This window comes from Indicator indicator, chromosome 9, assembly GCF_027791375.1.
Source record: "Indicator indicator isolate 239-I01 chromosome 9, UM_Iind_1.1, whole genome shotgun sequence".
In the NCBI taxonomy this organism is placed as follows: Eukaryota; Metazoa; Chordata; class Aves; order Piciformes; family Indicatoridae; genus Indicator; species Indicator indicator.
The window spans coordinates 25,156,711-25,300,889 of NC_072018.1; the positions used below are offsets into that span (position 1 = coordinate 25,156,711).

A 144,179-nucleotide genomic window follows, 5' to 3' on the forward strand; every position below is an offset into this window, starting at 1 on the left:
AGCTTATCGTAGTGTTAAGTTTTAACTCCATAGCCGATTCTGGTTTTAGCTGCTGTGCGGTATTTTGTGTTCTTTAATGTCATTTTTACAGAAGCATATATTTAACTCTCAAATGTGGAAGGTAGACAGGAATTGAAGGAAATGCATTGAGAAAGCCAGCTGCAGTTCTGGTGCATTCTGACTGGAGAAAATTAGTCTAGTGATCTTTTTTAAAAGCTTCAGATGTTCACTTCTGAAAGCCCAGGGTAATGGGCCAACAGAGTCCTACCATCCTTGAGGAGGGCGCTTACAAAAAAAGCGAGGCGTGTGGTTGCGAGAAAAGCAACTATCTTCGTTAGTACTTGTGGAGAAAAGAGCTTAAGGAAAATTATCACAGTCCTACTGAGCTAACACTTCAGCTTTCTCCCAAGTTGTCTGTACACTTACTTGATATATTGGAGCAGCTGGCAACAATTCTGGTCTTTGGTTCAAGTCAATACATTGTATTTAATCTACCACTGTTCTTGATGAAAATGTGTGCCTGACTGAATTGTAAGCAACTCTTTTCATGGTAGAGGATTAGTTCTGAATAAACAGTTACTGAAGCGCTTGCTTGGATGTACTTATTTTTTTTGTAGTGATCCTGCTAAGGTCTCAAACCTATCTTCTTGGTACTTTAGAGTTTCCTATAGCAGCTACCTAGAGAGAATTGTAGTGCTGATGTTACATTTTGTGACTGAGTTACTGGCCATTTTTGGATGGCAGTGCATTGCTTAATGCTGCATTAAAATAAATAGAGCCTGTCCATCTCCGTAAATTTGAAGTGCAGGGAAATATAGAATGAGGTGCTGCTTCTTGCCCAAGGATATGTAAACTTAGAGGCTTAAATTCCTGGGATATTCACTGTCCTCTCTACAGCTAGTAATACAACCCTAAGTGAAAACAGTGGGCGTATCTTCAGAAATATGTAACATTTTCAAAAATGTTGTCTTAAGTTATAATCAAATGTAGAAAGTTTACCACTCATTAATTTGCTATGAGTAGTCTCTGTGTAGTCTAAGCAATATTCTGGTATTTTAAAATGTATTTGAAATTTCTGCCTTTTGCTGTCTGCTTGGAAAACAGACATTTCAATATGAGGATGGCTGTGGTTGTAGCAACAACTGATTCTGTGCTACCCTCCCCTCCCACATTTGTTAGCAAAATGTGTAAAACTACTTCTTACTGTCTTTCCTGTCAATTTTAAGACAAGCTTCACTTTTTAAATTTGAAAATACAGAGAATGGTTTGGTTTGTGTCATGTTTTATTGTTTGATTTTTTTTTTTTTTTTTAGCTTTTAAGAGTCCCATCTCGTTTCTTCATAAGATAAAGAAGAAATAGAAAACATGCAGTTGTAAGATTTCAGACTTTTTTTTTTTTTTTTTTAAATCCTGCAAGCAACCAACCAACTGTTTAAAGCAACTGGGAAATATGTAGGAAAGATTTGTATCAGCAGTTTCTGCAGGGCTTTCCCAGGGCTGTGCTGAACTTGCCACTGTCTAGAAATAAACTTGACTGATGCACATAGAATTGAGGAGGAAGGTGGGTTCTCTTCACTATGCCTTCTCAATCATCACACTTTAAGGCTAACTTATCAGTAATGGTTTTAAACAATTAAACAATTTATATTAAACCAACGGTTGTTCAGTGTCATAGGGTAAGAGGAAAGATTCTTACATAAGAAAGGAAGAACATTTGAAGGCAAGGTTTATGCCAAGCAAATAAACTATATTTAACCTTCAGCTAACTTAAAAAGCTCTGCAAGCACAGGTCTGGCTCGTAGGTATACTGTGAGATTTTTTTTTTTAGCATTAGTATCTTGGAGGACAAACAGTTGCTCTGTTGGTAAATATAAAAACCAGAAGTTGTAATTCTTGTAATGTGACTCCGCTAATGAGTGAGTGCAAGGAAGTTTTCTTCATGCTTTCATAATGAAATATGTATTTCCTAGTAGTACAGTGACAGATAAGTAGAGACTGAACATTTTTTTTTCTTTTTTTTTCTATTACTGTGCTGAAGATACGAAATAAGAATTAGGGGAGAAGGTCAAATGTTATAAATTTATTTTGGGACATATATATTGCAACCTCTGTGGAAGCTTTTGAAAATTCAGGCAAAGATCAATACACTTCCAATAAAACCTTTAAACTTCCAATAAAACAATATTTTAAACATTATATATATATTTATATGTATATTTAATTAAAGGGATAATTTTAGCAGGATTTTTTTTTATATATACTGCATTCCTCTGACATAGCTCTTTCCCGATTGAAGGGATGCAAATGAGGTAAGAATTAAGGCAAACCTAAAAGGCATGCAAATGAAGTACATTTACATCCACTGACAGCACAAGCACGTGTGTGGATCAGACTAAAGAGCTGAGGAACTCTTCCCCTCTCTCTGTCCAGTACTACTTTACAGCAGAATGGTGACATGATTTATAATAAACAGTTAACATTACCATGGGAATTCAGTGTCACTAACATTACTCACTCTAGGAGACACAGAGCTAGCATCAGTAAAACATGAACAATAAATAATATAATTCACTGCAGCACAGGACTGCTGCACAGGCTTCAGAGGAATAGGGTGTTATGAAACGACATTGCACACCTCACGTTGTGGCAGTTTATTTTTATAATATATACTTTTAAAATTCTTTAGCAAATGACATTCTCATGCACACAAGTGTTTCAAACACAAGAAGCAAGTCCATTTATAGGTAGTCCAAGCAAATTTTTGTGTGTGTGTGTGGAAATAGCTGCAAACTGAATGGAACATTAAACTTCTGTGCAGTCTATGACGCGTTGTACACGAGCTCATTTTTGAATGTCACACTGCAGGAGTAATACAATGGAAGGATCACTCTTTGCAGCTTCTTTGAATTCATCCAGTGTGATCTGATCATCTTTGTTCTTATCCATCTTACTGAAGATCTTGTCTACCCGTTGCTCAGGCGTCAGACCATCCTCATTCATTTTCATCATTATCACAGTGCCCACCATTTTGTAGATAGCCTTTGAAAAGAAACCAAAGAGAAAATTCAACATTATTAATTAAAGTAATTTTAAAATTTTTCTTACATCTGCCAGAAAGATGCTCAGAACTAAAATGATCCTTAGTTTCCCTAAGGATGGATATAAACTACAGCACAGGAGGTTCCACCTCAACAGGAGGAGGAACTTCACTGTGAGGGTCACAGAGCACTGGAACATGCTCCCCAGAGAGGTTGTGGAGTGTCCTTTGGAGACTTTCAAGACCTACCTGGATGCATTCCTGTGCGACCTGCACTAGATTCTATGGTCCTGCTCTGGCAGGGGGATTGCAATTGATGATCTCTGGAGGTCCCTTCCAACCCCTAACATCCTGAGACCCTAAGGATTTTGTTTTTTTCTTAGAATCTGATGTCCACGTATGTGAAAAAAAAAAAAAAGGAAGAATATGTTTTACTCTTTTAGAGGTAGATTTATTTCAGTGATGGCATTTTACATAATTTCTTTGGCGCTCTGTTTCACAGTGCAAAAACTCTTGTAACCTGCTCTCTGAATCAGCTGTTTATTTGCCTTTTATTCAGTCCACTGAAAATATTTCACATAAATTCTGATCAATCTGTTTAGAAGCCAGCACCTTTTAATAGCTTTCTATGTGTACACGTGAGCAAAATCTGGTATTAAGTGCTGTGGTGAGTCGCTGGCAGATGAGGAGGGCGATAAACTTTATCCTTCCTGTTAGATGCTGCGGTCGTCTTAAACCCCATCTGTGAGAGCTCATTTAAAATTTTACAGGGATAACAACACAGTAATTCTGTAATCATCTGAAGTTAATCTCCAGTAAGGTTTCAGCTACTTGAGCTACATCCAGTGATTTCATGGGTGTCAAGTGATTTTGAGATGGGCTTTGTAAATCCTTGGCTGTGCTGGGTATTTAAAAGGCTATATTCATGCATCTACTCTGCAGTTCTCAAAGCTCACATCTACTAAAATGTTGGCGTGCTCGCACCACCAAGGCATGAATGTATGTAATGTACACTTTTAACGATACACTACAGCACCCTCTGTGCTTAAACTCTAAAAGCTATGTGAAGATGCAATCAAATCTTACTGATGTTCAGACATGTTCTTTTTGAGTGTCATATTGATCTCACCTCTATAATTTCCAGCATTTCCACTCTCGTAATTTTACCATCACCATCCAAGTCGTACATGTTGAAGGCCCAGTTTAGCTTTTGCTCAAAGCTGCCTCGTGAGGTGATGGACAGTGCACAAATGAACTCTCTGAAGTCGATGGTCCCGTCTCCATTTTTATCGAAGGTTCGGAAGGCATGCTGGGCAAACTTTGAAGCATCTCCATAGGGGAAGAACTGCAAAGTAGAATAAAAAAACAGAGCTGTGGGCAATGCAAGGGAGCAACCTGGGTCCCTGCCTGCGAAATACTCAAGTGAGGCATTTCTGAAGAGCTGCTGGCAGGCTTTGTGTGAAACTGAAGATATGCAATGTAAGCTTTCGTAACAATTACAGTCTAATGATTATTAAAACCAAAAGTCTTTTAGCTTACCACAAACTATATTACAACTATATTTAATGCTAACTAATTGAACCTCAAAGTGAGTTGGATATAAATGGGGGATTGTATGTAACATTCTCTTGACTATGCTGACTGCAGGGGGGTTGGACTAGATGACCTTCAGAGGTCCCTCCCAACCCAGACCATTCTAAGAAATGCAGCAACCAGGGTGCATTTTAACTGCATTTTCCCTGCCTGGGAATAGATGCGTGGGGTAGTTGTTACATAATTCCATTTATTAAAAAAAAAAAACAAAACTGAAAATCCACAGGTAGCATAAACCCCTCAGGAATGTATGTTCTCTTCTGCCAACCACCATCATGCAAGTGCATGAGAATAGAGACCAACACAGAGCAATGCTTTTTGTGTTTTTATATTTGTTACCTGTGAACGCTGCAACTGACCGTAGCTTAACAAAATACTTTAAATGACCATAACAGGACATTCCAAAGACCAGTTCTAAATTACTCTTGGAGAAACATGAACATGTAGTTCAGTATCCCATTAGAGGACCATAGCAAGCCATGATTGCCTCTTTAAACCATTAACCTCACATAGCAGGGAGAAAAACATCCTTCTGCTCTTCTGATTTTTTGTCCTCACAGGCAAGACAAGGAGTTTCTCTCTTCTGAGGTGAAGAAGGCAGTGACACTGCTCAGAGCTATGCCTTGGCATTTACCACCTAGTAAGGTGAACAAATGGAACAGATGCCTTTCTAGTTTGTTTGTTCTTTTTTTGTTTCTCTGTCTGCCTCCCTCTAGGGAAAAAATGCAGTAAAAGATCCATTAGGGATTGAAGGCGCTCTTTTGCTGTTTGGACCTGCTAATTTGTATTCTTTTCAGCTCAGAAAGACTACAAAACATTGTCAAAACTTGTTTAAAAACCTTCTTGAAGACTTCCATTGGTCTGGTTTGAAATGATTCATAAGAAATGGAGTAAAAGAAAACCAAACCAGCTGCAGAGTAAAAGAAACCAGCTCTGCTAGAATATGATTTGACTACTAAAATACAGCAAGGCCTTAGCAAGGTGTAAAGGCACAGACCTTAACTACATTAAGGCTAGTCTGAGCCAAGGGGCAATGTGAGACAGGGATCTCTGGAAGATGGCCATTTAGGTAGGGGGGATATGAGGAGAGCAGTAGAGTCTGCCTCATTATGGCACTGTGACATGATCTCAGTCAAAACCTCAAAAACAAGTAAGGAAATGGAACTGGAATTTTCTGAGGCTACAGCCACTGGAAAAGTTGGTGCCTTCAGCCTCCTCTGCAAACCCTTAGCCAGGTGATCAACCTAGAGCAGAAAGCAACTAGTTTCCCTCTGCTCCAGTGGTACTACTGAAAAGTGCACTCTACACACTAGCATTGTCTCCTCCTTTACCCTTTTCATCCAAAAATCAAGATGAACTGTACTTGCCTGGGCTTTTTGCAAGAGTCAGTTCCATGGGTGGACAGACACTGGTCATTTGGTTGTTCCTCTAGTCTTATCTCTGGCTTGGCCTGTGTATTTCCTGACTGGTTGTGTGTGAAGGAAGTGTTATCTCTGCAGACAGCTACCAATTAGGAAAGTAAAAAGGAAGAGAGGAAAAAAAACCCCTCTTGTTCTGTTTTTTAAATCCTGGAGGAGATTGTTTTACTGATTCTTAGCTCCTAGAGTGTTTTTGGACACCTTTCTGGTACATGGGTGGCTTTCAAAAGGTGCTGGAATAAAATTATCTAGTAAATAGCATCTACAAATCGGACATAACTACAGTCTTGGGGAAACTTATAAAATTCCTAGAAATATTTATCTGTTTGACTGCAGATACTTTAGCATCTTTGGAGTGCCATACACAGACAACTCTGTGACCAGTTCTATTCAGATCAGCTTTGGGAGAGACCTACAGCAAAACCAAAGCATGTGCTAAAGCATATGGCTGAAGCTTTAGCATATGGCTAAAACATAAAGAAAAAAACCAAACCACAAAAGCAAAAGGAATACACTTCCCCAAATTCCCCAGCAATGCAAGGGAGACACCTTATAATTCAGATTAAGTCTCTTCCCAGCTATCTTCTACATACTTTTGTCTGAGCAAATGTTTTCAGTGCTTGCCTACAAAACAGCATTTCCAAAATCACAGCAGTGGGATGATGCAACATCTTTTCCCTGATGAAAGGTCTCGGCTTGGACATGGAAACCTCACACTCTCCTCCTTCCCCTACCTGAGGCAAGCTCAATGAGCAGCTCAGGAGGACGCACCAGCTACAGCATAGTATGAATCAGGGAACTATGAATTCCCCAAGTGGAAACAGCTTGTGTCACCTAATGTCAAATGGATCAGAAAGAGAACAACTCTGTTGTTATTTTTTAACAAATTAACGGTTGAGGAACTGCTTTAGGAGACAACAGATTTGGATTCTAGCATTTTTCCCACTAAATGTATTCAAAAATCTACTTTATCTCAGGTAATTTTCACAATCCTTTCACTTCACTTGCACCTTAACCACCATGATACTAAGCAGAACATATATTATTCTCAGTATGGGCCAATGCAAATGATCCAATTACTTCAATGGGTTTTGCATCGGACACGAGATCATGCTAAATCTGAAAGTATTCCCTTACCACTGTCTAGCTTTCTCAAAGGTATTCCCCAAGTTACTATTCATTGGATGAGATCTTTAACCAACTGGAACACATCCAAATGTTGTCATTCAAGTCCAGACCCCCAGGGGCTTTTAGGCAACAAAGGGAAAACCTACAAAAGGGCACAGGCAGTGAAGAGCAATTGTCTCTATAGCCAGGACTTCCATTACTCGAAGGTGTCCAAATGATTCAGCTGTGGCTTTCCAAGGCCTTTTCTCACACGAGACTTCTGTCTAGACTTTGGAGGTCCTGTTGCCAGAGGCAATTAACTACATATGACAGTGCTGAAGTCCTTCTGTGGTTTCTATCCCCAGCTACCCTTGAAATGAAAAGCATTTAGATGCATTTAGATAACCACTGAGGATTTCAGTCTCAAAGCTCTCCAAGGCAGTTTACTGCAGAGACATAACAGGCAATGAACAAGCATCCAAGAACCTGGCTCCACAGAAGAGGAGTAATTTCAGCAGCTATGCATTAACGATGTAATCAAACACTAAGGGATTTGGATTCCTGAGATACAGATGTTCCTGTCATGTTCCTATCTCTCAGCCACAGAGTAGCAGCACATCAGCAGAGAAAGGCACATTGTGTATCTTTGAAAGGTCTGGGGTTGTCTTGTTCATATGCATTGAAAATGAAGTGAAGGTTACAACTTAATTTCATTATCAAAATTCCAGAAGGTGTAACTGGATGATGTTTTTATACTGCACTAGAAATGGAATGCTGTAACAGATCCAGGCATGATATTCAGAATTGTGACACAATGAAGATCCTCTTCTTAACCTTCTTCTCTGTTCCTCCCTGCTCTGCATTATCACTCCATTACACAGAGAAATCCTGGGAGAGGACTAAAATCTTTCACAAAATCTCACCCCAGCTACAGTACTAATGCCACTGATCTCCATACAAGCTGAAACAAATGCTGCACTGACAGGACAGATGGGCATCCTCAACCTCTTCCCCACCACAGGTACAGCCAAAGGAAAATGGGCAGGTTGGATGGGTCTTGTGGGTTAATGATGCATGAAAAGCCGCCTGGAAGAGCAGCAGGGTTTTGTGGAGTATGTATCAAAGCTGAGAGCCTTACCCAGCTATAGCTTCTGTGTATTACCAGGCTAGTTAGCTTACAAATTTCTTTTGCTTACCTATTTTTACTTTGCAGATGAAGCTGGAAAGAGCAAACACAGCCCTAATAAACTCTGTTAATGGTTAGTGAATTGTATTTCCTCTGCCTTCCAAAGTACAAATAAATGGACAAAAATAGTAATACTATGCCAGAGTGTGTACCTTCTGAAATTCAACATCAATGTATTACTCTAAGGCACTAAAGCAACTAAAGAAACAGCAAGATTATCAAAGCAGATGATGATATTTAACTTGGCTATGTGTAGGACTGCAGCTACTGCTGATGGAATATGCAATAAAGCAACTTCATCCATATATTTTTTTGTCTGGCATGTTAATATAGAGACACCTCTTCAGAATTCAGAATCATTTTGTGTTCCTGCTATGGCTGTCTTTCATGGGAACAAAACATTTCTTCCATTCTGCCTTTGAAGGGTTGTTATCTACTTCCAGCTAATCATACATGTAGCAAAACACATGCAAATCATGTGAATCCCTGCTCAGTATCTGGGAGAAAAGACATTTTCTGGCTTAGCTCTAGCCTTTTTATTGTGTTTTACACAGACAAAAGGTCCACTGGAAAAATGCAGAACTGGAGCACACAGTGTCACAAAGCAGTGCTGCAGGTCTGCATGGTTCTTACCAGTCAGATTCCTTCGGAGGAATCAAGTTCTTCTCTTGAGTCAGACAAAAAAATTAGTCTGATTGTGTTTTGCTGAGTACCAGGGAAGAGATTACCTCACAGGATTACAATGGATTGGTACACAGAAGGGATACAGACCCCAACTTTTCAACGCTGACAAAATTCACTGCCACATAGCAGAAAGCAGCATGGTATTTTCTGCAGCAAGGTGAATTAAGAAAAAGAACTCGGGGGTAAAGTGTTGGTGGCAGACCAGGAGTGATATCAAAACATGAGAAAAAAACCCAATTTATACACTGTCCCAGAGCTAATCTTCACTGCAAAAGCCTTTTGCCCCCATACATGCTGAATCTAGTCTAAATGCACTCCTAAGCATATCTGCAGTGTAAGGTCCCATCTAAGAAAACTGCCTCTAGCCACCTGGCTTCAGCTTGCTGTCAGGTCCCAAGGCAGTGGGCACCACCCACAGCCGTGGGTATTTAGGTTTCAGCAGCAGCCACGTCATGGCACTGAGCCTCTGGAAAGGATAATCTCAAGAACTACCAAAGACCAGTCTAAAAGACTATTTGGAGTCAGGTCTGAGCTCTCCAAGTGTAAATTTGTGAGATGTCCTCACCTCAGAGGTGCACTGCAAAGATAAACACAACAAAGAACTGAGACTATTTCAGATACTGCTGCAGTGGGAATCATACAAGCAGCAAGAACTGGGGAGAACTGCCAAACCTCATGGATGTTTACTGCTTATGTCTCTGCTCAGCAGCTTCAATGCTGTGAACATGTATGCATGCATAAACACATGGGGAGACTTACGAGCAGCTCTTATTCCTTCATACGAAATAGAAATGTTTAGAAGAGCCAGAAAATGTAATTTCTCCTGTCTGTGTGGAAAATTTCACAATTCAGAGGCTGAAAGGGGATCAGAGAAGAATCTGTGTCTTATTCAGACTTTGGGGGACTGTGAATAGCTCTTACATTATTATTAGGAATTATGTCATTCTGTCTTGCAATGTTTTTAGCCACTGCATAAATGCTCACTTGAAGCATATAGAGAAGAAATATTTGAGAATTTAGAAGCTGACCTTGAATAATCAATACCATTTCCTCACAACTGTGTCATGGTTTGAGTTAAGAGATGGGTTGAGTTAAGAGATCAGAGAACAAGCAGACACCACAGGTTATGACAAAGCAAGACCCACTGTGGGAAAAAAACCCCAAACCAAACCAAAAAACAAACAAACAAAAAACCCAAACAAGCTAAAAGGCTGGAGGAAGATGGATGGGAAAAGAGAAGTTGCTTCGTCTCAAACATCCATCTGGCAAGGTCTACCTCCAAAAAAACCTTTCAACCTGAAAAGTTAATCTCTATATTCATATTTGTGGGGAATTGGTCGTTAACTAGCAGGAAATGAATTGATTTTCAATCTCAGCTTTTCTTTGATTAGATTTGGACAATAAGAAACTTAATTGAGCTGTGGTAGTGCTATAGGTCAATACACCACCAGACCAGTTATTACTTGGTGCTAACAAAAAGAAATCTTCAGAGAAAATTGTCATCAGAATAATTAGTATCGCTTGTGCATAACAGGATGATTACCACTGATTAAATGCTATTTCTCTTTGATCTTCCTTAACTGAGCAGCAGCACTGGAACTCTTTATTTATTTTAAGTTTGGCACAGTCTTCCACTACCCCAAGGTCAGTGATAGCACAGGGCTATGACAATGTCAGGATCCCGCTGTGCTGTAGCTATGCCCCAGCCTAATTACAACATCCTTTTTCTTGACACCATGTTATCTCTTTAGGAATCTGGGAACATACCAGATGGAGAATACACTGATCTGGGACATTTCTTTCTTTTCTTTCTTTCCTTCTTTCTTTTCTGTCTTTCCTTCTTTCTTTCTTTCTTTTTCTTTCTTTCTTTCCTTATTTCTTTCTCTCTCTTTCTTTCTTTCTTTTTCTTTCTCCTTTCTTTCTTTCTTTCTTTCTTTCTTTCTTTCTTTCTTTCTTTCTTTCTTTCTTTCTTTCTTTCTTTCTTTCTTTCTTTCTTTCTTTCTTTCTTTCTTTTCTTTCTTTCTTTTCTTTCTTTCTTTCTTTCTTTCTTTCTCTCTTTCTTTCTCTTTCTTTCTTTCTTTCTTTCTTTCTTTCTTTCTTTCTTTCTTTCTTTCTTTCTTTCTTTCTTTCTTTCTTTCTTTCTTTCTTTCTTTGTTTCTTTCTTTCTTTCTTTCTTTCTTTCTTTCTTTCTTTCTTTCTTTCTTTCTTTCTTTCTTTCTTTCTTTCTTTCTTTCTTTTCCCTCCCCAGTAAAGATTATCTGATTTCCTTTTGTTTCTGGAAGATGCTTTATTCTCCCAGTGAGTTTTGGCTCTAAATTTTCAGGGTATTAACCTAAGTGCTGTGCCTGCTGCGTTGTCAAGTCCTTGCTACAAATTTCCCAAATGAACAGGACTATAGAAGCATCAGTAAGTGCTATCTCCAGCCAAAAAGGGATCTGAAACACAAGCCACTAAAGTCTGAAACAACCATCTTATGAATATACAGATGGAACTGCAGAAAAAATTCTCATGCCTGAAATACGTGACTGTCTCATATACTTATGTAACATGTCCTCCCAAAATCCCTGTACACAGGGAGTTGTTAGAGGCCAGTACTGCAGCAAGGAAACTGCAGAAAGGGAAGGAAAATGCCTGGATTTGGAAGTATCAGAGAACTGATGATTTGAACCTTAAGATTCAGTGAGTGCTGAACTAGAAAATCCCTTTTCTTGATATTGAGTGCAAAACCTGCTAATACAGTTATAACCAACAAATAGCTTTAACTTCTGAAGAGATATATCAGTTCCCTTACGAGCACAGCTTACTTCAGTGGACTTGGATATCTTTTCCAGTTCACCAAACCTGTAGTTCATATAGTTTTCCATCTGAGAAAGGAAAGTAAAACCTGAAGCCCAGAAACACCAAAGGAATGGAAAAAGAAGAAAGTTCTATGGTACCACAAGCACCTTGAGAGAACTTGATCTGCTGAGAAAAGCACTGAATATTCAAGGAGAGAAAATGGGAAGGGCTGATGGCCCCCAAATTGGTGTGCCTTGCTGTTCCCTGCCATCAAAGTCTAGGAAAGGGAAGTCCAGCCTGCACCTCCAGGCAGCTTGATCCCAAGAGCTCATAACAAGACTTACAGCAACAGCCTCTAGGTGAGCCAAGTGTGCAGCAGTATGCTTCATCCCTTTGTGCCCAACTAACCCCAGGCAATGCACTTGGAGGGGTTATTTTTGGTGTTGTACCCAAAATGTTTAAATACGCCGAAGGGCTAGGCAGAGTTAATGACACAGAGTACTTGGGAACCCACTTGGGTAAATCCTGACATCTCTTTGCTTGGAGACCACACAACATCTGTCCCTAAACTCCCATGGTCTTTGCACACAAACAGGTATCTGATTTGAATTGGTAACAGGATGTGTCACAGAATAAGGTTTCAATATAGGACAAAAAGGGGAAGAGCTAAGTGAACAGGAAAGACGCCAAAGCTAGAGGTTAGAGGCAGTAGGGACAATAGAAATAGAAGTAGGGATGGTAGCAATAGCAGCAGTATTTACCAGAATACATAAGGGACAGGTGGGCAATGATTTTTTTTCCCTGGTATCCCTAGGCATATCCTATTGACTTATTTTCAGTTCTATGTTTCTAAGCAACCCAAAAACTCACAAGGAGCTGTAATAAATTGAAGTCCTAATAATTTAAAATTGGAAGTGCTCCCACATTTCCAACTGCTACAAGGCCTGTCTCAACCCTTTTCTTTTGCAGTGAAGCTGTGAGCAGACAGATTTTTCAGATTTCCTTCTGAAAATTTTGTACAGCCCTACTTAGGAGGTTTATTCACCTGTAACCCTTTAAATTCTCTTCCTATGGTGAATAATAATAATACAAAAGACTTTTTTACACATTCCAATTTTAAGATTACAGCTTTGTGAGATTTCCTTCCATATCCAAGCTTTCTCTTACAATACAAAACTTTTGAAAAGTTCAATGCCAAGACTTACAAGCCAAATAATATATTAAAAAACCTTGAAATGCCAGCATTCTTGTGCAAAAGATCATGCATAAATAACTATATATAACTATATATATACACATAGATATAGAGAGATATATTTAGAAATTCTAAATATCAAAGGAGTGGACTAATCTAGCTTTTGCTTAGAAAAAAAGATCTTGGATGACAACACTCTTGAGCTCACTGACATATGAAAAAGCCTAATTTTATTTATGTGAAGTGTTGTGCATGTAGTTCCACATGAACAATAGTATTATTATTGCTGTTGGAGATAGTCACAATATCTAGGCATCCTGGTTGAGCCACATTTGGATAAAATCTAGACCCCAACATAGAAGAAAGAGGACAAGAAGCCTGGAAGACTTTTCTTTGTGACTTGATCAAATGGATTTTCCCAAGGGTGGGAAAGGAGAAGGGGAATGACACAGTCCATTGTGTCACCTTCTGGGAATTAAGAAATATGTGCAGGTCTAGCATAAACCACAGATATCTGAACAGTGACACCTTTTGGGTACACTCTCTCCTTGTCTGTTAGCTTCACAGATCAACTGCCCAAAGGGGGAAGAGATTTTGAATAAAGATTATCAAAAGGATGAATGGAAAGATGTAAAGGAGCATTACATTCCTGTTCCTTCCCTAAAATGGTGCAAGAATGGAAAATCCTTTTTTTTTCTTTTTCATTAGTAATGTTCTTTGCCATCTGTAGAAAGATGTAGAAAAACTCCCTGTGGGCCATATGGATGACTGTTTTCACAGAGAGATGCCATCTCCCTGGATATTCTGTTGCTGTGCTAGTAGTACTGACTGTGCTTATGAGCCAATGCAGGCAAAACAGGGATATTGATACCAGTGATACTTAATACTAGATGCTTCCCAGAGGTGTCCCCTCTTTAAGCACCTGGCTGGCTAAACAAGCCCATGTCATCCCACAGAATAGAGCTTCTCAGTCTCATCACTACTACTCCAACCACCTCTGGGGCATGTAGGCTTCTATGAGATTAATTTAAGTAAATTGGATTTTTGGAGGGGGAAACTGCCCCATAGTCCTATTTCCTCAGTACTGTAACTTTGCATTAGCATTATTTCCAGTGGATTTCTGTGGTTTCATCCTCTCTTTCCAGGTATCAGACATGACCAAAGGGGCACATTTTAGAGAAATCCATAAACCTACTAGTATAAACTGGAACATGCTACTTGTTCATTTAAGGCATTGCAAGGTTGTTTTCTCCCCTGAATTTGTTTGTGTACGTAACTTAAATCTTTCAGCATATAGTATCTTTGAATTTCAGCCCCTTTTTGCCAGAAGAAAACCACCACTGAAGCAAAAAGCTACAATGGTAGAGCTGCCTCTTCTGTTACAGATAACCAGCTAACAGCTTACCTGTCACTTGGTTCCTTTAAGATCTTACGATTACTTATATACTTAGTCTATCAATGACTTATCACTAGAATGCAGTAAGACCGTACAAAGGGATAGTATAAAATAAATTTTAAAATCTGCAGAGAATCATAGAATTGTGGACTCATAGAATTATTTAGACTAAAAAAGACATTTAAGATCATGGGGTCCAACCATTAAGCTAACACTACCAAGTCCAGTGCTAAATCATATCCCTTTGCTCCACATTTACACTTCTTTTAAGTAACTCCAGGGATAATGATTCAACCACTTCCCTGGGCAGCCTGTTACAGTACTTGACAACTCTTTCAGTGAACAAATTTTTTCTAAAGTCCAACCTAAACCTCCCCTGGCACAACTTGAGACCATTTTCTCTCATCCTTTCACTTGGCACTTGGGAGAAGAGACCAACACCCACCCTGCTACCGCCTCCTTTCAGGTAGCTGCAGAGCACATAAGGTCTCCTGCAGTCTCCCTTTCTCCAGATTAAACAATGTCAATTCTTTCAGCCTCTCTTCATAAGATTTGTTCTCTAGACCCTTCACAAGCTTTGTTGCCCTTTCTGGACCTCCTCCAGCACCTCAGTGACTTTCTTGTGAGGTGAGGGCCTCAAAACTGCACACAGTATTCAAGGTGTGGTCTCACCAGACAGAGACCAAGTTACTTTCAGTTAAAAATTATCTAAAATGATAAAAAAGATCCCTACATTAGCAAAAAGGATTCATCCACATGCATGCCTAAAAGAAAGCTACTATCCATGGCCATTCTTCCAACAACAGGATATCTGATTCCATGCACTACTTGACACTACTATAAAGACAGAAGTTTCAATATCTTAATTAGGAGACACAATACAAAGTGCTTAAGCAATTGTCATTGTTCAGGCCCAGTTGCAGCTGAGCACCACGCAGCTGCTCACACAACAAGCCCCGTGGGTTGAGATGAGGAGAGTTTAACAGAATAGCACAAAGAGAGAACAGCAATCAGAGAGAACAACATTAATGAAATAGAACATACAGTGAGTAGCACTGACCACGATGGCCTGGCTCAGCCACCCCACAGTCACTTGCTCAAGGCACCTGCATCTCCTTTGGCTAGTCCTTCCCTTATCAGTATGGTATCAAATATGCACTGGTGGTTCAGCTGCCTGTCTTGGCTGTTGCCCCTTTCAGCCTCTTGTGATAGGGAAAAAAAAACCAAAACAACAACCCAAAACCTTAAGCCTGTCCTAGCCAAACCCAGGACAGCAATACACTTCTCTAGTGCTGATTCCTTGCTGCTTTACTTGAAACAAAAGCTCAGTGGCATTACATGCTCTCCTTTGCATGTGGTTCCCCTCTTCAGCAAAAAAACCAGCTGAAGTTACACTCACTTTAGCTGCATGCAGAATTCTGCGTGGCAAACAAAACCAATGTCCTCATTATGGTGGTGAATGCACTTTCATTTCAAAATCAGATCCATTTGAATTCTTCCCCCCAGCTACATAAAAATCTCTAGAAGTCCGAAAGCCCAACCAAATCCACTTGTGAGGAGCAAAATGCAATGTCTATTTATAGACACAGCAAAGCATTACTAGAGGGATGAATCAAAATCAATGTTTCCCATTAATAACCATTACCTCAAAAAGGCACTCAAAAATGTAGACTGATGCAATTTGAACTGCCCAGTAGTATAATTATGGTAACTAGCTCTCACACTGGGGAACAACTGTTGCTTTTCCACACTGAGTAATGAATATGAGTAATAGATTTGACTTTTTTTTCCCAAGTATTCTGGTAAACATGTTAAATAAATCAAGTTGTAGGCTTTCATGAATATACAACAACAGCTACTCAGTCCTTAGGAAGCATGGAAAAATACAATAATATTGGCAAAATTGAATTCTGTATTGGGATGAGAATTTGAAGAAGGCTATGTGTTTTCAGATAAGTTAGCTTTCTTATCTTGTAAGATCACATAATCTTTAATATTCCTGTACCCCAGAGTCAATAAAGAATAACAAAAATCCCTACAGATGTTAATGTTTGATCAAGAAACTAAATAACAATGACCAAACTATTATGCTTCCAACTGCTTTCCAGAAGGATTCTGGTTTACAGCTGCCAAGAGGGATGGTCCCAGGAACACTGTTCTTGGTGATGGCAGTTCCCAAAATGTCCTTTCAAAGTTTGCAGCTAGAAGATAAAGTCCTATAGTTCCTGACACAGCTCCTCTATGAGTTGACTGCATATAATGCTCTCTAGAAAATTAGTTATTTCTAGAGGAACAGTAATGACATATATTTCATGCATATTTGCTAGATTCACATTTCACACCAGATGCAATTAAAGGTGAAAAATGAGCTAATTCTAGCAAGTTGTTAAATTCTCCAACAGAAATAAAATAACCTAAGTTACCACAGGACAAGGATAATGCAAGAAACCATTCTCTCAACTGGTTGCTACTAGCACATAATTAACAGATAGGCATCTTCAGCACACAGGTTTTTCTGATTTTGTCTTCCTTTTGCATTCCCTTTTCAACACTCCTGGATTAAAGTGTGTTCTTGATGGTCAGATGATTTTTAAACCTCTAAACACTTTGTAATTCATCTGCAAGAGGCCTTCAATGGGCAACCAATCTCTTAGGGCAGCTGTCTCTAGAACGCAACTAGTTTAGAGACTCCATGTAGCATCTTAATTAAAATTTATTACAGAACTGGCATTTCATCTGTTTTAGAGTTCATCCCCTCATAAAAATAGAAAAAGCCCCCCTTCTCGTAGTGTGAGATCTTTATGGAGAGGTAGCAGCATCTTCTTAACTAAGGTTACAACCAGATTTCCTTGTAAAGGAAGTCTCAAATTCTTTACATCTTTCATTAGTGACAGCCAAATACCTAAGGGTGTTAAAATACTGTCCAGGCAAAGACCTTCAACCAACCAGCCAGGGAATTCAGTCGCTGAGGATGCAACAAATACTTTGTGAACAAGAGACACAAGACAATTGTATATAGTCCCTGATAAACAGTAGGAGACAAGAAACTTGAAATATGCCACAGTCAGGACAAATCTAAAGAAAAATAATAGCCTGCCAACCTAATGGTGCCAGTGCTTTTCAGTGTTGTCAAAAGATGGATAAGCTTGTCTTCCATGCTGAGGTCTAGGGTTCAACTAGAACACATAACCACTGGCATTTTTTCCTACACCTGGGATTGAGCTCAGAAGAATACCTAGTCCAGTTGCCAGGGCAGATATAGCAGCATCATCTACAATAATCCTGAGCAGAGCCATCTTGTGATAAAAATCCTAAACCACAGCACCAGAGTTCTCAAAGTGAACATTTTGTGCAGTCACTCAATAAACACCGTTAGCAGTTAGAAACAGCACTTTGGGTAGTCTGAGTACGCTAGAGAGAGAACTCTCAAAGCACCAACATCTATGAAGGTCAATCTGAACCTGCTTACCGAGGTAGCTTTGTTCTTCCCTTTTTATGCAAGTGTTGGAAAAAGTCTGTATCATTGGCAGCTCAGTATCTCCTAACAGAGTGTAAGCAGACAACTAATTCTTAGGAAAACCTCAGAGCTTCATGGTATTTTCACAGGAAGCTGCCGGTTTTGTCTCTTTATTCAAGGAAACAGTTACAGTACACTCAAAGCAATCACAGAAAAAGGTAGATTTTTCACAGCTGTCCAGGTTATTCATGAAGAAAACTATCTAAAAAAATGAACCTAAGTAAAGTCCTGCTGGCAGAGAAAGAAGGTGTTAAATTCAGTAATTTCTACTTGCTGTCAGCATCAAAAAATCGAGCCCCACACTGAAAAAATATTTATGTTTCTTTCTCTTACTCAGTAGATTTCTGACTGCTACTCAGCTGTGGACAGTCCTGATATCTAAACAGTACCACAAGACCTACATTTGTCATCTGTGAATGTACCATCTCTATTCTGGCAGCACTGTTTGCTGAAAAAAATATATATTTCTGCAAGCCAATGTGTTTCAATGTTCTGTCATGTTTAGTTTAACAGCCAGCCTGACAAACTCCAGTTTACTGCTCATTGCCTCATTCTTCTTCATCAGTGGAAAGAGATGCTGCATCTTGATGGGGTGAAGTATGCCATGACAGGCTATATATCCCAACAGCAGGCATGACCCGAATCTCATTCCAGGTGAGCACTTTGTGCTTTCCTGGGTTGTGAAGGACTCCCTGACTATAGGCTGAATACATTAATGGCTCACTGAAGAACAAGATTTTAATTCTCACTTGAAATATAAAATGCTGTTTCCTCATGCTGTCTTCAGTGATGATGTACCAATAACCTTTTCAGATTTACTGATTAACTAGACAGTCCTGCTGCATTTCCAGTAAAATTCATAAACATCTCCAATTTACAACAAGCTATTCTAACTGCTGATATGAAATGACAGGGAGAGAAAGGGATGATGTGGCACTGAAGCTTGAATGTGATGAAAATTTGAGGTCATGGTATCATGTGTTTGAGACCTGTCATGAAGCTGAAATACAAGTGAAGCTGTCACAGCGACACAGTTACAGTACATTTCAGCATGCTGATGAAGTGAGTAAAATCCAGAATGACTGCAGAGCCAAGGGAAAAAGAAAAAGATGGATTTTTTTTACCTTGTGTACATAAATAGGAAATATTCTGTTGTCCTATGAGCACAGTCTCTGAGATGTCAATCTAAAGCAACAACTGACCTGTGTTACAGAGTGGCAGAACATCTTTACTTCTCAACAAAAGTCTGTCCTTGATATTTCTATTGCTGCAGTGAAGCTGTGTTTTCACAAGAGGGCAATGCACATATTCTAGTCACAGCAAACTATTCTGTGCTTTTTCTTTGAGAGCTATCAACAATTCCATTGTCTCAGGAGAGCTAGCAACATGTAGATTTAGCTAGCTATACCAATTTGTGAGATGTGTGGTTAATAACAGGTTTTCAGTTTTAAAAAGAGCTGTTTTAACACCTACAGAAATGTGAGTGATCCCAAAGTGCTGTGGTAACATCAGTCTAATCTCACAACCTACCCACATGCGTGGACACCATAGTACCAGCACAGCAAGGCAACAAAACAAATGAAATTGTGAAATCATATGTAAATAAACCACCTACCAACTCTGTCACTTTCATACCTGACCTAACACCTTGTTACTTTTTGGGCTCATCTCCTTGGGATTTTTGGGTGCAAAACACTGTGGAATATTTGTTCTAAATAGCCTTTAGGAAAGCTCAAATTTTCAGAAAAAAGGCCCATCCCATATTTGCAGACTCAAGTCCCCAGTGAAGCACAGCAAGTTTGACAGGTACCAAGAGCACCAGAGTGGCTGCCCATCCACTGCAGAGTCAATCTGCACACACGGCATGCTTAGGACTAACACCAGAAGGTTCAAAGCTCATTGGTTTGGTGCAAAATAGTTATACAATACACAGACATTGGTTACCCAATATACAGACATTAGGAGGTGTCGACCTGTTATTCACACTGCATGGCGTGGAAGCATATAACACTCCCTGGGAAGACTATCAAGAACTCCAGACACAACTGTAAGAACCAGAATTTTTTGAACTTTGGATATTGGCAAGAACTAGCACAGCTGAATCATCGACAGCTCTTGCACCATGGGAGCAAACAGGGCACTACTGAGAGGGCAGGCAAATTTCTGGCTGCTCTGAAAAGCCCAGGAATTACAATTTCCATCTAAAGCAGATGATATCTTGGTTTCTAAATACTTTGGATCGTGAATCTGAGCTTCTTCCAAATTCTCCATGGAAAGGTTGGTTTTTTGGTTTTAGGCATTAGAAACAAATGCCAAGGCCAACCAATGAGCTAAGATGAGGCTTTTATGTCTGTGTTATGTTCCCGAACAAGTCCCAACCATTTACTTAGTCACTGACATTTGAATACCACGTCATTCACTGCTTTTACATTGCACTATTTAAAACCAAGTTTTCAACTTCACTTAATGCTGAGGAGCAGCATGAAGCACGAAGGACCTAGTAGGAGCTTCCACAGTGGGGGATCAGTTTCACACTGCCCCTGTGCCTCTCACTGCTTAACGTTTCTGGTGTGCTAAAAGCTAGGCAGCATCCAAATAAGCTTCAGGGAACTGGCAGAGCTCCAGGGCTCTGAATATATATATATATTTTCACTGGAAACATTTATTACGTTGGAAGGAAGACTCCCCAGCATTCCGTATATTACACCAAGATCTTGTAGGCTTGTCTTCCCTCTGCTGGGGAGCAGATACAAAGAGGCTATGGCAGTGCTTCATCTCCAGAATACCCTTCCACCAACTCCAGAACACCCTTCCACCAACATCTCTTTTCAGTTTAACTTGGATAAGAGCAATTTAATCTTTCCTGCCTTTGACTTGAAAGTTTTGTTCCGAATGTATTTTGACAGCAGAAATAAAGACAAAGTTTTAACAGAACTAACTGAACCACAAACTGAATTATGTATTTCCATTTCAGGAGACAATTTCACTCTTAGTAACATCACTCTCCTTCCACAAGCATGCATGACAGAATGCAAAGCATTTCTATGTTCCTTCACAGTATTTTGTATCTGACAGTACCTATGCAGCACACACAGCTCCTTCATACACGTGTATGTGTCACGTGTCCCACTTGCTTCGGCCAGGAGTTGGGGTGGGACCATCTGAGCTGCTGAACCAGTTTGTCTGGAAAATTTGTATGCTAGTGGATTAAAATGCAGACTGAACCCTGGCAATGTCGCTGCTTTGGATCTCTGCCTAGAACCTTTATTTCTTCCTATTCAGTGTTCTCTGGAAACATGCAGCAGCTGCAGGCTTTCTGTAAGACCCCCCACACCAACAATCTTCCCTGAGAATGGAAACACATGGCAAGGCAGGGTGTAAACTGTATTGACAGCCTGGAACATCTTAATTTTCCAACACTGGACCTTCGTTTTCTTACAGAAACAAATGCAGTCACCAAGCAGCTTACTGAAGTGGGGTCAAATCCTGAATACACACTTTGCTCACAGATTGTTCTTAATTAGCTAACACCCACTGAAATCATCAAAAGTGACAATAAGTGAAGGCATATCTTATTTTGTGACCACAAGAGTGGAGATTGAAAGAATTTGCACCAGCTGTTAAACATATGTTCTAATGACCAGCTCTGGATTATTAGTAGTGACCTAGATGTAAAAAGCTTTGATCTTCTTACTCCTGGGCTATTATCTAGTTTCTAGATCTCTTAAGGTCAACCACAGTAAAAAAAAGTTAGGATGAGTGAAAATTTTGTGTGATATGAGAGAAAGGACCAGGGAATATCAACCACAGACATTTCACTGCATAAAGTAGGCAGGCACCAGCAAACATGATTAATAAGAGCAAGCCAGAAAGCAGCATTACATTTCAAAGAAAACTAGAGGTGAAATGCTTGAGGTAATGAGATAAAAAGTCTTTCACATGTAGGCCACCAGTTTTAATCCAGTTCTGGTCATAGCAAACTTCAGTCATTAATATCTGACAGTTGCCTGATGCTGATGTAGAACAACGTGGTGGTCCTGCTTTAATTGCTAGTGGTACCTGCAAAATAATGCACACAAACAGAACTGTAACGCTGATGAAAGTCTATACAGGATGGTAAAGGACTGACTGGGCATCGAGACAGGACCTCTACTCTTACTGAAGAGCTTCACTTCTTTTAGTGTCAGCACAAGATATCTCAATGGTAATAAATATTTGTGAAGGAACCAAGGACAAAGAAAGCAAAAATGTTACAGAGCTATGGAAACTCTGCTGCCTTGAGGCTTTCTGCCTGGACATTTTGCTTTCTGCTTTAAACAATGCACTCTTCATGCTCTTACGTAATGCACATTTTTACATAGAATAGTCAAATTATCTGAAGAAATTTGTTTGCAAAATTGACAAATCAAATATTCTAAAGAGAATAGTTTATAGTTTAAAATGGTGGGTTTGAGTCCTTCTTCACAACTACCAGTGTTGTTCTATCTTCTCAGCATAAGAAACATGTCAAAAAGGAGTAATGCTTATAATTTTTGAGAGTATTTTCCTTTTAAAACTCCTCCACTTGCTTTTGGAACTGTGTAAATAACATGGAAGATTCACATTTTCACATATTTTGCATTCAGCAGTTGCTTGTGAAAAGCAGTGCTTTTCATAATGCATTTTAGAATTGTGCAAATTCTATATTACTGATCATTCAAACAATCTCCCCAGTTGTTAAATAGGGACAGAATATTTTAATTGGTTGGTTGTTTTTTCTTTGAATATTTTTCCTAGATAAACAAATATCCTAGATAAACAAATAAACAACATAGAAATGTGCTGAGGTAGAACAGCCCTGGGTGAGAGTTTTCTCAATTTCCAGGATAATTCTGTTACTCCCCAGCTATCTATCCATCAAGCTATAAGGTAACCACTAGATGGTGGTGGTGTATACCACACAGGAAGTACCTAATACGTTTTTCCTTGGCTTCTTCCAAACCTGGAGGAAGAAGAACATTTCAACACACTGTACAGACCTACTGTGGTCCAAGTCAAAAAATATCCTTGATCCACCCCAAGCAAGAGCCAAGTGCTTTAACTTGCTACAGGCTGTTGAGTCACAAAAGCTCCATAACAGAAAGTCTTAATGCTTTGGGAAAATGTTACGCCCAGTGTGATATAATTGAGTGTTGCCATTGACAAAAACAAAAATGAGGCATTCAGGAGTTTCTCTAGACGTCATTTGAAATAATCACATTGTGGCCCATCACACTATGGTTGCCTTTGCTGAATTTAGCTCTGTAACTGTCAGTGGAAACCACTTGCTTTTTCTCTGTTATGGAATTTACATGTTCTGCTGCTCTTCCTTCAAGCAATGTAATTAAAAGAACCTGCTTAGTATAATTAATTTGCAAACAGGTTGGATGAAATAGGATTGTATCCCAAAGGCTTTTTCAGCATTAAGTGCAACTACTTCTTCAAGTGTACTATAATCTAGTCTCCTGTATATCAATTTATCGCAGTCTGCATTTTAAAAGCTCTTCATTTTGCTACGATTGGCAGCCCAGTTCTGAGTTGTGCTGCTAATGTGCATCTAGACTATACAGCTCATTCTGCCAACCATGTCCCCCAGAGTATCCAGCCTCTCAGTAGAAGGAGGCTGTGTAATCAAGGGTCTTTCCATGTTAATGATGTTTTGCTGAAATTGATTTGCCTTCTTCAATAATTCTCACCCCAACCTGATCTGGAACATGGCATTTTAGACGTTAAATGAATATTACAGTCAGTCCTTCACAATCAACCAGAGGAATGCTGAGGGAACAGGGAGGGAAGAACACCTTCCTACAGGGAGCTGCTGCTTCTGCACAAAGACCTGGTATTACGCTCTGCTAGAAGACTGATGTGGTGTAGTGAAGCAGCTACGAAATTCAGCTATCACGCACGCAAAAGTCATTTAGCAGGGTCATGGTTTCTAATGATTCTATGATATTGCCAACCAATATTATTACTATTCAAGCCCTAGTTATACTGCTTTTATAAGCAGTTATTTTCTAATACAAACTACACATTTCATCAGGTAGTGAACAGTGTAATGCTGCTCAGGATATCACTGATAGGGAATACTTGGGAGGGAATTTGCTAGATTTCGTCTGTTGATTAATGACTGGAGGGAAGGAACTTACATGATGATATCTGAAGCACTGAACTTGATATTCCTTGAAAGTCATACATGAACTCCAGATAAATCTCAGTCTAAAAATGCTTCTAAAATGTGGAGGCTTTTGAACAAATTTAGCTATTAATTAACTATGAATATTGCCTTCATTAATGAATTCTCTTCCACACACAATCACTGTATCACATCACTGTAGTGCATACCCAAAGCCTTCATTTCCAAACTTAAGAGAGACAGAAAGGTTTATCAAGATCTGTATATAAGGCTATTAATTACAACTATTAGGTTTTAAGTAATAAATTTCAAATCAGAATGGTAGGACAAAAAAAAAGAATGTAATACATTTTATCTTATTTTAAATTAAGAGAATGGGAGAGAAACAAGAACTTTATTGCTTCCATAGGCTTCATGATCTTAACTACATAATATCAAATACTTTATTAAACTCTTTAATAATTGAGTTTCATTATTAAACACAATATTGAACAAGCTATTAAACTTGTTAAAGAGTGGACTGATAACCTCTTGAGCAGCAGACTCAGAGAAGCTCATCATTGTGTCTCATGATTAAGTGTCTATGTAAATTCTTTGATCACAGAATCACAGAATGTTAAGGGCTGGAAGGGACCTCAAAAGATCATCTAGTCCAATCCCCCCACCACCAGAGCAGGATCACCTATACCAGATCACACAGAAACGCATCCAGATGGGTTTTGAATCTCTCCAGAGAGGGAGACTCCACAACCTCCCTGGGCAGCTTGTTCCACTGTTATCTAATAAGGTATCAGTGCATGTTGGTGTCTTTGTGCAGGTATTATGATCTTGTGAACATGTCTTTCGCACAAACTCTTCCCAACAGTACTTTCTGTGCAGACTGTTCATGTTACATTTTCCAAATCAGACATCACAAATAAGGCATTGGCAGCTCTTGCTTTGGAAGTGCTTCATCTCCTTTATGTAGATTATCATCATCTGCATTTCACCTCTGAAACCAGAGTACAACAGGGGTGGGTGTTTAAAGCATAGACCTCAGCACTAAATCATCCATCCCAGGTCCTTTTTTCCTGGGAAAGGCAAATAAAGTAAGATCTTCTCTCATGCTGGCACAGAGAAAAACCCAAGCAAAGTGCTGTAATACACAGGACTCTGACTTGTAAAAAATGAGGTTTGCCATGCAGAACAGGTATTGCTCACACTGATTACATACATCACTTTAAGCACTTCACTAGCAACAGAAGGGAAAATAACCACATTCTTGGTTGCACAACATAGTGAAGGGATAGTCTACTGATATCAGGCAGTGCTAGGTTTGTAGCTGGACTCAAAGAATTTAAAGGTCTTTTAATGATTCTATGATTCTTGCTGGAAAAATACTTTTATATACAAGAGGAAGACATATTTTAAAGATTAAGCCAATGAGAACAAGACACATCCTTAATGAGTTCAAGAATTGCCTTGCAAGACCAGTCAATGATTCATTTCTTTTTAATTTAGTGATGGATGATTATTCAGAGGAATTAAAGATTGTTTTGACAGCTGACTAAAATAATTACAGCTTTTGTACTCTTTTTTCCCTTTCTATCTCTCCGTTACCAGAACTGTCCATTTGACTGATCCCTCTATTAGTAGACTATTCTTACTTTACCAGTAGATTATTTTAGCAACAGACTGCTGTTTTATCTGTAAGTGAAATAGAACTGTCAGCTTCTCAGCACTGTTTCTTACTCCAACACATCATAAAAATTTGAAGGACACTTTGGGATGATGGCTTGAAGAAGACAAGAATGAAGACTATCTGCTTTCTCTGGATCTGCCCTATGGTCCCAGATTCAAAAGCTGCTGGTTCAGAAGTGATAACATAATCCCTGTCCCCCAAGGAGTCCCAGCTGGAGTCACTGCAGGCGGAGCTGCCAGCACAACCATTGGCAAACACAACTCCCTGCTGTCATGCAATACAGGCTCTGTTCTCCTCCAAAATTAGTGGCATTAATGGATTCATTCTCTTGGCTAGTTAACCCAGGAACAAAGTTCCTTCCATTCTCAACAGGGCTACTGAAAAAAACAATAAATGGTTGCCTTGGCTGACATCATCCAGATGTGTTTTTTACAGAACCATAAAATCATTTAGATTGGAAAAGAACCTTAAGATCTTTGAGTGCAACTGTACACCTAATGCTGCCAAGTCTAAACCATATCCCTAAACATCATGATTACGTGTCATTTTGGATTAGTTTGTTTTTGTTTGACTTACAAGTCTTCTATTTGTGACCCAGGATGCTACTGAGTCTTCAGTCTTATCTTGCATTTCAACTTATCCCTGGATACATTAGCTCAAATTCTTTCAGTAAAGTTAAAACACGTGAGTCCAGGTGAGAGTTTTAATGAAAGTGCTGGCATGAGAAGTAATCAAATTATTTAGAGGTTTATTTTTCTTCCCACAGCTTTTCTCCACTGTTGCCAGTGACACACTCTCTTTATTCCAAGCACTTCAGGTCAGTGCCTTCAGGCACTGCTATTAAAGAAGTAATAAGATCTTCCGTTATGAATCACAATACACAGGAGAAGTAGCCATACTCCATGAGATAACAACTACTGCTCTGACAACAGCAGTGAGATTTTCAAACGTGATAACCATTGTTCCTCCTTACAGCTTTAAATATATCCCCAGAAGAAAAGACAGCCTAGACTGAGAATACATTGCCCTTTAAAACAGCATTAACTAATATAGTCAACAAAAACAATAAAGTATTGTGAGATACAAGAATCCAGAAAATCCAGATAAAGACCTAGCATGGATATTAAAGGGAGCAGTTGCAAAGGCTGGGGTTATGTGAAGGCTACTTGTTTCCTGAAGGTCCTCTATGGACAACAGTGCCAGGTTTCATATGGGCTTCAACCAGAGAGCTTAAATGAGATCCTTCTTCCAGATGATTCAAGGGAGGAGTCTATCTCTTTTCTGTAGGAATTGAGGAGATGGTCATTTCTCATTCATACAATCACAGAATGATAGGGGTTGGAAGGGACCTCTGCAGATCGTCTAGTCTAACCCGCCCTGCTAACGCACGCATGCCTAGTTCAGGTTGCACAGGATTGTATCCAGGAGGGTTTTGAAAGCTCCGTAGAAGGAGAGTCCACAACATTACTGGCCAGTCCGTTCCAACGCTCTGCTACCCTCAAAGTAAAGAAATTTCTCCTTAAGTTCACATGAAACCTTCTGTGTTCCAGTTTGTACTCACTGCCCCTTGTCTTACCACTGGCCACCACTGAAAATGGCCCAGCCCTACCTTCAGGACCTCCACCCTTTAGCTAATCGATCAGCATTGAGAAGATCCTCTCTCAGTCTTCTCTTTTTCAGGCTAAAGAACCCCATATCTCTCTGCTTCTCCTCATAAGACATATTCCAGTCCCCTAATCATCCTCATGGCCATCTGTTGGACTTTCTCCAGTAGCTGGGATCCCAGAAATGGACACAATACCCCAATCTGATTTCTTGTATGTCACTTGCCTTTTTTTTTAAATGCAATGTGGTTTTATTACAGAAAGATAAATTAGTCCTCACTTTTAAAAATTATGCTACAAATCCAGTTGTTCTATTTTTGTTTTCCACAGCCATAAATATGTCAGTATTTTTTTCTGTGCTGTATTTTGTTTCATTGTTGTCCATGGACTAAATATTTTCCCCCAAATGTCACAACAGTTTTGTTGCTTCACATTTCAACAGTTTTGTTAGTAAAACAGTGTGTACCAAAGTACAAGCAATACACATGAGAATGCTTTGTTTCTCACAGCTCTAGGGTTAAAGGATTAGATGTATACACATCATTTCCAAGCAAACCAAGGGAACTAAAGGAAGTACTAGGAATTTATTGCATAAACTGCCTGTCTAAAATGACATTTTATGATGTTGTATTTTCATCAGACTGTGTCTGAAAGTGCAGGAAAGAGTAACTACTTTGTAGGAAACACCTCTTAAAGGCTTTAATAAAAAGAGCTAAATGTCTTACTTGGCTTGTAGTGTTATTCTGAAGGAGGAAATGCCTTAAAGAATTATAAAAAGCCTTCAAAAGCAGGGAAAAATATCAGCCAACTCTAGAGGAGAATAAAGAACTTCTTCTTCTCTTGTACATGATAAAAATCTGATGTCCTCTCTGTCCAAACAGTTTGAACTTGCTTGTTAACAATGTTACCTTTCCTACAGAAATTTATCTTCCTACTGTTAGCACCATGCCAACACTGCTGCAAAATTCACTTACCGTCCTGTCACTTCAACTTGTAGCCTTTCTGGAACTCCTTTTTTCACTATATCAAGGCACAATTGTAGATTGGGTCTTCACTTCAAGCAGCAATGTTGCCTGTAACTCTCTACAGTTTTGGAGCAAGCAGCATTATGTGTACTTGCAGTGTGCATTCACTGCAGGGTATTTCTTCCTCTTTGAAATGTCTTCTTGAAATCTGTCTGTGGCTACCAAGGCTTGATAATGGTCAGCTGGCATTTGGGTTGTAACTTCAAGGGGTTCATGGTATTGTTTTGCTATTCATGTTTATTTTCATAGTCCGTTTCCCCCCATCTACCACCTCCTCCTTAAATGAACACTGTAAGGTCTGCAGGGTTATGCATGATTTGCAAAAAGTACCATTATGCCTTCAAACAACATCACTCATTATGTACACTTAGACTTAAATGCTAATGCTATTATCTGCAATATCATTTCTAACATCCAAACCATTTCTTAGAAATGGTCTCATCCTGTCAAGCCAAAGGCATGAGACCAAAAATACTACAGAAAGTCAATCACATCTTTGAAAATCACTTGAGACTGACTCATTTCTTATCCAAATGTAAACACATTTGTCTTTAAAAAGAAGCAAAATGACAACACAAAATACAATTAATCAAACTTGGTCTGTTTAGAAATGCTATGTGCATTCAATTAAATTTTCCTCTTGATGCTCTTCCTACTACATTTCTCCCATTATCTCATACTGCATGTAGACCAAACAGTTTGTGGCATGATTTGGCAAAGCAAAAATCATCGAGCAACAGTATATTCTCCAGAGCAAATCACCTACACATAACAAATTGATTGACTCTCTACATTTTCTCTAACATAATAATGTTACCCCTATTTCATGTTTCTGGAATGCAGTTGTATACCTCCACATTTTTACCTGTTTCCAAAAACGGATTCCTCACTTGTTGTTTCAAGTACATTACACATCTGTATTGCTATCCATCCTTTTTTACAGATCTGGGATTTAAATCCAGGCTTTGGTAGGTAGCTCAGCCCTGTTGCTTAGCAGCAGCAGAGACACATGCAAATGCAGTAACGGAAATTCTCCCAGCTACAGAAGTGGAAAGCTCCTGCCTGCTAAAAGCGGATGTTTATAAATTGGCTGCAAGCAGAGTAAGTGGCAATATTGGATTTGAAAAAATTCCTTTCAAACAAAATAGAGTCTTGAATACAAATCCAACCAGCCTGACACAACTTAAAACATTTAGAGAGACTGAGGTTAAAATACCAAGAATCGGTATTTAATGATTGGTTTTATGTATTGATTAGTATTTTAGCCATCATAAGATTACCAGTAAAACAGACCACACTTCATTTCATTTAATTGGTGAAATAATGGATTTATGAAAGTCAACTGCAAAACTTTTGCTGCCCTTATAGAACTGGGACTTCATATTACCTCATTTTTTTTATTAAAATGTAATTTTAAAAGCACTGATCCAAGTGTCCATGTGGATCCAAAGCCAACTGCTCAGCACTCCATCTCTGTGTAAAAAAGTACCTCTTAATCTATATTTGCTGGGTCCGTATGCTCATAGAAACATGTGGATTACAACTGAAGCTTCTTAATTCTATGGTACCATAGGAAGAAGGAATCTGAAACAAAACCCAAACTCAAAATATATGGACTTGAGAATGACTCCAACCAGTGATGAGGGCTGTTCCTTCCAACACGTGCTTAAGTATCTTCTGCATTGTGGGCATATAGCATGTGCTGGGCCATAGCCTTTAAACTATATTTTTACCCTGAATGGTTGGACTAGATGATCCTTGAGGTCCCTTCCAACCTGGTATTCTATGAATCTATGAATGTATCTATGCTGGAGGGCTGTGACTATTGCTCACCATTACAGACTTAAGGCTTAAAACTTTGCATGTGTCAGAATGCAATTTATCTTAAGTCATCTAAATTGTCTACATCTAAAACATGGCTACGAAACTTAAGAATGCCTTGAATGGAAATGGCGTTTCCATGCCATCATGAAGTTTTTACAAAAATAAATGGTTAAGATCAGAATAATTCCTCTTGAGAATTCTCCCTCAGTTCATTAGCTAGTAAATAAGTGAAGGTGGTTTTGTTTTGTGTAAAGTAGACAAAGTGAATAATCCTCTGGAAACGTCCCTCTTTTTCCACTGACTCTAGTGCAGCCCAAATGACAAACTAGCCTTCAGATGGCAAATTTAACCCCAGTGCGTACTGTATTGTACTATTTGTGTGGAAGCTCAGTGGCAGGGATGAGGGTGACTAAATAAGCAATGAGCTAGTGAAGAATGTCCTGAATTTTAACTCACAGGATCTGAGTACTAGCCCCAAAGGTGCTAATAATCTCCTGAAAATTAACTTAAATCCATTTCCACCTCTAACCCAAACTGATTTTTACAGTCTGCAAAGCAGTTTTTTTGATATTCTGATCTTGTTTAGGACTCCTTTGACCTGAAGATAATTTAAAACATCGTCTACAGTGCCACAGTCTCTGACCTCTAACTCCATTTGTTGTTTGTACATTGCAGATTTATGTATTGCACATGGTTTCTTTCTTCACTGAATTCTGTAAAGCAGAAAAGAAAAAAGTAACAATTTTCCTATTCTGAATATTTGACAAAAAGTTTTATTTATTCCAACTGAACACCATTTATTTGTGGGTTTTTATCCCTTTCTAAATATGATCATTTGTCAGCTTGTGTCACTCATTCTCTATTCACTTCCATCAGCTGTGTCTCTGGCTCCCATGAGAACACTCCAATTTTGTTGCAAGGCCCAGAAAAATGAAAATCCACAAATATTTCTAGGTCAAACCTATTGTCACTGTGTCAGCATGTTCATGAGAAATACTGCTGCAATTAAACACTGATTTGCCACTCCAACAACCAGCATGACAAATATAAAATACAGTTTAGTTTATATAGATTTTTTTAAAATTATCCTCTTTAAGAACCTTGTGAAAGATCTGCTTTATTTTATTAAGTATTGATGGGTTTGTTCTTATTGCATGGAGGAAAAGCAAACCATGAACTGCAGTTGTGCATTATGGAAGATTTATGGAAAATATATTTTAAAATCCCCTTCTTTCACCACCATCTCCCTTTCCCACCATATCTGCCCCTTTTCCACACCACCTGCCCCATTTTCCCCCTTTTTCCCTTCAAATCCCGGAGCACCTGGGCTCGGTTAGAGTCTCCTCCCACCCCAGGTGTGGCCACTTTGCCCTCCCCGCCCACTCCCCTTTTTAATCCCCCCCCAGGAGAGGTAGAAGCTCTAAGATAAGCCCATCTGGGTTGAGGAGTTCTCCTCCAGTCATCTCTGGTGAGTACCCATGGTGCACACTGGGTGATTGGTGATGGTGGACTAAAGGCCAGGGGGCCTGGTGGCCCCCCAGTCAGATAGGAATAGGGTTGATGACTACTCCAATATCATCCATGAGTGTGGGCTGAGCTCTGCTGGGTGGTATCTTGGCTGGTTGAGTGTTTTGCCCCCAGCTCTGGGATGGGTGCAAAAATGGTGATGGTGGAGCAGGAGCTGTTTAGGCAGGCTGGAGGATGGTGTAGAGGGAGCAGGAGCTGCTTTGGAAAGATCAAGGCTGGTGGTGGGAGAGGCAGGGGGGTTAAACTAGATGATCTTTAGAGGCCACTTCCAAGTCCAGTGATTCTATGATTTCCTGACTCTATGATCTAGTTCCAACCCCCTTGCCATGGGCAGGGACACCTTCCCCTAGACCATGCCAGCATCTGTAAGTATGAAGTAAATTCATGACTCAAAGAATGAAGTTGCCTTACCAATATATTAAATTATATCATTCTAGAAAGAAAACTCCATAATCCATGCTGAATTTTGCAGCCTGACTCAATTTTTGAGTCAGAAAAAGGGTAGGAAGGAGACTCTAGGAGAGTTGGGCTAGGTGATCCTCAGAGGTCCTTTCCAACCCCTACCACTCCCTGATTCTGTGATTCTGTAACAGCTATTTTTTAATAGCTTTGCTTCCAAACACACTGAAATATATGGAAATAAGTACTCTTGTGTCTACTGATGTAATTTTTTTTTTCCAGAAATATGTTAATTTAAAGGTGATTGTTTCATCAACTGAACTCAGTTTTCTGAGTCTTACATAAATAGATTTCCTTTACAAGACTTCATAGTACCTCAAAAATCAAGTTTGGCTTCTAAGCTAGAAAAATGGTAACAAAAATGGTAAATGAATAGCTTGTGTGAATTCTGCTGTGCCTCTGTAAGAGATAAAGGTAACTATGTAAAAAAAGGACAATTACTTAATTTACACATGTGGGAGGGTTGGGGGTTGTATTCTAGCATCTCTTTAAAGTGACAGCTGAGGTTTTCAGTCACAAGTCTCCTTGCAGAGCCCAAGCTACTGCCTTTTTATTTTATCCACGCTTCCTGCACAGCTTGGAGATTGATAATTTGGGACAGAATAGTTTGAGTTACGGATATGAACTACAGCACAGGAAGCTCTACCTCAACATGAGGAGGAACTCCTTTACTGTAAGGATCAAGGAGCACTGGAACAGGTTCTCCAGAGCGGTTGTGGAGTCTCCTTCTCTGGAGACTTTCAAGACTCCTCTGGATGTATTCCTGTGTGGCCTGCACTGGATTCTATGGCCCTGCTCTGCCAGGGGGGGTTGGACTAGATGATCTCTGGAGGGCCCTTCAAACTCCTAACATCCTGTGATAATCAGTTCACTGAAAAACCAAAACAGGTTAATACTTTTATGGCATTTTGCATTTTACTGCTGTACAAAAATTAACTAAGCTTCACAATACAACTGAGGAATGGAAGGAAGCATTGTTGCAGTTATATATTATAATTATACTGTCTCATTTAGAATTTCTTGGCTTATGACTTTTAAAGTAATCACAATTATGAGAAAGCTAATAAAAAGTCAGAAACAATCTTTTTCCTTTTCAATAAGAACATCTCTATGCTAAGCAGAGAAATCTTACAAATATCTAAATGCACTTTCCTCTTCCTGTATCTCAGGCTCTATTTTCCTCTTGTTCATCAGCATTCATGGGACTTGATCTCACCAATGACAACACCAGATCCTTGATTTTAACAGTAATACAAAGTATGTGATTTTTGAGCTTATCTATTATCTTGGCAGATCTATTTGCTAAGAAAACATAATGAGATCTTAATATAAAACATTCTTGTGTTCCAAACCACATTATGATACCTTGCGATTTGGATTAATTTTTAATTTCTTACGTAAAATTGTTTTTTCTCTTGACTACCTCTCACCAGTATCTGGACTCCTCTTCCCAATTCGAGCCTTCTAGCAGCTCACTGGCACCCTTTTGGTAAAAATAGATAGGTTCCTTCAAAGAATGGTTTCTGCCATATCTCGCATGCATTTGTCTTTTAAGGACATGATTTGCCCCCTGGTGACTCTTTTGCCCACCAATAATAACATAGCCCCATATGTTTCTCCTTTAATACTGGAATTGTCAGGGTCTCTGTGGGCAAAATCCATTTTATTAACTCTACATAAGTGTCATACAAGATTTGAACTTTCTGGCTCCGTTATAAGAGCAAGTCATTGCAAGTTTTTAAGAGTTAACTACAGATGGATCATCTTCTGAGAGAAGCTTTCTTATAGGGCCATAATCAACTGAATGATCAATTGGAAAAGATCTCAGGTAGTTTCTTTTAACTGCAAATAAAGCATTTGTGACAATTTCATTCTTCTACTTTAATTATGTTGTATAGACCCTAACGGTACTAATGTACACACAGCGGAACCAGCGGAAAAAGAAAGAAGTAGCCTCATGAACCCAGAATACACACACAATATTCTATTGCTGAAAGCTGCTGGAAAAAGAATCAAAGAAATAAAAAGGTCTGATAATATCAAGCAAGACTAATCAGAAGATTGATTAATTAATGTTCTTAACTTGCAATCCAGAAACCAACCAGAGCACTCTTCAGTATCCTAAGTTGCTACCTGTGTATCCAAAGCATGGCTGGACATATCACTCAGTTTATCTGCTGAGAAGGAAATCACCATCAAATGCCTTTAACAGTGGTTTACCATAATAAAGCTCCTTTTCTGCAGCAAGTTGCCAAGACAATCCCTGTGCTAGTTGTAGATAGTATGTTGACTGTACTTGCCCCATGACACTAGAAAGACCATCTGGATTAGCAGATGTGGTAATCTGATTTGTTTGGCCAATGACCTGAAAAAACCCATGATGGCTTGAATGGGAGTTCCCAGGGGTGCCCACTCTAGCATCTTCTCTTCTGCACTTCCAGATACTCTATGTGTCAGTTCAGGATGAGCATGGTAATGGTTTATTTGCCTGTGGAAGTTACCAAGAGAAAAGGAATTTCCATACACAGGACGAAAGAGGTGAACATAGTTCTAATCACACACACGAAAAATTAGTTGTAAGGCCATTTGTCATTGTTTGGCAAAGTATATCATGTTATAAAACAAGACACTGATACAATGCAAGTTAAGTCTTGGTCCTACAGCAGGTGTCAGATCTCCCATGGATTTAAGCAGGACCACTGTTTTTTCAAGTTGTTCATTTATAACCATACTTAAAAGACTGCAGCACAGTTCTTCTCAAACTATGTATTTTCATACAGATGTATAACCTTAAACATGGAATGGATTGTCAAGACAGTGTCCCTCTGCCAACATTGCTATTATCATCTGTGATAATTTTTAAGCCCCTTAGGTTTATAAAGATGTATTTTATTCATCTCCAGCAAGTTTACTCTCACCCAGCCTCAATTTCTTCTCTCTTTTCCTTTCTCAAACCTGTGCTTTTTGACACTGACACCGTTTATGTAACAGGCATTAATCCCCCCTAGAATTTAATAACAAAAAAAATTACAAGAAATTCCCAAACCTCTGAAACAGTAAATTAGAAGTATATAAATTCAGTGATTAAAAAGAAAGGCCTTTTAAAACTTTTTCCAAAGAAAAATCTTTTCAACCTTTTATTTTTGTTCAAGTAAAATATTTTGGCTTGTTCCACTTCTGTGGTGTTTCTCATCTCCATTACCAGTGATTAATGAAGACTCAGCTATGCCCACTCACTTTGCTTTGCTATGCATAATCTTGCCACAGCTTGGAGACTTGTATTTTAGAAATGTTTTCAGCTGTAAGATCCTTCTTTGCATAGAAGGTAGGGCTGGCCTTCTGATGACCTTTACTTAAGGTAAAGGGAGAAACAAATTAAAACAGAATCACCAAACACACATCATAGGTCAAATGAACACAACTACTAGCAAGCTTCTCATTATAGTGAAGTCACAGCATCCCTTGCTCAATATGGCAGAGTTGCAGAAATTAAAAAGATGGAGAAGAACAGGACAAAGGTGCAGGCATTACATCAGGCTTCACAACTCATCTAGCAAGTGCTCTTGGAAAGAAGGAGATGAGCTACCTGAGAAGTGCATTATGGTCAAGAAAAAGTTGGGGATGTCACTCAAGACTCTACATGCCTGACTGTCAGGACTGTGTTGGAGTTTGGAGATGCGAAGGTTCTGGCCCACCCCAGGAAGATTGGAACTTTGCTTCTTGAGCAAGAAAACTTCTGTGTTCTTATTATACTCTGTTCTGTGAATTTACCCAGTGATAGCAAGAATTGAGGCCTTAACACAATAAATGAGTTTCAGCTATGCAGAAAGCGCATTTTTAATCCATCATGGATTACACCAAAAAATTTACTCTCACTTTGGTCAAACTCTTACCCTCCACTACTATGCTTTCACTTCACATGTGACTTGTGTGCTGTTATGATTACTTTTGTAATGCAGTAAATTATCTACACACACAGTAACTAGGGATTGCTCTTCTACTAAAGAGAGGGTTTTCGCCTTCTTGTTCTTTTGTCTCTGAGATGCCTCCGTGGTAACATGATGTCAGATGTCCCTTGAACCAGCTATTACATTAACATGATGATGACAAAATCTGAGAAAGCCTTCTTCACCGAGCAAGCTATGTGAACTCAGTCACACCACACACACAGAGGACTTCCAAGACACTTTTACACAGCTCCAGGGTTTCACTCTAGGGATAGGAGGAGAAAAGGTTAAAGGTGTTCTTGCCCATTGGTCTACTTCACAGTGAGAGAGGCCATCACACACAAATCAGTGGTGGTCTTAGGACTGCATACTTGCTTGCATAGCATTATGCATAGAATAACATTTCTATGAACCTGGAAACTTAAATATATTCCAAAGTATTCTGGCAATATGTGAAATGCATGCACATGAGCCCAGAATAGATGAGAGCAAAGAAAATGATTGAGATGAACAATCACATGGAAATAAAGAGCAATGGGCACATGTATAGGAGATGGAAACAACTGAAAGCTGCCTGAAGGCAAGTACTATTGGCAATAATGCAGGGATAATGTTTTCATAGGGATTAACTGTTCTGGAGCACAACATACTTTATATTCAGATAGGTTGATTTGGCAGTGTCTTTACTGCTAGCAAAAGCTATTTATTGTGCCTGTGCAGGAAAAAATCCACCCTTGGATAGCCAGAACGCAGTTCTTTTATCTCACACTGATGACTGCCCACTGGATAGAGCTCAAGAGCTAATTTTCCACTGATAGTGTGCTTCCCTAGGATGCCTATTAGAATTTTGTGTGCCAAATCAATCAATCATTTTCAAGTCTTTAATAATTTTGGCCATGTGCTGATGTAATTTTTATATTGAATGTGTTAAATTCAGCCTTTTGAAATAGATTTGATTTCTTTGACAAAATGTCACTATTCTTACAAGAGGTAACAAAGAGGTACATCTCTTTCAAAGAAACTGCTGAATACAAAGTCCAGCTTTTATCTTTTGTCAGCAATACTTCTTTTTACTCAGTTCTGTTGCCCTGGACCTGCTGCTGATTTTCTGTATGAACAACTTAATTTTATGAGAGCAAAAATAGGGTTCCTTTACATGTTGTTTTAGAACAGATACTCTCCTTCATGATTTTTTATGCTTCAAAGACACCTCAGGGTAGTAGATACAAAAAGCAGAAACTGTTCTTGTTCTCCCTATTCTAGGCTGTACGTTAGAATAAGCCCAGAATTTATGGCTCTGTGAAAATAACATCAGGCCCATTAAGCACCATTTTCCTGCTATATAGAAAAACTCCAGGGGAAAGGAGTCTTAAAAATAAATGAGCGGATAGACTAATACGCCATGGGGGCTAATTTGTGGCATGGAGTTTGCAATTCTAACACAAGGCCACTAATTTATTTGGCTTCCCTTGTCATATATTGTATTTAACTGTAGCTAGAACTAATTGATAGAAAAATAATTGCTTCTTCAAGCCAAGATTAACATAGCACTCTTACAATTAAATATGATTTTTAGCATTATAAACTCCCATTTTCAGAATTGTATTTCATATACCAGCGTTTCTGCCAGCTCAAAAAAAAAGAAGCTAATAAGTATTAGATATGCTTTAAAGAGCTGTTCTAGACTTTAACCACAGTTTGCTTGCTGTCTTTTTAAGAAAATACTGCAATATACTGCAACTTAGAAAATTTACTTTTCTCAGGCTGCGTGTTTCTTTTTTTAAAACAACCAGCCAAGCGAATGGCAAACATGGATATTGTGTTTGAAAAAAGTAATATATTGGAAATTATGAATTCCTAAAATAACAAATGGACTATTAAGGCATCCCTTATTCTGCACAAATGAGCAACAGAAAAGACAAGGTGAAAATGACCTATGCAGTACCTTTACTGTGAAACTGATGATCAGCTGTATCTTTGTGTGGCTTTTGATATACATGAAATGGTATGACTGTTCCTTCAGGAATACTTTGGGATTTTGTCACCACTAAACAATTATGAACTTAGAGTGATGGCTTACCCCCTAAGTGACTTGTCCTAATTAAGAAACTGAGAGAAGTTTAATGTATGCATGCAATGTTTGTACCAAGTTTATCATTCCATATGTAATATTAAAGTCAATGTGCCGAAGGTGCTTTTTATTGAAATGCAGAAACTGGACCTTGAGGGAAGGAGATGTGCTTTATACAAATGAAGTTAGGAGTATTAATGGAGTACACAGAGGACACACTCAATGTTCCAAAGTGTTACCAACATCTGTGAAAGTGGGAAGCAGTGATTTAGTGAGAGGAACAGCTGCATCCTTCCCAAGAGGGTTAAGGCATGTGCATGAGTTGTGAGACTCTGAAGGGACATCTGCATTTCTCTGGGACTATATCCAAAGAGCATCACCTTTCAGCTACCCGTGTTTAGCAGCTGGCTGAAAAGCAGTTGGCTGCAGTTAATTCTGGTGAAAACAGACCCATGCTAGGAGGGAGTCTCTTGAAGTCATCTGCAGGCTGTACCTGTGGTGTCCTGTGAATAGTTCACAGCACAATTTCTTCTTTTAATTGGTTCATTCTTAGACAACTCCATTGTTTCAGTTACATGGTTTAATTACATCATTATCTGCACTAATACATATTATAAAATTAGGCACTGTAATTGCCACATTAATTAACACCAACACAATTAAAAGTGTTTCCAGTACCAAAAAGATACTCAGAAGAGGGACACAGATCTATTCAACGTGGACACAAGAAGCAGTGGTAGCTGGAGCCTGCGAACACAAAAATAAATTCAAGTACTGCTCCTATTCAGCAGTTCTTGTGTATTTGGTGTTAGCACCAGGGGCCGGAATCACACAGCCAAATGGCTTTAACCATCTCCTAGCCTGATGAGTTTGACAGGGAGGAGCAAATCAGTGAATATCTGTCGAGAAAAGCTGTGAAAAGTCATGAGTATGCATACAGCTGTGTAATTTCCTCGTAAAGGATAACAGCAATTCTAGGCTTTATCCTTACAAATAATAGGGGACACAGGCATCTAGAAATAACTTTTATAATTGAATATACCTCTGTTGAAAACTGTTGACAAGGTCCATATAAAATCTTATTTGAATTAATGAGCTTTTTTTTTTTTTAAATAACTTTGTTAACATGGGATTGACTTTGAGGTGAACTGTAGTGTTGATTTACGCTTCTGTTTATACTGCTGTTCTCCTGGACTACAGGGAGATTTTATTTAAAGCTGTATATTCGGTTCTGGGCTATCCTTGCAATCAGACAGCCAAACTTCACAACTTCTTAGACAGGTGGATTTCACACCAAGCTCTTCTGAGAATGTTTCATACGTATTTCAGCAAAATGGCAAATCTCCTCCAGCCTGAATTTCCTTGTGTTGATTACTTTATCTTCCAAACCATATGTTTTTCTCATTTTGTTTTGTTTGCAATTGAATATAAAATTAAGATAGCTAGCTAATTCTCATGCCAAGTAGTGGCAAGGCATCTCAATTCAGCAATCAATAGGTTTGTAAGTGCAAATAGTCTATTCCTGTGAGCCTTAATTAAACATGAAAAGATGGAAATCTACTTTCATCGAAGAAAAAGAAAGTTGATATCCCAAGGTACTGGAAATGTTCAGGCTATGATTAGTAGAAACCTGTCTGGAATCCTAACTAATGTCTGCATGATAACAAAAACTGCATTTAATTTGGTAACTAAGCAAACTCCCAAATGCCTTTCCATACCATGGAATCCAGACAAAGCACCTGAAGTTTCATTACCTGCACAGCTATAGCTACCCACAGCAGCATGCACTGCAGTGCTAATAGTGACCTGACATCTCAGAGTACCACAAGCAGATGGAGCAGGCTGAAACTCAATGCATGGCTGTGAGAACCATGGTCCAGACTAATTGGACTCCTTTAATTTTTGGAGTACTCATACCCAGCTACAGTGACTAAGAGTTGTCCATTTGGGAAGCTCCAGAAGCACATATCACCAAAGTAAATTAGTTTTCTGAAGGACTACTGAGATCCCCAGGAAGCTGAAGCTGAGGCATGGGGTTGGAGATGCTGTACCAGGATGAAAGAACTTGGTTCAGAACAGAAGTTCCCATCTATACCTTTACAAAACAAGAATTCTGTTTTCAACCCTAGCCTTTGTGTATAAGTGAGATACTGCAAGCTAGTTTGCTAGCTTGCTAGCAACTTTGATGCTAGAGGAAAGCACTTCAGTGTTTTAAAATAAAATACTTTAAATCAGTTTACGCCAGTGTTGAAATGAAATGCCCTGGTTTCAAAGGCTCCTTTAGGAAGGCTGTAATATCAAAAAGCTTTTTTAATATTTTAAGCGAACAGAAATGTTTATAGTTCAAGAAATGTGACAAACTGAAGTCTCTAAATGACCTAGATCAGTTTGTTTCAAGTAACAAACCACATGCATTCAAGCCTTCAGAATAAGTTTAAAGATGATCCAGGTTTCTAAATCAAAGCATGTTTCTGCCTAGACATGGTCTACAGTTCAACTGTAGAATGTAGATTATAGTGCAGATCTAGAGCAGATGCTTGATTAATGGCTGGCCAATAATGCTGTACTATTCTAATGCACATGAATGACTTCAGGAAGTCATTCTCAAGCCATTCTGTATGGAAAAAACCCAGCCCTCACTTCAGAGAAATAAAATAAGGGCCATTTTTATTTTGACCCATTTATTAATTTCAACTCTGATGCTGCCAAAAATATCAAGCAAGTGGGTTTTATGGGTTTTTTTTGTATTTCAACCATCCACACATAATAAAGAGACTTTATATGTTCCATTCATGGTTACTCTATTTATATTGGAAGAGAACAATGTACAGTCAGTATTACCACTCCATCTCTCCACTGTCCATCCTTAAGAGAATTCACAAGTTTTGTGATCACCCTTCCTTGTGATAAGAAAAGCACTGAGGTGGTATGAAGGAAACTAGGAAATTGGATATTTCAGGAGGAAAAAAGTCCCAAACACTTAACTTTTGCAACTGTTTGGGTAAAGGTTGTGAATTGCTGATTAGTCTTGACAGCAGCTCTGAAGACTACCTAGCAGTGGTAAAATTTGTTACAACAAATAACAGACCTGAATGATGTAACAGCTATAGGACTTTGCCACTGATGGTTTGCTGATTTTTGGCTTTTTGGGTTTTTTGTTTGTTTGTTGGTTTGTTTTGTTTTGTTTTTCTTTGAGGTCATTGATACTTTATGTTAACAATAGCTGTGTCTATCCAAGATGCACCACTCCTTCTGTATTACCCTTCAGGGAAATCATAACTGTATTAATTAATTCAGTGTTTTGCTACAGCAATATTTACAGTATCGTAAATTCATCATTGTGATTTCTCTGAGGAGTCCAACAGAGAGCAAAGGTGAGCTGTAAAGGCACAAGGTCTCATAAAAATGCATGACTGTTTTGGGAATTGGTGAACTTCCCTCAGAAAAAGTAATTTGCATGTTATCCTTGGAAAATTTACCTAGCCTAGATTCTTTTATCGTATCCATTGGACGCTAGTGCACGCATGTACATGTTTAGATTTTGAAGTGTTCCAGGATGGATCATCTTGCCCTGACTGTACATACTCTCTTAAATGCTCTGGACTTGATGCTACTTCAGAGTGCCTCCAGGAACCACACATAACCACAGAATTACAGAACTATTCAATACTCAGTAACAATTAGAGGTTTGGACTAAACTTCACATCCCCACACATCTGCTGACTCTGTAAGCCCTGGAGATGCCTTCAGACAGTCAATGCTTTATGGATTCATGTGACCATCAATCTTGCCTCTCACAGAGAGGGTGTCAGCACGTTACTGAATTGTTCAAGCACCAAGAAGACTCATCCCACTAGCCTTGACACTCCACAAGCTGGTATTTGGAGCAATTAAGATTTAGCTATTTAGATTTCATCTCTTAGAATTGTCTGACTTCCTCGTTTTCTAGATTTAGAGTCTCCTGAGACTGTCTGGAGGATATGGGCCATTATGTGCTCTGCAATGGAAGCAAAAAAATAAATATTTTAGACTTTAAAATTAGACACTAGCTAATGATGCTGAAAGAAAAGGATTTGTCCTTTGCCTCTGAAACCATTTTTCTGCTAACTTCAGGACGCTTACGCTCACCGCTCATCCACACAGATTTAGTTTTTAAATAAGCACTGCCTTTACATGACAGCTAGCAATGTGTCTGTTTTTCACACGTGAGAAAAGGAGCTCTCCAGACTCTAAATCCTGCTTGTAGAACTGGGCATTAATGGAGCTTGCACTATAGGATGAGGGTCCTATGATGATAAACAATTTGAGGAGCTCAGTGCAGTCCTATGGGCTTAAATAAGGATCAGGAATGAAAACTGCCATTAGTATCAGTGAGATTAGGATTTCAATCTAAACTGACTCCATTCTACATTTTTAAAGGCTCTCACTATCCCATGTTGTGATTTACAGCTATATTTTCAGAACAGTTCACTACCATCCAGCATGCTGGTCCTGTTCTGAACATTACTGTTTTCATTTCACTTTGCAGCTTAAATGAGAATCCATACTTATTTACTGTATTTTATTTTTTAATATGGTTGCTGATCTTTAAAGCTCTGCTTAATAAAATCAGGTTTTTATTTTTCCTGTGATCACCACAGAGACAGAAATGCAGCAGAAAGACATTTTACCAACATCTTCTTCTTCCTTGAGTTATTCAAAGTCAACTTCAAAGTTAACACTGCCTTCAGGGGCTTTTTAATTTTATTTTTAAATCTAAGAAACATTCTGGTCCTTTGTTTTAAAATTCATGTAGCACAATCTCTGCTTGTTTGAAATGAATATTAAGCCTCTTGTGTGGTTTCTAGTAGACCTGCATTTTGGCACAGCACCTGCCCTTTCATGTTATAAGGAAAAGGAGGAGGAGGAAGAACAGCAAAAGCGGTTTTGCAAGAAAAACATCTAGGCAACAAGACTGTGCCTCATTTATTTTTTTTATTTTTTTAACCAAGTCCTTCATGAGAAGTAATTGTGACCTTTTTGTTTTTAGAGTTATCAGAAACCAAATTTAATACAGCTTTGGGGCACTAAACATATTTCATCCTAAAAATTACTCCCCTGTGGTAATGCTGGACCACAAAAGCATTTGATTTTCAGCACACTGCTTTTTGGATCCCGCTATATTAATTTTCCTTTTACAGGAAATTTCACTGCACTTCTGGTGAAAGGCTTTTTTCACTCTTTAGGAGCATTTGTTTCTAATTTTACTGTGTCTCCAATGCGCAGATTGGTATTAAGTGCTTAAGGAATGCATTAAGGATCTTTGCCTCACAGATTGTTCTACAACATACCCTCACAGCAAAACTTCTACTGATGCCAATAATCTTACTGTCATTTCTTTCAAGGCTCTATTTGCCTATCTTTGTATGTGTTGCTTCTTATAGAGTCACCTGGTAATGTCCTTGGATCAAAGCTACTTTTGCTTGTCTGCATCCAATGCTAATTGTTTCTAACATAATAATAGTTGTTTTATTATTCGATGTAAGTCTTAAAAATTCAGTAACACAACAGTACTGTTAACTTGTTCAAGGACTTTTTACTCATGTTTACATGTAACATATGATGCATTCTACGTTAAATTTAGGTGGTGTATCCAACAAACATACTGTATATTATCCAAGAAGACTGTGAGGTACTTCAGACATGATCTTCTGGAAGGTAGCAATAGCATGGGCTACAACCATTGTGTAAGCAGATACATCCATATTTTTATAATAATCTGCGTGATTTCAAAACATGCTGTGGGTCTTTAGCAAGATAGGATTGGTATAATATACCTAACATTGGTCTAACATACCTAAAAAATTACTTCTGTTATAGGGAGAACATAACTGGCTGAAATGCACTCATAAAACCAGCACAGCTCTTCCAGTTAGAAGAGCCAATGCCCGGAAAATCAGTTTCTGCTAGTGCAACTACTTCTGTTAGGCACATCAGTAAACACACAGCTGTGCTGTTCTGGAATCCCACTTCTCCACAGCCACTGAAAGCCTGACAGGCAGCTCTAACCTAACATTTTGAGGAGGTCTGTGCCATCTTTAGAAAGATGCTAGTGTGTCTTGAAAATCTGGATAGAGAAAAAGGTCCTGCAAATATACCCATTTAAATTTCAATAGATTTCTGAGATTCTTTTGTTATACACATATTAAAATGAAGGACTAGAAATCAGTCCCCTTCAAGCATGGAATGTGAGATAGAAGCCACAAAATATGACAAATCATGTTGATTGTAATTAAATCAACAGCATTACTATTTTATTTTTCATCTAAACATTATCTGTAAAACCCCAAAACATAGCTAAGTAATAGATGTGCAATAAATTCACAAAGTAAATTACTTTATTTAATGCTAGCATTATATCATGATTGCTCTCAATCCTGCTCTTCCCTTGGTGCTTGTTTCTGATACTAATCCAGAGAATATGTTTCTCATGTTCAGTGACCCAGTTCAACAAGTATCACAATATAGAAGCTTATTTTCCACTTAATAAACACGCATAATTCCTGTGAACATTAGCACTGATTATGCACACTTACACACTCTAGGGCATATTCAAAAGAGCTGAAGGAAAGTGTTTGGTCCTCTAGACCACAAGAAACCCTACAGAGTGATAGGAACAGTCTAGAATGTTTTACTGGTATATTGTATTTTAATGACACTATTGTGTATTAATTCCGTCAGCTCTCTACCCACAATGCTAATGATGTTTGATGTAAGATAAAAGAATTAAGAACTTTTCAGGATAGAGAAAAGGAAAATGAAATAACCAAGCAAGGATTAAGTTTAATGGTTAAGATATTTTCTCTGAAGATGGAAACTGTAGGTTCTATCCTGTCCAATACTATTTGCCACTATTTCCCACAGAAAAGTGGTTAATTGGAATATTGCTAGCAGCCCAAAAGGGCATATTGCATCACAGGTAGAGCAATGAGAGGGTGAGCAGCGCAGATTCAAACTTGTTACAGGGACACAATAATTGATTCAGAGTTTTCTACAGCTTGATGAGTATATAAACCACTGTGGTAAAGATAAAGCATTATCCTTGTTGCTTAAGAGAAAAAAAGTCAGTCGATTTTGTTTTGACTTCTAATGCCCTAGATGCAGGAGAGGCTTGAAAGACACAACTCCCATATAAAATCAGATGCACATACCCTGGAAAAACGTAGAATTTCATACAAATTCCTGTCCTGAGCTTTACCTTGTAGTTTTGCATTGGCAGACTTGTTTACAACATACTGCTGTAAACACATTGCTGGCTTGAGTTTCAGCTTCCTCAGAATGGTATCCACAAGTTTCTCCCCATCCCATGCTCTGTGCAGACTGTAGGGACAGCTGCTTGGTCTCTTTGTGGCTCAGGGCTTACACTGTATGAGCAATTCTGAAATAAATGACTTGAGAAACTGCTGAAGCATTTACATCATTCAGTACCACAGAGGGAAACATGCACCCTAACACCTCACCACAGATTCTGGATCCCAAAAATTGACCAATATTTTTAATGAACTTGTTCGATTGCAAACAATGCTAACTATGCATCAGCATATATTCTGCCCACTAGCTGCTTATTTAAAAGAGGTGTTCTTGACTAAACATTGTTAAAGACAATTCCACTAAAAGTGCTGCACTTTTTTCTTTTTTTCTGCAGTCTTTTTGTATAACTGCTATTTATTTTAAGCACTATACGATTTGTATTCATAATGGAAACTTCAATAGCAAAGGCTTCCAAGCCAAGCTAGAGTAATTCTCCCTTTAGTCAATACAGTCTTCATCTATGTTAGTAAACAGCACAGTACAATTGATACAAATATGTAGAGTGGAAGAGTTGTTCTGAGGACCTGACATCCACATCACACATGTTCTGAATGTTTTACTTCAGACCAATTCTAGCCTATTAGCATGCATTAGATGCAGTAATACATTAGGAGTGATCCCAGCACACATCATCTAGCTATGTTTCATCAAAAAAAAATGCTGTTTCTGTGCCCCAAGGTTGTGCAAACCACTCTGTAATTATGATGGAAGAGAAGTGGAGATAATCAAGAAATTTACCTCTAAATATTGCCCCTGATGAAATCTAAAATATTTTTGCTCTTTAAGCTGAGGATATGTTTTACTGTGTGTGAGCAAACAAGAACTTTCTTTGCATCTTAGATGACCAATATCCTTTTATTAATACACATGAAAGTGTACCACTCAACTCTCATAAACAAAAAAAGTGTTACATTAAGAAAATGTAAATCTGAACTGAAGCTAAGTCATGTATTTTTTTTCCAATATATTCATTTATGGAAATCCTCAATAAACTCCAGTTCAGACTATGAGATAAACATCATCTCTCCCAACCATAAGTTCATGTAAAGGAATTACTAATCAATACATGCTGCATGTATTTTTATCCTGCATATGCAATATAGGAACTGAAATGCTGTAAATGTAATCATAACGACTTGAGTCTCCTGCTGGTGGCTCCTCCTGGAAAGATCAAATTTCTTATCTGGGGTTTTGTCTGCAGCCAGCAGCTGAGGTGGGCAGAATGTCCTACACAGGAGAAGTCGCCACCACAGCCAACACTCAGACTATTAGCTTCTCAGAGAGCCCAGGGCCATTATTTTACAAGCATTCCTGTGACAGAAGGAAAAGCAAAGCTCTGGATTTACTACAGCTAATCGTATTTCTCTTCTGCAAAATTAGTATTTTGCTCTGTATATAAACATCATACATAGGATGACAATATACTGGATTAAATATATGACAGTAGCGTTACAGAGCAATCTCAAAACCCAAAACTAACAAAACAAGGGAGACAATCTCATTTTATGTGCATATCTAAAAATATATGAGGCCATAAAACTAAAAGCCAGATATTGCAGCTTAGTAGGACTATAGAGCTGTCTCCAAATTTCAAAAGCAAAATAATGCTGTGTCTTTTATGTTATCCTTTGCACTACCATTTTTGTAAACACAATAATGAGTTTACATAACTCTGGTATTTCTTCATGAGTTAAGTACTTTTGTTAGTATTTTCACAGATTTATAGAATACCAGGTTGGAAGGGACCTCAAGGATCATCTAGTCCAACCTTTCAGGGTAAAAATATCAGTGAAGACTTCTTATATTTCTTTGTATGAAGGAAGTCCTAACAGTTTCAAGTTATTTTCAGAAGATATCTTCCCCACACGCCCCTCCCCCACCCCCCAAATAAAAATCACTTTACTGTGATTTGCCAAAAAGAAAATAATTCTAAAGAATTATATAGTAGACATACTTTACTTGGAACCCATATATCATAAAGACCAATTACTTTCTTCAGAAATATGCATGAGAAATTATTAGATATCTGATCTTGCTGGATGTGCACCGAGTACGGTTTAAAGTGGAACTATAAATTAGCAGTCACTAACAAGCACAAAACCTGAGGCAGTAAAAGTTCTTTCATCTGAAAATAACAGTTATTACAAAGTTTGTCATTTCTTATGAAAAGGATTGTGAGGCAACATCTTGAGTCATAAATATTAAAATATGAAGACAGAAGCTTATTTATGGAAGTTGGAGTTGGCAGTTTTTGTTAGATCATTCATTAGAAGGGAAAAGGGGTTAGGTAGTAATTTTCTGAGCAATCTGGTTCAAGGCTGAAGAAATTTAGGGAAGGACTGTAGCATGCATTTAAGAGAAAAGACAGTCCCATTTGCTTGCAGAAATTTTCAGTGTGCTCAGTATTAACTACTTACATTTGAAAGGCCTTTTTATTTGTATTCAGGCTCACATTGTGATTATGAATGTTCTGATCCTACTGTTCATCATCGCCATTCAGTATTTTTCCTAATTAAAATTACTTTGAAGTCTCTGACCTTTAGGCAGATACTCGATTCTGAATTAAAATATAATTATCTTTGTAACATGAATACACTTCTTATGCTGCCCCCATGCTCTTCCTGTTACAGAATAAATTCATAACAAATGTAAGGAAAAGACTACATTGAACTTGAATAAATAATGACAAATAAAAATAAAATAAACCAAACTGCCTGGTTTTTGTCTTCTATCTAAGGAGGGCAAAGAGACAGTGTGTGTGTGGGGGGAAGGCAACACTTAACATTTAGAGAAAGAAATCCTTTGTGCACAGTGCATAACTTATCTACAGCACATATTGTCATGAAACTTCACCACTTTTTTGGAAATCTAAAGGATCTAAATCTTTTATGTGAGCAGGTGCAGAAATCACAGAGTTTATCTTCCAGTGGCATTGCATAGGTACAGTGCCATTAATTGAAGAGGACCATAATCACTCTTCGAAGGTGAAAGAGGTCCTTAAATTACAGACTGCTGAGAATATATTTCTTGTGGATAAATCACAGCTTTTTTCTAAACTTGTGGTTCTGGTCACTGTGGCTATATGAGTCACTGGGGTGATGAGGGTAGCACTTCTCATTTATCTCCTTGCTTTCACTGTTGCTTCTCCTTGCAAAAGTATTTCTTAGTTTAGATGACTGGCAGCTCTTGATCATATGTTTACATTGTTTTGCAATCTTTTCTACAGTTAAATGAAAGGAACGCAATAAATAACTTACTTTTACGTAGAGCTGCTGAAACTCCTCAAGGTTCAGTCTACCACTTGGACAGTCCTTTAGAAATCCTTTGTACCACTGTTTTAGCTCATGTTCATTGAACTCCGTACTCTTCACCAGATCCTCCATCACCTCAGGGGCGAGCTTGCTATTCTGTTTCCCCATTCTGCCTTAAGAAGAAATAAATTAACACAATTAGCCAAGTTGCTGTGAAGATTTTAAACTGGAATTAGCAACAAAGCTTGAACCTACTACTTGTTTTGTGCTTTTAGTCAAATGAAACTTCACAGATTCATTAGTAGACAGAAATCTAAGCTATGTTTGAATATTAGAAGATGAAAATGGTGGAGTCTTCAGGCCCGGAAACAGGCAGTTCATTTGCCTTCAAATTAGGTAATTTCTATCTTTTCTTTACATTAAGGCTGAAAAAGATAGCTTCCCTTTTTCTTTGAATGTTAACAATTTTTTTTTTTCACAGATTCAGGGATGTCAACACAATTTTTCTTTACCTTTGTCCTGAACATCTCTTCTGATATGACACCCTTGTTAACACCTACTCCTCACAAGGCTATGGACAGACAGGCTTTCAACACACAGCACTACATGATCTGCTTGGAACAAGCAATGCAAAGTCCACATGCTTTATCTCAAAAAATGAAGGAAACCAAAATGGAAAAGTAAATGTAATTGTTCTATATACGCACATATATGTGTGTATATATACACAGATGCATACATTTAAGTATATACACTTGAGAGTTTCGTAGTCAATACACAATATATTGCTTATATTTAATCAAGTTAGAAGAAATACAGTTAACTCTGGAGGTACCACTGCAGTATGCACATTTTGAATACATACTAAACATAAACCATAATGAAACAGAAAATGCACATGTGTATATAGATAAATGCAGTCATTTTGGTGCTAGTCATGTTGGCCTTTTGAGGTATCTCCAGGTCCCTTGGTGTTTTACCAAAGACAGCCTTTGAGAAAATTTTTGAGAAATCCTGCTCTTTAGCTTTTTCCAATTCTACTACTGTTTCGTGACAGATGTCTTTTAGTTGGTTTTTTTAATCAGATGACAGACAGTACTTAACTTGTCCCATAAAGCACTGCAGAGCAGTGAATAATTTCTTTCCTGAGCCTAGCTTAGCATTTCCATTTTTATCTTCCAGAGCTTCGGCCTTTAACTACAGCATATCACTGAATGCTTTGAATTCTAGTCCATATCACCACCTATTCCTGCTATTACTCTATTGCTTTTGGCATCCTCTATTTTCAAGAGGAAGTTTCTTTCTCCTCAGAAGGATGTACTTTTCTCTTTTCCAATGAATCAATATGTAACTTCCTTTATGGGAACGTTCCTTGAGAAAGATCAAATGTAACCATTTCTTCTGCTCTGTGTGTGGCCAACTCATTGCTCTGTGCCATACTACTAGTGACACTAGGTGTCTTCTTGAAACACCCCATGACCCATCTCCCCTTTGGCTATGGGGGGTTTGTTCTCACCCTCTCCTACAGCCCCAGGCCTCTGATCATCTTTGTGGCCCTCCTCTGGACCCACTCCAGCAGTTCAACATCCTTCTTATGCTGGGAGCACCAGAACTGGAAGCAGTACTCCAGGTGGTGTCTCACAAGAGCAGAGCAGAGTGGAAGAATCACCTCCCTCATCCTGCTGGTCACACTTCTTTTGATGAGGTCCATGACACAGTTGGCCTTCTGGCCAAGAGCCCATTGCTGACTCATGTTGAGTTTTTCATCAGCTGACACCCCTTCTTGAGCCACTGCTTGCCCAGCCGATATCTGTGCTTGAGATTGCCCTTACTGAGGTGCAGGACCTTGCACTTAACCTTGTTGAACTTCATGAGGTTGGCTTGGGCTCACCTCTCAAGTCTGTCCAAGTTCTTCGGCATAGCATCCCTTCCCTTCAGCATGCCAACCAGACCACAGGCTTGGTGTCATCCACACACTTGCTGGGGGGGTACTCAATCCAACTGTCCATATCACTGACAAAGATGTTAAACAACACTGGTCCCAGGAACAACCCTTGAGGGATGCCACTTCTCACTGATCTCCACTGGGACATGGAACCATTGACCGTTGTACTTTCTTGCTGGAGGCCCTGCATCTTCTCTAAACTACGAGAACCTGCTTGCACGGACTTGCCCAAGTGTTTATTACAGGTGCTAATTAAGGTTTGCCAAGGCCCCATCCACACATTTTGGTAAACTTAGCACAAATTTGGGGCTGTGACTACAAGAAAGACAAGATGTCTTGGAGTGGGTCTAGAGAAGAACAAGGAATCTGATGAAGGGTCTGGTAAAGAGGTCTTACGAGGAGCAGCTAGGGAACTGGGGTTGTTTATTCTAGAGAAATGAGGCTCAGGGGAGACTTTATTGCTCTCTACAACTACCTGAAAGGAGATTGCAGTGAAGTGGGTGTTGGTTGCACCAGGGGAGGTTTAAATTATCAGAAAAAACTTCTTCACTGAAAGGGTTATCAAACACTGGAATAGGCTTCCCGTGGAGGTGGCAGAATCACATCCCTGGAAGTGTTCAAACAATGCATAGATGTGGTGCTAAGAGACAGGGTTTAGCATCAGACTTTGTAGAATTGGAGAACGGTTGGACTCAAACTGAAACAATCTTAAACTGAAACAATTCTATGATTCTAATATGGGAGAGTTCAATGTTTCCACTAATTGCCACAGACCTAAATGTACACACAGGTATCCAGCAACTGGCCATTTTGACTAAACATCAGGTTTGCATTTATAGCATTTAGAACAATTGTCCCAGCGTTATCTTTTTATTCTCCAACTTCTCATGTATGACATCGACCTAAGTTGCCACAATCCCATGGAGGCTGAAGTATGTATATATATATGTGCAGTACAGTATATTTCCAGCTCCACCTCAGGTGGCTTTTAAGTGAAACAACAGACTGGCTTATTTGCTTTAATCTTTAAGGGGCCTCTTCATTTCCTCTTTTTTTCCATCTTTAAACTGTGTTGTGCTTTGCAGCCATAAGGTACTTTGCTTAGGACCCAGAGGACTATTAAAGATTCTCAGTAATTATAGTCACTACCTCAGGTAGATTCATATGGCATCTTCTGTCTCTCTTAATTTAGCCAAGTGTGCTTTCACTTGACTCTTTTTCACTTGGGTTCTTATTTCCATTAATATTTAACTCAATGACACTTACACATGAAAAAGAGCATCTTCAATGGGCAAAAAATCGGATGGTTTGACTGATACATTTTCTGCTAAAAAATCCTCTTATCCATTTATCATGTTCGTTTGACAACCCTTGGACCTGGCACTACACAGAGGTGGAAACAGAACTGTGAATCTCAGCACCATCTTTCAAAGTTGGCTATGTTGTTTTCAGCAAAGTGGATGTAAAAACTATGGAAAAAGAAGTGGGTCTGCATGTATATAAGAATACATGAATAAAGAACTGGGGAAACATATTCTGTCATCAGAGTTGGAGAAACAAGACACCAGTTTTCTGCCTCTGTGATTCAGGTCCCTAGTTTTGGTCAGCTGCCAGTTCTGCCATAGGCTGTCCATTAAGTCCCAAATATTATCCAAACATCCCTGATATACCTCACCATATAATATCTTCTAGTAAATGAAAACTACAGATGGCATCTTGATAAACACTTTCAGAAACTATTTTTTCCACAATATTTGAGGAAGGCATAATTTGGGACTGTTGAGTTCTGTACTCTTATTTGCTACTCCAGCAGAGCACAGTGCATAATCTGTCAGCTTCTCAGATAAGGGACTGAACAAGATGGCCAAGCCAGTCACAATGCTTTCCTGTAATTAGAGGCACTCATTCTTTCTTCTCATTCTGAAGTTCTTTTCTTATGGAATTGAATTACAATCTGCAAGAAAGCTGAAGAGTCTCATATAATTATCAAATATAAACTCACACTTCTGGCTCTGGGAGATCCAGTTTATTTGGGAATAAATACTCAAATACATAGATTATCTAGTTAATCATATTCTGACATCTTCTAGAGTTTCACTGAATCTCTTATTATTATTGAAAAAGTACAATCATCCATTAGCAATGAGTACACCACTGCCAACACATTTAATTTTCTAAAACGAAAACTATTTTTAATTAACTTATAATCATAGTTTCCCAAATATGTTTTGTTTTGTTTTGTTTTTTTTTCCTTGCAAAAATCTATGAATATGCATTAGGAAAAGACAGGACAGAACAGCTGCACAATCACAAAATTTTCAAGAGGAGCAAAGGTCACTATGCAAGCATTTCTTTGTCTAGTAAATTTCATTCTTTTAAAACTATAAATTTGCTTTCAACTTCCATCCTTCCAGCCATGCAATGTGACGATCTAAGGACTATTATTCATCTTCTGTGGCAATTTCTGATTGTCAAAAATCATGAAAGGCAAAACTAAAACCATTAAAAAAGCCCAAACAAAAAAGCGACATTCTTCACTTGCAAACCATCATGGGGGAGACATTAATGATAAACAATGAACCAGGTACGTGGGTGGCACTTAGCATCAGTAAAGGTGTCATGTCTGTTCCAAATTAGATTACTCTGGCAGGAGAATGCTTGTTAATATTAACAAGGGCCACACAATCCAAATTAGAGATCAAGAAAAACTCTAGAAGTCTGATGTTGTGCCACAAGTAGCAACAGCAATAAAGGATGAGTTTAAAACCATATTCTCTTGGGTGAAATGCTGTGAAGAGGCTATCAGCTACCCAGACAAACAAGCTTTTCAGAAATGCTTGGTGTAGTGGTACTTCAGCACTTCATTAACTAACACCTTAATTGATGCTTTTACAGGTCCATAGGAAGGCCATATTTAAAAGACAGAATTTTATCAAACAGCTGATGTGCAACCTGATGCAGTTGCAGGGACAATTTGAGGCTATATCTGCCTGTTGTTTGCACCGCTAAACCTCAGGAGGTCTATGCCATCTAGACAAGGAAGCAGGAAAGGGATGCAGCAGCAGCTGGAAGTTACTCTAAAATGACTCAGCAGCACAGTTTAGCAAACTGATTTTATATGATTTACTGGGAGCTTTGGAGATAATGTGCATTAAGTCACATGCAGGAAGAGGAAGACAGTTACTACAGTTTTAAGATCATACCTGGTTTTAAAACAGTTTTTCCTTGTTTGTATCTTTTGTTCAGTATCTTTCCTGCAATGCTATACCATGTCCCACACATGCTTATGATGTTTGAAAAGATCTCCACTCCCCACACAATCATTATCTAAACCTCCTGGCCGGTAGTAAAGTTTTGTCCTTGGACTATTTCACAGCAATTCCTGCACAGGTTTATCAGGTCTGCCTTTCCCATTTCATTTGCCAGTACTAAGCTGCCAGTGTGAACACAAGTTCACAAGCCAAAATTTTGTTAAGGACTTAAGGACGGAAAAAACCAGTTAAAGTTCAATAGCAAAACATGACTTACGGAAACTTGTTTGCTGTTTAATGATTTCAAAATACCCATGAACTGTTGCTAGCACAGCTCTATTCCCACCTGCTTCCTCTTTCCCCTCCTCTCCATTCCCCTTTGGTTTCCTCAACAAGTGCTCAGTGTTCAAAGGGACTAAGTACAAACAAATATCTTCGGTTGTTCCTAAGGAAGAGTAAACTGAGTGCTGCCAAAGATCTCATATTTATGCTGAAAAAAAATCCAGTTGGACACAGCTCTAAGCAATCATCACTAGCTGATCCTGTTTCAGCGGGTGCTTGGAATTTAGCATCTCTGGAGGGTTCTTCCAATCTCAGTGATTCTGTGAAGCAGTCAGGGGGACATGGGGCAGTCATACAACCTAACTTTTGGTATCCACAAACAGCTGCTTAGTTTCACTTAGTTCCCTTAATCAGTAGCTGAGAGAAGAAGGGCTTGTCTAAAGGATCATTTGGAGAAGATGTGCTGATTGACTGGAGTCACCTCTCTCCCCCCACTAACTCCAGGTATGCAGAGAGATTTGCCTTACATCCCTAGGTACAGGCACCTAACTGAACAGGGTTACGCAAATTTATTTCAGTATCTTTTGGCTGCTATGACATCTGCCATGTTCACAGTTGTCTTTCTAGTAATCCTGAATAATCTGAAGGGGTACTCAACCAAAATCTCCGCAGCCTCATGAGGCCTGTGCATTAAATGAGTTCCCTTGAATGATGCATGTTTTTCTTGTTCTTCCCTGGCTCTGAGAAACGGCAACGAGTTGTGTGGACCATGCCAGAAGCAATTGACAGCACTCACTTTGCCAGCTCAGCTGTGATGGCAGGCATTCAATAGGTTGGAAGGAAAGCTGTGGTTCATCCCCACCCCTTTGCCCACTCCCAACCTACAAACTCCCACAGGAACTTGCTGACTCCTGGGGACTACATGTGAAATCCGGACATTGAGCAGGCAACTGTGGTGGGTGTCCTCGCAATGTCTGACACAATACAGTACCTTAAACACTGCATAGGCTCCAACATCCAAATATGTTTAGGGGGTAACAAAACCCAAAAAAATTAAATGCTGGGGAAAGCAGAGAACTATGTCTACAATCTCCAATAACAGAATAATTTTCATGTTATTTTTAATCAGGCTGTTTATCAAATTTCCAGCTGTGTGCCGTTAACAGCTCTTAACTTCAGACAACTCCCAGCACTGTTGCTTTGTTCTTAGGCTACTTCTCACACTGCCTTTTCTCTACTAGTATCACCATAGAAGCAGGATATCAAGCCACACAGATGTCTCTTCTTTTCAAATACATTTACTCCTTCAAGAATAAGAGAGCTGGAACTGTAGCCTGTCTTTTACACACAAAAGCCTCATGGAAGTACCCAAGGGAACTGCATATGTGGAAAGGAGAGGAATTTTCCCACCTAAACCATGAACAAAAGCTACAACTAAAATTACCTTGCCTAACAGCAGTACTTCAACAGCAGATGGCATCAAACAGAGCAGTGAAGCTAATACACTTCAGAGAAGGTATGCCATCCAGGGGGACATTGACAGCATTGAAAGGTGGGCCCATGCAAATCTCACAAAGTTCAACAAGGTCAGGTGCAAGGTACTGCATCTGACTGAAGCTATCCCCATTATCAATACAGACTGGGGAATGAAAGGATTGAGAGCAATCCTGCAGAGAGTGACTTTCAGGTACTGGTGAACAAAAAAATGGACATAAGCTGACCACCCCCTATCCTGGGCTGTATCAAAAGAAACAGTCAGCAGTTTGAGGGAGGCGATTCTTTTCCCTCTGCTCAGATCCCATCTGGAATACTGTGTCCAGCTCTGGAGATCTCAGCACAAGAAAGATGTGGAACAGGACCAGAGAAGGAACAGAAGGGACAAGAAGCAGTGGTTTTAAACTGGAAGAGGGTAGATTTACTCTGGATAGAAGAAAGAAAATTTTTACAGTAAGAGTGCTGAGACACTGGAACAGAGAAGTTGTGGATGCCTCCTACCTGGGACCTGCCCATGGAAGGGGGGTTGGCCTCGATGACCATTCCAACCCAAACCATTCTATGATTCTGTTTCCTAGGCAAATTTTGAAGCACCTCCTCACGTCATTTGTCAACACAATTTCTAAGCCAGCTTGCATGAAGAAGAGATGACCCTGAAGCCTGTCCTCTGTCTCCCACAGCAGAACCACACCGGATAGGGAAAACCCTTTTTTCCCCCCAATATGTGCAAAAGATGAAGATATTTTAAAGCAGAAAATTCTGGCACCCTTTCATGATACTGGATTTTAACATGCAGACACCATGGAAGTACTACACTACTATTAAACCTTTTGAAATAGTAGTCTGTCGTCTTAGAAGGAACTGGTGGTGGAAGCAGCTTTCTTCATTCACTTTCCTGTAAGACACCCAACTGGATCCTCCTCAGTGACGAGGAGCCTTTATGATGGACTCTGTATAGTGTTATGGCAGCTTCAGCTCTCCAAAATCCCCAATGGTCAAGACTCCTTCACTCAACTCAGTCACACCCTCCTACTCCTTTCTCAAAACTCATGGATCCAAACATACAGCAGCTCCATGCCTGTACTTTGCCAGCAAAGAAGGTCAGCGTCAACTTGTAGGAGTGGAAGATGAAAGCAATCCACCTCAAGGTGTCAACTCTTAGTCAGGCAAGGAGCGTTACCCTGGATACTGGCAGAAGTACCAGGGTTGGAGAGTATCAGATACAGTGAAAGACAAATGGGGCTGGTAATGCTGAGCATTGTGGACATACTTTAGCTGAACTTCTCTGAGTCTTCCACTGCACAGCCTTTGGCAGTTCCCTGTCAATTTCTGTGGTTCTATGACTCAATAACTAAGCACATCCTTTCAGTAGTAATTTTGGGAGAAATTGATCATCAGGTGTATGTAGTTAGTACACTTGCATATTGGTGTATCAACCACCAGTGTCCTCAAGAACATGTTCCCCACACTAAGAAGCAAACTCCACCCTGAACTACCAGCTTTTTCCTTCGCACAAAACTCAGCTTTTAACCAAACTTATGTTTCCCATCCCAAAATGATGGGAATTCCATCAGTAAAAAATAAGAATTCATGTGTGGTTGTGTAACACCATAATGAAGTTAGAAGCAGTTGTAATGTGCTGCTGCAGCTAACAAAAACCTCAATCCACAGGTGAAACAAACAGGCTAGGTTCTGATTTGTATTACACTGCAGCAAAAGCTGGAATAAATCCAGTGATTGCAGATTACTTTACCAAAGATCAGATTCAGGCCTGCAATCTCTCCATGTAAAAGCAGTGGGGAAAAGAAGAGAGAGTAATGACATTAAGGAATGCAATTATCCAACTGAATTGAATAATAAACAGAGAAAAGAGGTTTAAGCAAAAGAAGAGAGATGTATTTTTAAATTTTATTTGAAATGAGATGGATATTCAATTAGATTCAAGCAATAAAAAAACATTTGAAAGGGTAAAAGCTGTGCAGGAGGATGCTCTAACATAACAACTGGTATGTAGGGCTTTTTTCTTCTAGGTGACTAGGAAGCAAGAATTGGATTTACCTCTTATAAAAGTGGATTTGTTTTCTGTTGAGTCTGAAATAAAAAGTGAGTGATCAACATTTCAACATGAAAATCAAGGGCAACACCAGTAGCTCCACTGTTGATGCACCCTTGTGGGTCATAGTAGGGCTCTATTCAAAGCCCAGTGCTGAAGCCAGCAGCTTGGGTATAAATTAACCTGCAGATGGTCTGAAGTATATTGCAGTGTCTCATTTCAGCCCCCTCTTCTCATTTGGATTGGGAAACTGCTTACAACACGCTACAGCTGGCTTTCCTCCTTTACAAGTTGACACAGGAAGAGGTAAATTGCATAAAGCAGAGACTTAACTGCATTGTTCACCAAGACACAAGTGTTCAGATTTCCCTGGCTCCACCACTCAGACCTGAAGAGGCAAGGAAAAAATCCCTCTTTTGCTTGTTCTTTCTTTAAGTCTCTTTTTAAAGCACAAGGAGGAGATTGTCCATATTTCTACAGAAAGCTTAGGCTTTTTGTGATCAGTGGTCCTCAAGAAAATTTTTGCTTCCTTAACTCCATTATTTGGGTTTGCTGCATACCAAAACTCAAACTTGTTTGGATTTTGGTTGGGTTTTTTTTCCTTCCCACTTCTCCACTATTTCAACAGAATTTGTTGACTTATATGCCCTAGAGAATTTAGTGATTAATTTCTGAAGAGAACAATATGATTGTTAATGCTAAGGGTAGAACACATACATGTATCTCTTGCCGTAGTTTCATTTTGCTATTGGCCTAGCTCCTATCAACTGTGGTGATCAGTAAGTAAAAAGGTGTGAATTGAGAAAGAAGTCTCATTTTTAAGGAGTGAACTACATATTTTCTTCACTTCACTTACATCCTTGTAACCAATAATCTTAAAATGTATGCAGAATATTTACTGTATCTTTTTTGTAATAATTTATATGTTGAGTTACATTCCAATCACTCGATTTTCCAGAATCCTCCACTATCAGAGCCCTGATTGCTGTGACAAATTTGTTATATACCTCACACCTAATATAACAGTCTTTGATTGCTGTACCTAAGGTTTCATTCTAGAACAGGGTTTCCAAAAGGCTTTTTCTCTCATGAGAGGCCTTGCTATGCTAACAGAGAAACTGTACCCTCCTGGGCATCACCTGTTCAGAGTGGCTGCTCGAACAAGTTACATGTTAGCACTGATGATCACTTTCCAAGCCTTGCCTTTCATAAGAGCAGCTTATATGACTTTAGATATTTCAGAGATTAGTCCACTATTCAGTATTTCACTTCTTCTAGCATAGTTGCTCAAACCTTTTTTTGAAGGGAGGATTGAGAAGGCATGGTTCCAGTCTTCCAGAACCATGGGACAATATTTACATAGACTGCAAACATCCATCTAGTTTTATTATGCCAAACTACATCAACTTTTCCTCTGCCTGAGATACAGAAATGTTGTCAATTGGTAGAAACTACTGCTAATTAAAATCCTGCTTTTCTTTGAAATAAATGATACTGATTGTTCATGCTTGAGGACAAGGATGTTTAGACTTTAGCCACTGCCTTGACCACATTTACATATATGCAACATTTTTTGTCCTTATTTTTTTGTTTGTTTTAAAATAAACATTAATTTATTCCATTCTAATTGTTTCTAAAAATGTAATACATGCTTTCTCCCCACTGGTATTGCAGCAGGTCTTATTTGCTACCAGCTTGCTTTATTTTAAGGTTGAAATTTTATTCTACTTTTACGTTTGAAATGTTACTGTACTCTTATGTTTGATATGTGCAAAACCAAATTCTCTAAATTGGTATGCTTGCTAAGAGCTACTTTTACTGCTCACCTTCAAGCCTCATTTTAATTTGACTTAGAGTCCATCACATGCCTTTCTAGGACCACATCTCTGACTCACAAATCATTGGCTTTTCCTTAATGTTACGAGCTTCACTCTTCATTTATATCCATATTGTTTGTCACATCTCTTGATGCTGTCCTACTTTTCTGCAAAGATTAATCGCATCAAATTTTAGCTATTTAAAAAGTCTGCTGTCTTTGGTCCCTCTGCAGTCAATGAAGATGGCCAGAAATTTCAGAGTGATTCACCCCATCCAGAGAGAGAGATCTGAAAGAGGCAAGATGAATATATGCATGCTTATTTTAAGACAGAATGAATCACCTTCTACAAGTGTGTCTCAACTGCTTGTAGACGCAGTCTTGTAAACTTGCTTGGAACCGAAACTGGATTTCTAAATGCTTGAGGTGAAGCAAGAAAAATCCTACTTTGCCATTCCTGATCTCACTAGGAAACACACAGATTTGCCAAGTTGATTGTTATTCTGATGTAACACAATCTTTATTCAGGTGTGATTTAATGACATTATAAGTACAGTATGCTGCTGTACCAAATACAGGCAGTCTTTTTGTAACTATTCTAGGTCTCCCTAAACCATTACAGTTTTAAGTAGCTCAACTGCAGAAATTGAGCTGCTCAAGATTATTTAACTATGCCCTTGTCATATTCTGCTTTTGCCTTAGCGTAGTTCTTAGCCAAAGAATAAAAAGAGTACTTCTTTATTATTATTAAATATTCTTTTGTAAGAAATTTTGCTCTGCACATCTAAATGCTACATTAAAGTCTTTTCTCCTCTAACCCATTTCTAATATCCAACTCTCTCTTTATGCAGCACAGACTCTCTAGCAGCCATGTCCAACAGTGCAAGACACTGTCTCATTGCTCTAGACTCAGAGGGAGAAGCAGGTATGATGAGCACTGTACGGCCCTCCTTCAGTCTCTGCTGGGATTGACAGCAGCACGATCAGTGCCTAGATACTTTCAGCTGTTCCCAACACACAAAGCAGTGTTAGGGTCTCTTTTTTATCTTATTGATGCTCATGTGTCCTTTGATGACAATTATGACTGAGAAGGGATGGAGTAAAGCTCGAAGTAGGGGGATCGACATACAGTCTATAAATAAATACAAGCTAACGTATACAGATACATTTTAAATCTTTTTCTTCCACTATATTTCTGTATGAAAAAGGAGCACTTCAGACTCTGGACTTAGATCACTTTTGCACACTCATCTATGATGCTTCTGAATAAGCTGATTTCAACTGATGATTTTGACCTATGTGCTAAACAACTACATTACTGAAAGCCACATGACTATATTATGAAAGATATTAACAGAAGTGGTTAGCAGGAAAGCCGATTACAGCTTTTTATTTTACTAAAAACGTTTCAAGTAAAAAATAAAGTGCTTATATCATTGTGGCTAGTGATCCATTGGTGCAACGCTCACCCCAAATTCATTATAAATGTACCGTCAGTACTATCCCTTGTGACTGCTTCAGATGGAGCATGATTAAATCCAGAGGAAATACATTACTGAGAAGATGAATCACAATTCTGCAGAATGAAATCAATGGCTTTACACTTTTGAGTTGGACATTGAGGAGTGGTCAAAAATATTACTCATACAATCAAGTGAGCAAATGAATCATGTAAACAGCTTGAAGAGGAAAAATGTACTTAACATTTGACCAGTTCTAACATTGACTATCAAAAAAAAAAAAAGGCACAATGGAAACTTCAAAATATTTTCTTACGGTAGAATTTTCAAATAATTTTTTTTTCATTGCACTGCTATGAAATGAATTTTTTTTCCATGACTTTTGATTTTTATAGGGTCTATGAAATGTAGTAATTTTACTTAGAATGGTTTGATGGCTTATTTGAAGTAATGTTACTTCAGTTCCTTGAGTCTAGTTCTAAGCAGGCAGGTTGGTAATGATTTCACAGCAATGAGAGCTCGAGATGCCCTGCTGAGTATCCAGCAGTATGCCTTAAGCCACTCAGGTCAACTCAGCCACCTAGGCACAAGGTACCCCCAGTTGATCCTTGTGTTAGTTTCTGCTAGCTCCATGTGAATGTCTCAGACACCTTGGGGCCTTTCCGATGGCACTATCCTCCTCTGCTTAAGTAGCCAAATCAGTTGACTGAGATTTTGCTCACCTAATTTTGACAGTTGATTTCAGTCTGACAAAACAGTTAAGTGCTGGCAACAGACAAAAGCTATCACAGAGAAATCCTGCTCACCTAAATTAATTCATCAAGCTTGATCTATAGGCTCTGCCTCTGGAGTCCACGAAACAGGTCTACTTTCCCTCACTCCCCACTGATGCTAGGAGCACACCTTTGTTATGCACATGAAGGTTTAGTGGAAAATAAGGTATTTCTGATCCAGCTTAACAAGAGCTGTGACATGAGGGCTGCAGGGAAGGAACCTCACTTGTACAGGACAACTGTCAAGAAAGAGGACATCATGGTCCTGCAAAGACTCATGGTTCATCTGCCAGTTGTAGGATGGTTTCCTTGCAATTCCCGTGTCCTGGAATCAGCTACTTGCTTGTCTTTCCTCAGGGCTTTAAAAACATAAAGCAAGTTTCTAGCCCTTGGTGGTATAAGGTGAAGCTTGAAGCCATCAACTTCTGTGGCTCAAAATCCAGTAACAGAAATGGATGTGCAGTGAATATCAACAGTTCTTTCTATTTTAAGTTCCACCATCTTCAGGCCCTGACCCATGATTTTCTGACTATCTGGGGTAGACGTTCCTGCTTAATTACTCAATATAGCTAATCTAGAAACCACTGGATAAGGACATATCCACCACAGATCAGGAGCCTCTTAGCCTCTGACATTGTCTAGTGAAGCAGAGGGGGGCACACGCTGATGTTGGTGCGCTGCGCTGTGTTAACCAACAAGCTGTCTCCCTTGCCATCCATTCATGCTAGCACACACACAATCAGCAAAGAGCACACGTGGAGTGAGTTGTCATGTCAACAGTGCCTAATGCAGAGATGGTAAGATCACCTCTTTGTGCCTGTCATAGACACTGTCCTTCTTGCTGTTTTACAGAATAATGCACAAGAGGTCTAAATCATAGTCAATCTCCAAGTCATTATTTGGCCTTGACTAGTATCCTTGATGGACACTGAAGCAAAAATGTCAAGGCTGGAAAGTGTGAAGCTGAACTGATCCATCAGGACTTAATTTAGGAGTATTCCTTGTGCTTCCTCCTTTACAAGTGTCATAGTCCAGAGCTGCCAATGCAGTTTCTGTCATAAAGTACACAATTAATTAAAAATGCAGAAATGGCTTTAATGCAGATTAGAGACCATGAGTTCTTCAGTACAGAGTATCTCTGTTACACAGGCAAATCCATCATCAAAAAAGCAATAATGCACATAACAATTATTTCCTTGTTAATTACCACACACCAGTAATACCACTATTTGAAATCAGACCAACACATAATACAGATGAGTCTTGCACACCTTTCTTCCTGGAAAAATCTAAGTACTTTTACAGATGACAGAGCTTCTAGCAAGGTTATATATTGAGGGTGAAAAAAGAATGCACTCTTGACATTAATATTGATAGAAACTGCAAAATGAGCAAAAAGGACAAAGCAAAAAGAAAGCTGTCTGTCTCTGAGGAGACTCTATGTCCCCAGTACAGGAACCTCATTATTATTTCATGACCTTAATGGCAAACTTCTAATCCTTGTATATGTCCCTCACAACAAAAAAAAAAAAAAAAATTACAAACACAAACCAGAAAGTCTCAGTTATGCAATAATTGAAAGCTTTTAGCTATTTCTTCTACTTTTGACATTATTAATACAGTACAGTTCAATAGTTCTGAGAGATGGCAAAGTAAAACATACAACTTTCCGTAAGTCCCAAACATGAATCACCACATATGGCCTTTCTGTTGAAAAGATAAGCCAGAGGGGGACAGGGAAACAGAAGAAGCCTCTCATGCTAAAGGACTGAACAATTTTATAATTTCATACATTAAAAGTAATTGGAACAATTTCTTCCAACTGTTTTTCAATGAGAGCTCTACTGGAATACATTTTTGTAACAACTGGTTACTGTGGCTATGCTAATAAAACTGATATCTTTGCTCAGCTGAATCCATGTGTGTGCAAACATACTTTTTTTTGATGGATAAAAATAAGAGAAAGAGAGAATCTAAATTTCAGTAGTATTTACCATGGCCAGGAAAAATAAAATCTGTACTGAGGGAAGAGTAGGAAACAGAGACAGTCTATACAATGAACTACACATTAGTAGTGTCACATCATCCATGAGAACTTCAGTATCCCAACCTGCAAAGAACTGGTGTTTGGTTTTTTTCACTTCTGAGAGACGTTTTCTTTTCAGAAAACAGAAAATTTTAAAATGCTGGATTTTTTCCAGGACCGTTCAAGAATTATCTTTTTGCTGATGACAGAAAAAGATGAGGGGAAAAAAAAAAAAGCTAGCAACATTTTTGATACAGACACCAGTGCATGTGGAATTCCTTCAGCAAAGCACATGGGAAACTGTCACAAAGGAACAGCTCTGAGAGAGGTTGCAGCATTACCTTCAACAAAACAGAAAAAAAAGCAGTGGGAGATAAAAATATGAAAACCCCTACAAATTAAAACTATATGTTTAAATTATTGTGATTATGAAATTTACCAAAAATGCTGTCTGAATTCCTTGAGTTTATCATCCACCAGGATAAAGCAATTAATAGTGCTTGCTAAACACAGACAAGCTGACTCAGAAACCTTTTCAAAGATCTCAATACTGCAAACCTAAAATACCAGCCTGTACTTCCATTACATTGTCTAGGAAAATACAATTTTGCTCTGATTCACTGCCTGCCCTCTGGTAGGTAAGGATCCCTCAGGAAAACTGCTTTAGCAAGAAAAATATACTATTATAGGCTATGAACCCTGGAAAGCATGACAAATAACTCACGGGGCAGGATGTTTTTTCCTAACTTAGGGCTGTCTGTTGCTCAACTGTCCAAGGAAATGGTTGAGGCCCATGGAACTCAACTACAAAGGTGCCAGACAGAAAAACAAAATTAACTACAGAAAGACAGTTCCAGGTCAAAGCAGAGCTGCACTTGTTGAGGCAATCTTGAGGGTCTTGCCAAAGTTGATCAGGCAGTATGTATTCAAGTCAAGGAAGAATTGTTGGGCGATAACAAGCAAGGACAAAGTGCCTGGACAACATTAACATGGCTATGCCTTTCACAGTATTCTGCTCCTAGGTGACAGGAGACAGCAGTGGATGAAATAATTTTATTCCTAACCATGATACTAAGCAGCTACAACTGCACTAACTGGACTATATAAATCTGTAGAATCTGGAAACCTAGAAATATCAAACACTGCCTTCCTTGGCATTAACTCATGATTATTTCACTCATCACTGGAAAATGAGGAGGTGAAAACATTTATGATAAAAATGATTCCAGAGGCTGAAGTGACTTTGAGGATGATACCATCTCTTTCATGTTTCTTATACTTCTGCTGCTAAGAAAGAACAAAACTATCTTGGATGACAGACAAAAAAAGATTCCTGCTTTATAGTCAGTGCCATCTTCACTATTTCATTGCATCCACTGTTTTTTCAGTTGCAAAAAAAATGCCTCAATACTTTAATATACAACAGCTACAATGGGATTGAAATCACTTGAGTGGTCTTGAATTTTGGTGTCTACACTAAGATAGTCATGTGGGCCAACAGAGACACAGTCATGTCCAGATAGCAATTCAGCAAGTTGATCTAAGTCATCTCTCCTAGGACGGGATGAGTCATACTTGGAGGTGCTGTTCTCTCTCCGTTGACTCTCCAGACTATCCTGTCTAATAATCACTGATTAAATTAGCTTTCCTGAATTTGTCTGATCCCATTTTGACAACATTTATATCTTGGTCTACACAACATCCTGTGGAAATCAGCTTCATAATTTAATTAAATGTTATACAATAATTTCATTGGTGACCCTATCTCTTGTACTGTGAAAAACAGTAACTATTTCTCATTCACCTGCTCCTCGTTAGTCATGAAACAGCTAGACTCTGCCTAACCCTATGCTCCATGTTCCTAAACAACTTTGCCCCCTTTTGCTATATATTTTATAATTTTACTAATCCTTTATTATACAAGTGCTATGTGCACATATTCATACAGCAGAATAGTTTTCTACTTCAGTCCTAGTATTTCTTACCCATTTTAACTGCTCTTTGCCACGAACAAGTCATTTCAAAGATCTATACTCAGGAATGTCCAGTTCCTCTCCTCCTTTCTACTACTTAATTTACAGTCATCGATATATTTTGTTCTATAGACAAAATATACTTTCCTCTTATTGCCAGTAAGTTCACTTGCCATTTCATCTTCCTAATATTCAGTATTACATAATCATGCTGCAGCACTTTATAGCCAGATTTAAATGTGACTGTTAAGGGTAATCTCAAATCATATAAAAACTTTCTCACTTCACCAGTCAACTCCATGAGTAATTTATTAATACGTTTCATTTTTTCCTCACTCTTCTTAAATTGTAAAAATGTGTGTAAACTGTTTTTATGCCTACTACCTTCTACCATATTATGCAAATATTAGTACTAGAAAATTCAAAACTAGACAGATGATAAAGCTGTCTCTCGTGTGACAATACAGGGGAAAAGGTAAATTAAATGAAGGCTACAGTTTAGGAACAAGGCAAACAGTGGAATAAAATAACAAAAATTCCCCCAAAACCTAAATCCCAGCCACAAGAAACAGAGTAATCTTTAAAAGCTGCTATGGCACTTGCCTGGAGCTTGGAACAGCTCATAAATCAAATCAGAGGACGCAATATAAAAACTACCGGCTGCCAGAAGGCAAAGAATTGTTTGAGCTGGCTCTAGTTGCAGAACTTTTTTTTTTTTTCCCTTTCTCCTTTTTTCCCTAAATTATTCCAAAAAGACTCAGTACAAAGAGAAACTGTTACAGGAACCCCTCTGGAACTGAACAAGACTACAAGACTCCAAATGATGGACTTTTGGTAGCGATATTCTTCAATCTCCAGGACAAAAGGGAATACAAAATAAATTACATTCAGGAAATCTGCTTGCTTTTTCATGGTGGAAAAAATCCCTTCATCTTTCCTGATCAGAAAAGCCTTTGTTGCTAAGGCCAAGCAAAAGGGCAGAAGAGCAAGTGCATGTCACAAAAATAGATTTAGGGTTAAAGGATCAAAAATCTCTTTTTACACTTATAAAAATCTGTATTATATTTAGTGGGAAAATGTGTGTATCTTGGAACAGAACATTGGCTTCAAGGAGATTGGTACAAGCGGCCAGATCTACAAAGACACGTAAACATTTCTATGGGTCTGGACTACTGGCTAATATAGATGATGTTATCTAATTGCCTTGGTTCATTTCTATTCAAGTAAGTCAAGGTGATGCTTAGCATATCAGCTGTCTCTCTGACACGAGTACTGTTATGAAGTCTCATCAATCACCTCAACAGCTATGCAAATCACATCTGAAGTATTTAGTTGCTGCATTTCCTGCTCAAAATGCACTTAAACTCTGTCACCTCTACTTTCCAAAATATTAGACCAGCATATAAAGCAGGCCAGATACTGAAATTCATAACGCTAACCTGTGGATCCACGACTTGTTTTAAGAGATACCACTTCTTAGCATTTTGAAGGTGCCAATTTCTCAGACACTGCCACTGTGAAACATTCAGGTTGGCATTTGAGTCTTCAGAAAAATGGGCAGGCACATTAATATGTCATAGTAATGTTAGTCCTAGGCACCTGTGAGTGCCAAGCTGTAAGCGCACATTAACAGAGCGGGGTAAAGAATGTGCCGGTGAAATTATTGGCTAAGACGTTGCTGAGAAACAGCAATGTACATAGATATATACATGCAATAAATATAGACTAAGCTGGTTTTATGATGCAGACCTGCTTAGCTTTAAAGTGTCTACACAATATTACCATGACTCTGCTGTCAAACAGACAGGTAGGTAACAGTAAATGGGTTGTGAATCTCATCCTCTAGTTGTCCCTCTTCATTCTTTCCCTGTACTTTCAGTTTCTTGGTACCACACTCACTGAGCTGGTCCCATTGAATCTGTACCAGCTCATCCTGACTCTTTCCCTCACTTTCCTTCCCTCCTTCCTTCCTGCTTGGCTCTAAGTCTCTACCTAATGCCAATTCACATCACCCCCAGTGCTTTATCTGCACTTTTCTTCTTTTTCAGCTTTTCATCAGCAAAGCAGTGAGAGCAGCTATGTTCATAGCAAGCAAGGTAAATGAAAAAAAGAAGTAAGCTTGCTTAAGCTGCAGAGAAATTCCTCTGAGCAATATCTTACTGACATTTAAACAATCTTGGCATCTTCAGGCACAAAGATAACACAGCCACTCCCAAAGAGTTGAGAGGGATGGATGCCCAGGCTGCCAGCAGGGCTGGCAGCATCTCATAAAGAGGCAGCCACTGAATGGGAGGGACCAGAAGCAGGCCTCAGCATGCCTAAATGATGCTGCACACTAAACAATATTTGAGAGTGTTTTATGTTAAAAAAATAGTTTGTAAAGCTAAGTGAATTATGCAGCTTATAATTATGTTGTGTAAAGCTTAAACAACCCAAGGCAGCCATCTGAGAAACATTGTGATTCACAGGTGTGAGATGCAGATGCAGGGAGGAAGGCCAGACTGATAAAGATGTCTCCCTCACATGCAAGGAAATGTGCGAGGTTTGTGAGTGCATGTGTACTCCTTGGAACTACTCAAAATCACCACAGACTGTCTGGAAGAGAAAACACACAGAGAGGAGCTGTCTGTGAGCAGGAAGAGCAGGAGAACCAGCTACATTCATTAGCAGTAATGGCAAATGAGACATGCAGCATGTTTTCACATCTTAAAGGGTGGTAAGTGAATCTAATCACCAAAAAAAGTGAGATAGGAGGAAGAGAAAGGAGGAATGACTTGATCTCTCTAAAGATGAGATTAATTTTGATATTCTTAAGTAGAGAAAGAGACATCTTAACTTCTATTTTCTACATTTTATTCTACATTCCTTCTCTCTTCACCCTTGTAAAGTGTTAAGCAGGGAAGCAGAGATTATTGTCCATGTGTATCATTACCTGGGTTTCTAGGTGGAGGCTTGAATTGGTTTTGTTTGTTTGCTTTTCCCAGAACAAATGCAGAAATAAACCTTCCCCTGGTAAAAGGATAAAAGGGAAACGGAAAAGGCATTGGAGTCAGATGTCACTTGCATTTGTCCTTTCTCTTTTAAAAACTTGCTATACTTCTAAAAAACACTTTTCAGATCATCTAGGAAAAACTTTTTTTAAGGTATAGAGGAACAATCAATTTATTTCTCTGCTTTGCTTGCCAAGCAGTTCTGTTGACCAAATAAAAAGGAAAAAATTCTCAAAACTGACAGGCATGGGAAAGCCCTGAGGAGCTGCAATCCCTCACACAACCAAACAATCACAATTTTGAAGTTTCCACCAGATTAGTGCATGCTACCAAATAAAACCACTCCACAGTCTGAATGCTCTTTCATGATGTCAAACTTTCAAAGTATTTCAGGATCTGTGCTTCAAACTTTTTAAGAAATGTTGTTTTCCCTTAAAGGAGCTAGGCTGATTTATGACCCCAAAAACCTGGCCATAATCCAGAAGGACATTAAACCACTAGTCTGTAATTTGAACCTGTTCCCTCCAGAAACTGAATGAAAATGGGTTTTTATTACTAATGACCACAAATAACAAAAAAACAGCCACAACTTGTAAAACTTTTGTATGATCAAGTACAGTAGAAAACTGATCAATTGTACCATTACTGCCGAACTGTCTGGAATTATTGCAAAGAAGACTCTTTAGCTCTAACAACATCCACATATCATGCACAGAATAACAGGGTAGTTATTATATAGGCAGTAGCAGGGAATTTGATTAATCCAGGTCATTTCTACTTGGGCGGTAGCCATTAGAAATCTAAATTAGCCATCAAGGCTCCAGTGCACAATGTAGAGAAATGGGCAGACAATTCACCAAAAAACCTATTCATCCTGTGGTAAAAGTATATATACAAAGTAAGTGGGATTAATTCCTCTCTGGAGATGCCTACTCTTGTTTGACTAAAAAGAAAGCCAACAAAATTAGTTTAGACTAAACATTTAATTTCTAGGCAGCTAGAATGGCATGAAAAAAAAAAATTCCACACAGTGAGCTCAGACTGAGGTAGCTCTCCAAGCCTGGGGGACAACTGTAGAGCCTACAGCCAAATTGTACTTCGATCCTCATGACCTAAATCTAGGTACTACCTGGCTGGCAAAGTCCAGTGAGGAGGCAGCGGATCTTGGCTGAACTTGTTGGACAAAATACCAGCGTGGTGTTACAACAGCGCTTTCACAGACTGTTTCCAAGAAACTGTCCTTCTGCCAACACAGCCAGTTACCAAACTATTTCAAACAGCTATTTTTTTGAGGTCCAGATTTATTAACAAAAATCACATAGCTTTATGTTTTACAATTTCTCTGGCCTTTTTATGGCCATTGTCATACGTTCAATTGGTTAATAAGCTTCTTTTGGATAAAAAAATAGGGACTATGTTAACTTAATATTTAATAGCTTTGACAGGCTAGTACCATGGACTTGCTGATACTTCAATAAGGAAATGGCTTAATACCAACTGGCTCCAGTTCTTGGTAATTAATATATAGGAAAGAACAGAAGCCATTTCTAGAGTATTCTATTTCCATAATTCCATAAACTCATTTTGTGTGAATGAATCGGTAAAAGAGCACCCATCTGGTACTACATTAAAAATTAGCTGCAACGTCCCTACTGTATCTATAACACTTTGTTTCAAACACCCAGAGATAGGTAGACAAGTCCTATTTCTCCAAAAAGCACAGGTCATTTTGACCTTTTAAGAGGATGAAGTCAACAGGCATCTAAGCATACTGTAAATTAATTGAATGGGTTGAAGCAAATCCACTCACTCCCCAGGGGTCCCAGTTTAGATACCATGTGGCTTCTCTTTTCTTCCAGGTTTCATAGCATGTTTCTCTAGATTCTTGTTTTCCTGAAAGAACTGTACTCTCAGTATAGAAATGGCACACAATTGTTAAACTCAGGTTTAGTAATCTTTGATTTGCTTTAACTGTGACATGTACTTACGTTGTCCTTGCCTTTGCTCTCTAAAGCAGTTTATAAAACTTGGGAAAAAATGGCTGGTTTGTATCATTTGGAAAATAACTGTGCTGTAAGGAACAATACCAAGGCTGAAAAGCCTAAAATTAGACCTGCAAGCTTTGCTTTCATTGGCAGCAATGTGTGTGCATTCATATTGTCTCAGTCCTACACTCTACCTCTTCTATTCTTGCGAAACACACTACTGTCTGAAAAACACTGAGGTTTAAAATTAGAAAATGTCTCTGATTCAAGGGTATACTGACCTTGGTGACTGGGTATTTTGATCACACCTACCTTTAGGCTTTAATAGTGAATTAAAGATCAGCTAGTTTTCAAAAGCAGTAGCAAAGTAAAAAGCATTTACAGAACAAAAAAATGAACATCTCTGAAATGGATCCTGGAATAATTTTTTTTTTTTTTTTGCTCTTTTTTTCCCCCCCTTCTAAGAAAACTCAAAACACAAATCTAATAGCTGTATTTTTCTATCCTAAAAGCAAGCAAGCAGATATGCACTATATAAGGCTGCTGGTGCTGGGCAACATGGTACTAACAAGGATAATTTAGTCATAACAGGTTAGCATCTATGATGTCCCAATTATCTTCTCAGCTACATCCATTCAGTTCCCAGGTTCCCATTGCAGTCAACAGGGGAAATAAATTAGAACAAAATGTATCCAAAATGTCTAACTTCATGGATTTTCAAATGAATAAAGTCACAGAGAAGATAAAGTGAAACCAATGGTAGCTGCTGTCTAAAAAATAATGCAAGCTGTTGCTGGTATAGTGTTTATTTTGAGTCTCTCCTCATGGAATTTCAGGATAAAATATGAGATTGGTAGTGAGCCTGAAGGGGGTACCGTCAGAGCAGTCCAATTTCAACAGGACTATCAAGATGAACTGTTGGGAGTTATTTTACAGGTTTATGACTTTAGCTCACTCTGAAGGACAGTGTTATTAATATTTGTAGAACACTATGATATAAATGGCAAAACCACATCTACCAACTAGATACCTGTGGTATGCTCTGACAGAGCACTTTCTAGATAGCTAAACACCACTAAATGTGCCACAAAAGCTACACTTGAGTTAGCATGTTCAATACAGATGTAAGTCATGCAACAACTATTTACCCATCAAAAAATGTAGATCTCTAACACAGCACTACCATTAACAGCCTTAGGCATTAAATCAGGGAATCATTTTCTGTCAGAAAACAGCATTTAATTGTAGCAGTGTTACAATGAACAAGGAGCCAAACAGTTTCTTGGAGTTAGGACCTGGGGAATCTAGATAAAGCTGGTCCTGAACTGCATTCTTGTTTCCCATTGGAAAATCTATGGCCATAAAAAGTAATGTTTTCAAAGTAAGACAAAGAGCAGCCAGAGAATACTGTTCATTTCATCATACTCATTTTGTCAGTATTTCCTAATGTTTTCTACACCCTGGAAACTGTGTAGGCTGTCCTTCAAGCTTCACTTACCCAAGCAGCAAGCTCCATGGGTCACACAGTGGCATTTCAGACAACACTGAGCTTTTCCAAAAGAACTGAGGCTAGTTGTGTCACCGAGACAAAATGGTGATAGTAACCACCATCTGCCTCTTGAGCAGGCTGTCCCAGCATGGAAAGTCTGAGAAAGGTAAATACACCTTTCTCAGGACCAAGCACTTCTGTACTAGTTCCAACCTCAGGATGAGGTAATTTCTTCCTGGGACAGCCCTTCTTTTGTGCCTGATTAAGCAAGGTAATTACCTCCTGGATTTTGTGGGTAGGAACACAATGTGCAATAGCCCAATTATGGAGCTGCACTCTGAGGCTTAGCTTTCTATTCTTCCATATAGAGAGCTTCTTTTACTCTCTTGATAACAGGCATCATTCAAGTTTCTGTAATTCTTTCATGCTCTTCCAAAGTTTCAATGGCTATAGGCATGTCTATACTTGAACATTAGTTCAGACTAAAATCAATAGTGGCTATGAACTACAAAAGGTATTCTTGAGAAATTCAACATGGTAACACTCCTATCCTCTCCTTCTTCTTCAGAAAAGCATCTTACTAGCATTGCTTTGTTTCCAGAGAATAACATTTCTCTAGACTAAGTGTATAGAACTATTTTGAAATAGCTTTTCCCAAAGAACATCAGGAACAGGAGAGATCCTCTTTGTTATTCACTTCACTACATAAACAGGACCTCTCATTTTACAAAGAAGATATAAGACCATGGACCTAGACACTACAAAAACAAATTTATTATGTATTATAATGGATAATCAATAGAACTGATTCTACTATGGGACTTTATTGAAAGTGAGTTGGAAGTAGGATTACTACATAAAAACCAAATTATTAAAGACTCTGCACTAAGCTGTAGAATCCTTTAAAAAACATTTAAATGAAATTAATCTGTTTTAAAAAATTCCCCAGATCCCCACACATACTATGGACGCTGGTGCTGAAGACTTTCTAAATGCTATATGCTCCATACTACACCATACAGAGATTCTGCACCGAGGTAGAAGGTAGCTTTGCAAATTTCTTCATGAATAATATAGATAAAAGTGAGTTAGGCTCTTCATGAACCAACTGACAGAGCAGAGGCAATGGCATAATATTCTGAGTCTGTGTGTGAAATAGCTGAGCAAGAAACTTTTTCTCAAAGCTACACACAGAACCTTGGGGAAATCTGAGATTAAACTCATGACCTGGACATAACTGATGTGTAGAGGGCTTTTTTTCTGAGGAAAATTGGTTAATATTCAAGCTGTCTGTGGTGTCTTCAGGTCTTTATTCACTTGGAGTGTCTTCACAGTAGGTGCCAGCTGTCACTAAACTGGTGGGTGCTGAGGCGAGCTTTGCAGTAGTCTGCCAAATCCATGTCCCCAGGACAGCTCTCCCCAGCCCACCCAAGGCACAGACTTGGTGCCAGCAGGCTGTGCCCACACCAGGTGCAGAAGCAAGACCCCAGTAGCATTCTCTGTGCTTTACTCCATGTGATTCATTCCCCAACCAAGAAGGTACTTGCTTTGCACCAAAGCAGTCTAGACATGAGCTAATATATATACAAGGCAGATGCACAGGAAATTATTATCTGACACAAAACCAGAATAAACCATCTGATAAATGTAAGAGAAAAAAAATTCAGACTGGTTGAGTAAGCTTCTGGAGTCACTTTCTGTGGAGACTTTCAAAACCTGCCTGGATGTGATCGGTGCAACCTGCTCTAGTTGAACCTGCTTTAGCAGGGGGGTCGGACTAGATGATCTCTGGAGGTCCCTTTCAAAGCCTACCATTCTGTGATTCTCTCAGTTATGCTACTGAATATATTCCTATCAAAATCTCCTTTTTGAACAACTACTTCATTTGCTCACTGCAGAAAGGGTTGCTTGCTGCTTCCCCCTAGCCATATTCCACCTTTCCACTACTTCATCTTGTTTTTCATTTTGGCTGAGTGGAAGGTAGATTTGAAGAAACCCTTGAAGGAATGGCAGAATGCAGAGATCTGCCTTGCCTACTAATCGATTGATGCTGCCCAGGAAGAGAGGCAAGATGAGCACCATTTCCTCCCTGCTTGTTCATCTGCCCCAGAAACAAGGAAAATAACAGTAACACATTAGAGTATGACCTGTCAAAGTGTTTCAGGCACAGAAACAGGTGAAGTATCAAGTCATTCAGCCCTTTCAGCTAGCAATGAGATGTAGGTCTCCTCCAGCCAAAGCAGTCCCACTACAGCTATACCATATATTTAATTTTTTCATTTAGAAGGATAAAGTCCCATTAAACAGTTTGAAGCTGCAGGAATAGAATAAAACTGGCAAGCTCTTTTGCTGAAAAGCAACCCAACTGTGGAGTTCTACTTTCAGAATACACACCTAAACTGAAAAGTTTCCTGTATGAGCTCTGGAACCTTGCTATAGTGAAAAAAACCCTGACTCATGCATGGTGGCTATTCATCTTTTGTCTTCTGTAATGTGGACTAGGCTGACAGCACATATAACAATGTAATGGAGCCTGATGGAGTTGAATTGGTGCTCAAATGACTCTAAATATTTTGCCATAATAATAAATGGGAAGTAATGATTACTTACATTTGGCCAAAGAAATAGAGATTTTTCAGTGGAAAAACAGGGACCACAAAACTTCTGGATCACTCCACATAAAATACATACTTTTCATTTTCCTAATACTTTAAAAAAAAATCTATTTTCACTAGGTCTCAGCTTTTACATTGTCATACCTACATTGTCATAGCCACTCTTGCCAACTCTTACTGTAGTGACAAACCTCAGGCATAATCCATAGATTAGCTGAATGTAACTCGTTACACCTGTTTACTGCACTATACTGAGAAACCTTCACATTCCAGTTTATTCATAGCCAAATTGATTTCCAGGTAATGCTTCACATGTCCAAGGGGAAAAGCCACAAAGCCTGTCTAAAATGGAGTTTGACTATATATTGTAGGAGAACTCTACCATTTTTTAGCATACAGCTGAGGAGAGGTCAGTTGAATGCCTCTTTCTAAAGGATAACTTTGACAACCGGGAGTGCATGACCAATTTTCATGTGTGTGGAATGCTGACACCTCTATTTTATTATGCAAAAAAATGAGAAGAAAAAAAATATGTCAAGGACTATGGCTAAACTGATAATTAAAACTGATGTAACAATTGTATGTAATAGTGATGTAATTTATCCAATGTAATTAAAACCCAAAGATAATGGAGACACACATCTCCTCATTATCTACTTAGAGAGCCTAGTCTCTGCTCTGCAGCCCACTTCCTCATCAGCACTTGTCCAAGGGGGTGATCATTATCACCACCATCCAACTGAGACCTCAGCAACAAAAGCATAGGAACCTGGGGGAGATGTAAATATCTATTTCAATTTTATAAATATTCAACAATTAGACTTGTAGTGACCTAATAATTTAAAATTAATGCATAGAAAATGTTAACTTTCAGTTCATTAGTACCTTATTTATAGCTCATCAACTACACACAAGCACTTCTTTCTGTAAGAATTTATGAGGACAGCCAGTATTTCTAAATTGCACTGTTTAGCTTTATATAGAGAGCCAAGAAGACAAGCATCAGGAACAGACCACAGGCAGACAATGATAACAGCTCTGTATTGCTCCCATTACTCCATGGCAGGATGATTACACAGTGATCTTAATCTGACATAATCCAGTTCTGCTGCTACAAAGGGTTATATCCTCCAAAGTAATCCTCTCCTGTTTTTTGAAACAATTCCTTGCCTAATGTCTTATGCATACATTAGGGATTTTTATGGTGTGCTGGTTTTGGCTGGGAGAGTGTTAATTTTCTTCATAGTAGCTGGCATGGGGCTATGTTGATCATACAGGGATGTTTTTGTTACTGCTGAGCAGTGCTTACACAGTCAGGGCCTCTTTTGCTTCTCTCACTACTCCACCAGCGAGCAGGCTGGAGGTGCGCAAGAAATTGTGAGTGGACACAGCTGGGACAGTTGACCCCCAACTGATCCCCAACGGGACATTCCATGACATGAAGCTCAGTATATAAATCTGGGGAAAGAAGGAGGTGGGGGACGCATTTGGAGTGATGGCATTTGTCTTCTCAAGTGTTACATGTGACAGAGCCCTGCTTTCCTGGAGATGGCTGAACACCTGGCTGCTGATGGGAAGTTGTGAATGAATTGTTTTGATTTGTGTGCACATGGCTTTTGTTTTACCTATTGTCCTTACCTCAACCCATGAGTTTTCTCATTTTAACATTTTCAATTGTCTCCTCTGTCCCACTGAGGGAGACTGAGCAAGCAGCTGCATGGGGCTGAGCTGCCTACTGGAGTTCAAACATGACATATAGCCAGCCATGCACAAGGCAGGGTAAGAACAAAATGGCCATAACCAAGAAAAGGGAAAAAAAAAGTCATTTTTTTAATAGGGAAGTGATAGCACTTCAATGTGATTTAGTGACTATACTGACCAGGACAAGTGTGGCATACTAAGGCATGGACCCCAAAGAAAACTTGATGAGACTTGTGGATAGCTCACAGAAAAGCCAGGATCCGTTTATTATCAGAATACACCAGCTTATATACCTATAGTAGCCGTCAAAAGAAAGCCTGTTTCTAGCAGTACTTCTCCATCCTAACAGAACTTATCTAAATGGTCATTGGTTAAGCATTTCAAAACCACTTGCACTACAGAGGTGAACGACAGATGTTTGTTGTCTTGTCTACTTTCTGCCCTAGTGCCTCCCAAGGTTTTGTTTTAATGAGCACGTCTATTTCTTTATCAGAATGCTGTATTTCAGACTCAAAAGTGATTAACTCATTTTCCTCAATTCCCGCAGCAGGGAAAAGTTGGGCTGGACTGGATGGTGGGCTCAGCCCAAACTGTTGCCGCCATTCATCCTCGCACTGTCAGGAACGTAGATTACCTGGTGCTGGGGCAATCAGACATTGCATTTCACTTGGGACAAACTAGGGACAAACTAGTGTCATATCAAAGACGATGGGACAGTGCCTTAATCCACATTTCTTCATCCTCATTCTTTTGAAACCCCAAATGTGGTCACCCCATCAGCAGATTTTGTATTACTCACATCACTGCCAGATGCAGAAGACAATAATCAATACAGGAATGATACCTAAACTGTATGGGCAACACTTCTGGGGCCTTTATTGATGTATGGAACTGAAACACTTGTAGCTCATCAGCAAAAACTTTATTCAAATGCCAAACATTTTTCCACCTTGACTTGTAGCAACTAGAAAGAGGGTTTCTGAGGTTTTGACCAATGTTTTTCAAATTAGCAGTGTGAAGGAAGTTCCTCCTAGAAAGCAAACTCTACTAGCACTGTGATTAAGCAACTAGATAAAACATGGTCTGCAATTCACTGTGAGAATCAGGGTCATGGATTCCATCCTCTGCTTCGCCCTCAGTTTTCTAAGACCACTTGGGCAAGTCATGTTTCTGCCTTCTACTTCATCATGTAATACAATGTGAATGAAATCATGTCAAATTCTAGAACTTTGCCAATACTGTAGGTGTCATATCCCATTCAAAACTGGCATCAGCAGTGAAAAACTACATGGCACATAAACACAAATGCAAAACAATGAGAAACTTGTCATTTAAATACTTCAAAATCAGGCCCCCAGACTAACAGAAAAGCAGGATTTTTAAAAGCAGCACTTCAGTCACAAGATCAATGAATCATATGATGAGAAAACATAAAGTCTTATGCAAAATGGTTCACATTTTTTTAATCCTTCTCCCCACCTAGTTTCATGTTCCAAATGCCTCCAGATGAGCAAGTTTCCCTGAACCCATACAGAACTCACTGTCAGGGGGAGTCTGCACTAAGGGTGTTTCTCTGGTCATGTGACTTAAAACCATCTTAATTCCCTTCCTTCCCAACAGCTACATCTATCACCCATCTCTCACATATGTATACGCAAAGCTACTGCAGCTCAGCTAGCTAGCTACTGGCACCTCAGTAAGGCTCTAAGCACTTAACCTCAGATGCTTTTGCCCTAGTACATGTCTGGTACCGCCTGGTTATCATACATCTGAAGAAGCAGTTAAATGAACAGCAACAAGAATCAGCTGGATTTATCATTAAATTCAATGTTTGCTGGAAATTCAATTTTTTCCTGTAAAATTTTCTCACAACTCTTAAAAAAATGTGAAAAGTGATGAATCTGTTGCTAATTTTCTGATTAATCACCCGCTGTGAGAGGCTGCCTACTTTCATTTTTCCTGGATGCTGATACCTTTGCCTTCTGCTTTGTTATCCTATTCCTTTCCCTCACTTCCCTCTTCCTTTTTGATTAAAATTTCTTCCTAGCACTGAAATCCTCAAAAATCTGATCCTGCCTACATTTCTGACATGACTCATGATCACACCTTCTCCTTTTCCCCAGCTCTCATCTCCTTTAGTCTATGAGTTTGCTGAACACTTACACCTACATTTCTAGTCAACTCTGTGTTCAAACCAACAGATTTTCCCATGTAATTACATCCAATCATTTGCAGAATTTTGGTGTTTTGTGGTTTGGTGTTTTGTTTTGGTGGTTCAGATGTACTTTGCATTATTCAAATCCATTCCTTGATCCATTTTTTCCAGCAGAGATCTGACAGATCAGTTCACAGAATGAAGTCCTTATATATGTATGGCCTTGGACTTTGGTCCAGCTACTTCATGACAGAGACTTCCAATTCACATTCAACTCTGGAATTTGTAATAATGAAGCATCATCAAGCCATCCTTCCATTCACTCCTAAATATTTCCTTAGGTCTATGCTTGTCAGCATCACTACTAATGTCACTGCCCATTGATGGTTGCTGTAAAACCACATGTAAGTCACTGTTACTGTAATTTGATTTTTTGCAGAATGGTCAAATAGCACAGCTGACACATGACGACTTTGCCCCTCTAACTTGTGTGAAGCCTATCCCTTTTCTTTTTGCTTGTTTTCCTAGATTCCACATTTACAGATGATTATCTCATTACTCAAGTGTCCAAAGTGATACCATGAACTTCAACTGTTCCTAACAAGGACCTGCTAATTTCTTCTGACTTCTTGCAGGTATTTTCAATGGAAAACAGGACTACACAACTGAAGTGGCTACTAGCTGCTGTGTAGGTCTTACTAGAATTGAGAGTCTAATAAGTTACTATCCTCAGTGACAAAATGGAGAGCTGCAGAAACAGGGAATCTATCAGTTGTCTCACACAGCTACAGATGTCAAAGCCCTTCTGAGTATGCAAATGCATACCACAGTAAACAGCTGGGTTTTCATGAACAATGCTGAGAAATACAATCTCTACATATCTCTGCTACATACAGTCTCACAGAAAAATCTTGAGCATTTAACAAACTCTTTTTTCTGGAGATGAGCTGACATTAATATATTGTTATTGGACACTACTAATACACTCCTGCCAGTAACAGGGAGATAGGTACAGATCACAGAAGTCACATATTGCAACACCTTGCAATTTAAACAAAGACAGTAGAATTTTCAAAATATCTTTCTGCCTCCTCAGTCAACTATGGAATATTAGGCACCCATCAAATTCACACCATAGTTGGACACAGTTATTTTTCACATATTTGAAGCGAATGAAGTTGCAGAAATTTCTTTTAAATTTAATATCTGTATTTCACCAATATTAAAACAGCAATACAAAGTATGATAGAACTGTTTAATACTGAAATACAAATTATTTTATTGTTTTATACTTACCATGGATGTCTCATCCAACAATTCAGAACCTTGTTAAATTGTTTTCATGTATTTGTAGTCATATATTATGAAAAAATCTACATTCAGTGAAACATTTGAAGGAGGTACTAATCTAAAGTAATGTATCTCACAAGTGATAGTAATTAATTAACAGAAAGTTCCCTAGCTCATTCTTAAGAAAGCAAACTACTTTGAGTGAATTAATAGATTTTGTTAAGCTAATTAACAACATAGATGTCATGACATCAAGTGATACGTACATACTGATAGGAGGACCATTGTAAACAGCATTTAGAAATAAAAAAATACAGAGCATGTTATGCTAATTGTTGTAACATTTTCAGTCTTCTATATCATATCTTCCTACACCAACATTACAAAAAAAAGAATGTATAGGCTGTGTTTCTACCATGCAGATTTACAAGAAGCTATATCTTGGGGCTTGCACAAAGATCTGGGGAGTTAGGGCACTGAACATAGCGATTCAAGAGACAAAGCAGGCAGATACACAGAAAGAACACAGCTGTACTGAACATCTGTTCAAAAAATATCGTGACTTCTTAAAGACTTACAGACTCTAAGAATACCACTCCAGATTTACGTGGATACAAACCCAGTTGTTTAGAATGTGTTCTAGGGTGCATCCACACTGCAGCTCCTTCAGTTGGAGCAGAGCACGTACCTGAGTCATCTTTTCGCTCACTAGCTTTGCCACTTCAAACAGCCCCATTGGTGCAAAGCAGAATGCGGCACACGCTGCACAATCTGCCCAAGGGCAGGATGAAAACCTGAGTATATAAGCCATGCTAAGTGCTGTAATCCTGTGTTAGGCTTGGTGCAGGCACATCACACATCCCTGAACATGCACCTATCTTTCTGCACAAGCTGTAGTTACAGTATCTCTTAGATGTTGTTGAAACTGTAATAAATATTTAGCTTTTTAGCACTGTACATACAGCTGCACTCTCTAGAACATGTACAAAGGCTAGATCCTTTTTAATAAAGCTCATGGTATAAAAAACAAACAAAATCACAGTTAAAATGCACAGCGAATGAGGCATCCACCATGGTGAAACACACAGCCAGGTATCATTAAGGAGGGGGACTCTTACGCAACAGGAGACTGTTGGAGCAGAATCAAAGAACAAAGCAGAGTCAGAGAGGGAGGAAAAAAGGGGTCGATAAAAGCTGAAGGATGAGAAAAGACATGAGGCAGTTAGTACCTACTGACACTTCAGGATTACATTCTCACATAACAGAGTGGGAAGACTGGATGAGTAATGACCACCTCTTAAACCATGGAGAAACGAGTATTACTTATTGAACTGTGTGCCAGTAGCACCTCTTTGTGGCAGACACCTGAGAAAAATGTAAAGCATCATTCAGGACACCTATTTATCCAGAAAACAATTAAGATAACTAAAAAAAGAGCCTTTGAATTAAATACCTAAGCACTCATCCCATGTGCATCATAGCAAGAGATAACTCTTGTAAACAAAAGTTTTTGATGAAGAATGATGAAGGCTAATTTGTAACCTACTTACAATATCTGAGGAAGAAAATTGATCTTGAGAAGCTACTTCTCTTAAGCAATTTGACATTTCAGTACTATCGTTGTATCTATCATTAGAAATTCACTGACAGAAGAAGAAAGGCGTATTTTATGTACTTACACAGGGAAAACAGGTTGTGGCTCTCTGATTCTCCTCATTTGAGGATCCATAATACAAAATTTTAACAAGGTAAAACACCTAACATTCTGATATCAAGACAAAAAAACATGCTAATATTCTGAATTTTCTCATTCTGCATGGATGTCAAGTACCCAATCCCATACCTTCTGCAGCACATTGCATCCTTTGATCTTACAATTTGGTTGATGTGATCAGATCCAAGAGTACTAACATTACCAAGTCAGATGGAAAAAACAAACAAACAAAAAAACACACGTGAAAAATACAGGTCAAGCTTTGTTAGAGTGCATTTGAAAATAAAGTCCTTTCTTATAAATCCGTCTAGTTTGCAAAACTTGTCAGTATGATCCAATGTTTATGCATCAAACTGTAATTCCTTTTCAAGCTATCATACTTTTAAACTGAAAGTCTTTTGTGCAATTCAAAACAAGTATTTCAAAACCATTCCTGAATGCTGGCACACATTTTTATCATTTGAAAAAGATACACATTTAAAGTGAAAAATGGTAAAACTTCAAAGCTGGGTAATGGTAAGGCTTTATAAACATTATATATGAAAGAAAATCGACCATAGCAACCTCAACTGTATATGTGCTGGATATTATCTACACTTGCACCAGTAACTTTCTGCAGTGTTATCCATTATATAAGCTGATTTTATTTTCAGTGCTAAAACCTTGCAAAAGCATTCACTTTCACTAATTTCACAGATTTTTGGTCTCTATATACCAACTTCTATTAAAAAACAAAACCATTTTAATTCAAACTACTAATATCTCAATTTTCATTCTCTAAGAGCCTTCAGTTACTTTGTATTTCTAAATATAGCAGATAAGAGTACACAGAAATATGCTGCATTCTAAGAGCTTTTATAAACAAGACATTCTAATTTTGGAGGACTCCATTCTGAATAAAATCTAATTAAATACACAGATATTCTCAAACACAGTCCACAAAGAGGATAATACTCAACTCTCCTCACCGGCATTTAATTCCATCTTATACCTAATGATTTAATATCTACTTTGGAGTAAAAATATTTTCTACCAAGTGGAACACTAATCTTTGACTAAAAAAATATAAGTACTAAAATACTAAAATCAAGTCAAAGGTACTTTACACTCACCTGGCTCAGCAGCTCACCTACAAAGGATTAATTTTCTTTCAACTACTACAAGGACTGATTGGCTCAAGACAATGAAGGTCAGGACCAAGATACAAGGTATACGTTTTAACACTAAGGATAATTAACTATCAGAAAAGCTTAAGGAGAATTGGGATAAATGTTCCATTATTTGTGATCCATAAATCAAGACTGATTTCTTTTTTTTTTCTCCTCTCCAAAATATGTGTTTCATGAACAGGAAATTATTGCCAAGTCAAATGTTGTAGACCTGATAGATACTTGGTCAAAATTCTCATAATTCTCCCTTGTAAAGTTAAACATTTATGAATCTGAAAGCTTTCATTTCTAGAACACAACTTCCTATTTAGCTACAAGTTTAAACTATTGAAAGCAATTTTCAAGGTTTTGAGCCTTATATTTATTAGTCTAAAAGCTCTGTAAATCACCATCACAGCCTGTTTTCTTCCTGAGTATGTTTTGACTTGTACTTGACAGTATATTCTTCATCAAAGTTTGAACAACCAAGGTAAACCTACTAGTTGCTATTATACTGGTTGATTCAACTCATTTCAAGTTAAACAAAAATTTCACTACTTTCTCATGCTAAACTATGCAATGAAAATAACCTAGTATGACTTAAAAAAACAAGCTAGAATGCATTTATAAGTCTCACTACCATGGATCTCAGGTTTTGTATGCCTTTTTATCAGTGAGCTTAAAAATAGTCAGTGAAGGACAAACAGATAAAATATTTTTTCTTTCCCTCTGGTCTTTGGTAAATTATATACCAGAGCTGCATAAAAACAGTGATGCTTTTCTGAAATCAATTATTTAAAATTAAATCTGCTTTACATCAAAAGTGATTAAAGGTAATTTTAATAAAAATGTCTCATATATATTAGTGTAAAAGCTATAAAAAATCATCATTACGGCTTGTTTTCATCCTGCACATCAATTTAGACTCTTGTAACGATGACTGTATAGATATTCATCCTCAAATGGCTTTATGATGATAATGTGATTTTCAAATTCTTTATCTTCATAGTAGGAAATTATTTTATTATGACTAACTTAAAATAGCTACTTGATTACTTCAAATTATTATTTCTGATTACTTCAACAATCATAGGCTGTTGAAAAACTTGAGAATGTCATAAACTATTGATCTTCCAAAACAATGAAATTGGGGAAGCTATATAATGTTCTGTTAAATTTTTACAGTCTGGGACTGAAAAGAAGTTTTAATGGGGTTTGTTCGAGGTAGATCTTCAGTAGTATCTGTAATACACCTTCCCTTCATTCCTGTGCAGACTACCCTAAGTGATCCTGCTTTGGCAGGGGGGTTGGCCCCAATGATCTCTTGAGGTCCCTTCCAGCCTCTGATATACTGTGATACTATGATATCATAATTTTGGATACACCATGTTTAGATGAAGAAAAGATGAATTTGCCATCTCAGTCCCCAATGAACATTGTTTATTTTAATTAATAATGGTTTTACAAGTTATTTTACAAAACATATTCTGTTCCTTATCCTCCCCAGGGGAATAATCATGAAGCAAAACAGCTTAATATTTTTATAAACACAGCAGTGAAATTGAGTATCAAGTGATTCCTACTTTTCCCCCTCCTCCAGCTGCCTCCTTGACACTACTTACTTTTTACAACTCTCAGCTATGAGACCATCTCTAATAATCTGCCTCAATTTCCAACAGGTGTTATTATTGTCCTTTGGGTCATATCCGTATCTAAGCATGGAAAAGCTCCTGAAAGCAAAGACCCTGTGGATAATCACAGAATCATAGAATGCACTGGGTTTAAATCACAACTTGAAAAAATACATATATATTCTTAGCAACTTAAATCATAACTTAAAAAGCAATATGGACTTTAAGCACTGCCCAGAGGTTTTGTACTCCAAGTACACTTTTTATCATCTGTTTCATTATCTTTGAAAAGGATTATAGCTATTATTCTCAGAGCAATAGTATAGAATTCAACAGTCTTTCTGTGAATAAAGACAATAGTTGGTGCTGAGGCAATAAAGTGCCTCCCTGTGATGGGAGCCCATCTGGATCTAAGCTTGCATCTTACAGCACTAGGTATGTTCAGAGCCTTCCCTATTTGTGCCTTACTCCTGTATCAGGCAATGCTTTCAATGAGGTCACACAGAATAGCTATAGAGGAAGTCATCATCTTCCCCAAGGATTAAAGGAAATAGTGAAGAAGGTAACTCCTAAAGAGATAAACAATCCAAAGATGCAATTAAGGCACACAAAGATCACAGTAAAATGAAATTACACTCCAAAGGAAGAAAAGGGACAAGGATGTATAGGATGGCAAAAGGTATGCAAATGCATGTAATGGGGCCCCACAAGATAATGGGGTCCAAGTCGAGGCTTATTGCAGTGACCTCTGAGACAAAATGAGGCATGAGGAATAATGCCAAGAAGACCACATGGTTGCTCTTCCCTACTAGTGTAAGAGAAAATTAAAGGAAAGTACAGAATCCACTGGCAATCAAAACTACTCTGAAAAAAGCTTCTTTTTAGACCACTCTAATGGACAAAGGGTATTTAGCCCTAATCAACACTGGTAAAAAAATACTCATTAAAACCAAAGGGATGAAGGCTGGTGCTGAAAATGTTTGACATCACAGACAAGGTGCAGTTTCTCATGGTACTATGTGTTTCAATTCCAAAAATCGACTATCATATATTAAGTTTTTCTAGCTCTGACTTCCATTAGTGTACATTGTTGTTTAATTCACAATTAAAGGATGAGCCAGAATTATTTGATGAAGGAACATTAGTATCTGGAAATTCACAGGAAATCTGCAAAATTTACAGACCTGAACACCTAAAATACAAGCACAACACATAGATATAATACAAAATCTTAGGAATGCACAGTGCAGCCAGACATAAAATTAGAATTCCAAAAGTGAGAACCAGGACAACAGCTTGAAAAGTAAAAAATTTTGGAAGCTCCCTTAACAAAGTTCACTATAGTCATGTGTTCATTAAAAGCAGTCTGTATTCTTACATTTAGATTCTGACCGCAATACTGAAGAGAGAAACTCAAGTCAAGATGCTACAGCATCCCAATACGCTGAAAAGAGAAATGGAGCGGTGGGAGCATGGCACTGTAGCCCATTCCTCATGCCTTGGAGCAGGACCAGGCTGGTACGCACACCAGGATCCCCAGCGTGTCCCCAGACCACTGCAGTCAGCAGGATATTGCACTCTAGGACACATGTGGTGCCTTTTCCAAACAGCAGCAAAGCCAGCTTCATTGCATTGCTTCCATCCCACACAGCCAGCCCAATTTCTGCAATCTGAGGGGGCAGCCTTCTGTTTTGCTGTGCTCTGCCTGTCTCACCCTACGCCATCACACCCGTTATGACTTGGCCATACCACTCTGACCAGAGTATATTTCTTTCTGTTCGATACTGTACTATCAGCTATGACTCTTCTGGTACGTTGCATCAGGTGAGTGCACACGGGTAACTGTACAATGGGACTGACAGCAATGGGGACATCTCTGGCATGTGCTCTGCAGTTGCAAGGTTATGTAATGCTGTGATAGTCTGAGGTAGATATTGCTCGATGACACAGCTGATGTGCTGTCAATAGCTGGATGTTACAGAACACAAGGAACATTGAAAAAACAGTGATGTAATTCTGTGTACAGGTACACACATGCATGGGGCAAGAAGACAGAGCAATCTAGAAAACTGATTAACTACTGCAGTTTTATGTCAAAAAAGTTACTGGCTTAACTCCTTTTCAGCCTGACAAGGTAAGTATTCAGTCCTTAATTAAAAGGCAGGAAAACATAATGAAAATTAAGAATATGTTTCCTTATTTTTCCTTGACAGCAGCATCAGCCCAGACTACTTCATAAAGCAAAATGTAATTGAATTTTTAATTAAAATTGATTGCAGTTCACACACCTGAAATGAACAGTGCTGTTCTAACACTGTATTAGAAGACCTTTCAAGTAAACTGATGTTAAGTAAACTGTGTTCTTCAGGCAGAAAAAGGCCTTCTATCAAGTAAAAGGGTAGTAGTGAAAGTGTCATAGAAACAAACCACTAGTATGTACTCTGAAAGCGCTAATGAATATGTATTTTCCAAACCCTGAACTTCCTCACAGACTTGTTTTTCTCTGAATGTGAAGAATCTGTTCCATCACAGTCTGATTAGTAAATAGGTACCTCTTTTTTTTCTTAATGAAGAGGTACTTGAAACCTAAACTTTCTAGCATATGAAGAAAAATAACATCTATCCACAAAAACATTTGCTACAAAATATTGCAAAAAATATTTTGCTAGCAGAATTGTTAAATTACCCGTATCTCTTAAAACACATTTGGTACAGGAACATCTTCTGTACAATAACATGGAATTTATTCATACCTCTGGCCTTTTGCTAATTGGCCAAGGCTCTGGCGTGCAAGTAATCACATTTTAATGTCAATTAAAAGGGCAGGTTTTTTAATTACCGTTTTCCGCACGGTTTCTTTGTCAGCCGAAAAGCCTGGGGGGTAGGTAATCGCCACCCCCCTCCCCCGGCCTTGCTGCTCCGCTTCAAGTGATGCGGGATTTGGGAACGCGGCTTCCCCGCACCGGTACCCCTGCAGAGGGCGGGAGCTCCGGCTGCCCCGAGAGCTCTGCATGGAGAGGCTCGGGCTCCCCCTCCGTGCCCTAGGAAGGCGGGGAGCCCCTTCCCACTTCAGAAAAGCCCACGAAAGAGCTCCTCCAGGGGCGGGGGAGGGCTGCAGTTGCAGAAGACCGGCCCCCTCCCCTTCTTCTCCCCCCGATCTCCGGCTGGCTTTCCACACGCCGGTGACAGCCAACCTGGGCTGAAGAAAGGCTGGGCAGTGCCGGCGTGGGGGGGAGACACTCCAGCAGAGGAAAGGCTCGCGGGGTTGAGAACACGATTGAAAGGGGGTGTGTGAGGCACTGTGCAGGTGGTGTCATGATGGGAGTGGACCGCTCGCTGAGGAGGGAGTGTTTCCCAGTGGGGCAGTGGGGAGAGCGGGGCACTCCGGGGGATGGGGACACCCCCGGGAGGGGCGGGGGAAGCCTTCCACTGGGAGAGCTGGAGGCACAGGCAACCCGGCAGAGGGTAAAGCCCGGGGCGGGGAGACTCGCGATGTATGGGACTGGGCCGTACAGGAAGGCAATGCAGCACTGGGGGTGCCTTCCACCTCAAGCCCCCGCCGGAGCCGGCAGCGGGAAGCTCGTACTGCTCCGTGTCCCGGCGCGGCACCCGTGCGCTGGGGAAGCGTCCCCGCCACAGTGCCGTACTCAACGCGCTCCCCCAGCACCGCACTGCTGGGATCCGGCTCTTCCCAGTGGGGGCCGGGGGCTAAAGACCGCTTCAAGGCAATTGGGAAAAAGAGGGAGAAGCCCGCCGCCTCACCGGTAGGCAGCCCTCGCCCCCGCACACACGGCACTTCTCCCCAGGGCGGCCACCTCATTTTCAAGCAGTGCTTGCGGGCAAAGTTGCGCTGGCCTGGCTGCCCCCCGCCTGCGCCCCTTCCCTCCGCAGCCGCGCAGCCCCCAGTCTCTGTAGAGCCCCTGCACACCTCTCCGCTCGGGTCAGCGCGGAAAACGCCTCCCTTCCCTCCCTCCCCCCCCCCCCCCCACTCCCCCGGCTGCTCACGATCTGCCTCAACCTGCTACTCCTTTTGTTCTGATCTCTGGAAATGAAATTCTCTCTCCTGTCGTCTCCTTTCCCTCCTCCTCTTCCTCACGCCTTCGTGTGGGAAATGACTGGGATCGCACATAAGCTTTTGTTAAATCTCCTCCCACCTCCATTTTCACTCCGGCTGATGCTGAAGTAAATAGCAGGAGCGTGGCACCTCCGCCCCGCACCTTCCACGCTTGGAGAGGCGAGATGAGCGCACTCCCTCGCAAACGCTACCCGAGGCATGTCCTGCAGACCGCTCGTGTGTTAAATAAAATAAAATAATAATAAAATTTAAAAACATCTCTTACAGGCAGCAAGAATATCAGTAACGCGATCGCAAGGATCGGGAGCACTTCTGCCTCCCCAGTGGGTGTGATGACCTTGCGAGGACTGCTCCTGCTCTTCGGCTTCGCACGGTCTTTTTTCCCTACTGGAAAAAAATAAGGACCGTTGCGCTATGTCTTTTCACACGCACGCCAGCGACTTCTACTTTCACCAGAACACTTCCAAGCGCAAATTGTTAAGCGACAGATCAATGTTTCCTTTTGATGTCGGTATTTATATCCGGATCGATGCGCTATTCGGTCGCTTATCTCGCAACAGTTCACGGCGAATCGCTGCGGACACAATTTCCTTTCATCTCGCTCGCGAAACAACGACTCCCGCATACGGAGCAGCGAGGACCGATCGTGCTTATTAACTTTCCCGGTAAGGATGATCCCCGAGCGCGAAGGAGCGGCCGCGCTGACCACACCGCTCCCGGCAGCCCCCTTCCTCAGCCCCCACCGCGCCTCCACCCCAGGAAGAAAAGCCCCGCGTGGGGCAACCCCAGCCAGCCTCGTCCCTCCCGGCCTCGCTGGCCATCGGGCAGCTCCGGCACTCCGGCAAGGGCTCCCGCCTACACCTCGCCCGGCGGGCTGGTGCCATCCCGGGGGCCACCCTTCCCCGATTTATCCCCGCGCCGCCGCCGGCACTCGAGGCGCACTTACAGAAGGCGCCGAGAGCTGTCCGCGGTGCGGAGGAGGGCGCTGGGCCGCGAGGTCCCGCCGGGGTGCTGGGGCCGGAGGGACGGCGGCTCGGTGCGCGCCCGCCCGCCGCTCACGCCGCAGCTCAGTCCGCGCCGCCGCCGCCGCGCGCGCCCCCGCTCCGCCCCGCGCGCCGCCCGCCCGCCCGCACTGCAGACCGCCGCCACGCGCCGCCACGCGCACGCGCTCCGAGCATGCGCGCGGCCGCGAGGGAGGGAGAGAGGGAAGGAAGGCGGGAGAGAGGGAGAGGGAAGGAAGGCGGGAGAGAGGGAGAGGGAAGGAAGGCGGGAGAGAGGGAGAGGGAAGGAAGGCGGGAGAGAGGGGAGGAAGAGAGAGAACGACTAAAGGAGAGAGAGAGTGGACATGGTTGTTCGGGAGGTGGCGTCAGCAGGAGAGAGTGCGAAAAGGCGGGAAGAAATAAGGGACGCCCCGGGGTGGGTGGAACTGGGGACCAGAGGCCCGTGAGAGGTCTGGGGAGAGGGGGCAGGACGTCCTTGTGGGGATCGGGGCTGGTGACGCCGCCTCAGTGGGGTGACCCTAGTGTTGTGGCACCTGTACCCTATTCGTGGAGCCTGCCACCTGTAGCCATCACTTGCGTGTGGAGGCACCATCTTTCATTGGTCGCCCTTTCGGGGTTGGACTAGAAGATCTTTCGAGGTCCCTTCCAACCCCTAATGCTCTGTGGTTCTGTAAACTTTATAAATTCCTTGGATGTTAGTAATTTCTATAACGTTCTTCATCCCTTTGATGTAAAATTCAACTGATCGTGGCCATCAATAAAAAAATCCCACTGATGTTGTCCTTCCCTTGCTGTTGTCACTGTTGTAGTACTTGCTGTGCTGGCAGGAGTGAAGACTGAGGCTCTTTCCCTAGACCTTACACAGCACATAACTAATTGGTAGGCCCCTTCTAAGGCAAAGACATAAATAAATGTTTACTTTCATGCATGAGACATTCTGTCGCTGACTGTTTACAATACATAAATGAAGCATATTTAGCATGTCCTAAGCGTAACACTAGAGAAAGCAGATGGATACAGCAAGGAGGTGAAAGGAGGGCAAAATAATTACATATATAAAAAGAGGCTATCTAAATCAAGTCATGCCCATTTTTAAGTTGGGCATAAAATAAAATGCCCAACATTTTATTGGGCATTTGGCATTTTTTTTTTTCCAGAAAAAAAAAAACAATAAGATTGTGTAATATGTGATGGATGGTAAAAATTCTTAGTTTATTGTTGAAATGCCCAAATAATTCAATTATAATGCAAATGCATATGTGATGTATTGCACAAAAGCAGAAGAAGCTACAGTATTTTCAGTTTGCTAAAGCAGGTAGTTGGATTCATAAGTTATATTTGTGTGATGAGCAAAAGTCACCAATTTCACACACATAATTACTTTTTGTGCTTCAGGCAATAATTTTAAGATTTTATGCTTTTGTGGAATTTCCCTGTGCATTTCAATTCCTCACTTCGTATTTTGATTATGTGCAAAAAATGCAGCCTGAAAATGCTAAAAATTTAGGTTGATTCCAGACTTAGCACAAACAATCAGGAGATGATTCACTTAACTGAGTATCTCTGAAATTCCTGGTTTAATTGTTCTGATTGATTGAAATTGTTTTCTGTCATCTTCGTGTTTTGCTACCTCATTGCTTGCTTGGCCTGCCAGATCACTAAGAATAATTTTTAACATAATGGAAGTTAGAGTGCTTTGGCATCAGCTTGGTAAATTATAACCATGTTATTTTCTGTCTCTCTTTTTCAGTTCTTTATAAGTTTGTCTTTTACCATCACAGTGCAACATTAATTCTGTGTGACCTGTTTCAGTTGTGTCCATATTGCAGTTACTGCATGACTTGATCTCATCTTCATAACTCTTCTGTTGGCAGCAGTGTAGCTACAGGAGTGCAGAGCTCTATGTTGACTGTAAGACCAGGTATTTACTTGGGTATTGCTGATTCATTCTTTCACAGCTACTGAGGTAACAAGATCTTAGCTGGCTGAGTCAATGCTAGCTTAGGGTTGTCTGCTGGGTGACTGGCACTTGTAGAAGACAGGCTTTTCAATATCATTGGGAATCATCCTTTACAAAAAGATGCTGACCCTTTGCTTGCCCTCAAAAAGTGAAAATTATGGGTCAAATTTGAAAACATTGTGGCTAAAGCACATATAAATAGGACTTTCCTATGTTGTAATTTTTTCATTGGATTTAGTGGCAGAATTCCCATCTACTATTAAAAAAAAAAAACAACAACATGCAGATGAAACAGAAGATACTATCTACTGTGTTTTCAAGTATGAACTTCCCTGTCTACCTGTGCTACTATAACATGTCTTTCTTACACTGTGCTGTCCTGCATGGCACACAGTTACCGAAGGCTTTTGTAAGAAGCTGGATGTAAAAGTTTACCAGTTCAAACCATTAGCATTTTCAGCCAGTTAATGTTAATTTTTAATCTGTGTAGATGATAATACTGTATTTTAGACTGTGGTGAATTACATCCACTCACTGCACTTACTTATCATATAGATATAGGATCTTTCATTTTCTTGTTATACAGTTGGATTTTGCAAATGAAACTTATTGTTGCCATTTAGCAGCTTTAAATCTATTTTGAAACTAAAGAACAGATTGCTCATAATGGAGATGCTGCAATTTAAACAAAATTGGAATATGACTCAAAGTTTTCTCTTTAGTATATATTTATTTTAACATCAGAATGTACAGTAAATATATGAATTCTTAGCTTATGAATGAATAGCACAGAAGTAATGGTACATGTTGGTACCCATGGTTTGTTTGGGTCTTCTTTAGGCTTTGAATCCTAAATGATCTGCTTATGCTTTTGAAAGAAGCCAAGCAATGCCCTAAGCCTCTGATCTTGTCAAGGGAGATAGATAGGCATCTCCAGAGGGAAATCCAAAATCTAATGAAATCAGGGATCTTCCTCTCCCTTTTTCTATCCCTTCTTTGCTCCAGAGTAGAGAATTCAATATTAAAAGACACAGTAGTCTCTGAGAGGAGTCACTATCTCAGCAGGCAGCTTACTGGTAATGAGATTTTAAAAACTATTTTCTTTAGCATGACCTCCTGTTTTACAGACACCAGTTTAATTGCAGAATACCGTTTCAGGGGTTGTATTTTCCCCCTCTTCCTTTTATACTCAATACTTGCTAAAAATATATTTGCATATCTATTTTACAAGAATAGACCGCAGAACAAATATAATGAAAAGGAGTTCAAGTCTATACCTACATCTGTTCTGCCAGGCCTTTTGAAGGACTTATTTCCTCTCCTGTGTTTGTTGCCTTCATACAGTTTCTGCACGCTGAAATATATTTGTCTGTTTTATGGGGAACTGAAAGCAGCAATGCGGCTGCAAGGATTGGCAGAAGGGAGCTGCTTCCAGGCTCTGTGATTAAATGAAGCTGCTGCAACATGCTGCAATTGGAAAAGGGTAAAATTCTTGATACTCAGCAGCAAACGATGTGTGGGAGATTATCTGCTTCAAAATGACAGTAGATTGTCTTGCTTCTTTAATGTACTATATACAATTTTATGAAAATTACATTTTTATGTGTATGTATTGTCTTTCATGTTCATTTCTCATTCATTTTTTAAAATAATGTCCCTAAAAATAGAGATAAAACATCATGTACTTTATTAATACATTTTTCTTTCTGAAATGTTACGATTTTATATATACATATTTTTTTAATGTGTCAGGTCAAATAATGTATCATTCAGTCGCTTTAGTAATGAGATTATGTATTAGACTTCAATTTCTCAGGCTCATGGAATGAAATGTAAAAAAAACCCCACCATTTATGTAACATCGTCCCTGGTGTTGTGTAATACAGTCACAACTGGGGAGTGCATGCAATGCCTAACTTTAGATACCTACATATGATAGGTAAATTACTTGCCTATTTCTTTCATTGCCTCTGATGTCAGTAAAAATAAAAGGAATCCCTGACAGGGTGATTCAGACCAGGAACCTGGACCAAGAGTCAAGAAAAAGTATCTTTCTGTTTAGGCACCTAAATGAAGCCACTAAAGCTAAATGGCACAATCCCAGGTTTTACTCCAGTAGGCTGTTTCCCCCAGAAGCTCTTCCAGTTGTTCCTGAATGCAGCATTTACTCAAGTGGAAATGAAAGGTTGACATTCTGGACCTGAGAAATACAAGCTTCAAGTAAATAATGAGTGTTTAGAAGGATAGGAATGACAAAACTCAGAAGCATTTCATTTCTTTCAAAAGTCCTAAACATAGCATTGCACTTTGCTTTGCCATTTAGCTCAAGGCAGATCTCTTACATATACAAAATAATTCCTGTAAAGTCAAAACGGTCATGTTATCTTGAGATGTTCCAAGAAGGCTTTGTTTGCTTACTTGATCCACAAGTGATTGTCTTCAGCTAAAATATTATAATGATGATGTGTAAAAAACTTGAATGCAGCTATACAAAAAAACTGAAAAAGGAAATAAAAATAAAGGAAAAGGTCTCAAATTTCAGATAGGTTAGCATGTTTATTATAATGAAATATGTAGTTTTACTAACACACATCAAAACAAACAAGGTGCTATCTAACCTTTTTTTTTGGACACCAGATTATCTGACTCAGTTTGCTTGCATTTTTGTCATTATTTTTATTATTAATGTTTGTCATACAGTTCTGTATGATTAATAACACACTTGTGTGCTGTGATATGAATGTACTTTCTACTAAAGAATGATGGAGAGGGTAGATTAAAGGTTGCAGCAGGACTGTTTGCTTGCTTATGGACAAAATGTACTCAAACCTTGAGAAACCTGTAGGTAGTTTTTATAATTAAACTGCACTGTGAGACATGATGACTTCTCATAATGGTCTGTATTTCAGAAGTGATACTTTTTAATATAATTTTGTTTGAGAAAGCAGCAGTGAATCAGCAGTCTTGGACCATAATCACAAGAGCAGAATGTACTGCTAAGACTGGCGATACATCTCGGAAAGTAGGCTACTGGACATAAAGTAAGTTCAAAACCAACAGATAGAAATATTCATCAGAGAAAAGAGATGTTAAGCAAAACATTGAAAAATTATTTTATAATTCCGTTTGCAATGAAATCTTTCCATCTATAATACTAGGTCATCTTTTTCTGTTTCAGCCCATAAGTAGCAGTCTTTTACACATACCTTTCCAGTTGCCAACATCCCTATTTGTCAAAATCACAATGCTGTTTCTCTCCCCGAAATATATTGCACAGCATCTAGACTGGTACCTGCTATCAGAGGTGTCAGTTTAAGAAAAGCTTCTCAAAACTAAAGCAGTTACACAGTGTTTGTTTCACAGGAACACCTCCCTTGCTCGTAGTTTCAAGTTCAGGAACATGTAGGGCTGGAGTATACATTTGGATCAAGATACTCACATGTACTGATGAGCTTCTTAGATACAAATTTGTTGTTATTAAGTAACTTTTATCAGTGAATTCTGTAACTTCCTGTTGCAGTGATTTCCACAGTTAGTTATGCTTTAAATATGTGAAAAAATGTTCACCCATACCATTAATACATAACCTGTTTTTCACATTTGGTGGTGAAAAATGGAGTACCACACTGAAAAAAAGCTGTGCGATATCAACATATTAGTTTGCAATATATTTGAAAACACAAATTTATAAACATTTATTAAATTACATAAGATACAAATGTAAGAAACATTAATACTGAGCTAACTGTATTGATTTTCATTCCTATGTGTTAAAAAAGAAAAACTAACAAAACCCCAACCATTTATTTTAAGCTTGTAAACAAGTATTCTGTAGTATATCTCATCACCATGTATACTTGCTGCAGGATTCAAGGGACTTCCCTCAAAGCCAGATTTCAGGGATCACTTGGGGTATACATGTGCTGATGGATATTTAACCTTGATCCTCGGAGGTTGAAGAGGGGTGATGTCCTCAAAAGCTGCCTCCTAAAACTCTTCAGAGCTTGAACCTTTACCTATGAGACCTATCATTGGTGGTTTAGCCCAACATCAAATCCTATTCCAATGTTTTTGATTTTCTGAGGCTTTGTGAACACCTTCCACTCCCTTTTGAAACCCTGTGGTTAGCCCTTGTTGTTAAATTTCCATCCATTCTGCCTTTCCTCTCAGGTCCCTGCATTACCATCCTGCGTCACTATTTACTTCTTCATCCCAGGAATCTACCATGCTCTCTGCTGCACTGAATAGCCCATTATCTGGGACACAAGGCCTCTTCCACAATGACTGTTTGCTCCAGAGGAAGACTGTACAAAAAAGTAAGAGGGAGTAGCTGTATACATATTATACTTTAAAGTTCAAATGTGGCTTATTATCTTATGTAAGAGAATTTTAATATTTTTACTTTCCCTTGTGATTTGTTTTGCATTGATAGAAAAGTAAACTAAGCGAAAGGGGGAAGAGTCTGGTGTAGCTATCACAAATAAATTATTATATAGCAATCCAGAACACTACAAACAAATGCAGCAGATACTTCACAGAACTGTTGTCCAAAGCATTATCAACTTTTCTAGCTATGTTTATTATTTTGTGGTTGCCTGAGGTATCTGGAGATTAATGGAAAATATGCATGCATAGTTCCATACACTTGGTTAGCTTATCCAAAGTAAGTGTACTTTCTGCAAAAAATCTTTTTTTCCCATTTTTTTAACACGGATTTTTATTTATTTTTAACAATTTTGTAGTTAATTTCATGTTATACAGTACTGTACACTGTGCAGTTAATTTAATTTTCGGATTCTTTACTGATCACAATTTTTGAGTAAGTTGATATTAATTTAAAACCAACTCATTGCAAGAAAAAGTCTGCCCCTAGCTCGTTTTTGTATGACTGCAGGCTGCTGCAAACTGGGTAGCATATTGTAATATAACACTGTACCACAGCCTGAAGAAATGGAAGCAATATTGAGTTGGATGAGTTTTAATAAACTCAGAAACTAATAGAGGCCTTAGAACACATATTTTAACTTAGCAGTATTTATAATATCTTTTAATCAGATTTAACAAGGTCCAGGGAAATACTGAGTATATTTTACTTCCTGTAATCTCAGAATGATTTGGGTTGGAAGGGACCTTAATGATCATCTAGTTCCAACCCCCCTGCCTGGGCAGGCATACAGAGTCACAGAATCACAGAATCAACCAGGTTGGAAAAGACCTCAGAGATCATGAAGTCCTACCTATTACCTAATACCTAATACCTCATGACAACTAAACCATGGCTTCAAGTGCTACATCCAATCTTTTTTTTTAACACCTCCAGGAATGTTGACTCCACCACCTCCCTGGGCAGCCCATTCCACTGGCCAATTACTCTTTCCATGAAGAACTTTCTCCTCACCTCAAGCCTAAACTTCCCCTGGCGCAGCTTGAGACTGTGTCCTCTTGTTCTGGTTGCCTGGGAGAAGAGACCAAACCCACCCGTCTACAACCTCCTTTCTGGTAGTTTTAGAGAGCAATAAGGTCACCCCTGAGCCTTCTCTTCTCCAGGCTAAACAACGCCAGGTCCCTCAACCTCTCCTCCTAGGGCTTGTGCTCGAGACCTCTCACCAAACTCATTGCCCTTCTCTGAACACATTCAAGTATCTCAAAGTCCTTCTTAAACTGAGGAGCCCAGAACTGGACACAGTACTCAAGGTGTGGTCTAACCAGTGTTGACTATAGGGGCAGAATGACTTCCCTACTCCTGCTGGCCACACTATTTCTGATGCAGGCCAGGATACCATTGGCCTTCTTGGCCACCTGGGCACACTCCTGGCTCATGTTCAGCCATCTGTCAACCAGTACCCCCAAGTCCCTTTCTGCCTGGCTGCTTTCCAGCCACTCTGACCCCAGCCTGTAACGCTGCATACCTTCCACTAGACCAGCTTACTCAAAGCCCCATCCATCTTGGCCTTCAACACTTCTAGCTTCTACAACTTCTCTGGGCAGCTTGTCCCAGAGTTTCACCACCTTCATAGTGCAGCATTTCTTCCTGTTGTATAATCTAAATCTACTCTTTCTCAGTTTACATATATTACCTCTTGGTAATATGTGTTGTTGTCACTACATACCCATGTAAGAAGTCCCTCTCCATCTTTCTTGAAGTGCCTTTTAAGGTACTGGAAGCCTGGTATAAGGTCTCCCCAGAGCCTTGTCTTCTCCAGGCTGAACAACACCAACTAACAGACTGTCATCACAGGAGAGGTGTTGCAGCCCTTGGATCATGTTCGTGGCTTCCTCAGGACTCACTCCAACAGGTCCATACCCTTGGTATGTTGGGGGCCCCAGACTTGGAAGCAGTATTCCAGATGGGGTGTCACAAGGGAGGAACAGAGGGGCAGAATCATCTCCCTCAACCTGTTGACCGTGCTTGTTTTGATGAAGCCCAGGATACAGCTGGCTTCCTGGACTGCGAATGCACATTGCCAGATCATGTTGAGACTCTCATCAAGCAACACTCCCAAGTCTTTCTTCACAAACCTGCTCTCAATCTATTCTCTATTCAGCCTCTATTTGTGCTTGGGATTGCCCAAATCCATGTGCAGGACTTTGTGCTTGACCTTGTTAAACTTGAACTACACGAGGTTGAGGTTTGCATGACAGGCTTTTTAAGTCTGTCTAGGTGCCTCTGGATGTCATCCCTTCCCTCCAGTGCACTGACTGCATCACACCTCAGTGCTGTTATCAGACTCTCTGAGGGTGCACTCAGTCCTACTATCCATGTCACTGACAAAGTTGTTAAATGGTGCTGGTCCCAGTACCAAGCCCTGAGGAACACCACTTGTCATTGGTCATTGCTTGGACTTTGACCCATTGACCACAAGTCTTTGAGTATGACCATCCAGCCAATGCCTTATCCAATGAGAGGTCCCTCTGTCCAATCCATGTCTCTGCAATTTATTTGTTCAGGACAGTGCTGAATGATTTGTACAAGTGCAGGTAGGTAATATCAGCTGTTTTCCCCTTATCCACCAATGCTGTAACCCCATTGTGGAAGACCACCATTTTGCACCTTTGGGTTCCTTAGACCTGAGGTTTTGGGCAATAATTTGTCTCTCCAGATCAAAAGTGTTAGATGAGTAGCTAAAAAAATGCATCTACAATACACTTGAATACACAGAATTTTATCAGGAAAATGGGTTTCCCTGATGTCTGTACTGAGTCAAAAGAGCTAATATCTTCCCATTAAAAAAAATCTGAATATAAGTAATTTTCACATAACTAAACAAGAACTGAGCAGGTCTAAGAACACAACAAACCTATTTAACATTTTACTGTTCTTTGGCATACATTGTTAGACAAAGATTTATCATACCCTGTGCACATATACTAGGATGCCTATGTATTTATGTGGTGTATATACATAAGAAGGATCCTTTCATCACATTTTTTCCATAAAGGTATGTCATGAACTTTACAGAAGCTGATTGAAACATGCAGTGTCTGTGCTTTTAATTAGTTGTCTATGAAGGCACACGACAGAGGAGGTATGCAGTACCTTATTCCTTTTGCTGTGAAGAGTGTGTTTTGCTCTCCTCTGAGCAGAGCCAATTCTGCAGGCATGCACAATATAGGCACTCAAAAGGAAGCCCAGAAGGCTCAGCCTAAGTGTCTATTGCAAGTGTCAGTCTCAGTGAAGATGATGTTTCCCCCTGTGATCCTGCTGAGTTTGCCTAGTGGAAAAGTGACAGCTTAACTATTGGCTAACAGTCAATAAAAGAGCACTTGTTGGTCAAGAGATGTGTCTGCCTTTCATAATGCTATTCCAGACAGAGACACTGAATCCTGAATGAGCTTACTTAGGTTCCAGGAATAGCATAGTCATGCTAATACATCCTTGAGTCCAGATTTATTTACCTCATGGTCCAGATGCTTCCTATAAGCAACATTTTTGAAAGTTCATGACCTTGCATTCTTCAATAGAGTTCATTATACAATCTTTTGTTGTGTTGTTTTCTCCAGCGATTTCTAAAGCAATACTTTAGTACTTTTCGAATTATTCTAATTGCAAACATGGGGTCTGAGATTCAGTTAACTGAATTCAGACATCAGAGTAGTCCTCTACATTTGAGTTAGCCACACTGTGTTGTCAGTATAGTCAGGTGAAACAAATATGCATTTTTAGTTGTTTATCTTTCCCTAAACATCTAAATGTTTGAGATTTAATGTCAACCCAGAAGTGCCTATTTTTCCCACTGTCTATAAAGGGAATCTTGAGTGATTAGCTCAGATGCAGATGCCCTAAATTAGGTTACACAAAAAGCACCCTGTAGTTTTCAGGCTGATAAGAAATACTACTAATTGTAAAAATGGCAGTCCTGGTGCTCAAATCTGTGGGATCTACAGTGCTGACCTAGTTGCTTCATTGTTGAATTTGTGTTAATTTAGATTCCATTTTCACTTCTGTAGACGTAATGCATTTTTAAAAACATAAAGAGATTCAGTCCACATGCTATCATTTGAGGCTAATAATCTGTTAATCAGTACTCTGGTTCTAATCTTATCTTTTAGATAAGTTCAGTAAAAATGGGTAATAGGTCAATTGCAGATTTAGTTCTTGGACCTGCAGCATGTTGACCTTTCAACAGTTTAGATGGAAATAAGTAGACTTAATTCAGTGTTTATTGTAAAGAAATCACTGCTACTGCAAATTATTTTACAACTCTGTAGTTGGGGTGATACCACCACATGGCAACACATCTTTTCTCTCTTAGAGACTTAGATCCACCATCTAGATGAGAGTCATCCACACTGGACATTTAACTTGGATTGGTGAGGTTATGATTAGCTACATGGTGAAAGGCCTGGGAGTTGAGCTCTTTATTAACCAGGATGGCCCCTTTCAGGTACAATATCCTAAGAAAGCAATGGTTTTGATTTTAATGTCATGTTGTGTTCTAGATTCCTTGTCTTTGCACAATAGCCTGTAATTCATAATTCATTCTGATACCATTTTAAACTAATGATACACTAATAAGTGTATTGTCTAATTTAATGTGAAAAGCAGTGTAACTGAGAATCTGTTGTTTCTCTTGAGAAATTTATCTTATGGTCTGAATTGTTTAAATGAGGAGATATGTATGTATGTATGTATGTAATTTGTTTGTATATGCATATACACGCACACACATACCACACTGTTACATCTGTATTATTTACTGCCTGATCTCATGTGTTCAATGATTTATTGTCTTCTTTACAAAATTTGCTTGTAAAATCTTTAGGATGTTACTTACCTGCCTCTTAGTTGCTTTAAGTATCTGGGTAGCTTGATTATTTTTAGCCTTTCTATGGAATGGTCTCTGTCATTAATTTATGTTTAACAGCTCAGATACGAGCTATTTCATAGATATCTAATCAGCCTTGTTTCCTCATCTTGAGTCTAACTATAGCTTCTAAATGTCAAGCTTTTATTGACCCAAATCTCTGATTTGTCTTCTTAAAAACCAGAACATTAAATTCTTCCTGGGTTTATGGACCCAATAGATCTTGCTCAATTTTTTCAAAATCCACACATAACTTTGTGAGTTTTGGGGTTTGATTTTTTCATTGCTACTTTATAACCTAAGGCTGTCAAAAAAACATTTTAAAGGGAGGTGTTGATCAAAGTGATTAACTCATCTTTATTCATAAATTGAGTACTGAATTCCATATCTCTTTCAAACTAGCAGCACCTGAATATATGAAAATATATTAGAAAGAATAATTGCTAAACTTAAAACCAAACTGTTTATTAAATCAAAATCGTCTAGCAGTTGTTTTAGCAAGCAGCCAGGATGGAAACCATTTATCAGTTGCTAGGTTGTCTCATTTATGGTGTTGACTGTCAGCTATATCAAATCACTACATGCTGTGAAAGAGTGGAAAGGAATAGCGTACCTACCTGGTGAAGAGAGATACAAAATGCTCCTACAATTTACAGCAGTGTCAGGAAAACCTGGGATCACAGGAAAATATGCTGCCATCCAGCCCACTCAATGGGATGGGCAGAACTGAATGCTAATGAATGGGCATGTGTTTCTGAGTCTGTGGAAAAGACTTCTGTAAATAAATATCTGTGTGTAAATTAACACTAGCTGCACTGTGACTTCATGGTCTATGTCAAAAGGCATCTTATACATGAGAGTACATGAACAGAAGGCCAATTTTTTTTTCAAGATACTGATAAAAATCAGTGATTATTATTATAACAGCCTTTTGTCTGATTCTTGAAGGTTTAAAGGTTTTTGGGTGTTTCTATGTTCGTTGTTTTGTGGCTTTTTTTGTTTGTTCTTAATATTGTAGAACCACTGCCTAACAGTGGCATTCTACACTGTTTATTTTCAACAGAGGATTGCTCATAATAATGGTCACATAACTTTTTTTATCATCACTCCTTTAACACATCACATTACTAATTTTTTATTTATTTTTCCTAGACTCTGCAGTCTTACATGATAGCAAATTAAAATATGCATCTTGATTCACACTATTTGATATATGTTATAGAGAATCTCATTCAGACTAAGATAAGTTTAAAAAATACGAAGAGGAAAGTGCCATCCCTTATGTTTAAAATTAGTTTGGATAAAACATTTTAGGTTCCCTTGCTTTGACCTTACAGAGACTATACAAGGTATCCTAATGTTATTATTGAATATTCCAAGTTCAGGAGGTACTTGTAAATTTTGCTTTGCTAGAGAGAAATATTTGACTTTTGATTATTAGCCATTTAGACTTGAGTACTAGCAACACTATTCTTACTTTGTGAGTCTCTGTTGAGTTTCAGCTTTGTCAACATTGTTGACATCATTCATCTTTTAGTCATAATTTGAAGTATAATAGATAATTTATTCACAATAGGCCAAACTCCTAGTGGTCCTATACTAAATACATGAAAAGACATTTTAAAAATTCTCACTTATACAAACTATGTTGTAAAAAGTGAGGATCCATTATATTAAATCAGCACATTATGAGCTGTTCTAATGTACTAGATCTGCCTCGTCTAGATGTCCTAGATATTCCTCTTTGTTAGACGTTTTTCAAACTAGAACCAAAGAAACATAAGAGTTTCACTTTCCAAAATACAAGGCTCTTACAGATGTGATCCATATTTTATAAAAATGTTTTTGTGTTGGTATGATGATAGTAAATTCTATTTTGGGATGGAAACAGACCTAGGACAGAAGCTTTTCTGTAGTTCTGTAGTGCAGATTTTAGGAAACCAAGAATCAGCTTCCACCCCCATTATTTATATTAACAGACATAATATCTGGAGATTTTACAAAATTAACAGGGAACGCATAAGTTGCAAACATCTTCAGTGATACACTTCAGCTATTTGTTAGTTCTGTATGCCTGCCAAGCGTGAACCCAACTACTGTATTTTGATACTTGACTAAACAAATGTGGTTTATACCCATGTTTAATGCCCATAACAAATACTATTTTTTAAATCAAATATGGAATAATCCTTCAGTTAGTACCCTCTAGCTGCTGACAATTTTCTCAATCTTAGGTTGCAGTCAAGACATTGTGCTTACTAGGTAATGGAGATATCTTTCCTGAATTTTATCTTAATTAGTTTTGAAACCTTTTATACATTTGAGCCTCATCACTACATGCTATCATGAATTCTACAATTTAGTTTCATATGAAAAGTACTCAATTTTCTTTGTGCTAAGCTTCTAAATAGTAATTTTAGTGATATATTCCATTTCTTGTCTTGCAAGGATTTTCTCATACCCTATTTGTCACACCCCAAAAAAAGTCTAGAAAGGGGAATGCATAACAAGAGGACAACATTTAATGATGATATTGGTTTATTTAGAATAGCAAAAATGAGAACTACATGTGAAGAACTGTGAAAGGATCTTGCAAAAAGCAATAAACTGGCAGTTGAAATTCAGTTTGGAGTAATGTAAAATGCTTCAGAGGGGCAAAAAAGTGCCCTAGCTCCACATTGAAAATTGTAGTCTCTGAAATGACTGTTATTGAAGAGGAGCCATCTCTTCAAGTTATGATAGATGGGTCAGTGAAAATGTTAGTGATCAGCAGCAGTCAAAAAACCCAAGCTGAATGTTAGAAATTAAAAGGAAAGGAATTAAAAACAAACCAAAAAAATATTTGTGTGCTGCAGCATAAATATGTGAAGCACCTCCAACTTGACTGTTATAAGTTGTTCTGATCCTTTATCTAATTGATGATATGGTAGTATTAAAAAGGGCTCAGAGAAGGATAATCAAAAGTTATGGAACTGCTTGTGTTGTGGAATAAACCAAATAAAACAAATCTGGAAAACAAATGCCTAATCAGGATGTGATAGAAGTCTGAGGAACATGAATTGTATGGCAAAGGTATGTAGGGCTTGAGTGTTTGCTATATCTTTCAACACAAGAAAGAGAGCTATCAATGCTTAAGCTGTGAAATTATTCCCAAATTCATGGATGCTAAAAGTTTATGTGGAATTACAGGGTGACTGGAATGAAATCTATTGAATATAGAAGAAAAATCCATGGAAATCATGAATATGTAGATAGTGACCAAACTAGAAGCCTGAGTCTTCTTAGGAGATGCACATTTCTCCCATTCTCTATAGCTTTGAATACCCCAAATAACTGATCTCTCTTAAATCGTTTTCCATTAATTTATGATGTTGAACAGTATAGTTCCCAGAACAGAGTTTTCAGAAATAGAACAAATAAAGGCTTAATCAAGCCCATCCATTTGTTTTCTTATGGAGTTTGATGGCCACAGGTAGACTAAATACACACTACTCGAAAGTGCGCTTCGGGTTTTGATTTTCCACTTCAAAAGGCACTTTCATCTTGCACGCTTAATTTTCATCTGTTCTTGCCAACTAAAAAAGCATTCTAATCTGGATAATTTTAAAAAGCTAGATGAGAAGCGGCTGAACAAGGCTTCAGAATTCCCCTGATAAGAGAACTAGAAGAATTTATTATTTTCCTGCCTCTAATATATCCCCAAACTGTCACAAAACGATACATTGTGCACTTTGCCAAATACCTCTGTGTGAAAGCTGAGTTCAGTAATCTGCACTGCTTTCACCGCCTTAAGGCAATAGAGCTCCTATTTTAGTTGTCCTTTTGCTTATACAGGAACTGAGGTACAACTGATACATCATGTTGTGAAACTTCTTAGTTGTGCAGTGGGTATTTTGCATTCAGATGATATGCTTTGGCAGAATGTTATATGGGGGAAGTTCATGCTTGGCTTTTACACTGGGGACTTCCCAGCATAAACTGTTCTTCTTGTGAGCTTCTGCAATTTCTTAAATGGCTCCGCTGGTCGGAAAAACTGCCTCAGGACCTAAACCCTGCAACTTCTACTGTATACCCAGTTGCTAATGACAGAAGGGACACTATATTTGTTGTTAACCAGGCATATTTTCAAGGACATAAAAACTACTGATAAGCAGATACGGCTATGTGACTGAAACATAACTTCTTAGCTGTAAACAGTATTCAAGAGGAAGGCAGGAAGTGTAGATATTTTTTATCTTCACAATGTGTTTAAAAGAAGACTTGTTTATTAAAATGTAAGCTTTTTTCTTGACTAGCTTTTTATCAGAAATAGACATTACTTTATTACCAAGTGAATCACTATGCATGTTATTCATGTATTACACATGGTTTTAGTCTGTTTGTGGCAAGCACAGAAACAAAAAGAAGACAGCAACACTGGAAAAGAGAAGATGGAGTGCTTAATATCTAGTACTGTAAGGGGGTTTTCATTGCAAACACCCTAGAGGCACTGGGGAATCTACAGCCTTAGAGATATTCAGAGCTTGAGTTGAAAAGCCTTGAGCAGGCTGATCAAGGACTGAAGTTAGATTCAACTTGAAAGCTGGCTCTGCTCTGAGCAGAGTGGTCCAGATGATCTCCAGAGGTCCCTTCCAAAGTAAATTTTTCTGTGGCTCTATGTGCAAGCCTCTATGTTCTATGCAGTATCTTGGGCAAATCAGGCTTAGTGATCGTATGGACTGAGTTATTTGCCCTGCTAGCATGACAAGAAGAACACTGCATTCTGAGTGCCTTTGGACGTGTGTGACCTGAATTCAGCAGCACTGCAGACTTTCAACAAAGAGATTTTGAACTGTCTGTCAGTCAGAACTATTTTCACTACCCTTTATGAAGATGATGGATAGTAGCATCTAAAATGAAGATCCTTTGTATCTCTGTGTTTAGTGCTCTGTGTACAAAACGCCATTTTTTTGACACTTCTGTTTTGGAATTAAGCTGCAGACAACCTATTTCATTTGGAAAATTAATTGTACAGGGACTGTACAGGAAGTTCATGTAACAGAGAATGATACAGTCACAGCGGTATGATCAGTGTATCAGGTGATAGGAAGAGAACATGTCCAAAATATCAAGTGCAATAAACAGCAGTTTTTATTCAATGTGACAGCTGTCAAATGCATTGGACATGAGGCAGACAAGCAGTGACTTTATTGCAGCAGACAAAACAAAGGGGTCATAGAGGGCTATGATTCACCTATACTTAAATAGGGCTAGCATAAGTTCTTAAATGTCTCTTAAGCATCTTCTTCTCATATCCCTCAAGATATGATGAAACAGAAAGGTCTCTTACCAGTGGAAATCAGAGCCCCAAACCATCTTCCAAGAATTCAAGTGGTCATAGTGGCAGTATGGCAGCAGCAACAGATCAGTGCAGGGAGAAGATAATGCATGCTAGGTGTACTTCCTTTCCTAAGTGTTGAAGAGGGGAGCTTTGCCTTGCACTTCTGTATTACTGCTAGCTTTAGATACAATGCCTTCTGGATCTCTCCCAGTGGATTTTCACACTCTGTTCCCCATGTTGTACAACAGTGTTTTTCTTTCATTTATCTCTGCATGAGGCTGCAAGAGAAAAAAAGAATTCAGAACAGCTTCCTTCTTTTACGAGGGCTGCGTTGTGCTGGTCGTGAAGGAGTTGTCATCATTTATAATGGCACAAATGAAAAGGAAAAAACAAAATTAAGTCCAAAAATGGAAGGAATTACAAAAATAACAACAACTTAAGAAATGCTATGGAACATTTAGTAAACTTTCACTAAATGTTTTTTTAGGGAGTCTGAATTTCAGGACAGTTTTATTCCAAATCCATCTTTGAAGGACTAACTAACACTTCACAGAATCACTCTAGAACTGCTGCTTGCATGTACATAGAAACCGACAGTAGCATAGTGTACCTCCTGTGCTATGCTTTTTTCTATTTTAGTCAGTATGGACACTCTGCTGAGAATATGGAATTAATACATGCAATGCATACAGAGAAACATTACCTTCCCAATGATTTGAGGTACTTTGGGTAAAGTTGAACTTCTGTCTTTATTATACCAAAGAATGTTTATCAAGCATTATTGGGGACAACATGTATTATTTTGGAACAGAGGGAAGGACTGAAGTTTTTATTTAAGCCATTTCAAAATGAAACAGATAGGTAGGAAGTATGTGAGTTAGGACTACAGATACATCACTTGTGATAGAAAGCATAGAAAGTGTTTTCACACAGCCAACCTTTTTATGATACTTTTAATGAAGAAGGGATTGTGTGACATGACAGTAAGATGACAAAAAAAAAAAAAAACCAACACCAAAAACATAACAAACAAACCAACGGTAATTTGTAAAAAACAGTTCTAAGAGTATTAGTGACCAGTAACCTGCTCATAAGACAAGTATCAAAATGAACCTTTTCCTAGTAAAGTATTAAATTCCCTTTGGAATCTTAGAGTTCCAGCCATTGATAGATCAATGTTATAAGCTGAGATACTTTCAGAGGAGAAATTTGTAGCAGTGAATGAATTACAGCAGTCCAGTTTTGAAATTTCATGTTCTGAAAAGACAGTCTACTTACAATGAATTGTAAGGAGAAGGCTGCAATCATTAAGTTAGCACAGTTAAATTGAGATAAACGGCTTCAGCCAAACTGCATTGTTTCACTTGAAAAATCAAGACTGTGAAATTTTACTGTCTTAATAATCAGATAGAGTAGCATAATTATTTTTGTGCTATCTTTGTTGATATTTAATTTCCTAATATTTATTCCTGATCTTGCTTTTTAAATATTTTACAATGTGTTTCTTTTCTACTATTCAACAAAAAGAAAAATAAAAGAGGAAAGAAGAGCATGAGAGCTATGAAGCCTTTTGTAAGTTTTAAATAATGGTTTCAAGTGAAGGAATATTTCTGTGCATTGGCTGCTGCATCAGAATCCAACATTTCTTTGCTGACTTTGTCAAGAAGATGCTCTATAAACCACTTTGTCAATTTGCAGACATAGTATATCTGCCTGAGAGGTGTGATGGAGATGTAACCAAATGACACAAAGTGAATGCTTGAAGTTGTCAAAATTCTACAACAAATATGTAGTGTTTACAACCTATTAAAATACTATTGACTCAAAGAGACAGGAAAGCAATTATGACTTTTTTTCACTCCATTATGAAAAATATGCTATATTCTATTTGCACTATCAATAAACAAGTAGTATCAATATTTTCTTTCCCCCCACCCCCCCATGAGTTGCAAATTCAGAAGTGCAGAACAAGGAAACACTTCAGTGGAAGTCTGTCAGCATATGCTAGGGATCTGAATTATATGCAATAAAGAAAACCAGAGATCTGGAACTGGGTGGAGTCGAGTAAACAATCTTGATTTGTAAGTGTGTAAACACAAGAAAAGTCAGTTTTCTTTATTTTTTGGGTAATTCTAGTTGTTACTGTTCAAAGACATGAGTAACTTTAAATGGACTCCTACTTACTTGCAGCCTACCATGAGACTTCAGACTGACCGGCAAGTGGGATAATATTCTATTCAGAAGATGTTAGAAACAGTTGTCAACACTACATAATTTCCATTTCAGAAAAATAATTTGTTTTCAAGAATGCTTCCTAGATGCTGTTTGAATGCAGAGGAGTAGCAAATATGTCATGGTGAATCTTCCTACATGCCTTAAGATCAAATTTTTAGTTTACATTATGGCCTTCATTCCATGTGGTATTTAAAATATTTTAAAATGGGAATGTAATTTTAAGTCAGACTATTTGTTGGTTAAAAACAGAGGAACAGTATCTGGTTAACTAAAGATGGATTCAATTAATAATATTTCTTTATAAAAGCAAAAATATTTATTTACAAAAGCAAAAATCTTGAAGAAAAAGCTCTCTTAAGTCTCATTTCTGTACAATTTTTACACGTAATGTTTTCTACCAGGAACAATGGATTTGTGAAGCTTCACTGTATTTGTTCACTGTAGCATGGATGATAAGCCTTAAAAAAAAAATATGTATTTGCAGTAATAAGCCTTAAAGATGTTTCCATTTTTATTACCCGTCCTTAACAGTATTAAATCAACTTGCTGGTTTAGTGCAAACTTTAAAAAATAACCTCTTGGAAATGAAATTTCAGCAGTTGAAGAGGAAACACCTGGTTCAAAAGTGTGAAGCTGTATGAATACTTGTTATTTTTGGAATAGAGTTCTTGGCTGCATCAACACTTGCTAGTCTGGAAACAAAAATAAGAGAAGCAATGTTTTCTGTGTGTCAGTTGGTGAAGGACTGTGGAAAAAAGCCATGGACATGAGCATTTGACCATGCAGGATCTCATGGATAAGGCTTTTGGAATTAGGCGGTTTGGGAAAACCCCACCACATCCCCACTTGTAGAAGTGATTTGCAGAAGGTTGCTTATTTCTAGTCGGTGATCCTCATTGCTCAGGCGCCAAAGAAAAAGATCCCCAACAAAGCTGCTGTTTCTACTGCATCTTGGCAACGTTGTACCTCATCCTGGAGCCTTTGGAGCATAGCTCCCAACTGGTCTGTCTTGGTGCCCCAGGCCGAGGAGAAGCCACTACCCTCTTTCGGGCGGAGGGACACGTCGGCGCTGACACCTCACCAGCGACATGCCGCGGTGGTGGCAGGCGGAGAGATTCTTCCCGCCTCTGGAGGCTCCTCCCGACTTCGGGCATCTGGAACGGCGATGCCTGTGTCCGGTCACCGCGGGGGCCGTGCTTTGATTCTCCGATTTTCCAGGTGAAACGAGCTTGTATCCTGTGCTCAGAGGACAGCTAGGGTGCTGGGCTGTCAGACCCCTGAGAGGAGGAAACCCTCTACCCCGGGGAAGGTGTCTGAGGCGTGGTGGGCAGGTTGACTGAGGGGGTTGCCCTCGCCCCTGAGGAATGCACCAAGAGGAAGTACCTTAGAGCGGGATCTGGGCTGAGAGAAAGAAACGGCCCTGCTGCAGGGGATGGGGAAACAATTACGGTAGAAGACTTTAGAAAAAACCTCACAAGCGGTACACAAACCAGGAGAAAGAGACGGCTTTACTCACAGTAAAATTTAATTCAGAGAGGAGGGAGGAGGGAAAGCACCTCAGGGACAAGACAGAGGGGTCCTGTCATCTTCAGCAAGGGGGAGACCTCCTCAGGGAGAGGACTGAGCAGCCTTCTGGAGGGAGGCAAAAAGTCACAACCTTCAGGATTCATTTGCTCTCTTCATTTCATAGGTATATCCCACAATCGCACCTGTGCCTTTAAAGAAGTAAACCTGCTAAATTAGGAATGCTACTTGAATCATGCAGTCCCAGTTGAAAAAATTAATTAAATCAATTATATACTTCTTGAAACGTTTTGAAAGCCTTCCCCTTTGGCTCTCTCTCAGCTCAACACAGTGACTGGATTGTTCAGAGATACTGGTGAATCAGTCTGTTACAAGTATAATAAATTCCCTCAATCAGTATATAAAATCTCATTTTGCTGAAATTATATTCCACACACTAGGTAAATCACTTAAATGAAGCTGCTGAGTTCATTTAGCTTGAAGAGACTTGCATTGAAACATCACAAGCACTAGTACATTAAACAATCTAGATTTGTGCCTGCAACAATACTGTTTCTTTGTATGTGAACATACAGTCTGATACAGTGTTTTGTCATACCTGAGGACTTTTGATATTGCATACCATTGCATATTGCAAATTACCACACAGTGATGACAAGACTGGCAATGTCAGCTTTTGACAGTTTTAAAGGGTCCACTCCCCACATTCCTGAGAGTTATCAGTGAGCATTATTTTCGTGACATTTGTTCCCAATATTTGTTTTTGGCAAAAGTAGAGTGTGACAAATCCATGAGAAAGAAAATTAATCTCTTCAACTTGTTGACACCAATGAAATTATTGGCCATTTTAATTTTGCATACATCTGCAACTTTATTAAATAAATTTTATCTTAAAGGCTAGATCATGGGTTTAAATATTGTTCTGTGATTCTGCCTTTATCTCAGGCCTGCAGTGTATACAGAACAAATATCAATGTGGTAACACGCGCAAATGATAGAATTACTGATTTTTTGTGTCCTGTACGTTTTGGAAATCATTAAAAGACCATTTATGCCTAATACTTTAATATATCTTTAACTTTCAGGATTGTCTTTGCAGTTATTGAGCTTATTTTTTGTGAGCATGGAAAGTACATATTCTGAAAGATTTTTATCATCAGATGAAACTGAATACTACCTATATCCTAAGCGAATTAAAATAGAAAGTAATCAAAAAAGCATAGAGAAAGAGGAGCAGCAAAAGCTAGAACAAAGCATACACTGTGTGAACACGTATCAAACATTACAACACAAACCTATACTTTTATCAGAAAGACAAAACAGCTGGTCATTAGAAAAGCAAAGTTGTGGTACAGCAAGAAAAACTAGTATGAGAGAGATTTTACACTTCCAAACTTGTAGTAATCAAGGATTACCATGTAGACTATCAGAAAATCAACTTTCTGCCAAAAAATTGAGTCCTGAAAATGAAGACCAAAATACTCTAGAAAATGGTAATTCATTGAATGTACACTGTCAGCCTCTTGAGTCGCTTAGTATGTGGAGTGCTGCTGACACAAGTGAAAATGCATGGATACTAAATCTACCCCAAGTGCAGCAGAACAATACAGAAAATAATAAAAAAGGTGATAATGGCCTCAAACAAAATTCCTCAGTTACACCTTTAAACAGAGACTTGTTTCAGATGAAACTAAATTATAAGTTTGTGTCTGATAAAAAGTGGAAACAACAGCTTTCTCAAAGTCCATCTTTATGTGGTACCAGTTCTGTGTTTTCACACATGGAACATGAGAAAAGTAATTCTTTGAAAAAAGTATATTCTACAGAAGAGAAAGTTTATTCCGTCACTGATGCTGAAACTTCTACAGAAAGAGATAATAAAGAAAAAAAGAATTCATCATATGTAGCTCCAAGATTAAAACCTTTTAAAAGCATACAGCCACTGGAAATCCCTAATTTTCTACTTTCTAGCATTTCAAATAAAATAAATAGTAAAATGCGATCAACTAACTTGAAGGAGATGAATTGGAAGAATTTTAAAGGCCCATCATCTTTGATGCAATCTCAACAAATACATGATGTTGAAAAAATATCTGAGGTAGGGAGACAAAAATTGCTAAATGCTAAAAGCACTTTTGATTCTGAATTTAAAGGAAAAAATGAGCCATCAATTAGCAAACAAGAGCATAGTGCTTTGGCAGAAGGAAGAAGAGTATCTGTAATGTATTTCAGAGCCAACAGTCCTGACACTGGGTGTAACAAAGTCTTTGCTGAAAATTATTTCGAAGAAAAAATGCTGGAGAATTCAGCGGAGGATGATGACGATGACCAGAAGTCAAGGATTCATGTTTGCATCAGTGCTAAAAACGTGCAGAATAAGAAATATGTCATGATGTGTAATGATCTTTTGAAGGGAATGGGGAGGAAGAGCAGTAATGAGAATACAGGAATATTTCATATACAGACAAGTGTTCCAGTAATAACAGAATCATTAGAAAAAAACAAGTTAACCACACACTACAGTGTGCACAACTCCAACAGTGATATTAGTCTGTGTGAAGCAGAACCAAAACTTGTTTTAAAAAAAATAATAACTAAAACCATTGCATTTGAAAATAAATGTCCTCACATTATTGTACAAAAATTTCCAAATAAGAGAGTGATTTGCAATATAGCTAGGAGAAAAGGAATGGTCAAATTAAAGTTTGCATTTCACGACATGTTTAGAAGGGGCATGACATGGTCTGAATCTTTATATAGAGATACACCCATGTTTCAGGATGACAGCGTTACACATTGGTTTAATTTTTGTGAAACATTAAACGAGCAGTGTGATGCTCAAGAGTTAGTGAAGAGCAATACAAATAGGAAACACAACAATAATTTTTTTTTGCTGGCTGCTATTTCAAAGAATCTGAATGTGGAAATACTAAAGACAATTCTTTCTTTTTTCAATAGCACAAATACTTTTTTGCCAACTGAAGGAAAATGCATGCGAGTGGAGAAATGCCTTTTATGTGACAGAAAACAAGATCAGTTAAACTCATGTGCAGAGAATACTCTGAGGCAAAACACAGAATTTTATAAAAAAATTGAAATTTCTCCAATCTTAGTCAGTTCTAAATTTGTGGAAAGCATTGGTTTCAAATTACATAAGGAATGCCAGAGAACATATTTTTCTGGATCTTTAGGTGAAGAAGATCACACCTTCCTAAAAAGAGCAACCCTTTTTCGTAACCAAAACCATGGGTTACGTAAGGGAAAACACAGCAGAAGGCACTACCTTTTATCCAGAGGGAACGGAGGCTTTAGCATGTGTATGAGGTCAGTCAGTCACAAAAGCAGCATGGAAAAGCAAATTTTAGTTGCTAAATGCCTAATCTTGCTGCAGGGTGATTTTGGTTATTCTTCGCTAGACAAGACAAATTGCTTCAATGTAACAAAAATACAGTATCTGCTAGGAGCAAATCTTAGATTTTGTTTTCATGGCCATTCACAACTGAAATCTGAAAAGGTAAATAGCAAAGGTACAATTCAGGAAATATTGGTGGCTACAGTAAAGCAGAAGAAACCAAGTAAAATGTTTAAAAGATTTTTTGATGGAGAAAGATTTAAAACTTTCCCTTTTGTTTTATGTGAAAATAAAAAATATGAAAAAATTGGATGTGGCAATTACATTAGGTCCACAAATGAAGTCAGAAATGAAGTCACATATACGATGAAAAAATATTTGGGTACTTCTAGTAATATAAATGCTGATAGAAAAGAATGTGTTAAGTCAAACAAGTTGGAAATAAATTCTCATACTTTTTTTCCTAAAAAGTCTTTTTCTATTTTTGACACATATAAGAAAATTCCCCTTACTACCGATTCAGAAGACTTTGACCAGATCCCAGTTAACCAAGACAATTCTGTCCAAAAAAAGGTGTCTGAAGAAAATGCAGTCACCAGTTCAAAAGAAGTGCATAATTTGCCTACTAAATCAAATGATTTCTTAAATCTACCTGAGCAGTCAAGAACAACTGTGGAAAAATGCCATTCTCTGTTGTTACAAGACAGCCAAAGAAACCAACCTGAGTATTGCAAAACCCCAGATACACATAGTGAATATTTGGCAAATAAAAAAGTAGAAGACCAAAATACTTTTTTATACTTTGAAAACCTATTTCCTAGTTTCTCAGATGTTTCACACTGTGTCACTTTGCCATTAGATAGCTATTTTGTCAATGTAGAGAAAGGAGTAAGAGAAGACAGACACTGCAGGAATTCTTCAAGTGCAAAGAAACAAAAACAAAGTGAAAAAAATCATGCCACTGTACAATATCCATCCACACGAAGTCCTGCCATGAGAGATACATGCTTGCAATTACAGCCTAAAGAAACAGGGCAGCTTTCTTTACTAGGGCATACACAGACAAATAAGGAAGTCAATTTAGAGCCAGCAACTTTGAAACAGCATCTTGAATATGTAGAAAACCAGGAGGATATAAATGATGAACAAATGCATATAACTAATGAAAGTCAATGTGAGAATGTAATGAATGACTTGATTATGTCATATTCAGAAGATGAATCTAAAACATTCATTGCTGCAGAAGTGAAATTAAAAATGCATTTACCCCTAATGAACAATGGATCTCTTGAACATGTAAAAGATAAGTATTTGCCTTTAGAAAATAAAATCACATATGAATTTGAAGTGAAAAGAAAATTTGCTTTAGTGCTAGAAGAGCTACATATGTTTCATGAAATTAGCAAGGGAAATGAAAACAATTTATCTAGTTTGGAAACAAACTCACTCGATTATTGTGAACTAAATAATTCTGAGGGGATAGATGAAAATATTGCAAGTGTTTCTCAAGAGAAAATATGTATTTCTCCAATATGCGGTACTACAGAAGAGCAAAACATAACTTGCAGTAATGAAAGTTTATTAAACAAAAAAATTTCAAATGAAAATGAACATGAGGACCATAAAGTATCTAAGGAATATTGTATTTCAAGACTGTCAAGTGAAGAATTGCTGCATTCATCTATTGCAGAAGGTAAGCACATGGAATTATTGGCTATTATGTCAATAAGCAAGTTCAAAATTTTAGGCAATATTTGGTTTTCTTTAAAGGTGTGTTTCTCAAGTCAAATTCCCTAACAATATCTGAATTTTCATTACATTGTGCAAGGTCTGTCAGACAAAAGGTACTTGCCTATGAGTAGCCAAATGCAAAAAGTGTACTCTAATACTGCTGCCTGAACACTGTTGTGGTACTTGTTGCTCAGAATTTCAGGCTCTTTCAGGCTTCCTCAAACCTGTCTTAGGGGAAATTCCCTTACAGATAATTTCTTTTGTCTTGGATTTCATCATAGTAAGCCCTAAAATCCCTGATAAAGAACTCTGTAAGATGCATATTTACAAAGAGAAAAGGGTCAATTAAATCATGATACAGTATTCATAAAGGACACAACTGTTTCATTACAACTGGTATCATAGAATCATAGAATAGTTTGGGTTGGAAGGGACATTTGATGGTCACCTAACCCAAGCCCTCTATGATGAGTAGAGACTTCTTGAAATAGATCAGGTTGTTCAGAGCCTCATCCAACCTGACCTCGAATGTTTCCAGCGATGTGTTCTATCGAAAACTTTTGTGGTGTCATGAAAATCAATTTAATCTTTTCAAAATGAATTTTTTATAATATTCAGAAGGCCATATTAATGAGTTGAATGGTTGCAAAGTTTTTTTTGAGTTAGGTGATCAGTGGTGACAATCCACTGTTAAATCTCTCTGGTTTAACAACAGCTAGCCTTGCAACATTTACATGCTTTTGCATCTGACGTGGATGAAAATGTTTCTGATTTAAAGAACATTAATGTGACAAAATAGGTAGTTTACCAAATGCTTATGTAATAGATTAATAAAGATACGTATGAGTATGCTCATGAGTTATAGGCATTGCTCATGTGTGATATTTGCGTATTTCTCTAAAGTGTGTGCTAGTTATCTGTCTGCAAAAATTAATTCTGGCCTGTAGATCATAAATCAATGAAGGAAGTTTGCCACACTAAAGATTTGAAGCTTGGAATGCAGCAGCAGGTTTCTAAATGCGCTCAGTATTTCTTATGGCATTGTTCTAAGCAGTTCTTGCCTAATTAATTGCTCATATGGCATCCTGTCTTGGATGCAGTTTTTCTATTCCTTAAAAGTGTGCCTCACTTGTGGCTCTGGCTTCCACGGCAGACCCTCACAAAAGTTAGGCAGTGCTATAATCAGGTTGGTTTAAAGGTTAGATACTGTCTTTTTTTGTAATTATTTTATTTTTCCTTAAAGAAACCTAATGCCCACTTCAGTCAATATGTGAGAGATCTGCTTTGTAAACTCTTAGCAGCACTACCCCATTTGCTGCAGAATCAAGAGGTATTTAGTGTGTAAAAGAAGGACACCCAAGAACAAAACCAGCTGAAGAAAATGTTTTACAAATAGCTATGTGCTAAGTAAATTATTCAAGCATTTTTCAGCTCGTTTATCAGATTTTGTACCTGAAATACACTTTGCAGAAATGATGAGTTCTCACAGCTGCACATACAGTAAGAGATGTGCTTTGGTCATATTTGGAAAATTATCTGATAAAAATGCAGTTATCTAGTATTTTGGCATCTGAAATCAATTTCTAAGGGACTAGGCTCTAAATTTGTAAAGTGAAGCTTGCAGCGGCTTTGTGAGGGTAATTAGTGTTTGTGAGGCAATTAGAAAGGTGTCATAGAATAGCCCCAGAGGAGTTCTGCTCAGAAGAGTTTTAACAGTATAATGTGCTTCAAGTTACATCTGAATGCCTTGCCCCAGAGAATGAATAACAGATAAATTGCTCACTAAGAGATCACATTTCTGCCCAAGTCAGGAAAAAGACCCTCCAAGTGGAGAAAATTACATGTTTTCAGAGGATTAAAAACTGCATCATTGCATCCATGCAAAGGACAACTTCATGAGGTGTACAGATAGCTTTTGACAAGCCTCTGAGAGTAAGACTCTAGCTTCATTAATTTTTCCTATGATATGAACATATATGTTTTACATCAACAATAACAGCAAAGTAATAACTAAATGATACAAACTTAGCTATTTGTTTATAGAGATTAGGTAAAATTTTTAATGTTGTATTTATGCTTCTGTTTTAAGGCTATTTTGATGCCACTTATGAAAAGCCATACACATGGAACCCTGTGTTTTTATCCTCCACACTTAGAGAAAAAAACTATCATTTACAGGGAGGTAAGAGTAGTATTATTCTGTTATTTATACCACAAATGCAAGTGCTAATAGGCTTATTTCTCAAATATTTGAATTTGTTTCTTCCATTTTTATCTGTCTCTATAAATCTCATTTTGTCTAATTGTTGGTTATTAGAAAACTGATCTGTCGTTGGCTTGGGTTACATAGCAAGTCATATGCAGATGAACCTTCTTCTTTGGATAGAAGAACTTCAACAGCTCTAGTTGATGCACACTTTACTGTTCTCAGAATTCAGAAGGTTGTTTCCTTCATTCAGGCCATTCTGTGAATTAATGAGACTGAAAATCTTGAACAGGTACAGATGACCTCTGGTGTTCTTTTCACCGATCTTTTATTGATGATATGTCATCTTTCAATAATATTTCCTATACCAAATGCAAAATATTACAGAGACTTCTCTCTTTTTACTGTGTATCACTGTTCTATAAGGTGTTTGAGGCTTTTTTGTGGCAGGTAGATTCTATTTCATACTTTTGCAGTAGACGTTACTGTTTAGGGAGGAACTGAATTTCAGAGTGCTGTATTGTGCATAGCAGCGCAAAGTGGTTGATATTACACCTTCTTCTTGGAAGTTTCATTCAGATGGCATTGAAGCTTGCTAAACGGAACATTAGAGCTCCTGCAGAAGATTATCCTGGATCATCTTCCTTTTCTTCTTTCCCTATTTTTGGGTCACAGAACCAAGGCAATGAAAAACAAGCATTTTTTTCTGTTGCCATTAGCAGTAACTATTCCCTTTACATCCTCATCTCTTTTAAGTTTCTATTTGAGCTTCTCCAGAAACATTTGTAAGGAATACTTATCAATGAGTAACTTCCTTTTTGCCCATGCTGGCTGAGAAATTGTGCAGGTTTCTAGAGCAATGGCAGATTCGTAAGGCATGCTATATCTTATTTCCAGAGCTTTTTGAGAACTGACAGGCACTATCTTATCAATGACTTCAGAATGGAGCTTTGGGGTTTTTTCTCATCCCATTATGTAAAACTTCTGTGAAAGGATGAGGAGTTTTTTATTTTCTCCATTTAGTAAGACCTCAGCTGAGTGCCTAAGGTTGTGGTGGGCTCACTATTTGATAAACCCAACTAATTACTCAGTGCTTTATAATTTTATAGCCTACTGGAAAAGATCTTGAGAAACCTAACACCTTTTTCTTTGATTAGTACTTCTTCCAGATGGCTCATTGTTCTAGTCTCTAGTTTACAAGCTTATGGTCCTCTATTTTTCACCAGTGAGTATTATTTTATGCAAAACAGAACAGCTTCTAAAGATGACTAAATCATGCTCCAGATAATTACGTCATGTACCTAATAGACTATGGAAAAGAAAATCCACATCCTTCTGTCCTACTTTCTGTAATATGAGTGGCACAAGACAAGGCAACATGATTATTATCACCAACAGAGTGATGATGAGCTTTGTCATTTGGTTTTGTGCATCTAAACCCCTCAGACTATTGCTAAGTATTGAAGAATATTCCTTTCAGCTTGTCTTATCTGTCCCAGAATAGTAATTTGTATCAAAATATATCTCTTTGCTAGTCAGTAATGAAAGTTATGTAATGTTAAGTTGAGGATTATTCTAATTAAAAGGAATCTCTGTGTGACCCAGCTGCTAACATTTCAATCTCACACCAAGAGGCTATGTTAGACCATCTACAGCTCAACACAATGGAGATGTGATAGGATGTAGTAAAGGACTGACAAGCTGCAATTAACGTTCTCCTGATTTACCTGGTCTGGCAGTATGTAATTCTGGTGTTAATTTTCACTTTTTTTTTTTTTTTTTTTAATATAGGATACTTTCTGTCACGGGACTTTATAAGAGTACAGCCTCTTAAAACATGCAAAGGCCCCATCAGGGTTGGGCTGTCAAGAAAAGCTCGGCCCAAGCAACTCCACCCTTATCTGAAATGATTTGCTGGATTCTTTTACCAGTCTCCAAATAGAGTCACTCTAATTGAAAACTGTTGAAATCTTTCTATGTAAAGTTTTTTTCTTGATAGTTTGATCTTTGCAGTTTATAGGTTTTCTTAGTATTAATATTGCAGTATTTGCTAGTGATTTATTTAGAAATACTGTGAATATTTGATAGCAAAGGGATTTATTATGAATGTTTACTAGTTGAAGTTTTAATGGAAAGATGAAGTCCTTTTAAAGTTTATGCAATATTAATAAAATCTGACATGTATTTTTCATATATTAAAATATACAGTTGGAATCTTTTATCAGACATTCTTAGAATCCTCTGTGTGTTTATATAGTTTTAAAAACTCAATATTTTTGAAGGGATTTGTTACAATGGATTTTACAGGGATTTGTTACAAACGTTTAGAGAGGTGTAGAAGAGAATTTCAGGAAGCTAACGTTAGATTACTTAATAGGAAGATTATGTTTTAGTCTTCAGAGTTCATCTCCTCTGATGTCATTTCAGTTCCAAGTACTTGTGTCATTAGAAAAAGAAAACTGAGTTTCAATTCAGTGCTGGGAAGGAGAAAACATATAAATGAAAAGTACAAATAAGATGGAATGTCTCATTCTGGGGGCACTGTTTCCTTTACATACCACATGGAGGGAAAATATCAGGATTTATAGTCTAGAAAATCTATATCTCAAAATATGGGGACACTTGGGCTGATATGAAGCATACAGAGATTAATTAGGGACAACTGTTAGTAACTGTTAATATACTCATATTTCTGTTATCTAATGAAGAATAGTGGCAGGTTTAACTGAGTAAGAGCACAGCAAAAAACAAACATGGGTGAACTCTGAAAAAAAACACATTGAAATTCCAGAACAAGAGTAATCAAATAACAGAAGGAAACCTTAACTCTGTATGTGATTGCATGGATTTTTTTCAGAAAGAATGTATTTTACATTACAGTAATGGATGATAATATCAGTATAATGAGCATTATAGAATAGTGATGGAATCATGATAAACCCCTATAAAAATAAAAATACTTGGTTGCAGCTGACACAGAGAAAGCTGAGCAAGCTGAATTGATAGGGAGATATATCCATAGATAAAATACTCTACAGAATCTATAGCAACAGTACAAAGATTAAGTCACTACACAGTTTATATAGCAGCAACCTTCATAATATGTCATATACAATTCTAAATATATCAGTAAGCTTATCCTGTAACGGTCTAAATAAAAAAAGGAAATTCAGTGCCCAATGTTGAGAGGAATCAGTGAAATAATAAAATCTAAGAAAATGGATATAATTCTGTTATTCATGTGTGAAACAGTAAAAAATGTCAAATGAAATTTTTTTTCTAGGAACACGTTGTTCTAGACTTATGGATGGACCATAGGTTGTCCAAGATGTTAAGTGTTATGCACCTGGACTAAAAAAATTTAAACAGTAAGACCTACTGACAAATTTGATCATGCAAGTATAAAACTGTCCATGCTGATGGAAAGCGTATTTCTGGATGTCACAGGAGAAGAAATTATCCTTCCTTCATCAACAGACCTAATCTGTGTAAAAGTTTAAAAGAGCTAAGCAAAGGGACAACTACCAAACACATTCAGTGGCAACTCAGAAGCAGCTTTTAGGAGAGTAGGGCTGTTAGTCAACTCTGTTGGGAATGTGCAAATGAGCCTGAGGAGTCCAGTCAGGCAGCTGAACAGACGTGGGGTGGGCTAGTCTTAGTAACACCTTCCCTATCAGCAACAAACATCTCAGTCTCAGACAGTTTTTTCAGTTCTGTGCAAGAACTATTGGGTAAGGTTCTCTAGATCCTAATAAGTAGCAAATGATCAAAATCCTTTAGCTAAGTGTTCTCTCATGTGGTACCCAGCACAGAGCAAGAAGAGCTGGTCTGTAGGTATCTGAATGTTCTCTCTGGAGTTTTGCCCTCACAGCTGGGTTAACAGTTTCTTCAGTGCTGCCTGAAATGGCTTTCAGCAATGACATCTCAACAATAGCTTCTCTCTCACACATTTGTAAAAAATGGTGCTTACAGTAGGAGCATTTCTTACAACTTGGAAATGATACTTTATTTACAATAAGCTCCAGTGGGAAAGCCTCCCACTATGTCATTCCCCACCCTACACTTCTGGTGGGAAAAGGTGTCTTTACTCCGCAGAAACATTTTCCCATATCCTCTTGCTATGCCAGCCTGTGATCATTAATGAAACTTGGGAATACAATGAAATTATTGTATTTACAGAAATTATGGGCCACTGCTGGTGGCCATGGCTCAGAAATATGCGTACCCTTTCTGTCCTAGCATGAGTGGACACAACCAGTGTTCAGAGCATGGTAATATTTGAGGTCAGGCACCTTAAAAAGGCCACCAAACACAGAACATTACAGAAAGGGCAAGAAAATAGCCTTTGTCATTCTGAAACTAGTAACTTCAATAAAAGTTGTGAAGTCGTGTGGAGATTATGTGACTCCACCAAAGGGTACTTATAATAAATGTTCACATGGCTAATTCTGAAATGGAAGGATACACTGTTCTTTGAAATGCCTAGGTATTCTTGTTCTGCCTTATGCTAAACTTCAGGATGCCTGGAAACTCAGATTGTACTCAAACCTGCAGGAATCAATTTCAAGGAAAAAATCCATTAAATTACTTCATTATTGTTCATGCAGCAAATCATACTTCCACTGAAGAACTTGTCTGTCTGGTAAAAAAGTTAAGATATGAAAAGTCTGATACAAGACAGGAAATATCTGGAAAATATCCAAGAGTTAGGTGGTAACTGTATATATTATATACAATATTTGAAATTCAGAAACATGATTAATTATAAATCAATGACCCCACCTGTTCTTAAAGAATGTCTCTTTTATGAAAACACTGCAATGCTTTTCTGTGCAGAATATGGAGGTAAACAGAATGTTTTTCCAGGACAAGAGACAAAAATATTAATTCATTAAATTTATACTCAGTAGCAAAATTCCCTGTGTTTAATGGTGCAAAGTTTGTGCAGAAATATCCTAAAATATGCTGGCAATACAAAATTGTATTCTCAAACTTAAAAAAACACCTAACCACAAAAAAACCCCCGGACAGTCAATCAAGTAAAACCCCAATATTGAGCTATGCAGACAAGCAGAAAGAATAGTCCAGCAGAGAGATTATGTAAACTTTACACTTCACTGATTGTTCAACTGGAGATAGCTGCTGACAACACACCCTCATCTTAAATAACAGAGGAAGGGCTGGCACTGGGAAGGCGAGGCTGGCCTTCTGCCGACTTCAGCTTCCCCAACCTCCATCAGCTGGGAAAGCTCAGGTACCACGTTACACTGGGGAGACAACATGTGCATGTTTGGCTGTGCAGATCAATGATATAAACTGGCATCATTCCACTGATGCTGGGAGTTGTGTGGGTATATGCCAAGCAAAGCTTTTACCATATGCTTTGGATATCTTATTGGAGCAATATATTATAGATCTTGAACTTTTTCATTGCAGACGTAGTATCTGGTGATAATTTTTTGTGTTAGATAAGATTAATAATGCTGACTCTAACAGAAATGCAGCTGTTAAACTTTAATAATTATGCAGAAAAGATTAAATATAATTTCTGAATTTTTTTATCAGCTGCTATAACAATAGAAAGAGCTATGGCTTATTTGATGCAAAAGGATTCAATTGTAGCCTACACAAGGCCTTGAATTTTGTGGTATGTACCAATACTTGTGATTTTTTTATTACTAGCAAATGAATGCACCTTTTAAATCTGCCTTTCAAATCAATGGATGCAAAACTAACACTGCTTTTCCCAGTGTATAAATGTGGGTGATTAATAAACAACAAATGCAAGATTGTTTAAATCCAACTTAATGGCACCACCTGTATAGTAGAAGTAATTCCCTCTTTCAGGGGATTGAGTTGAAACAGGCAATTAAACCCTTCTACTTTTGTAAGACAGTTTCCAAACAGGAATAGACAACAAACATTTGAGGGAAAGCATTGAAGAAAGGGCTGGAATGACTGTATGTAATGGAAGGTTCTTCATCAAGCAAGACAGTGCCAGGGCATTTAAGGAAAATATGTTACCAATGTGCTTCATGTGGTTAAGGATGAGCTCAACTTCATACAATTCACATCCTGTTTTGATCTTAGCTCTCTGCTTCCAACATGGACATCTCATTATGTGATTCCCATACACTACTGGAGAATGTACCTGCCACCGTTCCCTGGCTAAGCCACTGAGGTCTCTTTACCTGCTGTGTCCCTGCTGAGCCATCAGTAGAGCATTTCTAGACAGTGTCATGTAAACTGAAAATAGATTTAAAAAATTCCTGGGATGATTTAAGCCTAATTTTTAAAAAAAATAATTTCTGTTAAGTATGGTTCAGGTGAAAATGTAAATAAGGGCGCTGGTGGTCTGAGTGATAGACAAAAGTTTGACTGGTGTCTATGTGAAATTCAGCAATTTAATATTTACTTGTTCATCAAGATTTGGCAAGGTAACCAAAGTAAACAGCCAGTCATCTTATAAAATAGATGCTGCCTTTTGATATTTGGTCTGAGACAGTGCAGTGACAGAAAAGACTAAGTGTTGATAACTAAAAAGAAGCGTATACTCCATTTTGTTATTTAACCATCTTCCCCCCACAAGGCCCTTTGAATTATCAAAATATTTTTAGCTAGGAGTCATAATGAAAATTCAATGCAAATTATATTCAGTATATGCATGAAGAAAGATGCCTAGACTAATTCTCTGTTAGAATACTTTCTGTCAAAGATTAAATATGCAAAAATGTGGAAAACTTACCAAAGAAATGTGAAAAATAAGTGCACCAGCATGGAGATATATATATATGTGTATATATATATATATATATATATATATATATATATATAAAAGTATATGTACATGGATAACCTACCATATTTTAAAGTATAATCAAAATCTGTTCTCACTAACAATGACATTTTAGAGCCTCTAATGCAGCATATTGGCAACAACATATTTCATAATTTTGCATAGAGACTATGTCTACACATGGAGAGATGGGAAATAGATTGAATTACTTGGGAAATCCCAGTCAATACAATAAGGTAGGCTCTAAAGTGACCTGAATTGCCTTTGGGACAGAACTGCCGCTCTCCATTGATTAGTGAGGAAACTTAGGGAAAGCTTCCAAAGCCAGTGTTTTCAACAGACTGCAAAAGGTGAAAAATATTTTTAACTTATTATTTGTGCTAAGGTGACATTATTAGTTCTTTGAAGTGTTTTTCAGCGTTGAAATTCTGTTGTTTCTAAGGTTTGTATTCCAGCAGCATCCAGAATCTCTGGTCACTGACACTGATTACTGCAAAATCTTGCAACAAACATTTGATTCCTGCCCAAAACATCTCACAATTAATTTTTCTTTTTCAGTCTGTCAATGTACCTTTCACTTATTTATGACAAAAAAACCCCAAAACAACAAAACAGCAAACCAAACCAAACAACAACAAAAATCAAACAACCCCCCAAAACTCCCAAACCAACAAAAAACCCAAACAAACCAACCAACCAACCAAAATCAAACCAACCCAAAACAAAACAAAAAAACCCCAACAGGCAATCAAATCTTTTCAAAGAGAGAAATCTTTGATTTACTTCTACACTGTAGATAAAGGAATCTTTACAATTTTAAAATAGTTTTGTTTATTTGGAGGAGTATGTTGAAGGATGCATGAGTGAAGGGATGGGTTATATATATATATATATATATATATATATATATATATATATATATATATATATGCTGCAGACAAGGAACTAACCATGAGAAAGGTAATGTCCTATAGATTATTCTGAAGATAGATCTCAAGTCTTATTCTTCTCATCCATTCCAAATGTTCCAAGCCTTTTTGGAGCAGACTTTTCCTTGAGAAAATGAACAAAGACCTATGTGCCATTGGAGCCAGCTCCTTGTGCTTCTTACTTTAACTGTCAAGAAATTGTCCCTCTCTTTCTTCCCTTTCCATAGCTGCTTTTATTCCAGAATTTGCTGAGGTTCTGTCAGTGTGGTGGAAAGTAACTAGAAATGGACTTTCCTACAATTAGCCTAGCCACAGAAAAACTTACCTGCCTGGGCCTGCCAAAGGTCACCTGTGTTATGCTTTTGCCTTGGAAGTACATCATAACTGATCAGATGTGGTGAACTACCCAATCTTGTCCAATGTTTTTGCTGTGGGAGAAGTTCCCTGGCAAGGGATGGGTGCTGAATTGTCTCAGTATGTCTCTTGGACCACATTTCTTCAAGCTTGTGTTAACGCTGGCAGTTCAGAGTTTCCCAGCTTTGGAACAGTTATAAAAAAACCCACAATAATGGTAGAAATATTTAGTTTCCAAGAACCTGTAGAGTGTGATGGTCAAGAGAACTTGAATATGGTATTCATTTTGGAGCCAGTGCCATAAGGAGGGTGCCATGAGAATTAAAATATAAATCTTCTGCTTCCTGTAAAATAAGTATTTGTGGACAGTCCTATGCTGGATTTTTGCGTATCTTTCTAATTTACATGTATATCTTATTACTTGTGTTCTTAAAACCCTGTCATTAGCAATATATCTGGAAAAAAGTCTTTTAGGATTGGGGAAAACTGTAGAAAAAAAATGTTTTGACTTATTTTCAGAAAAAGGTCTTTATAAAAAGATGATTGAGGTTTGAATTTTATGCTTGTATACTACACTATACTATTATTTTAGCGCATGCATTTAGTATATTATTGCTTGAAAATAATTACAGGTTGTAAGGAATGGATGTATGAGAAAGAAGTATAGTTAATACAGAAATAAAAAACAACAACCAAGACTTTTCACAAAACTGAAGACTCAGCGTAGGACGTGTTCATCCTTGTGAAAATTCTTCCTTTGTATGAGCTGCCAAGGTCAATGTCAGCTTGAATTCTTTAATGCATGCTGTAAGTGCTAGCCGTGCAGATTAGATGTGCCCAGAGCTATTCTTATTTGTTCATCCAGCTTTTAAAAATACATGTTTGTGCTCTTCTATTAAAAAAATTTCCATAAAAAAATCAGCAGCCCAAGCTTGTATCAAGGCTTTGATTATACTTATTCTCCTCCTACTTTTCATTTTCCTCCAGGAATATGTACAAACAAGTTTCCAGCTGCATGCTGCTGAATGTATTTTCACATTCAGTAACAAAGAAATAATATATTTCCTGCATTTCCCAGGTAACTTAATGAAATTAAATTTTATGGGGAATAAAAATACTTCAATGTTAGGACTCATTATGTGAATCTTAAAGTTTCCTAAAATTGAGCATGGAATTGTGTTTCTAATTAGTTAGTTTTATTTTTAGAATTAATCTTTACATGCATGAACTATGTCATTAACAGTACAAAATAATCAAAAGTACAATAATATGTCATGCACTCCCACTTATCCTATAAAGGCACCTATTTTTCTGAAGCTTCCAAGGAAAGAGAGAGGGGAAAAATGAGAAGTGAGTCCTTTTTTGATACAATATTTCTTTATTGTTAGGTCAAAGGTGAGGTTGTTTGGCTATTGTCAGATCTTCTTAGGGACAAACCTTGTAGTATGTTTTTTCATCAACCTATTTTTGTGTGCCAAACAAAATATTGGAAAGAATTCTAATTAAGCCTGATTCCTAGGTATATTCCTTAAGGATTCCTGGGGATACTTGCCAATAGGACAGAGTGTTATGTTATACTTCCTAGGCAACCACAAGCAGGAGTAGAAGGAGTCTCTCAGCCTTTGCATCTAATATCTACATACAGAACCATTTACAGCTTTACTGTTGACATTCCTTTCCAAAGAGCTCAGGAATATCTCTGTAACAGTGGACAGACACTTCTGGACAATACTGGGTATAGAAATCTTTCAGAAATATTAGTAACTTCTTTAGGATAGTCCAAAGATGTGATATCAGAGTTTATCTATTGTTACCAATTATTCTGGACTACAAATACACTCACTGTTTCAAGGAGCCTGGGATACTGGCTTGGTTTCCAATTTGAAAACAGCTGACATTATCGGCAATGAGCCATGTGCAATCTTGGGAGGTGATGAACTTACAAATGTCCCTTTTGATTCCCATGTTGCCATGCAACTCTACTGTTCTGGAGAAAATTGGGTTTCAAAAGTTTAAAGTACTATTTTCTTCTGTCTCTTGCTCACTCATCTCTATCATACTTGTGCCTCCTCCTGCTGCTGATGCTGGGCTGCTAATGGCTTTTCAAGCTGACCCTGCCTTAGCTTGTTCACATTTGCTGTGCTGTCTGCTGTGGTGCTGGCTTTGTATCCATGGCAAGATGCTGGGTCTGTTGTTGCCATGCTCATTGCACTCTGTACTGTTTCAGTTCTTACTGTGCTTCTGTGAGTTAGTGACAATTTCTGTCATGCTGGTTCCTTATAAGAAGGGTGATCTCTCTTAAGACTATGTGACAGATTATTTTTTTGTGTGGTGACTGAACCAAACATGAAAAGTAATGCCTGAATTGGAGTGGGTTTATTTTTGTTAAAGATTTTTTCTGTGGAGCAGATTTGTTTTTAATTTTTTTTTTCTCATAACAATGGAAGGCCAAAAAATATTCGTACTGAACCAAGGAAACATTTAGCACAATATCAAACATATAATATTGTGTTTAGCATAGACACTTCTAACAAAAGTAAACAGTGGAAGTACACCATTAAATTTTAAGCACTAGTTACAACACAGGCCAGGAGCATTGCCCTGACTACTCAGGACACTTATACAATATGTGGGAGGCTTAAGTTCAAATCCTCCCTCAAGAAACTTCTTCACTTTCTTTCTGCCTGATGCATGTCCTAGGTGTCGTACTGTGTGACTAAGTCACTCAACTGCAGACATTCTTCCTTCTGTAATCATTTTAACAGGAACTGACAGCTGCTCGTTCCACCTTCTCAGTAAGTGCATGAGCATTTTACCTGTTACATCATTCTCATCTCCTTCCTCATGAATATTTAAGTATTGGAAGAGCTTCGTAAGAAGAAACTGGAACAACCTGGGCTAGAATGTGTTAGTAACTGCAACAGCTATATACTCTGTTCTGAGATACTGTTTCTGAGATCCCTGTCCTTAAATATACACTGCCAATGGCTGCTGTTATATCCACATGGCCTTGTTGACCATAATTCCAAACGGTTTTGTTTGTACATTAAAAAGTTTTTTATATTCCTATGTGAGTGTGCTCTGAACTCTGCAGAGAATGCAGTGACTCTTGGAGCAGGAGGTCTGTATGTACCAAAGGAATTTATTTTCCATCTCAATCTCGTATTAGTATCAGTTCTTGAAGGAGGATTAGTCTCTGAGATGATTACATTAGTAATGAGTTGTGATTCTTGAAGAACAAATCAGCACTGTTTCATCATTTCAGTTCCTAGACTACTGTAAATGTTGATGTATGTGAAATTGAGTATTCAATCTCAGTTTCACTGAAATCCACTTGACAGAGAAATCAAGTCCAAGTATATCTGCTGAGAAAAGATACGATTCTAGTGTCATAATGCTAAATTACTTTTGGATAAGCTGACAGTAGATTCTTACGCAGAAGAGAATCTCCAAAACTTTCTCCTTGTTTCAGTCTGGTAGTACAAAAGTGCATAAGCTGTTAAGCTCAGGTATAACTAAAATAGAAATGTTCTTATGAACCATCGTATTTCTGCTAGCTGTCGTGAGGCTAAGAGCTTTGTTCCTTTGATGACGCTTGCCCAAACTGCCTCTCGTCAGCCACACCTTTGACATAAATCTGTGTCTGACTTATTGGCATGGACAACACTTGTTCACTGCTCAAACCACAGCTTTCTTCCAGCACCATCTCACCCATCTAAATGGTTAGAATAAGATGACTAACAGCCAGTTGAACATGTTCTGTTAGAAGCATTCTCCCTCATGTTGCCTTCATATTTAATTAATTTAAGTAAACTGCTTTGACTTCTTTTCTCCCATCACTGTATTTCCTTCTTCACATCATTATCTTTGTTCACAAGGATGATACTTTATTAATTTCACATTTATTTCATTTTTTTTTTTTAATTCCTTTGCCTGTATCAAATGTTTTCTTGTCCATAGAATGCTGTGCTGAATTTGTACTGGTCCTGTAGGAACTACTGAAAGTATTTTAATTTGTTTATTATGAGACCATTCTTTTTATCATGAAGATTGTGATTAAACTTATTTGATTGTCAGGCTCCCTACTGTTATTCTTATCAACCACTAGTAACTTCTCTGTCATTCTCTTGATTTAGTAAACCACTTCTAGGAGAGATGCCAGATTACAATCCAGGTGAAAGAAGCTGCAGTTTCTGCAGAACTTTGTAGCCACACTTTTCTTTAGAAAGTGAGATAGGTAGATCGTTTTCTTAATTTACTTAATTTTTACCATATAGAGTATATACTAGTGCTAATTTTCCTGGTTGTTTATCTGTGTAGGATCCAGGACACTTCAGCAGAAAACATTCTTTTCTATGAAGACAAGAAATTCATGATGTCCATTTAATGATTGCCAAATCATTGAAAATGGCTTACTTATACGGATGTCCCCAGTCTTTCTTGTTGAAACAGTTGAGGACAGTGTTGCTGAACCTGCACTCGCAGCATTGGACATTTTCCAAGGCCCTGTTCTAAATGACAATCAGCCTTCCCTGGGGAGAAACATAATATTATTTTAAACCTTTTTATTGATAACCTTTACTTAACATTATTTCAGTAACCTATGCCAAGGTGCAGTTTAGGAGGATGCACTCTAACGTGTGTTTTTCTCAAGCTGCTGAATTCCCTGTACCATTGTCTCATTCCTCATTTCAGCTGTGGGATTGTTGCCACAAATCATGACAGTATATAGAAAATATGAGTAATCAAATTATAAGATTATGCAATGTTGATTGTAGAATATGCAAACAATTTGAATAAAATAAGGGGGGTAAAATAAATATTGATCAAACAGGATTTCTAAAGACTGGCTCTTATTCCGTAAAACTCAATGAGTAAAACTCAAGATATTTGCACAAACTTCTGAAAAATATGTATTTTTATTGAGTGCACTCTTTACACATAGCGAGCCACAAAGCATTGTGTTTGTGCTGTCTAACCAGCAGGCTCTGCTTTCTTGGTGAGGGCAGGCGTGAATGCTGCTTATGCTGTTTGAAATATTTTTTGTATAACACTCAAACCCAGTAAAATGAAGGAATATTCTGGAATAGTTCAACTCTTCATAAATCTGCAATTTAACAGAACCCTCATAATTATAATAAGAAAATAACAGTATTTGGCAGAGGCAGGTTGTAGCACTTATCAGCACTTATTGTTAAATTTAAGATGGAATTATCTTTGTGGGTTTGTTTCCAATTTCATATCAACTCTTGAATGGTCTATATGTTATTTTACAGTTGATTAAAAAGCCCGATTTTGTTTGCTGTTATTCCTTTCCTTGGTGCTTTCTGTGTATTTTAAAACAAGGGTTTTTTCTTCTACTTCTGTAACACTAATTTGAGGGAGAACTTGCTCTATCAGATCTCTCTTACCCCAAGACAACCTTGTAGATGTATCTGCTGCAGATATACAACACAGACACATGTGCACACACTCACAAGCTGTATATGTTGTGGGTTTACACTGCTGTGGAGAATTACTAGCATCACTGAAGAGTGGGGTAGCTGTGAACTGCAGCAAAAAGCAGCACACAGCAGTCTGAGGCACAAGTAATCACGTTGTATCACGCAGAAACTCAAGTTAGGCAAGATTTTCCAACCACTGAATTGGTGTTTGGCCAGGACACTGCAGCAAAATCCTTACTTCTAAGGAGTAATACTTGAACATAAAGGAATTAATGAATGGATATTAAGGAACAGAAGAACATTAAAGAAGTGTGCTGACTTAACATTTCAGCCAAAAAGTAAAACCACTGAACATAAAGGGCATGTAAGCACTGAAATGGCCTCAACTCAGGTTCAAAATCATAGTAAATTGTTATTTATTATAAGTGCCTAGCTGGTTTAAAGCTTGTCTTAAAGGTTCAAATTTAGCCCTAGGGGACAATTACAGACTGAATTTAGGCTGCTAACTGAAGCTGGTGTATTGTCACTATTGCAGCCTGAGAGCAATGGATAGTATTTTACTTTTTGTTGGCATTTTATCCTAGTTATAATTTATGGTCTGGTCTGGCATCATGGAATGTCTGGGCATCAGGGGAGACCCCAATTTACCTTTCTGTGGCTCTTGCCCTCAGGAGACAGAGGCAAAATTGCTGTTTCCTGGGGTGACCACACTGGGAACAATTCCACTTCAGGAAGAGAATCTGGGAGATTCCTTAGAGGAGCAGCCACATGATCAGGCTTCAAAGTGACAGCAAGGAGGCTTTCATAAGACTGCACAGAGCTTTTTCATGCCAAATACACTGAAAACAAGGATAAGAAGGACAGAAAGAGCCAGACAAAAGTTTGCTCTTAATTTTATCCGTCTCACTAAGCAGAGATATGGCCATCACCTAAAAAAAATAAAAAATTTAATGTTAGTTTTCATTCAGATCAAACAGTGTCTGAGATTCAGAGTTTCCCAATCTTTGGTGATTGCTTTTAGGAGGTAATTCTGTAAGTCTGGCTGACCTGAAAGTCACAAATTAGCTTAATGAGACTTACCCTTTTTCTGTAAGTATTCTGAAACTGGTAACCAAATTAGTCAGTTTCCAGGAGCTGCCTGACTGAACTTACTTAAATTCCTGAAATTTCACTGTACCACAGTGACACTGGGTGTTACCTCTGTAATTCATAATGGAAGAAATTTAAGGCAAATAGATGAAAGTTTTTACAACTTAGTTAGAGAGAGCCATCATATTCTTTTATCAAAGCTGTTTTTTGGTTTGCAAAAACCTTGGTCAAGTATTAAACTCCCCTCAAAAGAAAATTACTTAATCATTCTTTCAAAGAAACTCTATTTCTAAATTCCTATCAAATGTTACATCAGAACAGGCCTAAAAGAACAGACATCACTTGTGATGCTGAGCAATACCAGCTAAAACTGGTGAGAAAAATTTGACAACAAGAGCATCTCTTAGGTCTTAGTCTATCTTTTTGGACCCACATAGGTTTGCAAAATATCTTTGTCACTTTTGCTCCACAGCCTAGGAAGACATGCTTACAATTTCTTTCTGGAAGCAACTATGAAGGAAGTATTTTAACTACAATAAGGTAGTCAACAGGGCTGAAGGAGGAAATCACTGATGTGCTGTATTGACAGGATCCCAAAGACCAACTCTTCTCTTCCTTCCAGCTCAATAAATGTATGTGTGAATGAGGTAACATATACCTTTGCATATATACACTTACATAAATACAGACCTAATATAGAGCATTTCAGTTTGTTGTTTTGTCTCAGATTTAATCCAAATTTTCCTGTCTCTCTTGAAAGTATCTCCAGCATTTCTCAGCCTGGAGGAGGCTATTTTCACATGTAGAAAGCCAGGTCCCTCACTGAGCTCACTGGGCCAGGGAGAAAGAGTTTAGAAGGAATTTTTTTTCATAATTTGACCAATAGGCACTCAGATGAAAGGGATCCATCAATGATTTTGGGTCTAGTGCCTGTTCCTAGAATTGTTTTTATATTTAGCAAGAAAATTCTGAAATAATTTTCAGGAAGTGGACCAGGACACAACTCTCTGCTCAGAAGTGAATCCCTTAACCATAAATTTATTGGTGTTGTTGACACCATGGCCTGAAGACATTTGAGCTAGTTTCTCCTGGTAAGACCATTTCACTGGGGATATCATTCAGTAGGATGTTATTGCTCCACCCTCATTCTACCTTTGAGAATAGCTACCTATTTTGGTTAGATGGAGTCTTGAACTTATAAAGCTGAAAAAATATGTCATCCAGCATTATGTAGACATGTCAGTGTATAAGGTAGATAGGGCTGTCACAAACGTGTCTTGCAGAGTGTCTGCTTCTGTCAGCATCTGATATGGCCTGAGAAATCACAGATCAAATCCCAGAGGCAACCTCAGGGAGATATTTTTTCATTCTGGGCCCTTGGGCCTGAGCTGATACCCACTTACTCACAGTAGATTCACTTGACATGCACAGAGGTACATTTTTGCACTTCAAGAAAAAAAAAAAAAGAAAAAAAAAAAGGCTAACCAGCTAGGGGATTATCTTTAACCAACTGCTGAAAGTGGATTTTGAAGCCTGTGTTCTGCCCCATATATCTGACATGAGTCAGGTGCTACTTACATTGAGTGCAGCAAAGATTTTTACGGTCACTGAAGAGCTAGACATAGCTGAAGAAAAATAACGCATTCTGCATGGTCTACTGGAAAAGAAAATTAAAATGCATGTGTCTGCTCTTACGGAAAGAATTGTAAAATTAGGCTGATCAGTCTGATTCTGTCTCACATACTGAGAGAGAGCACATTTCCCACATTTCTCATTTCTTCAAGGATAAACAGCAACTAATGTGAAGGCTGTGAGTAAATGAAACTGTTATTTTCAAGTTTATTTCAAGGTAAAACAAATGTCTGACACAGGTATATGTAATGCCTCTACCTTGTACATTAATTTCACTCTGGTTGTTTTTTTGTTGTTGTTGCTTTGGTTTTGGGTTTTGTTTCTTTTGTTTGTTGTTTCTTTTTTTTCAAAGACACTTTGCTATGGCTGCTATCAATGATTTTCCGTTTAGAAGATATGACCAGTTTCAGCATACCCCAAAGAAAATTGCTCAAAATAAGCCCAAAAGGCTGAAGGTATTAACATTTTAAACAACAAACCAATTAAAATTCAGGCTCTCACCAGTAGTCACAGCTTGTCATGTTGATAAATGGTGGTGTGAAAAACTAGATAAGAAGGATGGGAAAACCTGAGACAACTACAATAAATACAATAAAGAAGAAAAGTGCATTTTCTGATATTACTACTGTCATGAAAGCTATTCTTCCTGTATTTATGTATGCAGTAATGTTATGCCAAATATTTCTGTAATTTATGGTGGAAACTAAGGCAAACCGATCTACCAGCATCAGTTAAAATCAATACCATCCACAGCAGTTGTCTGCATTGCAGAGGATAAAGGGGCAGGCATTTAAAGATGGTCAAAATGTGAAGCTGGCAATAAAGCAAATTATATACTGATGCCTGAACACAAAGGAACCCAGACAAATGTAAAGGTCCTGCAAGAAACAGCTGTCCTCAGAGAGTAAGCATTTTAAAACTTGTAGCAGATACCAGTGACCTAAGTGTCATTCCAGGAACAAGAGTGACATAAGAACAAGCTATTAGACAAGCTTCAGACAAAAACAAGTACCTGATGAAGTCATCAGGGTATCTTGTTGCTCCCCCAGTTAATGCATTAAGAGATCATTTAAAATGAAGATCCCACTCTACCAGTCGTAATAGACTTTTATTTTATCTGTTTCCCATTCTTGCTAGGGAGAATGAAAAATGAAACATGTACTAAACTCACATTTGTCTCAGGACACATCACTGCAGTGAAGAATACCTTCTCCTGTGAACTGAAATCCAATGATTTGGCATCATACTTCATGTTGATATAAGACAGACTCTTGCCTAGAGGACACTAATGATACACTCTCTGTAGTTAAAAGTTGCAAATTATTTCTGTTTCAGCCTGGTTTTTAATCCTGCTGTTTTAAATGGTCAAAATGGAGTTGATCTTGCTGATATATTTGTTTGTTCTAGAAAATTAAAAGCTTGGTAAAAAGCTGATAAGCAAATTGTGTTAGTAAGATACGACAGTTTTAATTAAGTTCCTTCAGTAAACTTCTGACCTTTTTTTTTTAATGAATGTTGTATCTTAAAATGTTCTGGGCTATAGTGGCACCAAACATAGTAATTTCTATTGATCTCAGAATTCAGTGGAACCTCTGCATGCTTTAAGATTATAAAGTGGTTAGTATTTGAATCATACTAAATGCATTTGAAGAATATGAATGAATTTTGTGATGTATAGAACTTAAGTAACTCTATTTTATGGAATGTACAGACTTATTGTATTATTCCTGACTTGAGAGGCTGAATTAATGTACTTGTCTTATAGTCATGGCATTTATTAATGCTACTAAGTATCTCTGTCATGTCTAGGAATCCACAAGTACTGAATTTCCAGGAACTCCATCACAGAGAGAAGGAGAGATGTAGTCCAAGGAAGGTTCCAGATAACACTATGGTAAGGAAAATCAGGTGTAGGCTGCAATTGGTGGCTTTGCCAGCAATTGATAAACTCTGAGAAACCAATCTTAATCATCACCATACAGATGATGTTACCACTGACAAGTCTGAAAGGAAAAGCAATTAAAAATCAGGCCAACACCTTGATGTACCACTCCTGATTACTTAATGAGCTATAAGTGATACCTCCCACCTCTTCCCAACAAAGCTTTTATATTATATATTTTTTTAGACTTCCATTAATTACTTTTGGACTGGAGACCTCCAGATAAAGCTAGGAACCACCAAGAATCAGAAGGATTCCTCAGATCATTAACTTTATTTGTAGTATGATTAAGGCAAACACGTTATATATTTATTTATTTATTTTTCATTGTCACAAAACTAGTCAGAAAACTCACTCTTCAGGCCAGCCAGACATCTTCATATCTGTCAAATCAACTAAGCCATAGATTCCTTGTTACTCTGTGGTCTCACTCCAGATTTTCTTGGATTTCTGATACTGTATGTGGGTTATAAGATCACAAATTAAAGAGATGACTTTCTTCACTTAAACTATTGCCATTCTTAAAGAATTTGATTACTCCCCAAAATAGTAAGAGACAAAGACCAACATGTGGTAGCAAAGCTTTGCTTAATGCAGAAAGTTTAACTGAATACTTCTAATTTTTCCTGGGCTTAGGAATGGAGTTTAAATGGAGTTTGATTCTGACTTCAAATCCAAGCCAAGAAGAAATACAAATACCTGTATGGAAACATTGGACAATTCAGACCCGTTTGATGAACACAGACGAGCATACAGAAATCCTTCTGCCCATATGTTGGTTGAAAATTGAAAGTCAAAAAGGAAACTGCTCCCATTTTACTAAGTGGTTGTTTCTGCAAATTCAGAGATTCAATAACTCTACCCTGTAAAATTCCAGATTGGTTTTGTAATTAATGTTCTGATTGAGATGATAGTTTTGGAGCTGTAGCTTTCAGCTACATGTATGGAAAGTGCTACCATGTACTAAAGTAGTGTAACGTGGCAATGCTTGAAGATCACACATTATTTGGCATCCTGTATAAATTCAGTGACATATTTCAGATAGACTTTATGTTATTTAACTGTTAGATTCAAAATGCCTTGCACCAGATATCAAGGCAAGGCAGCGTGCCACGGGCAGGCATCTCCACTTTGGCTGTGCTTAATAAATGATCCAGAAGGCCCTTTTAAAAAGATATTTTAAGCCCATTTAAAATCAATAGACTGAATGGCTGCTAGGATCAGTACTGACTTCATTGGGCTCAGCCTTTGCATAACTGCTTTTCTGATGCCAAGATAAGTAGAATGATATTACTCTTTTTTTTTTTTTACTGGTCTAAAAGCTGAATCAGGGCAGGAATGCCTCAGTTTAATCAGCTCGCTGCAGGAAATCTTTTTGATTTAGTTAATATAACTGAAATACCTTTGCATAAAAATGAAAAAAAAGTCAGAACAAGCAAACAGAAAAAAAAAAACAATGATTGCTACTCCTTTATTTTTGCTTGGAGATAGGTACACCTTTCACTCAGTGGCAGGCTGCTGGATCTGTGAGGGAGTTGTTACACCCCTATTGCCAGGCCATGCATGGAAGATTTTTTATTCTGTTCTCCAGAGAGCTACACATTTCACTGCCTGATTAAGGAATAAGCTTTTAGCACATGTCAAATTTCAACTAGGTGTAAGTCACCAGAGGGAGGTTTAATGAGTTATAGCCAGGAATTCATTAGAGGCATAAACTAGACAGAAGAATCTCTGCATGTAGCAAAAAGGATCCAAAATCACTGCAACATCTATCTTGTAACAGTGAATGTTCCTCTGCAAAGGTCAAGTTTCAAAAAAGATATTTCAATGGATGCTCCTTATAGCCTCTGAGGAAGTTTCTCTAGAATAGAGAAACACCAAGTCCATGGATCTGCTCTGAGTATGGGTTGCCTTTCTCCAGTATCTTCTTTACCTTCATCCCTCTCCTCCCATCCTTTATTATGCGTGACTGATAAAGATATAGTGGTGATATTTTACATCTCATAGTGACGTGTATCACAGATATATTCCAATTTTTAGCCAACCCATTCAACTTCTTTAAGTGTTTAAAATCATTAAACTTCACTTGATGATGACTGGAACTGCTATTGTGCCACCAGGGATCTTCTTAGATGTTGGCACAGTAAATGCCAAGGTATATATTCATTCTGACATTAAAGTCTCAGAAGGACTAATTGCTCTCAGGTGTGCCCAGTTCTTCCACATCAGGGAAGCTTTAGTTCCAAACTGCAATTTCATCCATTAAACTCTCTAGTCTGAATTCAGTCATGTCATGACCCTCTGCTGGATTTTATATATGTCTTTACAATAGGCAGGAGTGTTTGGGACAGAACCAACACAGAGTTTTGTTGCCTCAGGACAGTTTATCTTTCAATTGACACATGTATAAACTATGCATACATACATATATATATATATATATATATATATATATATATATATATATTTGAACACACAATACAACCTTTTACCTGCTAGCTATCAGCCTGCAGTCCCAAGGGGCACTTAGACTGCAGATTTCCCTGCGTTGAAGTAGCATGATAAAACTTCACATGCACTTACGCAGTACCCTAAGCTTGTAAAATCATGTCCTTTCATAGGCAGTGTGTTGAAACTGTAACTAGATACAGCTGGCATCATTGCTAGACTTCCATTTTATTTCATTATGGCTTCAAATAGCTGATTTATACTGACCTATTTAACCTGCACTAGAGCAGAGGAGGAAAAGTGTTCATAGTGCCACACGCCAGTTTCAGCTAGGCAGTGGCAACAGAGATGAGTTCTTGTCTCTCAGGAGTGACCCCCTTAGTTTCTCCTTTGCTGTCTTCTGCAGATGAAACATATTTGACTTTCTACCACTATGAAAAAAAAACAACAAAACCAACCAACCAACCAAAAGCAACAACACCACCAACAAAAAACCCACAAAAAACTCAAACATGTTTGCAGAGCAAGCTGTGTTGGGAAGGTGCTGATTCGCTGCTGAAACCACTGTGATTTTGGATTAAACTAATTGCACTTTAACAGAGCAGGAGAAAAAAATTAAGAAAAACTAACCTCAGCTGGGAAATTAGGAGCTCATTTGAGAAACACATTCTAATTTGGGCCCAGAGCCAAATCACAATCTGCATTATTGAATGCTCTGATATTGCTGTTACATGCACTCTTTTTGGTTCAGGCTCTTCTGCATAGTGTCACATTCTCGACTTCAGAAATGAGCAGAGCCTGAGCTGTGTAAGAGGCTATTTCTAGTGTGAAGTTGCAACTGATCTTACCTTGCATGAGTACTCAAAATACATTACAAAAAAAAGACAGACTCCATCATTTTCTTTGGATTTTGTTTGCTTAGGTGGCCATACATGCATTTTCTGAGACTAAGCCTTGAGCATATGTGTTAAACAGGCTCTGAAGAGGACATAGTCATGTCCTCTGCTGCACTATAGCAGAAGAGAGAAACATCAAATTCTGAATCAACCCTTGGTGGGAAACAGGACTTGTTTGGAGTACTGTGGTTCTGGATCTGTGCAGAAGAACAGTATATAACTAACAAAAAAGGCAGATGTCTGGCATGTTGTGTCTCTGTGTTGGGGATAGGCTGCAGCTGACGAAGTCTGATAAAACATTGCAGTTAGATACAATTTATTACGATTGCAAAAAGTTAGAAATATGACAATGTCATGTAATTTTCTAGGCATAGAAACTATTTCTGTCTCTGAGCAGTGAAATAGTGATATCATACAACTCTATTATTTATATAAATAGTTAAGTGATTGTTACGCCCATGCAGGTTATTTGTCACAACAATAAGCTGCTAATTTGTGCTAACTTATATATATAAATTGTTTGTGCCTCTTGCTTATTTAATCAGCAGTTTCTACTGAGGCACTAGGACTGACTCAGAGGGTTTGGTCATCCTGTTCAGAAACAATGAGGCAGGCCAAGAGCTGAGATACGTGGACTCTGGTCTCTTATTTATTTATTTCACCAACTTGCCAATTAGGATATCAAACAATTACATAAATCCATATTCATCCTACATTATTTAGGTGATAAATCAGGAATGGGTCTCCAGAGGACAATTCAAATTGTAATTGAGTTGGGTTTTTCCAGTGATGCCCATCTTTCCCTGTTGAGTTAAGGAGATATGTAGGGCAGTCAAACTCCTAACTAAAACACTTTGAGTACCTAAGGTAGGTGAGATGAATGCCTCTAACTCACCCATGTTGTCAGCTCTTTGGATTTCTTAGACACTGGCAATGTGCTATGTAACACTATGGGCACAGATATAGACTCATTGCCTATATCAAAAAGTAGACAAGCTCTTAAGGAGATTTATAGGGTTTAGTTGGAAACATTGTAAGTAATGAGGTGATTTTTTTAGGAATTAGGGTTGGGCAAGTTTTAAAACAGTTGAAACTTTATTACTAGAATATGAATGTAAAGCCCCTCTCACTACAACTGATTATTATTCCCAGGAAGAGAGCACATCATAAAAGTCAGGGACAGAAGAAGCAACAAGAAGATAAAAAACTGTAAGGCTACTGCCATTAGCTAGAGAACAAAATAAGTCAGAGAGAAAAGATAAAGAGAGGTTCTGTAGAGAAAGGCAGTGGAAATAAATGAGATGCTAAATGAAGCTGAATTTGTTAGAGACAAGGATTATAACAAATAGGTTGAAGGATTATTTTTAAGGATGGGAAATGTCTGAATGCTGAGGTGGAAAGTCATTCATTCTAATCATGACATTTGTGTCCACTTATTATGCACTTTTACTAATCTGCAACAATTAAGCCTTCTCATTTTCCATGACTCTCTTAATATCCATACATAAACTTTTATCATGAATTTGGTACCAAACACAGTATTATGGATACTAAAGGAATTACTTCAAAAAGAGATTTTTGACAGATCATTAATAACTCTTTCTTTTGAGAAATTAGTACTTTTTTAGTTCTGAATGCTCTGGTTTGGGGCACACAAACCTTTTTTTAAAAAAAAAGAGTGTTCTGGAAGGGTAACTTTATATTGAGATGGAAAACCACCCAAGTTATCACCAAAGAAATGGTCAGTTAGTGATTGTACAGCACAGCATTTCTTGGCTGGACGTGATTAAAAATTAAATTTCCTTAAGTAGTCTAGAAGTAGGTGGAGTATCACTATGAGTCTCTTTCTACAGGAAGCCCTTACTTTTGCCTTTGTCCTTGAAACTGAAATAAAGTGTCAAGTCTGTCTTATGTTTGTGAATAAATGAAGTCCAAATGCTTGAAACAAAAGGAAAAATCCTAAGCATGGGCTACTGTCTTTTTCTGATTGTGTTAGCTGTGATTCATGTTGCTATCCTTTTTCTTGTACTGCACTCTTGGGACTGCTGGAAAATTGCAAAGGGATGAATGAACATAACTTTGACAAAAAGGTGAAAGGCAGATCTATCATAACTTGTGTTTTGATCAGATCGTTTGTGAAGGGGGTGCAAAGTAGTGAACGTTCTAGGTAGATACATTTTCTTTTTTCCTCTTGAAGTCAAGCACAGCCTCTTTCTGTGTTATTTTGTGTAAATGGCAAGCTACAGATTAATCTGACAGAAAGGATGCACCATGCTAGTGTGCAGTGTAATGCAATCAGGTAAGCATTGAATGAGGACCTAAGGGGCAGTCACAAATGCAGTACTTCTGCTGAACCTCTGCTCACAAGGACTTCTCTGACATACATTTCCCTCTACACCCATCCTAGAATATAGGAAAAGACATGTCAAATGTGAGTGAGGTGAAATTTGTAACTAGGCTGGCTGTTTCCTCTCCTGGTTTCTGTTCAAAGTCGTTTCTATTCTGTTCTGTTTCCCCTACAGAGTTCTGGAGAATAGTTTTAAAGCAAATTAATATTAACTGTCAAAAAGAACACTTAAGGTTATAGTTAGGGGTTAGGGTTAATAGGGTTAGGAGAAAGGGTTAGGGTTTACATTTTAGGATTAGGGTTAGGGGTTTGGGCATGATTAAGATGCAGGGTTTTCATCTATGCTAACAAATTAAAGAGTAGTCTGGATCTGCGTATTACTATTGGGAAACTATTGTTTGTGTGGCCTAATAGCCATTCCATGGTAATTTTTCTTCCCATTCAGTAACTAAAATGCACAGAAAAGAAATATTCTGATGCTCTTAGGATGAAAACTGAACCCAAAATAGACCCATATCATCACATTTGATTTAACCATACATTTCAGTCATCAGTTCTCTGTCTACTCTAGTCCCTTGAATTTTAGAATCCTAAAATTTGAAAATAATAATTCTTGAGTGAAGATCTTCTGCAAACTTTTCTGCCACTGTAATGGGTGTGAAAATTCTGAAGCTACAGTTCTCATGCAAGCAACTTCCATGTTGTACTGGTGGAAATCTTCTCTGTTGCAAAGACAGAGGAAATATCAGTAGTTCAGTAGTTGCCTGCCTGAAGCAGAAAGCATACACTGTTCTCCATTTTTACTATGAATATGTGTAAAATGTTAACTACAAGTCTAAAGGCCTTTTTCCCATGTTACATTTAAACCTTCACTAAAAAGGGAAACATCTGTGCAGCCAGTAAGTCTGGTAAGTTCCCAAATAAAGACATGTTGGTCCTGTCTCATCAAATACGGCATTTGAAGTTTGTATCAGGGAAAGTACTGAGAATGTCAGAACTCTTTATATATTATCTTGAACTCTTGTACACTGAAGGAATAATATTATTATTCAAGGGGTTTGGTTGCTTTCAAGGTTTTGTTAATTAGCTTTTGGGAAGCCTGTAAAAGAGCCACAACTTGTTCAGTTTGCATCTGTGACTGTCCAAGATCCAGCAGTTCAGCATGTACAATCCTTTGCCCAGTTTTTGCCACCCTCTTTTCTATTCCCTCTCCTCTCCCACTCCTCATTTTCACTGTTCTGTAGCACAATAAAAAGAGTGAAGCAAGTTAACCTGCAATCTTTATCTCTAGTTTTCATTGTTTCTTGGAAAATGGCTTGCCCTCTCTGTTCTAGCGGGATATGAAGCTCTCAGCTTTTTATGAACTTTTGTAGTTCACCCTTCTGTCTCTCTGGAATTCCAGAATTATTGCCAAGCAAGACTGACATAGAAATGCAAGAGATATTATGGTAAAAAAAATATTAGAATTTATCCACAAATATTTGCAAACTTTCTATTAGAGTAGATCATAAATTCTTTACCTAGTATTTTATAGATCTGTCAAACTTGTGGAGAAAGGAACTGGAGAAAATTTGTACCTGGCTACCAAAACCTCTTTCTGACTATCATTTGCCATTTCAGAGATGCAATCAATAGCCAGATTTTTATGCCTACCAAGATTATGATCTAATTCTAATGTTAAATCCTAAAATTCAAGTAATTTTTGTTTCTTGTAAAGGAGTGTGCAAAGCCCACCAACTTTTCAATAAGAATTCATTAGCCTTCAGGATTGTTTTCTGACATTATTAATAGAAGAGATATCTCAAGAATCTCACTGTAGCTGTTGGGCTTTCGTTTGCTTATTGATTCATCTGGAAAATCAGTGATTGCAGAACACATTTCATAGAGAATTAATAGAGACAGTAGTGGTGATGGTTAGGTACCTGTCAGTTATCCAGTGTCAACAATGGATTTAATTGAAGCTATTACTGATAAGCAATCAATGTGCATAAGAGGCAGGCAGTTTCTTAGGTTTAAATAATTCAGTGTTTTTATCCTTAAAAGCAGTATCTGTGTCTGTGAAAGGTCTGAGATTGATAGGCACTAGAAAATGAAATTCTCTGTTTATGCATTAAACCAGCATTGCATGCCTGGGGCAGCTCTGCCTCTCCCATGCACAAGCTGTCAAGGTGCCTCCCTCCTTTCCTAGAAGACCTGCTATATGCAGTAAAACACAAATACTTTTGCAGATAGTTGCAGATGAAAGTGCTGATGAGCAATTACTGTCACGTTCTTACTTCATGTCTGAGCTGAGGCTGAACATGCTTTTTTATTGTATTTATTATTTTTCACTATTTCCCAAACTAATCAGTGGTCTGGCTCAGACACACTTGATTAATGTGAAGGCAGGCTGAGTCAATATTGCAGGGTATCCTCACAGCACATGTATAGCAAATTAACCACTTCAACTACAGTTGTTTTGCATCACTTGGAAATTACAAAGATAACACAAAACTGCTTTGCTTTTTCTCTTCCTTTTGTATTTACAAGCAAAAACTCAAGGATGATCGATCAGAAATATAAAGGACAATTGAGTGCCTCTGAACCACATAGTATGAATGTGGTGTGCAGGCTATACTCTGCCTCTTGGGTACAGAAATTAATGTAGAAACAAATGAAGTTTCTCTCTTCTTGTCACAAAGGTTCAGCTCAACTGTGGATTGCAGGTGTTATGTCTTTTTAGTGCCAGTGGGGAATTCACAAAGCTGGATTTTTAGTTTCTGGATTTGTATCTCAGAGACTAAAACAAGTACAAGTATGTTTTCCTTCAGTTACTTAAATATTTAAATTTTTTTTCTGTGGAATATACACAAAATAAGGAAAACAAATTCCTCCTTCACTGACATTTTAGCTGGAGAAATTCAGACATGGATTAAAAACAAAGCATTTTCAGTAGAGATTATAAATCACAATTAGAGCCATCTGCTAAGTCTTAGCTTATTGTTCACCATCAGTATAACTC

At 38.3% G+C, this 144,179-nt stretch overlaps 1 protein-coding gene across 2 annotated transcripts; it reads right to left on the reverse strand.

Moving 5' to 3' along the window:
* Positions 1–2,841: 2,841 nt before the first annotated feature.
* VSNL1 (visinin like 1) lies at positions 2,842–48,969 on the reverse strand. 2 transcript variants are annotated; one of them, XM_054383468.1, is made up of 3 exons: positions 48,808–48,969; positions 4,167–4,382; positions 2,842–3,039 (listed from the first exon to the last, which is right to left on the reverse strand). In XM_054383468.1, the coding sequence occupies exons 1-3, from the start codon at positions 48,967–48,969 to the stop codon at positions 2,842–2,844; spliced, it is 576 nt and encodes a 191-aa protein (XP_054239443.1). The 2 variants fall into 2 exon arrangements, with proteins under 2 accessions (XP_054239443.1, XP_054239444.1); XM_054383469.1 differs by lacking the exon at positions 4,167–4,382.
* Positions 48,970–144,179: the final 95,210 nt, after the last annotated feature.

Excerpts from the sequence above, each read along its gene's own strand:
- VSNL1 (XM_054383468.1), bottom strand. The coding sequence starts at position 48,969 with ATGGGGAAACAGAATAGCAAGCTCGCCCCTGAGGTGATGGAGGATCTG. Across the intron at positions 4,383-48,807 it reads TTCAGCAGCTCTACGTAAAA|TTCTTCCCCTATGGAGATGC; the intron begins GTAAGTTATTTA and ends TCTACTTTGCAG. Across the intron at positions 3,040-4,166 it reads AAATGCTGGAAATTATAGAG|GCTATCTACAAAATGGTGGG; the intron begins GTGAGATCAATA and ends TTCTTTTCAAAG.